Source organism: Sciurus carolinensis, unplaced genomic scaffold, assembly GCF_902686445.1.
Source record: "Sciurus carolinensis unplaced genomic scaffold, mSciCar1.2, whole genome shotgun sequence".
NCBI lineage: Eukaryota > Metazoa > Chordata > Mammalia > Rodentia > Sciuridae > Sciurus > Sciurus carolinensis.
Genome location: NW_025920225.1, coordinates 298,579 through 442,757, shown reverse-complemented (window position 1 = coordinate 442,757; position 144,179 = coordinate 298,579). Strand labels below are relative to the sequence as shown.

At 42.8% G+C, this 144,179-nt stretch overlaps 1 non-coding gene and 2 pseudogenes across 1 annotated transcript; 2 read left to right on the top strand and 1 right to left on the bottom strand.

Annotated features, from left to right (window-relative positions):
• Positions 1-46,877: 46,877 nt before the first annotated feature.
• LOC124975210 (DNA-directed RNA polymerase II subunit RPB2-like) lies at positions 46,878-125,131 on the bottom strand (annotated as a pseudogene).
• Positions 62,094-62,196, top strand: LOC124975212 (U6 spliceosomal RNA). Its single transcript, XR_007106866.1, has one exon. It is a non-coding gene; the product is annotated as a U6 spliceosomal RNA (small nuclear RNA).
• On the top strand, positions 108,223-108,561 carry LOC124975211 (renal cancer differentiation gene 1 protein-like; annotated as a pseudogene).
• Positions 125,132-144,179: the final 19,048 nt, after the last annotated feature.

The window sequence follows — 144,179 nt, the reverse complement described above, 5'->3', positions numbered from 1 at the left end:
ACAAAGGCCACTTCACATGTCAGAAGGCCGCCCAGACCTTTGAGTTATGGAAAACCTATAACCCTAAGGGCGATACTCGGATGGATGATGTACATAAGGAATACTCCTATGTGGAGAAGGAAGAGAACAATGAGGAAGAGGCCACAGGGACCGCAAATCCTATTAATACTCCTATTACTACTGCCCCTAACACCGCCACCACCAAACCGGTTTCCACTCTTAAACCTTATAATATGTGTGCCACTGGCACTTTCATTGACTATTGCAAACCCACCTTCTGATGCCTATGTTGGATGAACCCTTTGGAACTTACTGCCCCATTAATATTTCAGCTTTTGTACGGAAACTTCACCTTCCTTATAACGCCAGTGATGATGTCAATGATTTGATTGGCAAACAGAACCCCGCCAAGGTCACTTGTGTGGCGATTACCCTAATCTACCAATTTTTGGTACATTTGAATTGCTTAATGCTTATAGGCCGGACCTATTGATTACCAATGATTCCTTCCCGCCCATCTCTTCCTGGTGGGATATTATGGCATTAGGCACCCATACATGGAGATATCCTATGGTAATTACCGATCCCCTTCCCCAACCCTTTAACTCTCTTTTTTATACAGACTTGCTAAGTTTTCCACTCCCCAAACATGTCTCCTTTGCTTGGCATTTTTCCGATTCCTCTACAACGACCCAGTGACCTCTTTGACCTCCATCCTTTGCCACTTATGGACACACCAACATTACTTCCTTGCCCATTGGAAACTTTTATCTATTGATCTCCAGTTTCCAAGACATAACCAACTCCTTCTTGGTCTCCTTACGGAAACCTTGAAATCAGACCATTGCTACCGTGGCTCCTCCGATGCTTGGCAATGGTATATTAATGTTCATCTCCGATTGAGGAAGGGACCATGGGGAATGCATTTTCCTGACTTTTCCCTCCTCCATAAGACCTATATTGTGCCATACAAGATTAGAACTGCTCCCATGCTTCAAATGTTTTGCTGGAAAACTATCTTGCAATCTTATTTACTCAACCTTTGGCAATATGTTGAACATCACCATGACCTTCCTCATATTTTCCTCCCTCCAAACTTCACTTTTACTGCCTCTGAAGTTGATAACCAGGATAATATTGATTACTTTCCCTTCTGCAGCTCTTCCTAACCCACTGGGTGTTCCCTTCCTTCTGGCATAATGGACGATCTTTTCAGGTGCTATGTAATAGGCCATTCCCGGAACTGCCGCTGGACACTGCAAGATATACAACAAAATACAGGACTGTACATCATCGTCGCAGGCTCTGTATATGACTGCATCCTGTTGACCCACAGAATGCCTGATCATATCCAATGGTTCATGGAGAACAAAGGCCAGGGACGCCACCTTGGACATCCTACATTTACCTGGACATGACAATCAGATACGAACTTTGCAGCTCTTTAAGGTCGGACTATACGCGGCACCTGATCTTTCCTCAGACCTGACTGCTCTCTTTGGCGTGGAAGCCACACCTTAGGATGTCTCCCGTGCCAGGGAGTGGACTGTATGGAACATTATTGAAGTGAACAAAAAAACTTCCATTTTGCTTTCTGACTCCATTTTGTGAAACTTATAAAAAACATGTTGCTTGCTGTGATAGATCAAAACAAAATGTGTGTGTAGTGTTAAGATAAGTAGAGTGACATGTGGTGAGGTACATAGTGACTATGCAGTCACTGAGAAAAACATTTGGCAGTTTGTTTACACCAAATTTACATTAGTTTTAATGGTAAAACTGGTAAAAATATTTACTAGATGAGTTTGCAGAATCTAGGATTTGAAAAACAAATTATGTAATGTGTGAACTTGTTTTGATGTGACTTTATAAAGTGCAGAGTGATCCAGAGCAAGCGGACACTACTCCATCGACAGAGTCTGTCACTATGTCCCACTGACTGGTGACATGATAGTGCTCCCCAGCTCGAGGCTCCCGGTCACTGCATGCTGTTACTTCGATTGCTGACTGCTGTTTGCTGTGAACTGAGGATCAATAAAATCTCACCTGAGGACCAACGACTGACTACGTGAGTATTACTTTATTCCTACCCAGTTCCCGATCCAGCACAGGCCGCAAGTGTCTCGACGTGCTCGTGACAATTTCCCACCTAGATGACTGAAGCCAGCTGAAATAAAGTGCCCAGGCTTGCTTGTTAACAAATTTTACTTTTGCTGTCAGTGGAAGATTCACCAGATTAAACTGGAACCCTGAGACCCAGGCCATCAAAGCCTGTGTGCCCTTTTACCCCTGTAAGAGCAGGCTATCTCTGGAGCAGTCAGCTGCTCACCTGCACTGTGTGAGACCTACAGGAGAGTAGGTAGGGCAGTGCCAGAGGGCATTTGACAGAAGAAACAGAGTTAGTCTCTGGACAGAGCTGAACCAAATAAACGCAAGGAAGAGATGGTGACCAAGAAGCACTCAAAAACAGTTTTTAAACAAATGAGGTTCTGAAGAAAAATGTATTCTCAGAAAATACCTACCTGTCTGAATTCAGAGGAATGAATCCCAGCCACAGTCTATTGCCATAGGCAAATGATTTGTAGGATTTTAAAATGCAAATTATTTTAAAATCCACATTTTAAACTTGTGTAAGTTTCTTTTTAAAGGTATATTCTAATAGGGATATGGTTGTAGAAATACTAAAATAGCTTCCTTGCTAGTACTTTATTATATGATGATTTAGGTTGTCCTATGAAAATCAGACTTAGTCTGCCTCTTGCTTCTCTGATTAAGTGCAGGTGCGCTCTCTTCGAATCTGGCCGGCAAGAGCATTGGGTCCTCTCTTGGTCATCTTCCTTCAGTGTGTGTGGGCTGGTGGCTGCTGTTGGTCAAGTCTCCATCCCTGTTGCTTTGTCCCCCTCCCTGCCTAGGCTGCTGCCATTTATTGTTGAGAGATTGGCTTAGTTAAGACCAGATGCCTCAGTCCACAGATCCATCCAGTTGACAGATGTGGGAGCGAAGCACGTTAGGCCACCTCGGAGGGGTGACAGTTCCCCTGCACAGGGAAGGTCTGGACAGTGGCAAACCTCCCTCATATGTGGCTGGTGCACTGGGCTTCCTCTTCATAGATGAGCAGCCTCCTGCAGCTTTGCCTGGAGCTGCTACCTGCCCTCCCTCTGCAGAGGGGCCTCCAGATGCAAACCCCAAAGGGATCTTTGTAGGAGGTTCATGGTCATGAAAGGGACATGTGTTTTCTCAGTAAGAGGGAAACTGGCACCTGCCTTGCTGGCCCTGGGCAGGGGGCAGTCAACTGACCTGTTCTCATGGGACATGGTCAGGGAAAGGCATGAGGACAGCTGTTCATGTTCACTTCCCTCTACACTGAGCCTCGTCGGCCTCCGCATTGGCCTTTAATGCTGACTTGATCACCTTTAAGCATGACTGCTGCAGCGTGGCAGGGGCCTTGTGTCTGGGTGGATGCCTCCTGATGGATGCCGCCCTGGCTGGTAGACATCTTACTGCTTGGCCTCCGCCTGTCCATCTGACCCTTTGGACCACCTGTGGCCTGGTCTCAGCTCTCTAGGGAGACTGCAGGGCTGGCAATCCCCTGCCCTTGAAGCGTCTTGGCATTTTGGATGCACTTTGCTGATGTGCTTGGCCACACCGAGGAGTAGCTTTCTGACTTAAGTGTGCTTCTCTCCCAGGCCCCCTGGATGGCCATGGCCAGAGGATCAGATCCCGGGCTGCATAACCCTGGGGCTCTGCCATTGGGTCAGATACCAGTTCCTCTGGAGCCTGGAAGGGACCCAGCAGGCGTGAGTGAGGCGGGGCTGGAAGAGGAGGAGGCTGCTGTCTGCCCTGAGCTGGTTGACTGAGTCTGGACACCCAGGGAGCCATTGTTTGTGAGGACAGGGGTCCCAGCACCCTCCACAGCAGCTCTGAGTGGAACACAGCAGGCTTCCTGCCTTGCCAGTGACTGTCAGAAATCAGCTTGCAAACTGGGTCAGTGAGGCATGCCTGTGATCCCCATGACCTACAGGCTGAGGCAGGAGGTTGGCAAGTTCCAGGCCAACCTGGGCAACTTAGTGAGACCTTGTCTTGAAATAAAATATTAAAAGGGCTGTGGATATAATCAGGGGTAAATTGTCCTTGGGTTCAATCCCCAGAAATGCAAATAGATAAAAATCAAAAATAAAACCACAAGCTCAGGAAAACATATCTGGCTGCAGTGTGTGTGCATCCAGGCCTGTGTGGCCCCCTGGCCAGGAGTCTGCAGGCCCCCATCTGGATCACACAGCCTGACCCATGAGCCAGTGGTTCCCAGGACTCTGTGAGCTTTTGACTGCACTGGTGAACAGGTTTGCCCCTGGCAACTGGACCAGGGGCACAGGGAGATGGAGCAGCCCCAGACACGGTGGGATCCCATGGCCGCGTTGGTAAAGCCAGGCCCTGAACTGGATCTCGGGCCCCTTCAGCAGGTCTCCATGGGATATGAGATCCTCCATGTTCCCTTGTTGAGTGTTTGTGGAGGGAGATCTTGTGAGTAACCCTGGCCCCTTTCCCAAGTTCATTTCCAGGCAGGGACAGCAGGGTATCCCTTTCTTCTTCCCCTTGAGGAATTTGCTGGGACTAGATGTCAGGGTCCCCGCTATCCTTCAGTTGGATGTGTCATCAAGTCCCTGCCTGCCACAGTGCTCCTCCACCACAAGGGCTGCCTGCCCACCTTGGAAAGGAGGCAGTGAAGGAGGCAGGCATCTTCAGGCAGTGAGGCCAGCAGGCATGATGGTCTTACCTCTGTCAGGTGCCGTGCCTGGGGGAGGGAGGCTGCGGCCAGCACCCAACTGCAGCTAAAACCCCATCCCCAAGATGGCAGAAGGAGGGTGTGAATCTGGGACCCTGCAGCTAGCCTCCCGCATCCACCAGGAACTAGTGAGGCCTCAGCTCCTGGCCCCGTCTCCCTGCTCAGTCTCCTGACCCCCTCTGGCTTGTGCTCACCACAGCTGGAAGCCAGCCACCCGGGGGTGCTGGTTGTCTGCTGAGAGTTGCCTGTGGGGTGCATCAGACTCTTTTGGGGTGCCAAGGGGCACGGGAAGGGGAGGGTTGTGCTGGCTACTCCTCCGGATTGGCCCAGTCATCCTCGGCCCCCTCCCTCCTCTCCCAGGGCTCCAACCTCAAGGACATGTGCATCCAACTCCTCCTACAAGGGACTTTGTTGAAAATCTCTGTAGGCAACATCCAGGAGAGGGCCTTCTTCCTGTTCAACAACTTCCTGGTCTACTGCAAGTGGAAATCCAGGTGACTTGCTGGGGAGGCTGGTGCCTCGGCTGCCTCTGTGGGCCAGGAGGCAGGGCAGGGCTGACCTGCTGCTTCCCCCCAGGGGTTTCTTGGGCTTGTTGCTTCCCTCTCTGGGCCTCCCTTTTCTTCCATGACTTGAGGGGTTTGTTCTAAATCCATATGTAGTGAGAGCCACATATGCTATTATAAATTCTCCAGGAGCCAGATTTAAGAAAATTAGAAACAGGTAAAATGAATTTAAACAATGTATTTTATTTAACCTAATGCAGCTACAATTGTTATATTTAGTCCAAACTCTGTGTGTGTGGTGTGTGTGTGTGTGTGTGTAACAATAGTCAGTTTGGAAACCTGGGCGCAGGTCTCTCTCAGCACCGCTGGTGTGTGTAGCCATGTGGTGAGTGCTTAGTAGCTCCACATGGCTCATGAATGAATGGCCTGTCAGGCAACGTGGCTCTTGATGGTCATGAAGCTGGAGGTGACACCAGCATCCTGTGATTCTAAGATCAAAGGTCGAGGGTCCTAGGGGAGGGAAGCTATTTCCTGCTGAGCTTCAGGAGGGAAAGAATAGGGTCTTTATCACCTTTGCCCTGTCCCTGGAGCTCCCTGGTCTTCCTAGAGCCCTGGTGTGAGGGGATGTGGCATGGTGTTTGTGAGTAGCGGTGTGAATGGCATGTGGGTGTGGCTGGGTGACTGGAGTTCTGGAAGGTGGTGGCAGGGAGGTGATGGGAGATGTGACTGTGGCAGTGGAGAGGTGGAGGGGGCCTGCAGAGGTGCCTCTAGATGTGGGGGATGGCACCCTCATGTGAGGCTGCTAGGTGAGCCGGTGGGTAGGTGGCAGCTATGGATGGAGGTCTGGAGGTCGGAGGACAGATGGCCAGGTGACAGCATGCTGACGGACCGGTAGGTGGTTGCTGGTGGTGGGCGAGGTGACTGGACTCTGGAAAGGTAGGATAAGGTGGTGGGTGGGACAAGGACCATGAATGGAGAGAGGACAGGTGGGAGGGACAGGGGTGCAAATGGGCTGCTGAGTCACTGTGGGGTTGGTGGATGGAGATTTCTGCCTTTCTGTGCTCTTCTTCTTTTGGTGCCAGGGATTGAACCCAGGGCGCACTACTGCTGAGCTGCATGCCCACCCTTTTTATTTTCTATGTTGAGACAGAATCTCACTAAGTGGCCAAAGCTAGACTCAAATTTGCACACCTCCTGCCTTAGCCTCCTCAGCCGCTGGGGTCCCAGGTGGCCCTGCAGATGTCCTGCCTTTCTGTTTCCTGCTCAGCATTGAAGGTGGTCTCAGTGACCAGTGCAGGCTTTCCAGATTCCCTTCCCTGCTATTTTGTCTTTGAGGTGGAAGTGACTTTCCAGGGACTTCCTTCCTTGGCTCACAGAGGCTGGGGTACAGGCTGGTGCAGGCCCCAAACCCCTTCATCCCTGCCTCTGGCTTGCCCTGTGTTGCTGGCTTGGTCACTTACTGTCTGTTTCTTCTGGCACCTAACGCTGTGGTGAGAGACCTGGCTGTGGGCATGCTTCCCACTGTCCCCGGGGACCTGCCTGAGCCTCAGTTTTCTCTTCTGTGGAGGGGGCATCAGCTGGTTTAGAGCTGGGTCCTTCCTCATCCAGGGAGTTTCTAGCCCCCGGCTTTCCCTCTTGCTGTCTACTTTCTCATCTGTAAAGCAGGGTGCATGATAAGATGTGCCCCATGGGTCACTGTGAAGATGACCTTGCCCAGTCTGTTACATAATAAGTGCACAGGGCTTGGACTGTCACTGTCACCATCGACCCCTGCAGCCTCTTTGGGGTCTTGTTCAGTGGCCCTGTGAGTGCAGTCCTTATGGAGGAGGCTCCGAGCCATGGACCCAGGCGCTTGTCCTTTCCTTGGTGCTCTGGGGCCAGGAGGCCTCGGTCTCCTCTCTATGTGGCCTCCCAGGGACTGCCCGAGGTCTGCCTGCCTCATTTGCTCTGTTCTTCATGCCCGCTCCTTAGTGCCTTTCTCTTGCTCCTTAGGGTCTTTCTCTTACCGTATCAAGTACTCCCATCCCCCCTCCACCCTGTCAGCTCCTTTCTCCCTCCCTAACACCTCCTGCTTTCCCTTGGGCCAACGAGTCCTCCCTTGGTGGTTGCAAAGCTGTCCTCCAGTCCTTCCTGCCACCCCTGCTGGTCTGTCAGAAGCAGACACTTTTCCCAGAACATTGGGGTTTAGTACTGTCCCTTTGGGTCTCTGGGACCGGGTTCCACCTTGTGACTGAACTCAGTCTCTGGCCTCCCTGGTGTGGCCTTTCCTCCTCTTACTATGAGTGTGGCTAGCTGGGTGCAGTGTCTTCCATGTGATCCCAGGCCCTCCCTGGGCTGCCAGGAGCTCCTTTAAGGCCAGGCCCTGCCTTGGTCCTGAGGGGAGCAGGACTGGTTGGAGGGACAGTGCACACCTGTCTGCTGAGAGCCTGGCAGCAGGCCACATGCCTGCCTCTGGAATGAGAGCCAGAGCTGAGCCTGGAGGCCTAGGGACTGGGTCATGGTGAGTGGAGTCCCAGCCCCACTGGAGTGGCCACCGAAGCAGCCAGTGCCTGCTGACTTTGGTCCCTGCTTGGGGTTGCAGGGCACAGCCTGTCTGGGACGTGGGTTGGGGAGTTCTCTGACACAGTGCTCTGATCTCATCCAGAAGCAGAGCTCCATGGGTGTCATAAATGAACAGGAGCACTTTAAAGTCCACCCTGCACCTTGGCACAGTGGCCCATGCCTGTAATCCCAGGGGTTCACGAAGCTGAGGCAGTAGGATCAAGGGTTCAAAGCCAGCCTCAGCAACAGGGAGTCACTGAGCAACTCAGTGAGACCCTGTCTCTAAAGAAAATACAAAATATGGCTGGGGATGTGGCTCAGTGGTCAAGCACCCAGAGTTCAATCCCTGGTACCAAAAAAACAAACAAAAACAAAAACAAAAAACCCAAGTTCACCCTGAAGTTGTGTAGGGGGAACTGAGGCCCAGAAGAACTGAGTGGCACCCACTCCAACTGGGGCTTAGCACATTGTGGTCCAGAGCATGGAGGCTGTCCCTGGTCCGTCGCCAACCTCGGCCACGCATGGCTACTGCTCGTGTGTTTTTCCAACTGGTCCTCCTTTCTCAGGGTTGGTGAGCAGGATGTGCCCAGGGTGCAGGTGTGCCCAGATGGTGCCCAGCCTGTGCTGTGGGTAGCGGGAGTGTTAGTGACTATCTTCTCATGGGTGCACACACCATGCACACACCAAGTATGCAAGGAAGACTCCTCTTCATCTAACTCCTGACCTACCCCTTCCTTCCTCAGGCCTTGCCTATCCCCACAAAGGGACCTGAAGTAAGTGCTCTGGGAGAGAGGAAGAGTGTTCCCATGGGTGTGTGTGTACCTCTCAGAAGTTGTCCCAGGGTGAGCTCTGAGCTCTTGTACAGGCAGGTCCCTGGCCTGCAACTGGCGTGCTGAGGACAGAGGGGAACCCATGGAGTTTCCTGAGACCAGCTGGCTCTGAACCCAGCAGGAGCACTTGTGTCTGAGTCTGAGCAGGAAAGAGCCCCAGCCAGGCTCTGGTCCCCCTGGCCAGTGCTGCCTTCACTCGCCTCTCCTCATGGCAGTGTGAGTTTGCTTCTGTCTCCAGCCTTGTTTGATCAGGACTCAAGGATGGGCTTGTGTGTGTGTGAGTGTCAGCGGATGGGAACACAACCAGAGAAGCAGCGAAGAGGGTCCAGGGCTGGAGGAGGCTCATGTGGAGCCCCAGGTTTGTGCCTGTCAAGGACTTCCTGTCTGCTACCCAGGCGGTGCCTGCTTGTGCCTCACAGGCCAGAAGGGACAAGGCTGCTATCCTACAAAGGAATGAGGCCTCTTTTACATTGTCACTGATCTGTTCATGAGGGTGCTGCCCCCATCCTAAACACCACCCAAAGGCCCCTTCCTAATACCATAGCATCAGGGTTCAGGGCTTGGGGCTCAGCGTATGAATTTGGAGGAACACCAACAGATCATAGCATTGATCAAACTGGTGAGCTGAATTCAACTGAGTGAATGAATGAGTGGTGGGTGGTGGGTCGATGGGTGGACGGGTAGGTGGGGTAGATGAGTGGACTGGTAGGTAGATTTAAATGGACTGCCCTATGGACAGATTGACTGGTAGATGGAAGGGTGGGTAAAATGGGTTGGTGGGTGGAGGGACTGGTGGGTAGGTGGTGGGTGGGTAAGATGGGTGGGTAGATGAATGGACTGGCAGGTAGATAGATTTAAATGGAGTGGCATGTGGACAGATTGGTGGATGGAAGGGTGGGTAAATTGGTTGTGTGGGTAGATGGACTGGTATGTAGATGGTGAGTGGGTAAGATGGGTGGGTAGATGAATGGACTGGTGGGTAGATAGAATTAAATGGACTGGCATGTTGACAGATTGGTGGATGGAAGGGTGGGTAAGCTGGGTGGGTGGGTGGACTGGTGGGTAGATGGTGGGTGGGTAAAATGTGTGGTTAGATAAATGGATGGGTGGGTGGGGTAGGTGGTGGGTGGGTGGGTGGATGATGGCCCACTCCAAGCTTCCCTCCATCTGGTCTTATTTCAGGAAGTGCTTGTTAGGAGCTCTGTGGACCACTTCTCCCTTGCTAGTCAGGAATGGGTTTCTGTCACTTCTCTTTGGCCTCCCTTGACACCTCCTAGTGGCTGGCTGGTGGCTCTGGGAGGCAAGCCAGGCTCTGAGCCTGCCTTTCAAATGAGAGCACCAGTGACTGGGAGAGAAGTAGGTGGTTGACCGCCTATACACCAGCCCAGTGTCCACACTGGCCCAGCCTGATGCTGTCCCTGTCCCTGGCGTCCCTCCGTGTTGCTTTCTCCCTCAGGAGATGCTGACTTCCCAGTGTGTTTCAGGGTCACTGGGAGCAAGAAGTCCACCAAGAGGATCAAATCCATTGATGGCTCCCTGTACATCTGGGGCCAAATAAACACTGAGGTCATAGAATTAGAGATTGTGGAAAATGGCACAGGTAGGCCATGCCTGCCCCTGCCACGCTCCCTGCAGCTCTTAAGCATTTTCCTTTCCTGCAGCACATGACCTACCTCCAGAAAGGTGTCTGGAGTGTGGGTACTAAAGGGAACACCCAAGGCATATGGTCCCCCAGAGAGGGCAGCACCTCCCATCCTCCCCTGCATGGTGACCTCCTCCCCAGGAGGAACCGCTGTCTTAATTTTGTGGTGATCGCTTCCTTGCTGTTATCCACCATGTATCATTATTATTTATTTTTGGGTGCTGGGGATCGAACCCAGGGCCTTGTGCTTACAAGGTAAGCACTCTACCGACTGAGCTATCTCCCCAGCCCCCACCATATATTCTTTACTGAACATTTTAATTAAAATTTCTGTGACTTCGAACCTCATGTGGGTGGTTATGTATATTTAAGTGGCTCTGGATGTACACGGTCGGGTGTGGATTCTACTCATGGATGTCGAGGGGATCCTGCCACTGCCCACCCCAGCCCTGGCTCTAGGCATGCACTGCATTCCTTGGCTGGTGTCCACTGCAGGAGTGTGCCAGTTCACCTTGGGGGCCCTGTCCTTGGCTTGGTAACCCTCATGCCCAAGTGGCCCAGGGAGAGGCTGGGAGACCCTCCTGGGCTCCCGAGAGGTGACTATCTTCATGCCCTCAAAGCTGTCTTGAAGTCCCGCATCATTTAGGAGCTGGGAGGGATCTTTGTAGGTCTTCCTTGCCCCCTAGAGAGCAGCCAGTAAAGGGGACATTCCAAGGGTTGGATGTTCAGCTCAGCTGCCCCTGCTGCTGCCCCTGCCCTTCCATGCTGGCATGGAAGGACGGGTCCCCACCTGGGTCACTGGTGGGAGGGGGTGTTGAGGTTTGCATTATCTATCTTTGCTCCCATCCCTGCCAGCCGATTACCATAGCAATGGCAACACTGTGACCAATGACTGGAAGATCCACAATACGACCAAGAACAAGTTGTTTGTGTGCATGGTCAAAATGGCGGAGGAGAAGCACAAGTGGCTAGACACCATCACCTGCAAGTGGGAACAGCGTGACAGTGAGTGCCGGGCCCTCCTGGTGGCCCTGCACCTCCGGGCGCCTGGGCTGTGCAGAGCTGTGCAGGGCACTGCAGGCCAGGGCTTTCCAGAAGTGCTCTGTGTGTGCCTTGATGCCAGGGCCAGCAGGAGGGCTTGCCATGCCCTAAATGCCTGGACCCTAGTCAGGTATCCTCTGGGCACAGACACCCCTGGCAGATTGCAGAAGGAAGTCTGGGGCTGACTCTGACAGGTGGGTGGACTGGGTTCTGAACTGGGGCCACTGATGGTTGGGGAAGGGGCCCTGTGTGTCTGGTGAGTGACCTCAGCTTCCCAGGCCCCAGTGCCCTCATCTGAGGAGGGTGTAGACATTCCTGGGCAGGGCTTGCACTTGAGGACCTTGGGAATCTGACACCAGGTCCTAGAAACCGCCCATTGCCAGGTTTGCCGAGAAGGAAGGAGGGCCTTGATCTCCTCCTGTCAATGCAGCATGACTGTGTGGTAGACAACTTATTCCTGTTCCACGCAGAACTCATCACTCAACTGTCTTCTGCCCCGACTGAGCTTCCCTTGGTCCCTGGGGAGCAGTCAGTGGGTCCTCCACTGGCCAAGAGTGCAGTCTGACTTCAGGCCCATCCCTGACCCTGCATCCCTGTGCTCCAGATTCAGCTGATGGGCAAGGAAAACCCTCAGGTCTGCCTTCCACATGGGCCAGGTCCAGGCTCCCCGCCCCCCCAGCCAGATGTCCATCACCATCACCTCTCAGGAGTGTGTGTCCAGGTTGGCCACCACTGAGCGTGCCTCTTCTGGAGGAGCAGACACCTGGGTCTTTGGGAGGTACTTCCAGATGTTAAGTGTTGCATGGAAAAGTACAGAAGACCCAATTAACCACTGAACTTGGCCCATTGGTGGGCAAAGTTGTGAGCCCGGAAAGTGGTCAGGATGTGTGTGTGGTCAGGACTGGAGTGGGGTTCAGTCCTCCTGACCTGGCTGGGTGGGGCCGATTGGTATCTTTGTGGTTGGAATCCAGAGCTGTGGTCAGCCATGGGTGTATGTAAACCCAGGTCAGGTGTTGTCCAAGGGGCCCTTGTCATTAGATTTGGGTGTTGTTTAAACCCTGACCTTGGATTGGTCACATAGGGTGGTATGTGCTGTGATCCAAGTACAGATCCAAGTTCACTTCCTGGATCAAATTCCTGGTCCACAATATCGAGTTGGGCCATGTGGACTGAGAACCTGACTTCTCTGGGCCTCAGCTATGATGTGGGGATGACCACATTGTGTTACTGTAGGTTCTCTAAAGGGCTGCTTGGCATGTCATCGCAGTGTAAAGGCGTTGGCCATGTTGTCTAGATTGAACAGGGTTCACATAAAAAATGTGGGCCAAGATAAAGGCCAGGGTCCCATGCATCTGTTTGGAGGAAGAGCCAACTTCCAACCAGGCTGGAGTGAAGAGGGTGGCAGGTTCTCTGCTAACCTGTGCAGGTGGAGCTGCACCCTGGGGTGGGCATGGCTCTGGAGCTGGGCTCAGGGGTAAAGGCTGGATCCCATTCCTGCAGAGCTCAACCTCTCTGGGCCTCCACCTTCCCATGTAGAGCAGTACTTTTGAAGAGTCCATGGCAGGTGTCTGGAGTCATGGATGACAGATGGGAAGTGCTCGTAGCTGCACTGCGGTGGCCGTGGTGGGGCAAGTGGGGCAGTTTTCAGAAGTCATGGGCAGCTCCCTTCGGCCTGCTGGGTCTGGTGTTTTCTCCAGTGCCGATGGTGTCCCCATACAGGCCTGAAGCTGGGCATGGAGCGAGATGCCTACATCATGATCATGGAGAACGGGGAGAAGCTGTACCACCTGATGATGAGAAAGAAGGTGAACCTGATCAAGGATGGGCCGCAAGCTGAGCACCGTGCTCGAGTGCTTCCTGGGCAAGTGAGTGCCACCGGCGACCAGTGACCAGACCTCCACAGCCCCTCCTAGCCCCTCCCAACTCTGCCCCTCATGGGCAGAGCTACCCACGGACCCCCAGTCCTTGTGGAGCCACCCTTGGAGGTCAAGGGGGCTGGGGTCCTGGGCGGGACTTCAGCCATTGTGCCATTTGTCACATCAGAGACAGCAGGTGCACCAAGGGCTGGATTAAAGCCAGAACTTGCTGTGCTGGCACCCTGGGGCGGGGAGGAGCTCCTAGAACAGCAGCAGGTGGGAGGCGGGCGGGGCTCTTAGGATGGTGCTGGCTGGTGGCTGGGTATGAAATCTGGACCTGGGAGGAGAGATTGGAACCCCTTGGGTAGGAGGTCATTAGAGCAGCTGCACACCAAATGGACCCTGACTGACTGCATGCAAAGGAGGACGGAGGAGGTGGAGGGAGCCCAGCAGCCAGGTGAAGAGGAGGTGGGAAAGTGGGAGAAGGTCCAGACCAGCATCCCTGTCCCTTGGGGCCTGAGCCTGGAGTGGTAGGAGCCCAGGGTTGTGCCTGGGGTCAGATAGTAGGGGACACAGAGCAGGTGGCCTCCAGGGGTGGCAGGGCCTTGGGCTGGGCTGCTATTGCCCTCCAGGTTCAGCAGCTCTCCCTGAAGTGTCTGGAGAGGAGAAAGTTGGAGTCCCAGGAGACCTGGACCTGCTCAGGGCCAGGAGGCAGGGGGAGGGCCCTAGCTGGTCTTTATCAGCTGATCTCTAATCCCAGCTGAATGGAGGCTCCTCTTCCTGGAAGGGCTGCTTCCTGCCCTCTGGTCAGAGAACCTTCCTTCCTCTTGCCAAGCCCTTGCCCAGCCAGAGTGGGTAGCCTGTCTGATGAGAGCTTCAGGGTCATTTCTATCTCTTCAGGAAGGATTAGGAGGGTGGCTTCCACTGCCCCTGTAAACAGGGGCCAGGATCCCAGGATGTTGGCCCTGGGGACCAGGAGGCCAAGAAGGAGACCTAAGAAACACTCCATCCTGTGCAGCTCCCTCCTCACCTGTCCTAGCAGCTCCTGAGTCCTCTGGGAGCTCTGGTCTCCTTGGGTGGAAGAAATCGGAGGCCATAGAGAGGGTTTGTCCAGCCCTGTCTCTCTGTTGCACAGTGCTGACATTCTTTCAGTCTCAGAACACTGTTAGGCGGGTCACTGCTGCTGTCCCACTTTAGGGGTGAGGAGAAAGCACAGAGAGGGGAGGAGTCTGTACAGGGTTGCATAGCACAAGGGCTGGGATTTGAACCCAGGCTGGTGACACAGGATCTTCTGCTTCATCTCACAACTTTGCCATGTTTATTCATTTTTATCCATGAATCCAGAGTGTCTGATTTATCTTTACAACCTTCAAATGTTAGGCTTTGAGCCTCTTAACCTCTCTGAATTTCAATAAATGATCAATTAAAGAGAGGATAAAATGTACCTCACAGGGTTGCTAGAGGAGAGAGATGACGCGTGTGATCTGTGCAACTACACATAAGTGTGGTCTGTACATTAATCTGTTATCATGGAGGAGGCCAGAGGCATGTGCCTTCCACCAACCTCAGCTTAGTCAGATAGTCAGACCCATCCATTGCTTCCTCGTGTTCACTGAGCCCCTATCCTGGTCCAACAGGGAGCGGGAAACAAGGATTCCCTGTCCTTAGGGAAATACCTGTCTAGAGAGGAACCAGATGGTAGACCACAGGACAGAGGAGGTAAAGAGTGGGTTTCAGGAGTTGAGGACATGGGAACTGCAAGGCAGGGAAGAATGGGGGCTGGTTCAGCCAGGGCAGCATGGCCTCTGGGGGTGCTATTCCAGTAAGGTCGAGTGACAGGCACCAGACTAGGGGACAGTGGAGGTAGCCCAGCTGGGAGTCCTGAGGGTGAATGTGCCTTGAGCGGTGGAGAGATAAGGAGGAAGCTGTCACCACCGCAGGAGGTGTTGAAGGTCTGTGGGGTGGGAGGTGAGGCTGCAGGAGCCAGGGAGCTGGATCAGCAGGGCCTGGGTCCGGGGCCTAATTTTATTCTAGGTGCCCCTGGAAGGCATGGGATGAGGATGTGCCTCATCACAGAGGCCAGAGGAGGATGCTGGTGGAACTGCTAGAGCTCCGGGACCAGGTGGGACAAGGTGTGTCTGGCAGGGCGGTCAGAGTGGGCTTCCTGGAAGGAGAGGGCCTTTGGTTCTGCCCTGCTGGTGGTTAGGTGCACCGGGGAGTGAGTGTGAGGAGGAGGACCCATGTCTGGCTGCCCTGGATGCCTCCAGCAGTGGAGTGACAGGTGGGTGTCAGCCCGGCCCCAGCACCTGGGCTCTTGGAAGCCCAGCCTTGTAGGTGGCAGGCAGGATGAAGGCCCACAGAGCCATGCAGGGACCCAGAAAGGTGGGACACGCCCATGAAGCCCTTGCCCAGCACCAGGGCCTGATGTGGGCCAAGTGAGTGTGTACTGGGGCCTTGCCCTGGCCTGTAGCTGCTTTGCTTTAATTTGGGCTGCACACACCCCTGTGACTCGGTCTGGGCCCCTCTGACCATCAGCCACAGAACTGTGGGCAGGGTCGTTGAGTCCACCTTGTCCAGTAGCCATCTTCTGTCCTGTGCAGCACATGGCATGTATGAGGGGCAGAGACTCTGTCCCCCAAAAGCCCCAGGACCTTTTTCCAGCAGAAGAGGGGCTGCTGCTCCCTGAGCTACTTTCCCACATCCATGGTCATGTTCTGGGTCTGTTTTATTCATTAAGACATTTATTGAGGACCTATGGTATGCCAGTGGATGGGGAGACAGTAACATGGAAGGAAGGAGATTGTCCCCTAGGCTTGCAGGAGGAAGGGGTGACAGACTGATTGGACAAATACACCAGGCTGTGGTGGGAGTGGGGTGATGTCCTCACTTCAGGTATCTACTGAGCACCTACTGTGCTCAGTTGGCCTGGTGTGCCTGCTGTCCTGCAGACTCCCCATCTGCACCCCACCCCAGTGGCCCTGGGACATGAGGAGATGGCAGGAGCACAGTGCCACAGGGGTCAGGGTAGGGTGCCTCACTAGGTCTGCTCTGGGCCCTCAGGTCCTGCCTGAGGAGGAAGACTATGACTTTGACATCCGGGAGAACAAGGCCATGATGGTAAAATGAGTCCAGAGGGGCTTGCTGGCTAAGGTGAGGCCTCCCGGCTGCTGGCAGGGGCTGTGTGCAGGTGGGAGGGGGCAGCTTGGCAGGTCTGGGGACATTGGTCCTGCTTCTCTTTCGTCCACTTGAGGAAAGTGAACCCAGGACCCCTGCAGGTACTGGGGAGCGGGGGCATGCCCCCAGTTCAGTGTACTTCTGTGTGGCACACTGGTGCCCTCTGCTGGCTTTGCGCAGAGGCACCGGGAATACTCACATTCTGAGCCAGATTTCCATAGAGATTTGAAGATAAAAAATCCAAATTGCGGGAGGCTCAAGCAGGAGGAGTTCCTTGCTGTGCCCTGGGAAGGGCTAGAGGAGGGCTGGGTGGGAGGCAGGACTCAGCCCCAGGCTCACAGCTTCTCCTGGGTGGGAGGTGGGGCTGCACCTGCCATGCCAGCAGCCCCCATGAGAGGAGCAGTCACCAGGTGGCCACCCCATTGGATGCCAAGCTTGGCCCTGCTGGGCAGGCCACCTCCCACAGCTGCTGTCCAGATCCTGTGCCTTCCCATAGGGGAGCTTCCGTGGCCTGCAGGACTGCCCCTGTCCTAAGGAACACAGGGAGGGTCCTTCACTGTGGAAAGCATGGTTAATAACAACATGCCCATCTGCCCTGTGGTCCCCAAGATGGCTGGCCTGCAGGAGGGCAGGTAGATCTACTCCAACAACAAGGACCTGGTGTTGCTGCAGCCCTTCTCCTTGGTAGAGTCCCTCCTAAACCAGTGCTTCTGCTCCTACCACCCCCTGCACCTCCTGGTGACCACCAAGGCCAAAGAGTGAGTGTCCCCTGCCCCTGCTGGCATGCTGAGGAGGTGCCCTGCTGGGGTGCTGGTGGGGCAGGAGCTGGGGGCCCTATGGGTGGCCCGTCCCTGCAGCCACCATGGGACGTAAGCAGACTGTACTGAGGGGCCTTCAGGCCCTGGACATGTGGCCTTGTTGGTGCGGACACGGTTCCTATCCTTTGTGGGCCTCCAGTCAAGTTGGGGGACAGGGCTGGGAACAAAAGTACACAGGTAGGGGCATGAGATACATCCCAAGCTGGAGTGGCTAGTGCACTGTGGACAGACAGAGCTGGGAGTGGACTGGGCTGTGCAGATAGCGGGGACACAGAGAGGTGGACAGGGACTGGGGCTTCTTTTGGGGATTCTGGGGGAGGAGGTTCCAGGCAGAGGTGCCTAGGCCTGTGGTAGGACCGTCCCTGGCATGTTTGAGGACCAGCAAGGAAGCTGAGGGGTGCAACTGAGTGATGGGGCAAGGAAACCAACCGGGCAGTGCGGCCAGCCTGTGGGGCCCTGAGCCCTCTGGAGAGAAGCTGGAGGTTCTGGGGTCTGGTGGCTGCAGGTGGTGCAGGTCAGGGTTCAGGGCGAGTTCTCTACTTTCTAATTGTGCACCTGGTGTCCAAGTTTCTCTTTTACTCCAGGCAGTGTCCCCTGGTGGGAGTGTGGGCATTTTGAATGTGGTTATTTCAGTCGAAGGTGAACTGGTTCAGGAAGTCAGGTCCCTTTGCGGTTGGTTGTTCCAGTGGCAGAGGGCACCAGGCTTGACCTTCTCTTCAAAGTTCTGAAGCACCTGGGACTGGGGCACAGGCTTACGAGATGGCTTCATCGAAGTAGGTGGGAATAGGAGGGACGAAGGCAGGACTGTGACACAGCCTTGGCAGGGGCGTCCCAGACAGAGGACACCCACTGCCCATCCTGGCAGGTACAGCCCTTCCTGCCATGTTGAGGAGCAGGCCTCAGTGTGGCTGTGACCGAGATATCCAGCCCATCGCTAGGGGCCCTGCTGGGTGTTTCTCTGGGGACAGCCCCAAGCTGAGCTGGACCACTTCTCACTCTGCCTCTTCCATAGTGAGTCAGCACCTGCTTGTGGGGTGCTGTTCTGGCCACTGGGGGCTCCTGGGATGGGGAGTGGTGCAGGCAGCCTGGTAGAATTTTGGGGCTCTTGGCCCCAGGATTGGTGGTGTGGACTCTGGTCAACTGCATTTCTCCTCCTGTGGGAGTGGCAAGCCTGGGCCGAGTTTCCCAGAAGCCTCAGAGGTGGGGCCCCTAGGTGGCCCTGGGTTGTGGGAAGTGTGCTGCTTTCCTTATGCCTTATCTGGCCCTGGTGCCTGCTGCAGGACCATCAAAGTCCCCGACCACCCCGAGGCCCTATGCTTCCAGATCCGGGGAGCTGCCCTGCCCTGTGTCTACACCATGGGGAGAGGTGAGTGAGAACCCCGCTGACCGGCAGCGACCCTGGGGACAGGCTGTCTGCATCATATGAGTTCTGAGTGGCCCGGACCCTTACTGTCTAGCTCAGCTTCCTAGTGAGCCATGGCATTTGTGTCCTTCCTGAAGCAGAGGTTGCAGACACTCATCACACCTGGGCTGAGTGAGCCCAGAGGGATGCATGGAGCAGAGAGGATGGTTCAGCAAATATCGCATGTCCCTCCATGAAGAAGCCGACACCCTTCAGGCTTCGTATTTTCAGGCAGGAATTGGGCCTGCTCCTGCCAAACTGGGCTTGTTGAGAGGAGACAGGAACGTGAGTCTTTGTCCCACAGGGGCATGCTGCAGGCCCAGGCCACCAGCTCCAGGCCTCTGCCCCCTGCCACTGCCTTCTCCTGTGGTCTCAGGGGCTCTCTGCCTTGGAGAGGAAACTGAGCAAGTCTGCAGTGCTGGGCCAGCATTGTACACACAGGCCTCTTCTAATGTTTCAACACTAATTGTCACTTTTGAGGTCAGAGTTATGCTTCTAGAATCTGTTTGCTAAGAAAGTACAAATAGTGACAGAAGGCTCCTGAAAAGTCAATGACGTTTTGAAGTGTCATTTACCTTTAAAGCAGTGGTTCTTGACTGGGGGTGACTTGCCTCCTCCACCTGACATCTGGCAGGATTGGGGAGGATTGCCATTAGATCTGGGACAGACCAGAATGCTGCTGGCATCCCATAGTGCCCAGGGTGACCCTCCAGCCCTGATGGCGCTAGTGCAGGGGGAAGTCTGTCCTGGAGCAGCGGCCACATTTGTGATCTGCTGTGATAGTGCGAGTGGGTGTCAGTCAGCTTTGCACCTGCTGTGATAAAACACTCAGAACCATTGACTCATAGCAGTAAAGGTTGGCTGGGCACAGCACACGACTGTGATCACAGCCCCTCAAGAGGCTGAGATGGGAGGATCACAGATGTAAGGCCAGCTTGGCATCTTGGTGAGACCCTGTCTTACAATAGAAAGGGCTGACTGGTTTCCATATAAGGAAAGCAGCATGCTTCCCATAACCCAGGGCACCTGGGGGCCCCACCTCTGAGGCTTTCTGGGAAACCTGGCCTAGGCTTGCTACAAAAGAAAGGAAACACCTCTTTGTGTTTCCACCCCCTCTGAGAAAGCACCCAACTGGGTTCAGGCCTTTGAGGGACAGTCCGAGTGCTGGTCTTGCAGTGGATAGACCAGCCAAGCATAGCAAGGCTGATGGTGTTTCCCGAAGCCCTTGCTGAGAGCCGCTTGCGGTTGAACCTTTTCCCATGCCAACTCCCCAGATCCCTCAGGAACTCTGTGAGTGGTTGTGTCGATGTCCCATCTTGGAGACGAGGACCTGGAGTCCAGGTTGTTGAGTAGTGCTGGATGAAGGATGGTGGAGAGCAGGGTGTGATCCAGCCCCAAAGCCAGGCTGCCCTTGTCTTCTCACCTGTCCAGGCAGAGACTGCATGTCACATCAACCCCGAGGCCCCAGGGGCAGGGGCTGGCGCTCCTGAACTGTGGGAGGGCAGACGTGCTCCTGGCAACTGGCAGCACTGGCGAGAGTCCCGGCTTCTGATCCTGAGAACTTGGGGGCTGCTGTGCCTCCCTGAGCCCCTACTTCCTTTGCCACATGGGACTGACCCTGGTTCAGGACCACAAGGTCATGCAGGACCTTGAAGGAGACAAAGCTCTAGTGACTTGAGCCTGAGTGTAGAGTCGGATGCCCCTGCCATGTGACCTTGGCTATCTGCCCCCTCTCCGAGCTGCTTCTTCTGCAGAATGGGGTGCCAGCTCCCTTGCTGCCCATGAGGGGCCGGTTGGTTCCAGGGAGGGAGGTACCCTGGGTGTCTGGGGAGTTGGGGTGGGTGCAGTTCACCTGGTGGCCTGCCTTGTCCGCCACACCCTGTTCACTCCTGTCCCCAGGCTTTGTGGCTGTGACTGCAGGACTGAGTGCCAGCCAGTGCATCCTGAAGGTCAACTGCAGCAGCACGGCCAGCAAGGGTGCCCTGGGGGTCCTGGAGCACTTCCAGGCATTCTGGAGTTGCGGCCAAGAGGTGCTGGTGAGTAGCCTTCGGCCAGGCGAGGGGAGCCCTGCTGGGAGGGCTGCCCTCCAGATGCAAGGATAGCCCTGGGGGCCCTATCCACTGGGCATGGGAGAAGCCTGGCTCCAACCCCACAACCTGGTATCCAGAACCTGGGTGGCAGGACTGGATCTCCCTCCTCACCCCTGGGTGTGGTGGCAGAGCGGTGGCGACAGTCAATGTGTCTTTGTTGGAGTAGGGGTGTGGGAGGGCAAATTCTTCATTGACCATCCTCTGGATCTCAAGGTGTTCCTTGGACACCTGTTGTGCTCAAGGTTGTCACTTGACCCTGGGGACACTGGAGGCCTGGCATTTTCCAAAGTCTCCCCTCCCCGGGCTGATGCATGGGGCAGTCACCGTCCACACTGGAGGCCCTGGGCGACTCAGGTGGCATCTGGAAGACCCTTCAGGGTGACATCCCTGGCAAGCCTGAGCCTCAGGTGGTTCCCAGGCAGCTGGTCCTCATCCCCCCTCCCTGGACATCCTCTGACAATGGCTCCCCCCAGGGCCTCTTCCACTGGATCTACCACACCCACAGGGATGCCCAGGAGATGCAAGCCAGCCAGGAGACCCCCGGCGAGGACCCCCATTGTGAGGGTGCCCCAGAGGAAGACCAGCCTGACTTGGGTAGCAGGGAGGTGGGGGTGACAGGGAGGGACTGGGGTGTGTCCTCTGTGCCTGGGCCTCCACAGCTGCATTTCTGTACCCATTCCCTGTGCCTCCCCAGACCCACAGAACCCAAGGCTCAGGGTGACACCATCGTACGCTCTGACTGGGAGTCTCCAGGTTCAGCCCAGGTGGCGGAGAGTCACATTCTTTCTGGGCTTGGGGGTCTGTGTCCTAACCTGCCTGGGCTCCTGGAAGCCCCTGCATCCCTTTGTCTGCATTGTGGCTCCACTGCCTTGAAGGTCCCGTGTCATGACCTGAGGCCCCCGTGGCCCCCTGGCGACATGTGGGGGGTCAGGTACTCCTGGTGCAGTCTCCTCCGCTCCTCTGGGGGCCGCTTGCTCTGCACTGTGCTCACGGGATCCAGGGGAGACTTCAGTGCCTCTGCAGCCACCTCAGCCTGAGTCCCGGTTGCCCACCTGTCTACTCGGCCTCCCCGCAGGATGCTTACAGGAGCCTCCCTTTAGGACCTGCCCCTCCATCCTTTCAGATTCTTGGCCCCACCCACAGTCCTCTTGGATGCCTTCCTTTCTCCTACTCTCCCACTTCAATCCCAGCAACACCCTTGTCCACCCACTTCCTTCTGCTCCCTGCATCTGACCACTTTCCTGCACTGCCATGGCTTTTCACCAAAGTGGTTGCCGTAGCCTGCTCACACCTCCTCCTAGGGGTCCCCCAAACAGGAGAGCAGATCTCCGGATGACACCTTCCTGCTCAGGACAGAGATCAAAGTCCCCACCTTGGCCAGCTCCAGCCTGGCTCTCCAACCTCCCCTCCTAGCACTCTCCTGCTTGCCCTCTGCTCCATCCACTCCACCTGAATATGTCCTTGCCCCAGGGTCTTTGTACTTGCTGTTCTCACTGCGTGGAACACTCCACAGTTCCACTTGACTTGTGTCCCTGTCCTCATTCAGATCTCTTCTCAGAGATCTTTGTAGGTCCATTTGTAGGTCCAGCAGAACCCCAGATCCACCAGAGTTCTGCCCACCTGTGTGACTGGACTTCAGGGGGAGGGGGCAGGCAGGGCCCCTTCTGAATCACACAGACTAAGAATGTCCCAGGGGTTGATTCTAGAGGAGACTCGTCCAGGACAGGGGTGCACAGTGGCAGGCAGCAGAGGCGAACAACGCTGGGGACGGCCCACGCTCCCACAGGCTGCATGGGTTGCAGGGCCTGGCTGGCCATGGTGTGGTACTCTCCTCAGTGTTGCTTGCCCTTGGCTTGCAGCCTGGCCCCTGCTGTTCATGGATCCCCAGCTGAGCCTGTGTGAGGATGGCCCAGTGGTCAGCCTGATGGTGGACAATGTGGACCTGGAACCCAGGGTGGTGTATGAGTACGTGAGCACCGTGGGTGTCTGGTGCCACATGCTGGAGAGGATTGTGGAGCCCCATGGCTGCTTTGGCCTCACTGCCAAGGTATCTGGGGCGGGGTCAGTTCTCCCACGTTGGGCACCACCCACTGCACTTCCTCGCTTGGGCCTCGTCCTCATCCCTGCCCTTGGTGACTGTGTGACCGAGGAGGGTGACTGTCCCTTCAGCCCGAGTCTGTCACATGGGCAGCAGGCTTGACCTGGCAGTGTGGGCAGAGCACCAGGCTCCTCGCAGCCTGGTGAGCGCTCAGTCACTGCTGCTGTCTCTGCAGATCCTGGAGGCCTTTGCTGCAGACGACAGTGCCTTCCTGCAGAATTGCATGTGGCTCATGGTCATAAACAGTGTCATTGTGACCACGTCCCACTATGACTTCCACAACATCTGTGACACCAAGCTGGAGAGCATTGACCAGAGGACCTCCTGCTACCAGGAGGTATCTGCTCCCCGTGGGATCCCTCCACAGCTTCTAAGCATGGGATCTCACCCAGATTGCTGTTTTTCAAGCTGCTTTCAAGCAGGTTGCTCTGGAGCTCCACCTGTTGTGCGACCTGAACTTTTGCCCCACTAACTGCCATGTCAAACTCATGTAGGTGTCCTTCCCCAAGATGACCCCCTCCGTAGGCAGGTCCTTCAGCATCCAATTCGGGTGCAATCCCTCCCTCATTGGCCTTGACCCTGAGCAAGGTACTTGCCTGTGTCTGTTAGAGATGGTGCTTCCACCCACACTACGGTACCCACAGAGAACAGTGTCTGAGGGCCGACAGTCCAGGGCTGGAATGTGCCTGCATAGGCATCAGGGTCCAGGCCCTGCTCTCTTTCTGGACCCCATCTAGAGATGGGGCCTCTGACTTTCAGGGCACCTCATGGTAGAGTGTGGCTGCTGGGGTACCAGCTACCATGTCTGCATTTCCAGGCAGGAAAAGCCACAGTGGTTAAAAGTGTATCAGTATCAAACTGAAATTGCCTTCTTGGGGTAACTTAGTGGATTGAGTTCCAAAAGGGGAGGTCTGGCCCTGTGGCACACGCCTATGTCTCCAGCTAATGGAGAAAATGAGATAGAAGGATCACCAAGTTTGAGGACAGCCTTTGCAACTTAGTGAGACTCTGTGCCAACATTAGAAAATAAAAGGCTGAGGCAGAACTAGTGGTGGAGCACTTGCCTGGCATGCCTGAGGCCCTCAGTTCGATCCCTGGTACCAAGAAAAAACCCAAGTCCTGTTTGGGAAGTTCTCTTTTCTGGGTCCTGGGAGAGCCTGCCCCTGCCTCACGGGTCTGCCCTTTGCCCACAGGCCACCCAAACCCCATGTCCTACACCCAGCACTGCATCACCACTGTGGCCGCCCCATCCTGGAAGTGCCTACCTGTGGTGGACGGGGTCGCTCAAGGGCAGACCCTCAGCAACAGCTCTGGGCCAGCCAGGGGGACCCTCAGCCAGGAGGACTGGGGCCTGAGCTCCCTGCTGAAGCAGGAGGACCATGAGGTGCAGGATGCCTACCTGCAGCTCTTCACAAAGCTGGATGTAGCCCTCAAGGAGATGAAGCAGTACATCACACTGATTAGCAGGTGAGCCTGGCCCGGTCTGCATGCCTCTGTGGGGGTACCTTGGAGGGGAGCTGTCCTGTCACACCAGCTGACTTCAGCAGCCCTGGTCTGCCCTCTCAGGTGCCCGGGCCCCCACCCCACCGTGACACCCAAACCATCTGCAGACTTGGCCAGATGCCCTGGGGGCAGGTCACCTTCCAACGAGCAGTGAAGGCTGCTGCATCCTCAGGGGAACTGAGGCCGCCTGGCAAAAGACTCGGGAATTAAACATCATAGGAAGGTGGACAACTGTACCTGAGGCCACCTTGCTGTGATACTGCAGGACACACACACAGAACCCCAACCACGTCTAAGGAGTGCCTGGGGTCTGCTGGCAGCAGAGTGGGGCCCAGCAGGGTTGAATGGTGCCCCCTCAGATGTGCATGACCAGGCCAGAGCTGGGCCATCATGCAGGACAGTGACCATCGTAGGAGGAGACAGGCCCCTTAGCCATTAGTACCCTGGAGTTGAAGCCACCAGAAGCAGCATCTGGATGGGGCTAGGGACCTGCCTCTGACACACCACCTGGAGGAGACAGTTTGGGATGGTCAGGGACACTTGAACAGGGACGGGGTCCTAGGGGTGCTAAGGAGCTGATTCTGTTCTGCACGGTAAGAGTCACATGGTCACCTTTAGGGCAGGGTGTCTACCTTGAGCCTGTTGGCATTTTGGGTGAGTGGTTCTGTGTGGTAAGGCTGCCTTTGGCAGCATCCCTGGCCCCAACCGCTAGGGGCCCAGCAACTTCACTCCCTGTGGTGACAACCGGGCTGTCTCGACAGTGACCCCTTGCAGCACATTTCCTGTGGGAGAGAAGCATTTCTGAACAGGCCTGCATGTCTGAAGTGTATGGGCCTTGCTCACTGAGTGGGAAGCTGCAGAGCCAGTATGCCCTGCAGGCCTTCTCTCTGCTTTGTGGGATGGTTTACCTCCTGCAGGAGGCTGGGCTGCAGGCTCTGGAGCCAAATGCATGGGCTTTATTCCTGGCCCACAACCTGTTGGCTGTGTGATCTCAGGCAACCTCTCTGACCCTTGGTCTCCTCATCTGCAGAGTGGAGTCAGTTGTGACACTGACCTTATGAGAGGTGGGATGGCGTCTAACCCGGGTTTATGAATCCCGTGAGGCACAGGTTGCTGTTCTGTCTAACACACAGCATGTTCTATTCCTCCCATATTCCCCAACCCTGGAGGCACATGCAAATTATCGCATTTTACGGTTGAGGTTCAGAGACTGAACAATTTACTTTAGGTCTCTGAATCAGGAAGTGGTGGCCTTAGGGCTAAAACTGCCCTAATGACACTTTCTTGTGACCCAGCCGTGCCATGTGTTTACCTGCCCCCTGTCCCGGGGGCTTTCATCCATACTGACAGAGCCCAGGGGTGGTCCTGAGGCCCCGCAGCCTGCTGACTGAAAGCCTTGCTCTCTGGGCCTCGCCCAGCACCCTGGCCTGCACACAAAAGCCAGAGCCCAAGCTTGGCCAGGAGCCTGCATGTCTTGGCCCCAGTGGGTGCACAGCTGGGCATCTGCAGAGTTGCAGTGGGCCTTTCAGGGGAGGGACACAAAGCCCTGGATGGCTCCCCCTGTGCAGGTTTGAAAGTCAGAGACTGGTGAAGTCACAGTCTGGGTCTTCACCTTGAGCCCTTGCCCTGCAGGCTGCTGTCCACCATCACGGAGCCCCACTCCTGACGGGGCCTGCAACACGCCCCTGGGTAAGGAGGTCTCTTCCTCCCTGCTGGTTAGTGAGGACAGTGAGATGGACAGGACTGATCACAGGGACATCAAGAAAGTGTGCTTCAAAGTGTCAAAGAACGACCAGGAAGACTAGGGCCATGACACCGTGAGCTACCGGGACTCCTACAGGGGGGTGTGGCCACTGTGGCCTGAGGCTGGATGGGACAGTCAGGACAGTTGAGCTTCTGAACCCTGGGGAAGCCAACACTCACCCCAGACCGCCCCCAGCTTCCTGTCCAGGCTGGCGCTTCCGGCCTGGCCTGGCAGATGCCGCTTGTGCAGCTATACATGCTGACAGAGTGTCAGAGAAGGGGTCTGATGGACTGCATGGTGTGCTTTCAGACTCCCGTAAGACTGTGATTTTTTCTAGGTACAGGGACACATGCCTGTGATCCCAGAGCTGGGGAGGCCAAGGCAGGGGAATTCCAAGTTCAAGACCAGCCTGGCTAACTTAGTGAGGCCCTGTCTCAAAATCAGTAGACAGATAGATGGACAGATAGAAAGATGGACAGAAAGGGTTGGGGTGTAGCTTAGTGGCTGAGCACACCTGGGTTCAATGCCTAGCACTGCATAAAATACCATGTTTTTTGCAGCAACGCTGTTTATTTTTACTTGATCCAAGAGATAAGATGGTTTTCTTTTTCTTCTGAGGGTCCGTGAGCTGTATTGCTGCTGATAAGAGTAATTGTAACAAGATCAGTGGGACCTTGGTTAGTGGTTTAAGTGGACTTAAGTGGTCCCATACTGACCCCGTGATGGGTGTGAATACCTCCTCATCTCAGCCCAGGGAGAGCTGAGCCACCTCCACCTGCTGCTAGAGGGTGTATTAGACAGCTCAGGCCATGGCCGAACCCGGAGCTGCAGGGAGATGAAATCAGCGAACATGCTTGCTGTCCCGAGGGCCCTGCCCAGTCCTGGTGCCCAGCTCCCTGGGGTCTGTAGACTGGGCCTCCTGGCTGCCTCTGTGCCCAGGTCCTGGAAGCTTTGAGGGTCAGGGTTTTTTATGGGTCTTTGGGTCTTCCTTCGTACGTCTCTGTGTCCTTGGGTTTTTCCTTTAATTGTCAACCAGTGGTGAGATGCAATTGTGGATCGGTGACTTTTGATTATGGAGCTTCTTGGTCAGGTGGGTGGGAAGGTCATACCCAGGGCAGGGTTGTCTGCTGAGAAGAACCAGGCACTCAGGGAGCACTAGGGACCCTGGGCAGTGGTGAGAGGCAAGTGTGGGACCCTGGGCAGTGATGAGAGGTGAGTGTGGGACCTTGGCAGTGGTGACAGGTGAGTGTGGGACCCTAGGTGGTGGTGACAGGCAAGTGTAGGACCTTAGACAGTGGTGACAGTTGAGTGTGGTACCTGGATGGTGGTGACAGTTGAGTGTGGGACCTGCGTGGTGGTGAAAGGTGAGTGTGGGACCCTGGATGGTGGTGAAAGGTGAGTGTGGGACCCTGAGTGGTGGTGAAAGGTGAGTGTGGGACCCTGGGTGGTGGTGACAGGTGAGAGTGGACCCTGGGTGGTGGTGGCAGGTGAGTGTATGACCTGGGTAGTGATGACAGTTGAGTGTGGGACCCTGAACAGTGGTGACAGATGAGTGTGGTACCTGGGCAGTGGTGACAGTCGAGTGTGTGACCTGGGAAGCTGTGATAGACAAGTGTGGGGCCCTGGGCAGTGGTGACAGGTGAGTGTGGGACCCTGGGCCGTGGTGAGAGGTGAGTAGGGACCTGGGTGGTGGTCACAGGTGAGTGTGGGACCCTGGACAGTGGTGACAGGCGAGTGTGGGACCCTGGGAAGTGGTGACAGGTGAGTGTGGGGCCCTGTGGGACCCTGGGCAGTGGTGACAGGCAAGTGTGGGACCCTGGAAAGTGGTAACAGGCGAGTGTGGGACCCTGGACGGTGGTGAAAGGCGAGTGTGGGACCCTGGGCAGTGGTGACAGTCGGGTGTGTGACCTGGGAAGTTGTGATAGACAAGTGTGGGGCCCTGGGCAGTGGTGACAGGTGAGTGTGGGACCCTGGGCAGTGATGAGAGGTGAGTGTGGGACCTTGGCAGTGGTGACAGGTGAGTGTGGGACCCTGGGTGGTGGTGACAGGTGAGTGTAGGACCTTAGACAGTGGTGACAGTTGAGTGTGGGACCTGCGTGGTGGTGACAGTTGAGTGTGGGACCTGCATGGTGGTGACAGGTGAGTGTGGGACCTGGGTGGTGGTGACAGGCGAGTGTGGGACCCTGGGTGTTGGTGACATGAGAGTGTGGGGCCCTGGGCAGTGGTCACAGATGAGTGTGGACCCTGTGCGGTGGTCATAGGAGATTGTGGGGCTCTGGGCAGTGGTAACAGTTGAGCGTGGGACCCTGGGTGGTGATCACAGGCGATTGTGGGGCTCTGGGCAGTGGTCACAGGCAATTGTGCAGCCCTGAGCAGTGGTGACAGGCGATTGTGGGGCCCTGGGCAGTGGAGACAGGTGAGTGTGGGGCCCTGGGCGGTGGTGACAGGTGAGTGTAGGACCCTGGGCAGTGGTGACAGGTGAGTGTGGTACCTGGGTAGTAGTGAAGTTGAGTGTGGGAACCTGGACAGTGGTGACAGATGAGCATGGTATCTGGGCAGTGGTGACAGTCTAGTGTGTGACTTGGGAAGTTGTGATAGGCAAGTGTGGGACTCTGGCCAGTGTTGACAGGTGAGTGTGGGACCCTGGGTAGTGATGAGAGGTGAGTGTGGGACCTTGGCAGTAGTGACAGGCGAGTGTGGGACCTGGGCAGTGGTGACAAGTGAATGGAAGCAACTCACCCCTCCTCTTTCTGCATTTTTGTGCTGGCTGCAAAGTGCATCCCAGCCTTCAGACAGGAAGGACCACTGGGTGGTCGTTTCCATGGGCCGGGGTTTCGTCCATGCCCCAGAAAGGGGTCTGTGTCTGGGACCAGGGTTGGGAGCAGAGGGTGACTCGACCATCTATCACCCCATGCAATGAGCGCAACAGCAACTGGGACTCAGTCCTGTCCTACACCAGAGTGAGAAGCAACAGCTCCTACCTGGGCAGTGACGAGATGGGGTCTGGTGAGTGGCCACCCAGCACAGGGAGGGCCCCTGGCCATTGTCTTAGTGGGTATTTCCGAGCCTCATTCCATATTTACAGTATGTTGCTTTGAGTTGCATGGAGTCTCCTTCTGTCTGCTCGTTCAGCAGGTACTTAATCAAGTACCTGTCACACTCTGCGTGCTGGGACACTTAGTCAGTGAAATCAAGATCCCGGACACAGAGCACATAGAGACCCTCAGGCAATCATGCATGATGGTGCACAGTCATGTGGGGTGTGGGTGTGGTGGGTGCTGTGAATTCCCTCAGACCCTGGGAATTGAGGGGAACCGAAGAAATGACGCACATGCCAGCCAGAAATCTAGGCAGCACAGGCAGTTTTCAAGACCAAGTCCCCTTGGCCCTGAACACTCATGCCCCCAGGTATGCCCAGTGGTGGTACCTGGAGGAGATGGGCATATGTATGGAGGCGGGCCAGCAGCTGGGCAGACAGATAGATGATACCAAGGAGGGCATGCTGTACTTGCAGTGTTTACTGAAAGCCTGATGTGTTTTTTGATTTTAGTCTTGTTCTCTCAGGTTTAAAAATGTACTTTGTGAGTAAATAGGTCAGACATCTTCATGGTCCATGATTGAAAGGCCCATGGTGGGCCACTGAAGTCCATTCCCAGGGAGGTTTAGTGGCAGCTGGTTTTACTGGAACAGGGGACAGTGACCCAGTGGGTTTGTGATCCAGCTCTTTGTTCTCAGCAGCCTCATTTGTGGAGTGGGAATATCGACACCTCACCATCTTGTAGGGCGTTAGTGCCTCCTGCCCGGTTTTCTGATGAAGAAACAGAGGCTCAAAGAGGTCCAGGGATTTGCCCAGTGACTCAGCGGGGACCTGGGACTGGCAGGCTGCATGTCCCCTGTGGATTTGGAGGAGCAGGGTGTGCAGCAACAACCAACAGTGGCTGTTCTTCCTCTGGCCAGGGGACGAGCTGCCCTGTGACATGTGCATCCTGTGGGACAAGAAGGACAAACTCCATGGCTGCCTGGAGCACATCTTCAACCAGGTCGTCTTGCCCCGAGGTGGGTTCCCTGGGTCCTTGCAGTCCCCTGGCGGTGGGCTGGGTGCGCTCCGCACAGGGCTGCACTCACAGGGCTTCTGTCTCCAGGTAGACACCATCAAGGTGCTGCTCAAGGGACTGGTGATGGGCAGGGCGTTTGAGGAGACCAAGAATTTCCCCATGGAGCACAACCTTCAAGGTTAGGGGCACTGTGGGGGCAGCAGGCTGGATGCTGGGGGCATGCACTCCTGTTGGGTGGCTCTGACTAGTCCAGGCCAGCGGATTCCTGCCTGTGAGCCAGATCCAGTCACAGCTGCTTTTGCTTAGAATTGGATGATGTCTTTCTTTTTTTTTTTAATTTTTAAAGCATCGTAAAAATGAAACAATGTGCGGTAGAAGGTGCAGGTGCTGCAAAGCAACTTTGTTGGCCTGGGGCTGGTCCCTGAAGCCTCTGAGCTTCCCCACTGGGGCCACAGGGACAGACCTGGAGAACACTTCCCCATTCATTCACACCACAGGTTCTGCTTCATCTTCACGTTTGCAGTCCATGTGCATTTGCCGCCTGGTTTATTATTGATGCAACTTTTTTTTTTTATCGTGTCTCCTGCTGGGTGCAGTGGTATATGCCTGTAATCCTAGTGACTCAGAAGGCTGAGGAAGGACTGTCACAATTCTGAGGTCAGCCCTGGTAATTTAGCAAAACTCTGTCTCAAAGAAATTAAAAAGTAAATAAATAAAAAAGTACTGGGCTGCATGTAGCTCAAAGGTGAAGTGTCCCTGGTCCAATTCTCCAGTACCTAAAAGAACTAATAAGTAAATTTTAGAAAGGTATCTTCCTTTTGGAAACTTAATTTCTAAATGATTTTATCTTATCCTCCCCATATATGAAGAACCAGTATAGTAGGCCATAAATTAATGAGAACCATAATGAAGAACTTAAAAGAAACAGCAACACTGTCATTGCACTGCAGTTGTGTACCATTACCTATCTGGGGCCGCCTCAGAAGAGGGCTCTGTGAGCAGACAGCTAGGGCTGTACCAGCACCAAGCTGACACTTTCTTCTTGCAATGATTGAGATGAGAACTGGAATTTCTATGTCCTCCCACCTTTCTTCCCACTCGCTCACCCTTCTGCCCACCATCTGTCCACCCTTCCATCCCCCAGCTGCCAGTTCATTCATGCAGCTCTGCAGCCAATAAATAGTTATCCAGAGCCAGCTCATGCCAGGCCTGGTGCTGGGTGCTGGTGACCCTAAGAAGGATGGATGCTGCTAACCTCGGGGGCTCCCAGTGGTGTGCAGGAGACGGGAATGCAGACAGCAGCTGCCTCCAGGCAGGAGTCGGTCCCTGCTCAGCCGGCCCTCTGCTGTGCCAGGACCCCCATCCAGGGGTGAACCTCAGGAAGAAAAGCAGGGAGGGTCCCAAACCACACATACCTCAGAAACCCGGGAAGAGGCCAAGAGAACAGGGGCCTGTGACTGCTTGGCCTTTGGCCCTGTTAAGGCCACATTCAATTCCAGTTCTCCCACTACCCTGGGTGACTTTAGGGAAGTCACTGTGCTGTGCTTCCTTCTCTATATAGGGAAGGGTTAGAACTAGGTCACAACTCATGCGCCAGCTCAGTTGATTGTAGCATAAGGACCTAGTACCTGAGAAGTCTTCTGTAGCTACAACGTCAAGATCTGGGAGCAAAGACTGCTGAAATTGATTTGTGCTGTCTGCAGTGGATTGGTTGTAGGTGTGGATCATGGCCTCAGACCAGCAGGAATGGTGCTGAGATTGATTAGTGATGTCTGTGATGGGAATGGAACATTGATATCGTAGCACACTTAACATATACTTATCCTCCGAGGCCTGGATTATATCCAGAGTCCTGCAGACTCACTGGATCTAGGGTTATGAATTTTGCAATCTGGTGATGGGGCATGGGCCTTTGTGTCACTGTTCTCCAAAGCCACCTCTGTCCCTTCCCTGGCCCTCATTGCTTTCCTGCCCTAGAATTCAAACAGAAAGAAGAGTGTATGGTCTGTGACTGGAGTTTGATCCATATCAGCATCCAGGAGGAAACCTGGAACCTCCCCAGCTTCATCAAGACCCTGGTGGATAACATCTAGAGAGATGTGGAATGTCAGCAGGAAGGGAGAGTCATAGTGGGGGTTGTGGCCTTTGCCTGGGACTTGAATGCAGTGGGGTCCATCTCCATACCCCTTCCTCTACATGCTCAGGGAAGGGCAAGAAGAGTAGGTACGCTTTCTCAGCTGAGTGACCTGCTCGGGCAGGTCTGGGCTGTGTGCCCTTTGCCAGGGTGTTGCTGATGCTGGTTGCTGGTCATGCTAAGCCTTTCTCATGAGTCGAGGCTGCAGAGGCTGAGCTGTTCTTCACAGCTTCCAAATGGGGCTTGGTTCAGTCCTTTTGTTTATCCTTGAGGTCACAGCTGTCAGGTGGGGCCACCAACAGATCTGATACTGCAGCATCAGAACAGGGAGCGCCAGTGCCCACTCAAGTTTCCCTGGGAATTGGATTTCTCCTGGCTGCTTGAGGTGTCAGAGGTCAGCTGTCCTGTGCTCATGTGGGGCAGGTGATGAGTGGCGTCTCCCCTCTTGGGAGCTCTCCAGTTCTTGCAGCCTGGTGTCTGTGCCACACCTCTGATGTCACCACCTTGGTCTTCATTGGCATTTGAGTCTAGGTCTCCTGGGTTGGAAGTACCCAGGCCAAGGGACATTGGACCAGGAGAGCTCTATGAAATGTCCCAAGGGCCCGACGCCCAGGGAGTAGCTGCCTCTGAGCTGGAATCTCTGTTGACCCTGAGCTGTCCTGTTTACAAAACTGTGATTGGTAAAAGGTGTTGGCTTTGTGACCAGAGGGCCAGGGCTTGAATCCCAGGCCACGCACATTTGGCTGTGTGACCTTGGCACACCCTTGACTGCTCAAGCCTCCTTGTCTGCCCATGTGCAGCCCCAGGGCTCCTGGCCCCCTGCAGTCATGAGGATAAACCAGTCTGTACCCATTAGCATTTAGTGCCCTGCCTAATGGGGCATGCCCTCAGTACGGCATCCGCTCTGGCTGTCACCACAACTGACCAGACCTCCCTCTGGCCTAGGGAAGACAGTACCTCAAGCGACATAGAGGCCATTCAGAATTTTCTTTGAAGGCTTTTCTGGCCTCTTTGAAGGAGAGGCGCCTGGCTGGCTGGTGACCAGAGGAGCAATGGCCTTCTCCCCAGGGCAGCTGTGCACTCCAGGATGCGCACTCATGTGCACTTGAGGTCTGCTGGTGTGAGTGAATGTATCACAAATGTGTGTGTGTGTGTCTGTAGGGGCTCTGGCTCCGGAGACGGAAGTGCTGGTTGTACTCCCTGCTGGATGGGGACCTGAACCAGCCTTTGGTAAAAACCTCCAGAGTGCAGCCTTAGCACTGTTCTTCTGTGAGGGTAGGCACGTGGGCTGGGCCAGCTACGCTGTCCCCTGCCAACCTCACTTAGTGCCCTCCCTCTTGTCCCCCTCCTTCCAGATAGGAAGAACCAGCTGTTCCTGGGCTTGCTGAAATGCACAGGTGAGTGCATGTGCCTAGGTGCACCAGCGAGGCCCTCCTGGCTGTGGGCGTCCATGAGGACAGCCCCGGAGGCCTTTTCTGTGGCTAAGGTGATTTGTCCTTGGCCCATCAGGACCTAGACTAGGGAAAGCAATATTTTGGCCTCCTGCCCCTCCAGGAACAACTTGAACCTCATGACCAAGAGACAAGTCTCAGGACCCTGGAACTGGAAGTCCTGTCTTGGGCCACCTGCTACCTGGGTAACTGTTGACAAGGATGCAGGATAGAGGATGAAGGGTGGGGAGACTCTTTGTCAGTAGGACTCCAGCCCCAGCTGATAGTGGAGCCAGGGCTGCAGGTGGGAAGGGGTACCCTGGGAGACGACTATTGTCCCTCCCTTCTCCCAGAAATTTTCAGTCAAGTGAGGGTCCAGGTCAAAATAGACCCCTGCACTCCACTGAGTTGAGCTGGAAGTTGAGAGTAATTCCTTCCAGCAGATGAGTCCCTGTTACCTGGATGCCTCAACTGGGCAGGGTGAAGAGGTGGGGCGGGACCTGCACAGGAGGCAGGCCTGGGCGGGGTCAGTGAGGGCAGGGTGGCAAGGGGAGAGCACAGTTCTGAGGGCGGGCAGGCAGTTCTTCATGGTGGTGCTCAGTGGCAGAGCAGCACCACCGGCATACAGCCCACCAGGCAGAGAAGTGCTGCGCCCCAGAGAGCTCGAGGGATCCGGGGGCGCTGCAGGGAACCCACAGGCCCGCCCCTTGGGCAGATGCTTGGGTCTGGGCTTGGGGCCACCTGGCTTGCTGGCGGAGGGGTGTTTTGTGGACCTTGCTTTTGACCCCAAGTGAACTTTGACCTCTTCACCCTATGGGCTCTGCAGGGGGCCAGGGCCAAACTCTGGCAGCCTGCTGCCAGCACCGCCCAGCGACCTGTCCCCACTTCAGACACAAAGCTGCAGCTGCGCAGGGACATCGTTTTCTGCCAGGTTCTGGTGACTGCCATGTGCACCTTCTCCAAGCAGCTGCTGGTGGCCCTCAGCTACTGCTACAATAACAAACAGTGGCGAGTATGAGGAGAGCAGCTGCTATGCCAACCGCAAGTGGCTGGAGTAGGTGGCCGCCACTGCAGTCCTGCTGCACTGCCAGTCACTGCTTGCGATGGCTGCGATGGTGAGTGGACCAGGCAGGTGGGAGGCCCCTCTGCCAGTGTCCCTCCCAGCTGGTGCCCATGACCTAGTCTGTTCACACAACAGTTATTAATTGAGCACCTACTGTGTACCACTGTTAGGGAATTGGACTCTACCAGTTATCAAAGCAGCCCCTGTACTTGGGGATCTTATATCCTGTTGGGAGAGGAACAGACCACGAGCCATAGACCAGTGGTACTCAAGCTAGGCAGGGTACACTGGCTGCATCTGGAGACATTTTTAGTCATGGCAACTGAGGGATCCAGGAGTAGTGTTACTGGCACCTGCTGTGCAGAGGCCAGGGATGCTCTTTAGTGTCCTACCACAGTCCCCAGGACAAATGCCTGTAGTTCAGGTTGACTCTGTGCTGGCCAGGCCCAGTCACTGGCTGTTGTGTGGGAAGTGTGGCCTTGGAGCGCCCTCTGCTGGCCGAAGTCACACACAGGCGCTCTGCTGGTGAGAGGTCTGCTCTCCCTGAACCCAGAAGGTAGCGGGGTCCGCTAGTCCTCAATGTCTTCTCAGAGCCAGAGACTGCCCCATCCACTCGGTCTCTGATGACAGGAGGTGCTGGGTGCTGACTGCTTGGGTCTGCAACTCACCTTCCAACTGGGGAAACTGAGAAGAATGGATGGAGGAGGGAGGGGAGATGGCAGGAAAAGTGGAAGACTGCGTGGAGTTGCTTGGTGACCCAGGGTCAGAGCTTGTGTTGAAGAGGTGACATTTGAACTAGATAGGTGGATGGTCAGAGGAACAGCGTAGAGCAGAGGGAGCGGCATGTGCTCAGGTCCCCAGTGGAGGCAGCGTGCCCTGGGAGCAGCAAGGCAGTTGGGAGGAGAGGTTTGCAGGCCTTGTCTGTAGGACTGGGTCTTTATTCTGGGGCAGAGGAGGCAGACAGGCTTGGGGGCAGGTGAGAAATGGGATTTGGGTTTGATTTAAAATGGTAACAGCCCAGGGAGAGGTGGGTTGTTTGGGAGAGGATGAGGGGGATGCATGGTGTCCTTCTGGGACATGGATATTGCCCCTGTGGGGGTTGACTGGGAAGTTGGGGGGTATGTGGAGCATGGTCCACCTGTCAGGGCTTGGCCCTGGTTGTGTATGGGTGAGGAGAAAGAAATCAGGTGTTGTGATTTCCCAGAGGAGCACAGGAGGCGGGCGGGAATGGTTAAGTCAGTAACCATTGGGTAGGGAGGAGGTGGCTTTACCAGGTCACTCAGCAAATCAGAGCAGAGGTGAGTTCTGACTCATGGGGGCCACAAGACAAGCTGCAGGGTGAGCCATGATTTCGCCCACAGAGCACACCTGGACCTGGTGCTCAGGAGGCCCCAGTGTAGCCCGATGCCTAGATTTGGATCCCAGCACTGTGAGGTGAAAGCCTGGTGTGGGTGGCACATGAGGTCCCTTCACTATGTCTTCTTGCAGAAGGAGGAATGGACCATGCTGGAGGACATCTGGGTGACCCTGTTGGAGCTGGAGAGTGTCACCTTATCCTTTAAGCAGCTGGATGAGAACTGTGTGGCCAGTGAGTGATTCCTCCCACCCACACTGTAGGAGTTGGGATGCTGAGGCCAAAGGGTCTGCTTGGGGCCCTGGTCTCCTGTGTACAGGTCAGCTACCCAAGGTGAACCTGAACCCAGCATGTCAAGCCTCATGCCCCAAATTGAGTGGAAAAAGAGGGATTCTCTCACATCAACCCAGCTGTCTTCACCAGGTCTTAAAAGAGGTCCACAGCACTTCTTATTAAAATTCCACCCTGGAGTCATCCTTTGGAGTAAAGAATTCAGATTAAGGACTAATGGCATAATTGACTGAAGTTTCTTAGTCCTTTCTCCCTTTGTCCTGCCACCCCATCCATCTGACCACCCACTAACCAACATCCACCACACACACGTCCGTAGCAGTGAGCACTCAGTACTCGGGGACAGGATCTGGGCCACAGTAGAGGCAGCATAGCCATGGTCCCACCCTCCCCATGGGTCTCACCTGGAGTCAGCTGGGGGCATCCAAGATGCAGATCCCAGTTCCTGGCTGCTGTGCATGGGTCCTGGGAATGTGCCAGAAAGGCTGATTCTCAGCACCTACCCCAGATCTCCTACCTCAGAAACTCTGGAGTGGAACTGGTGTGTCCATGTCACAAGCCATCCCAAGGACTATAGCGCTTGTGAGGCTGAGGGCCACACTCTAGGTCAGCACTTCTCTTCCTTTCATTTCACTCCATGAAAAACCCCTGAGACCCCTTTTCCTCACTGCCATACCCCCTTGAAATTGCAGCACTACCGTGGCCTGTGTGTCCATGTACTGTGTGTCTGGCTCATGAGGTCTGCCCTCCTTCAAGGACCGACTTGCACCTCCTTGTGGCAGTGTGTACTGCCAGAAATGCAGACTGCTGCATGGGGTTCAACTTCTGGGGGCCCTTTTGAGCTGACTGCAGTGCCTGCCTGTCTGGGGCTGGGCTAGACTCAGGAGAACCCCGATCAGCTAGTGATGCCTGCAGGATGCAGCAGGGACTCCGATCGCTTCATTTTGCCCTCTCTGCCTTAAGCTCTTCCTCATATGTGAATAAGACACAGGTGCTGTTTGAGGGCAGCTTTTGCCAGGTGGGCCTGAGCTACCAGGCAAGGGGTGACTAGAGCACCATGGGGTGGGGGGGAACTCTGAAAACACAATGCAGTCTTGCTTGCTGGGTGGTGTCACGGCAAAGAACACATGTCGAAGTTGTCCAAGAGGGAGGTCACAGGCTGCTGCAGAGTGTGGGGCTGTCTGAGGCTACACCCGTGGGACGGGAAGTCTGAGGCTGCACCTCTAGGCTGGAGGGAACATGTGGTCACAGGATGCTACTCTGGCATCAGTGGACATGGAAGTCCCAGGGTGCCATCCTGAGGCTTCGAAAAGGGGTTCTAAGGCTATTCCTCTGGAGCGGGGTCAGAGGACAGGGAGGTCTGAGGTTATCCCTCTGGAGTGGGGAGGGCAGGGAGGTGCTAGGGTGCCACTCTGGCACCAGCGGAAGGAAGATCTAAATCTGCTATGGCAGAGGGGGTAGGACTCTGAGGCCCCTGCAGACACCAACGTCTTCTATCACATAGAGGGCAGACGGCAGGCGCTGAAGGTGGTCTTCTACCTCCACAGTTACCACTTCTCCAAGCTGCCATCCTGCCTGGAGAGTGGGGCCAGCCTCCGAATGCATGTCATGCTTTTCACGAAAGGTGAGCTGCAGGCTGTAGGGGACCATGGGAGCCAAGCCAAGGCCACCGAGCCCTCGGGACCCAACCCTGCCCTCCCTCCTCTCCTTCATAGCTCTGGAGAATGTGGAAGGGCCTCCTCCTCCAGACAGACAGACAGCAGAGGATTTTCAGCAGGAGACCAATGCCCAGTCCCTGGAGAACATCCAGCAGTATTACCACAAGCTCAGGTATGTATTTGGGCCTATGTCAGGGCAGGATTCAGAAAGCCGCCATAGCAGGTGCCAGGCAGACCCTCAGCATGAGAAGTGGGCCAGACACTCTTTCTGGAGCACCTTGCCTGCATGAGAGTCTGATGGCAGTGTGCACTGTGGGTCATGTGAATCCATTCTACAGATGGGGAAGCTGAGGCTCAGGAGCATACACAGCATGCCCAAGGTCACATGGCCAACAGTCTGGCTTCAAATCAGGTGCTCTCTGCTGAGCCAAGCTGCTGGTCCACTCTGCATGGGGGCAGGAGCTGAGATGGGGTCCTGGGCTTTTTGGGCCTTGAGAGAGGGGTGTAGTGCCCCGGGCCTCGTCCCATTCACAACCCATGCAGGGAAAAGTGGAGGGAACAGATTTTGTCAGGAGGAAGCACAGGTCTAGGGAAGTAACTCCCATGTCCCCAGCAGCTTGCCCATGGCCCCTCCTGAGTCCTGCCTAGGTGACAAAGGGTGGTTGAGAGGGACTTTATCTTCTCTGGGCCTGATTTTGTCATTTGGAAATGGGAGACTGATGCTTCTATCCATTTGCTGGACAAGAACATCTTGATGCCCTTCTGGATGGACCAGGCCGTGAGTCTCTTCTGTTTATGGTGTGTTATAAATACGGGCTCTGGTCATTCACTTTTTGGCCCAGCATACGTTCATCGGGACCTTATGTGGGACACACACTGTCCCCTTGTGTGGGAGTCTGTCCTCTTCTGGGGCAGGAACCGCCAAGACTAGCCAACCTGTGCTGTGAATAAAGACCTATCAGCACGAGGGCGGCTCGCTGCTGTCCTCTTGTCTGTGGCCCGTACTGCGTTCCACAGCCCAGCTGAACAGTGTCTCTGAGAGCGCCTGGTTTCCAGAGCCTGGGGTTTTATGGTCGGCCAACCCTTGAGGTAGAGGGGGACAGAGTTGGAGCCAATGAGCACAGAGCTGCATCCAGCGCCAGGTGGGGACAGGGCTCTGAGGAGGAGAGGAGAAGCAGGCTGGGTGGAGAGCCAGGTGGGGCTGTCAGGCTGCCTATGATTCCACCTAGAGCAGGAGGCCAGGCTGCCCAGCTGGGAGCTGGAGGGTGGGGCCCCCTTCAGCCCGTCTTTCTCCCTCAGGACACTTTACCTGGAGCCGTCAAATCTGCCTATGGACTCAAGCACCACTGCCATGAAGACTGACCAGGTGTGTCCCCAGTCTGAGGCTTGGCTGGGCAGGTTCCCAGGGTCAGGACTCCGCTGGTGGGGTTTCCTCCAGACACCCCACTGGCCATGTCCTCCAGTCCTGGGAGTTCCCAAGGTGGTTCACGCTCACCACGGCCTCTTTCTCTCTCATGTACCATGGTCATCACAGGTTTCTCTGGGGCTGGGGCCCCTGTAGGCAGCCATGGACCCCATGCCAGTTGTGGCTGGGCCCTGCTCTGGTTTCTTCCCTCAAATTTTTTACTAGCCCTTATAAATTGAAAGATCTCACAGAAACAGAGGCTTCCAGCTTTTTTGAGAAGTGGAGAGACATGAGATCTGCTTTGGGGATTCTTCCCACTGTCCATGCTTGGCTTGTGCTGGCATGACTGCCCCTTGGGCCCCACTGACCTTGGCTCCTGCTGCTCAGTGTATCATGCCCAGCCTTCCAGGTTCGAGGAAGGCCTCACCCTGGGCTGGTGTGCTGGCTTTGGGGCTTTGGCTGCTGTGAGAGAGGTGGTGGGCATGTGCTTTGGGACTCTAATGTGGTCAGCAGGATCTTACAGGGCATAGGAAGGAGTAGCCACCACCTTTATCTCCACACATGGTTGGGGAAGCAAGGACAGGGAGGGCTCCTCCTCCTAAGGGTTTGGAGGGCATGGCCTGTTTGTGCTTAGTCAGGGACACACTGGGCAGTTGAAGAGAGCAGGCCGGAAGGCGAGACCTAAAATACATGGTGAACATCAAGTACCAACTTCTGGGTAGTAGGGAGCCACAGATTGATCTTGAGCAGGTGTTATGGAATGGCTCTTGCCCTCAGCTGCATCCAAGCATCTCGTGTCTGTCCCACATCTGCAGCTGATTCATCCTATCAACACCCTGGACGAACTCTGCTGCCTCATGAAGTCCTTCGTGCACCCCAAACCTGGCACCAGTGAAAGCTTAGGCGCTGGCCTCGTCCCCATCTTCTCTGAGGTCTGATACTGCCTGCGGGCCTGCCAGATTACCATGTGCAGCATGGGCATGCAGAGGTGGGCCACACCAGGGCCCAGGGTTCTGGGGGGCAGGGATAGGAGGCAGGAAGCCTGCGTCCATGTCCTGAACCTCCTGGCTTGCTAGACCCAGGCAGGGCCTCCAAGTTCTGGACCACATGTCGTCTTTAAACTGGGTTGTCTGTGGCAGTCAGTGGGCGGGAGGGCTGTGGGCTTCCTGGGTCCTGGACCGGAGGGCATGAGGGAGAATGAACTCTGAGCTTCCATCCCTACTGCAAGTGGGATGACTTCCCTGCAGGGCAGAACTGCCTCTGGCCTCCCTGGACACTCCTCCTCTGTCCTCTGCCCGGCTACTGACCCCAGGGAAAGATAGCTCCTTTCCTCAGAGCCCTTCCCGGTCATGTGTCCTCATGCCTGCCACTCATGCCACTTGCTCCGATAGGCTCTACCACTCTGGTGTGAGCCGTCTGTGAGAGCGGGGACTCTGTTCTCTGCTGTGCCCAGTGGACTGGTGCCTGGCACCAATGGGTCTGATGAACAGGCATCCAGTCATGTCTCCTCGAGTGGTGGGCAAGCTCCTGTGTGCCAGGCACTCTGTGGTGTCTGTACTCCCAGCCTGTGTCCCCTGCTGTGGGCTGGTGCAGAAGGATCTGTTCTAGAAGTCATTAGCCAGGTGCAGTTTTGCTCCCCAGGGGACATTGGCCATGTCTGGGCACGTGGTCATTACATCCATGAACTGTGGCATCTAGTGGGTGGGGGCTGGTGCACAGCATCCCACAGTGTACAGGACAACCTCTTTCTGGTCCGCTTTCGATGCTGTTCCAATTCTGACTCTAGTCAGGGAGACTGGGGTGCCCAGTCAACTCATCTGTCAGGGCTTCAGGGAGAAGGGTACAGGGTGGCTTGAAGTCCAAGGCCTGGCACAGAGTTGGGTTCTAACAGCCTGAGCCACGGGGCTGTGCCCGGGCTGCTGAGCAGGGATCTGGCCTCGGGAGTCACCCCACTCAGCTGATGGAAAGCAGGGCCCTGCCTGGCGGTGCTGCTGTCCTGGGTGCAGACCCCTGCAGGGACAGGCTGAGGGGTGGAGGCTGCCAGGAGGGGCAGGTGGGGAATGTCAGCCCAGAGAGGATGCAGGGCTGATGGCCCACAGAGCCATAGAAGGGGAGGTGAGGCCTGGCGTGGATGACTGCTGTCCCATGCCCTCTCCACCCCTCCACAGGAGCACCCTGAGCCTGCCCCTGGGGCAGGCAGCTATCCTGGCTTGGAGCCACAGGCTGCTGCCCAAGTGCATGATGCAGGCCACGGAAAACATGAAAAAGCAGGTGAGGCCAGGCCAGGCCGGGCTGAAGGCAGCTGCATGCGCCCTGTGTGGGGTGAGGTGACCTGGGACTGCATGCCCTCAGCCCAGACCAGACCTGTGTGGGGGTTGAGGGTGTCAGCTTCTGGAGCACTGCACCCCCTGCCAGGTGTCCCTGTGTGTCCCGAGCTCCTCCAGGGGCCCCAGGCCTGACAGCTCTTTCCTTCCAGGCCCCAGAGTGGAGATTCTGGCCAAAAATCTCTGAGTCAAGGATCAGATGCCCCCAGGGTGCACCATGGTGAGTGGACACATGCCCCTTCTCCTCCAGGGGACCATCGACCCTGGCAGACCCCTGGTGCTACCCTGGGCCCCACTCTGCTTTTGAGGACTCTGCTTTAGGAGCACCAAGCCTCAACCAATCTGTACCCTCACAAGGGCCCCCTTTCAGGGGAGGCCTGGAAAGGGTCCCTGCGGGCCCTGAGGTGAGCCTTGGGGTGTCTCCCCATGGTGTTCAGCTGCTCTGCAGCCCTGGGATCTGGGCTCATTTCAGGCAGTCTCTGCTTTCCATGCCTAGTTCCTCATCAAAATCTGCCCACAAGCTTTAAGTAACATTTTATTTTGAAGTAGTCCGAGTATGCAAAAGTAGTGCGACATTCCTACACACCCTTCGGCTGCTTTCCCAGTGGCCATGTCTCCTGTGGCCCCAGCACAGGGTCAGGATCAGGCTGCCCTTGCAGACCCCCTTGCAAACATCGTTTGTACCGTGAGAGTCACCACACATGCTCTCTAAGCCTCTTTTTCTAATTTTTTTTTTTGTGGTTTCCCTGCCCCAGACCCTGGGTCCATCTCTTAACCATGGGGGCCCATTTGACCCAAACAAGAGTGCTGTGAGCAAGGTCCTGCTGTTTTTCCCAGTTGACAGGTGGGAGTGCTCAGGCCCAGAAGAGTTAAATATCTTGTCCAAAGTCACACAGCTAGGAGACAGCAGAGCTGGGTTCTGAATCCAGGCCCAGCTCCAACCTGAGTCACCTGGAGTTTGGACTTTCCTATGGGCAGCAGCCTATGCCTGGTGATACCGCTCTTTACCGGTGACGAGTCCTGCTTCCTCAGGTGTTGAAGTATAATGCCGGAGAAGCACACCGAGGCAAATGTAGAGTGGAAATGCAGCTTTATTAAAGAAAAGTAAAAGCAGACTTCACCTGGGTGGAAGAAGGGGACCCAAAGGCGGAATCCATGGAATGAGCAAATCTTGTCATTTTTATGGGTTTTATTCTCCCATTCTTTCTCACTTATCTTTTCCCTTCCTGCCTACGGGATTAGGCCTGGTTTTGCAGGTGAGATGTAAAAAGTGAAAAGCAGATGGGGCAGGGGGAGGGTCAAAGTGATTCAGACAGGCATGGGCCCAGGGGGCATTAATCAGCACCTTCCTGCCTGTAGTCTGACAAGGGCAGGTAAATTTGGTTATCAATGGGTTCTGCAGGTCCTTGACATTCCATTCTCCCATGGCAGTCTCCAAATTCCAGAGGCAGATGACTTTATGGCCTCCATGTTCTTGATCTGACCCGATTTCCTATTTCTACACTAACTGCCTGTCCCCAATTCTGACTTCACTGGCACTCCTTCCTCCACAGTCATGACCCCTCTTGTCCTGCTGCAGATCCAGCAGTGAGATCCCATCCCAGGGGTGCAGCGGGGATGTGGAGGTGTCTGCATCCCCAGGAATTCTGCAGTGACTCTCACCAGACTGAGTGCTCGCCAGTGCCCAGACAAGGGCAAGAGCCTGGAGGCAGCATTTTGCTCTCCAGGGATCTCTTCTGGTTGGGTGCCTCCGGCCCCTAAAGCAGACCTTGTGTGGTTTGGGACTCAGACACATATGGCAAGTCCACAGTGGGCAGAGTCATGTGGGGGCGTGCCCAGGCTGCCTGTGCTTTTTGCACATGCCCAACTCTCAGGTGGCTGAGAGGCGTGACTGGACAGGCGGATGCACAGTGCAGGTCGGGACCCGCCCATTCCGCATGCGCCATTGCTCTAGAGGCCTCCTCGTGTCAGGTGTTGGTCTCTGGCTGCTTCAGCTCTGGTGGAGACATTGCCTGGACACGTGCCGCTGTGCCCTGCCCTTGGGAAAGTCCGCACTCAGGGAAAGGCAACCCCCTTCCACTAACACCACTGCCCCCCGGGTAATGCTGCCTACCGCCTCCCTCAGGTAAGTCCACCTGGGTAACGCAGCTGCCCTAGAGGAAGACTGCCTCCCTTGGGGAAGGCCTTCGCCCTCTATGTGGGGTCTCAGTTTGGTGTGTCCTGGGGCGGAGGGAGCGCCATCCGAGACTGACCCCAGGGATCTGACCCTGGAGGTCTGGGATCTGGGACAGGGAGGCCTCAGGGGCTGGGCACAGATGGACAGGAGGCCAGGAACTCCACGTGCTCAACACATCCTATGGCAGCAACTGCCATTGGTGATGCACCCTCTCTTTAAGGTCGCTGCCCTCAGGTCAGGCTACCCACCAAGGCAGGGCAGGGCAGGACAAGGCAGTGCAAGGAATAGTGGGGAAGGGCAGAGTGGGTTGGGGGGTTGGGGTGTTGCAGGGAGGGGTGGAGCAACTTGGAGAACTACCAAAGGCTGCTCAGGGTGGGTCAGCTGTGTGCACATTCCTGTGGCAGAACACTTACTTAGCATGTGAGAAACCCTGGCTTTGTTCTCAGCAGCACGTGGGTGCACACACACACACACACCCCACATACCCCAATAAATCTTCCTAATTCAGATGACTTTATTCTAAGAAAAATTTTCAAATCCTTTTAAGAAGATAGAAGCAGAATGGTGATATGTTTAATATCAGCAATTATATGGCATGATATTTAAAACCACGCTATGAAATTTCCTTAGGACTCAAATCATTATAGTATTTAAGAGAGAAGACAGCAGTTGCTTTTGGTAATTCTGATATATTTATAAAAACAATCTTTTGAAAATCATTTTCTTTTATAATTTTCAAACTTAAAAAGTGTATCCATTTGTCTTCCTAAAGTTGTACATTCATCAAAAGTTTTTCTCTTATTCCTTTCCATCAAGGGGATGGGCCTGTTGTCACAGGAAGAGCCATGACTGGGTTTTATCATAACACCAGTGCCCCTATGGCTTTCAGATCAAAGTCATGTTTACCTCTCATATTTGTTGAATTTATTAACAAAGAACATACAATTTTTATTATATTTGAAAGATCAACAAATTTGAATTAGTAGAAGCAGGGGTTTGACATGTTATATTATGAGCTGAACACAGTGCAATTTAGTTTGATCATTTTGGGAGGTTGGCATAATGACTTCTGCCCTGTTCTGTGATAAATGTCTGGCCTGCACCATTTTTTGGCAGTGAGAATTGAACCAAGTGACCATTGTAGCATGTGCTAGGCAAACACTGAGCTACATACTTCCCCATTTAATTGTTTAATTTTGAGACAAGTTTTGCCTAATTGCCCAGGTGAATCCCAAATATGTCATCCCCCTTTCTTAACCTGCCAAGTGCTGGGGTTATAGACTTGTCAAAGTACCTGGCTTGTTCTGGAGGATTTGATGTCACTATCATATACTTCTAATGTGTCCTTTCCTAAGCTAGACCATGTCCATTTTCCCCTGTCAAAAGTCAGTAAAGGCTTTTTTGTTTTGATGTACACTTAAGATGAACATGTTTTATGATGAGGCACTACTGTTCATGATAGTCTAGGTGTGCAACTAAAATATTTCCACTCCGAGAAAATATTTTTATTTTGATGGTGTCCACTCTTTCAGATCTAACACTTTTTCTAGAAGAAGCGATTATTCATTTTGTACTTGATTATGTAAATAAGACATAGTTCTTTTTTTTTTTTTTCTTTTGTAGTGCTGGAGGTTGAACCCAAGGCCTCCTGCATGCTAGACAAGTGCTCTTCTGTTGAGCTGCATTCCCAGCAACTAGATCCTTTAGTTATCATAAATTTTATGACCTTATAGAGTGATAATAAAATCGCTTAGAAGTTCAACTCAATTTGGAACCATTCGAGAGTTTGGGCCTCCAATAATGGTTTGTGATTTCTGAAAGGAAAAGTAATTTTCCAAAACATAGCAGCATCTAAGATTGTCCATGGACTATGTTTCCCCAATTTGTTCACTTCCTGCAGAGCATTGTGGAGGCAATGGACTCTGGTGTCCTTCTAACCTCTTCTGCTCACAAGGCATCATCCACTGTGGTTGCCAATCCTGTTTATCTCTTTCTTCTCTTGGACTATTACTCAAATGAACAATTTGAATCTATTACTGCTAAAGAGTATGAATAGAAATAAAAATAGGACAAGTATTCTTTGGAATAAGTGATCTAGTCACAGTGAAAGTCCCTCTGTAGAGGAAGTTCAGTCATGAGTTGAAATAGTCTCTAAAATGTTATTTGAGTGCAAAGTGATCAAGTTTTTAGAAGGCACACCAAGTACCTAGTGACTGCATGAAAATATAAGTTGACCTATGTGTGTTCTTATTTGAACATAAAACCTGTAAAAGTGGCACTATCTTCAATCATATTAGATGAAATGGTTTAATTTTCTGTTAAAATGCTTTTTGAATTCATAGTAAAATAACTAGTTAGAATGTCAGTTATGAGCAATTATAATTGTATAAACAACCAAGTGTTTGAAAACATATAACCATGTATTAAGGATTTATTTTTGAGTAGCTTTTTTCTTTATACAGAAATTGCAAAGAAAGTGCAGAGATTTCCCAGGTAGCCTCATCCTCATTTTTCTTTTGAGGTGATTTATGTGTACTGTCTCAAATAGGTTAACATCCTAGAAAAGTTGTCAAGAAGAACCAACACTAGTGTGCTATCACTAAGTGCAGTTGCATTTCCTTTGTCTTCTCAGGTCTGCCTCTTCCTGTTCCAGGACCCCAAATGACATTCAGTTCCTGTCCCTATAGACTTCTCTTTGCAGGTGAACAGTTTCACAGACCTTCCTTGTTCCGATGACCTAAACAAGGTTGAGAAGGGCCTTTCAGGTACTTTTTACATTGTTCTCTATTGGGGTTTACATTTTATCTTCATATTTATCCTGGGGCTGTGGGTCTGGGGGAGGCATGTCACGTAGGTGGACAGCATCTCTGTGATCTCAGGCCCCAAAGGGGAATATCCTGTTAGTACTGACTCTGCTCACCTGGCTAAGCCACGACCTTTCAAGTTTCTCATTAGGAAGTTTCTATCTCTGTGTGTCCACATTGTCTACGATCTTCTGGAGGAAGTCACACTGCATGGCCTGTACATAAGGAACAGGGAGTTAATTCCACCTCCTTGAAGGCCGAGTGTGTGCCCCAGTTATCTGAAATTCGTCTGTAGTTTCCAGTCAACCCACTTATTTATCTATTCAGTTACTTATTTGTATCACTGTGGACATTGGGTAGTTACCTTATGCTCATATTTATTATCCAATTCTGTAGTTCCTTATTACTTAATTCATTGTTGGTTTAACCTTTGGGGTTTTTCCACTGGGATCTTTTTTCCATTATCTCCTGTTGTCCTTCAGCATATTTTCTTGCTTTGTCCCAAAGTTCTTTCTGATACTTAAATGTTACCCTGGCTTTATACTTACTTTCTTGGTTCTAGTATCTGCCACTTCTTCAAAGAGCCCTAACTCCTTGGATTAGAGAATGATATCAAAATCTTATTTCTGAATGGGTATGGTGGCACACACCTATAATCCCAGTGGCTTGGGAGTCTGAGGCAGAAGGCTTACAAGTTCAAAGTGAGGCCCTAAGCAAGTTAGACCCTATCTCTAAATAAAGTAGCAAAAAGGGCTGGGGTGTGGCTTAGTGGGTAAGTACCCCTGGGTTCAGTCCCTGGTACCAAAATAAATAAGTAAATGAATAAATTAATAATGCACAAATTTCTATTAAAAATCTTTCATCTGACAAATGTACCCACTGCATTTTTTAGAATGATTATATATACACATATATATGTATATATATACACATATGTATATATATTTATATATATGTATATTTATACATATTTATGTATATATAAGCTGTCTTATTTATCTAATTTTAGCTTCAGACAGACATGATACCCTTATTTTTATTTATTTATTTCCATGTGGTGGTGAGGAACAAACTCAATGCGTCATAGGATCTAGGTGGATTCTTGGCCACTGAGCTACACCCCAAGCTCCTGACCATTGCATCTGTTTTTTTTTTTGTTTGTTTGTTTGTTTTTATGTTTCATCTCCTGATTTTATTAACTAGCATGAGGCCACCAAGATGAGGGAGGTAGTCTCATTCCTCTGATATTTTAGCTTAAAAGGTGTGATTGCCATAACCTAGCTTAAGCACCAACTACATATTTAAATTTATTCCTTTCCCAAAATCTCTCTTCTTGGGGTACCTGAAGTATAACATCAACAAGATTACAGTTAACTGTAGATTTTGAGATCAGGACCTGCTTTTCATTCCAAGCCACATCCAATCACTGTCAGTACACATATGGTAAAACCAGTTTGCTTTTACAAGAGCATTTTTCTTTCATAACCAGTCACAGCACTGTCAATATCCTGGTTTAGTATTAGTTATGTAAAACAATACCACTTAAGGAAATTTGGTGAAGAGTATACAAAATGTATTATTTTACCAACTTCCTGGGAGACTGCAATTATTTTAAAATAGTGTTTTACTTTATTTTGTCATGATGGGGTTTGACCCCAGGGCCTCCCTCACACTGCCAGTGCTCCACCACTGAGCAACATCCACAGCCCTTTTCACTTTGAGACTTGTCATTAAGCTTCCTAGGCAGGTTTCCCAAGCATGTGACCCTCCTGCCTTAACCTCCCAGAGTTTCTCATATTAGAGGTGTATACCACCACACCTGGCTTAAAATGTTTTAAAAATCTAAACAAAAATATTACTTGTAGAAAAGAACAAGAGGAGGAAAACACAGAAGTGAAAAAGAAAATAGGAATCAACTTAGAAGAGAGTTTGGGAGTTACCTGACCAATGGAGGACATCTGTCAAGGGGATTGTGTCACCCTGTGAAAAGGATGAAGGATGTGATATAATAGCTGCCCTATGACCTTTAAGATTAAGGTAATATCCATAATCTAGCATCTAAAGCTAATTTATTGCATCTCTATGGCCCTTAAATCAATGAAATATCAATGCTATTGCATGTTAAACTAATATAATAGCTGTTCCATGGCCTTGAATATTGAAGTAATCTCCACACTATAGCATCTTATACATATATATTTGCTGTCCTGTGATCTTCCATATAAGTATGATATCTGTTATGTGGCATCTAAAACTAATATAATAGCTGCCTGTTGCATTTCACACTGATATAATATTCATACTATAGCAGCTAATGCTAATGTAATATTTGTCCAGTGGACTTTAGTACTAATATAATCTCCATAGTAAAGCATTTATACTTGATAAAATAGTTGCCCCATGGCCTTTCAGAGTAATATAATATCTGTAATATATAATCCAAGACTAATGTAATAGCATCTTAAACTATTCTAACAGCTGGTCTGTGAACTTTAATAATAATGTACTGTCCATACTACAGCATCTAAATTCAATATAATACCTGACTTTTGGTTTAGTGCTAATATAATATACAATAAGATACACCTGAGAAACTAGCAGTCAGTAATGGTGGAGCAATGACAGTGCACCTCTCTTCCTTTGATGATTCTCTTCCAGAAATATAGATTGATCTTATGTTTTTACATGTTTTAGAGAAATACACATACTTAAGTTTCTTTTCAGTTGATTATAATCTTCCAGTCTTGCATATTTTCAATTGTTTCATTTTTTAATTAACAAGAAATTTATTTACTCTTAGCTCACTTATTTGATTGCAGTATTTAAAATAAATGTTTTCTGAGCATGAGCAAATACACTAAGATTATACATTTTTTCCTTTCCTTATGAGTTTGAATCAAAACTTAAATTTTCAAAGTTATGTGATTTGAGGTGGGGGAGAAAAAATAAATCTACAACAAAGACATAACAGCAATGTATGTTAGTCTCGTTACTAGGAGTATGGCCACTGTTTATCTTTCTTTTTTTATTGTAAACAAATGGGGTACAAATTTTTTCTCTGTTTGTACATGAAGTAGACACATACCATTTGTGAAATCATACATTTACAAAGGGTAATGGTGTTTGATTCATTGTTATTTTTTCCTTCCCCCACCCCTCCTACCCCTTTTTTCCCTTTGTACAGTCCCTCCTTCCTCCAGTCTCCCTCCCAGCCCCAATATGTATCATCATCCACTTATCAGTGAGATCATTCGTCCTTTGGTTTTTTGAGATTGGCTTATCTCACTTAGCATGATATTCTCCAATTTCATCCCTTTGCCTGCAAATGCCATAATTTTATTATTTCTTATGGCTGAGTAATATTCCATTGTGTGTGTGTGTGTGTGTGTGTGTGTATACACACACATACATATCACATACATATCACAGTTTATTTATCCATTCATCAATTGAGGGGCATCTAAGTTGGTTCCACAATATGGCTGTTTTGAATTGAGGAGCCAAGAACATGATTGTACATATTTTTAACAGCATTCAACTATGACATCAACATTGAGGAGACTAGGTGAAGATATATTTAAAAGAGTGGTAATTATAGGAATTCAGGATAATTTTTCAGAACATTCTGTGGAAAATAAACCAAAGACAGCTGCTTTCTTTAAGAACTCCAATTTGCCATTGAGATTTTTGTCAACCTTAATTGTTCTCAAAACAGTCACTCAAGGTAAGCTTTCAAGCATGCTTACAGAATAATTTTTAGTAACTAGGAGATGTAACCATATAATAAAGCAATTATTTTATAATCAAATGTGTTTGAAATTTTCAGTATGAGATTTTGGCTTATTTCATAATGGTGGCACATTATTTAAAATCAACTTTTATTTGCTGAATTTGAGAGAATGAAGTCTTTTGTATTGTTACTTCCTCCCAGAAGCCTGTGTTGATTCTCTTAGATCATGTTCTAATAACACACTTCACTTAAAATTGTTGGCTTATTTGCCACATTAATTGGAATTGCTAGTTAGTTTATTATTTTCTGCTACACAACCAAGTTGGCAAACTATAACTTATAGAGAATATCGGGTCCACCATTTATTTTGTTAATAAAATTTTCTCACACAGCCATGCTCGTTTGTTATGTCTTGGCTATGACTCTTTTTCCCTTTGAACAGCAGAGCTGAATAGTTGGCAACAGAGACTGTATAGCCTCTAAAATTTATAAAAGTGTTACCTGGCCTTACACCAAAAAAGCTTATCAATCCTGCACTAATTAGCTTATTAAGGATAAAAACTTATTTTGTTTTTCCACCCATACCTAGCATGGTGCTTGGCATACAAGAATGAATTTATTGATATATAAAGAAATGAATCAATTAAAAATAATGCTACATGCAGAAGACCTGGGCTCAATCTCCAGCATTGAAAAGGAAAGAAGAAATGAAGGGAGGGAGGGGGCAAAAGGGAGAGAAAGAAGGAAATGCTTCAACCAAAGATGATCATAACTTTTTCCCTCCAGTACTAGGGATTGAACCCAGGTGTGTTCTACTACTGAACCACATCCCTGACCATTTTTATTTTTTATTTCATGACAGTGTCTCACTAAGTTGCCAGCTTGGCCTCAAATTTGTGATCCTCCTGTCTCAGCCTCCTCAGTTGCTGGGATTTACAGGTGTGCAGCTTAATTATATGTAATGTCAACTTAATTGATACACTTTAAATTATTACCTGTAACCAGTTGTCATTCTGGATCATTAAATATGAGAAATTTTGTTAAAGTGAGTCATGCCACTGTGGTAAAGTAATAAATATATCACTTTTATATCTATTGTGTTTGCTAAATTGTATGACTCAGAATGGTGTTTTTTTTTTAAATGGGCAATGACATTAATTTTATTTGGGTACTTTATCTGAAGTATGTTTATCTGAAGTCGTTACTCCTAGGGATAAGTTAACTAATGAAAAAAAAGTGATAATTCTGCCTTCTTTGTTGTTTTTGCTTGGTTTTGGTTTCCATAATTATAATAGACTGGTAACTGTTTGAAAGATCATTTACAAACCAGTCATGGTGGCTCATGCCTGTAATCCCAGCAACTGAGGAGTCTGAGGCCAGAGAATCACAAATTTGAGGCAGCCTCATCAACTTAACAAGACCCTTAGTAACTTAACCCTGTCTCAAAATTAAAAAGGCATGGACATACTCAGTGGTAAAGTGTCTCATAGTGATTAAGTAGTCTTATCATCAAGAGAACGTGATAATCCTTTACGTGGATTATCATGAAGCAAAAACTGATCGAACTGAAAGAATAAACAATTGTTTTTTTTTAATTTTGAGACAAGGTTTAGTAGGTTTCCCAGAGTGACTTTGAATTTACAATCCTCCTCCCTCAGCTTCCTGAGTCACTGGAATCATAGGCATGTGCCTCCACACACATCTATATTAAATTCTAGCTTAATAGTAGCCATCTATTATCAATATCAATAAACTTCATTATTGCTTATATTATTTAACTTTTAAGAGTTGAATTAAGATATATTAGATCACATCAGCTGTCTACGGATATATAAACAACCAAACACTTATGGGACTTACAAAAACCTTTTATTTACTAGATCTTAATTTTTTTGGATTGATAATTTGAGATGGACCCAAGTGACAGGTTTTTCTGGGTTGAGCTCCCTGTTATTGGTTGACCTTTCTCCCATGGGGCCTATTCACGTGTGGCAGAAAAGTTGGCGATGCAAGAACTCTCTAGGCTAGGATTTCAAGCACACAGCATCATTTCTTCTGCACCTTGTTAAAAGCATAGAGTTAGCCTAGGCTCAGAGCTGGGCAGTGGAGCTCATCTATAGATGGCAATGGTGGCAGAGTTTCTAATTGCTTTTTAAAGCTGCCATATAGACTTAATAAAGGAAAACCTTATCTTACACTGATTAAGATCAACAGATTGACTTTTGGTAAAGAATATAAAGGTAACATTTCAATGACAGGACTTTATTAAAAGACTCAATATTATAACACATTTAGGAAAATAAATGTTTTGAAATAGTTATAATTAATATTTTAAAAATATTCTTTTGGAAGATAAATTGGTCTTATTTTCAGAAACACCTTCTCTGCTGGATAAATTCAAATGAGAACATAATTTTTCTGTAAAGTCGTTCTTGAAAAAAGTAGTCAAGTACTATTTTTTACTTTTTAAAACTCTTAAAGAACAATTTCTTCAGCTTGTAAATTTTAGGAAAAATTCCATATAGCACTCAGCCTATTTAATAGTCAGATGATATATTAATAAGTGAAAAAATTTGTATTAAATGCAGCAGGTGGTGCTGTGATAAAACTTTTGTTCCTTATAGAGTTTATAATTCATGTATACTCTGCTTGTGTAATTGCTAAATATATATATATATATATATATATATATATATTCTAAACAAGGCAAATCTAAACAATCTAGCAACTTTGTTCTATTATTCTTTTATTTCCAATTTTTATTTTTTAACTACAAAATTAATTATAGTAATGTTAATGTTCATTGAACTAAATTCTACCAAAAAGAAAAAGGAGTACACTATAAAGGGATCCAGAGGCACAGATCCTTATTTCTCAAAATATTTTAACATATATTTTAATTTCATACAAGTTACTATAATTTCTCATTCTTAGTAACTAGGGTTAATTGTTTCCTTAATATTTATGTAAGAAAATTCAACCAAAAACCAAGAAGACAATAAATGTCATTTGGTGATTCTGTTATACTTTCAGTGTATTTGAAGTCAATAAAGTAGAAATCTCAATAGAAAAAATAACTCAGTATTATAGGAACAGCATGAACTTTTTAAAATTTCTTTTAATAGAACTTTGAAAGAATTACAGAAAACTGGTGTTAAGAATAGTGACTTGGGTTTGTTTGGCATATTGAAATATAATGATACAAGTATCTAATACTTTATTTGCATTGCTTCTACTTTAATTAGTGCTTTCCATTCCTGACTTCAGAAGCTTCCCAGGTACCTGTGGAACATCTTTAAGAGAATTCCAGGCAATCTAATCTGACAGGTGTCTTTAAAGTGCTGGCCTTGGTAAAATCTTGCTGCCATTCTTATTTACAGATGTATCAAGAAAAGTAACACTCCAGAGCATATCCAAATTTCTGAAGTTGTCTTTCAGTGGTCTAATATCCAATTTTTAGACAGAGGCAGAAATCCTTGTTTAAAATCCATTTGTTTGTACAAAGTCACATTTTGAAATAACCATTCAGAAAGAAGTAAAGTAATGCTGTTCAATTTTTTGGAAGCATATTACAGTTATAATCAAATATGGAAAATAAACTCTCCCTGTGATATTTAATATAAATCATGTTTTATTTCTTCACACTAGAAAGAAATAGGTCTTATTTGTTGTTTCAGTACTAAAATACGAAAATTTTAAAGGAAATTTACCATATCTCTCCCTTTCCCACTGAGTTCTAACAAATTAAGGGAAATTAATCTAAATTTAGCCTGTGATCTCTTGTCATTTAGTTTTTGTTTCTCTTTTGATTTTGTTAAAGTGATGATGCTCTTTTTATCTTTCTGATTACCAACCTGACTACTGATATGCAGATGATTTCGCATTGTTTTTCAGCTGATTACCTGGCTCAGGCATTTGATTCTTTCTCTCTGTTTGAATTTGAAGACAGATGAAGGGAAAACATTGTTTTTGGAATATCAAGCAGTTCCAGTAATGTTAGGTATTTTGAGAATATCCAGTAAAGGACTCCTATGCAATGTCATTGATAGTTTGCTTCAGATGACAGTAAAATCTAGTAAGTCTTCAAATTTTATAAATGCAAAAAGAATCAAAGTGAAATGTTTTCCTCCTCTAGTCTGTAACTTCACATATCAGAGTGAAGTTACTTTACATATCAGACACTATTTTATTTTATAATTTAATTTGTATTATAATTTATATAAATTTAATTATCATTTAAAATTTAAATTCTTAAAAGTAATTTTGACAGTTTTATAATTGAATCGGCAATATCATTAAGAATTAAAAACCATGGGCTGGCATTGTGCCTCAGTGGTAGAGTGCTTGCCTAGCATGTGTGAGGAGGCGCTGGGTTTTGTTCTCAGCACCATATAAAAATAAATAAAGGTATTGTGTCCCTAAAACTAAAAAAAAAAAAAATAATAATAATTAAAGATAAATAAATGTTTATCAACAACTAAAAACATCTTTAAAAAAACAAAAAATTCCTAGCCCTTTGTCCAGATGTTCATTAATAGCAAAATTTCCAGTAGTCATTAGTTTATGGGTACACTGCAAATGTTACATATTTGAGCTTCTTTGTCTATTCTCTTTTTTCCTGTTGTCCTAACAGATCCAATCATATAATCCTTGTTTGCTCAGAGAGAGTGAGATCATCAAATATATCTTTAACTAAAGTGAGAATAATGATAGAGATATGTACCTGTTCTTGCCTGTTCTTCTTTACTGTTTTATTGGAAGAAATGAGAGCAGTGCAATAATACTTTGGCAGTATATGTGGCTAATCTGTTTAACTTGCATTTGTGATATTTTTATGGTCTGTGGGTTTTTTCTTTGTGGATTTTATATTTAACACATATTACATAGAAATTCTGAACATAAATGATTTAATTAGGTATTGCTCTTTAATCTCATGTAATCTCTCGATGTGTGACAAGTAGCCATTTTGCTTAAAAAATTCTTTTTCATTTGTAGTGTTCTATTTCCTTTACAACACTTTTAAAAATAGAATGTTTATGCCTTCCAGAGGTGGAATCTCAAATTGGAAAGTCATTGCCCCTCCTGGTAGTAAGTGACCTGTGAATTTGATGCTGCTGTGGGTAGCTCCCTAGTGGTTGGGTACAAAGCATGGGTATGCTTCTTACTAGGTGCATTTGGAATACAACTTCACATTTTCAATTCATTTCTGTATATAGTTCTGCTTTTCTTTGAAGTAGGCCTGGTAAGGAAACTGAAGCCTAGGACAGTTGGGTAACTTCTTCAGGGTACCCACAATAGTCAATGTAAAACTGAGTCTTTGACTCTATACATGAGGCTTATTCTACCAAGGCAGTGTAATTGGATTTCCAAGGTTTGCTTTTTTTCTCCTGCTCCAAAATATCATTTGTTTTCTGATTTATTTTATCTACATATAGCCATTGTAACCGTTCAGATATTATAGTTCAGGATCTGACCACCTGGATGAGTAATCTTGGAGTTTAGTATCTCAGATTATTAATGTAATAAGTAGAACAAAAAGTTTAAAGATTACTAAGATTACTTGTTTAAGTGACTACACTTAAAACTGCTTTGCAGAAATTTTTTGTTTTAATGAGGTAAAAATATTCTAACAGACTCAAATGTTTATTTCTTCGGAAAAAATCTTTTTGAATATATGCAGTTGATTAACTCTTTATTTTTATAATTAAAGGAAAATTAAATGTAATTTTATAAAATAGCTGACATACTTAGGTGAGATGACCTTGTGGCATCACAATTTCACATTTGGAGAAATTGTATTAGATTAGTCAACAGGTGTTCAGTTTTTTTGTGTTTGTTTACCTTTGTTCAGGTTACTCTCAAAATCAATGCTTACTAAAGTTGAGTAAACAAACCAATTTCTACTACTTATTTCTATGAAAACACTAAAGTAAGTTTACTAACAAAGTTTTAGTAGATCAGAAATGGCAAATCTTTGGTATCTGACTGAAGCATATTTATTTGCTTTGTATAGTCCCCATTTTAAATGGAAATCTAGTACCTGGTATTTGTCACTTAAAGGAATAGATCAAAATGGAGTAAGTATTTATTGGATTTTATTATTATTATTATTTTGATTCATTGTACACAAAGGGGGTACAACTTTAATTTCTCTGGTTGTATGCAAAGTAGAGTCACACCATTTGTGTAAGCTACATGTACATAGGATAATGATGTCTCATTTTATTATCTTTCCTTCCCCCTGTCCCCTCCTCATTCCTTATTTTCCTCTACACAATCCATCCTTTCTCCATTCTTCCCTTATCTCCCCCCACCCCCCATTATGTTTCATCATCCACTTATCAGAGAAATCCTTTGGCCTTTGGGTGTTTGGGACTGGCTTATTTCACCTAGCATGATATTCTCCAACTCCATCCATTTACCTGCAAATGCCACAATTTTATTCTTCTTTATTGCTGAGTAATATTCCATTGTGTATATATGACACAGATTCTTTATCCATGCACCTGTTGGAACGGCATCTAGGTTGGTTCCACAATCTAGCTATTGTGAATTGAGTTACTATAAACATTGATGTGTCTGCATCACTGTAGTGTGCTGATTTTAAGTCCTTTGGGTATAGGCCAAGGAGTGGGATGGCTGGGTCAAATGGTGATTCTATTCCAAGTTCTCTAAGGAATCTCCATACTGCTTTTCAGAGTGGCTGCACCAGTTTGCAACCCCACCAGCAATGTATGAATGTACCTTTTTCCCCACATCCTTGCCCACACCTATTGTTGCTTGTATTCTTGATGAGTATTAAGTGAGATTAAATCTTAGGGTGGTTTTGATTTGTATTTCTCTTATTACTAGAGATGTTGAACACTTTTTTGTGTATGTGTTGATTACTTGCAGATCTTCTGTGAAGTATCTGCTCATTTCCCTAGACCATTCATTGATTGGGTTATTTATATTTTTGGTGTAAAGTTTTTTGAGTTCTTTAAAAATTTGGAGATTAGTGCTCTATCTGAAGTGCATGTGACAAAGATTTTCTCCCACTCTGTAAGTTCTCTCTTCACATTGTTGATTGTTTCCTTTGCTGAGAAAAAGCTTTTTAATTTGAATCTATTCCATTTATTGACTCCTGCTTTTATTTCTTGTGCTTTGGGAGTCTTATTAAGAAAGTCTGATCCTAAGACAACATGGTGAAGATTTGGACCTACTTTTTCTTCTATTTGGTGCAGGGTCTCTGATCTAATTCCTTGGATCTTGATCCATTTTCAGTTGAGTTTTGTGCAGGGTGAGAGGTAGGGGTTAGTCTCAGTTTGCTGCATATGAATTTCCAGTTGGACTATTGTTTTTTTAAATTTTGTTTTGTTTGTCTGGTTAGAGATTGGAAACTCTTTTCACTTTGCATAATTTTCACATGCCATTTTATTTAAGATCATAGAGAAAGAAAAGTTGTGGGAAAAGAAATCTCAGTGGAATTTATTTGCAGATGGCTGATGTTGTCTAACTAGTGAGCACTGGGTATTAGCTGTGAGTGTCATGTTGGTAGTGCTCTATCCCTGCCCCCACCAGGAAGATGTATCAGTGAACTGGAGCTGCAGTATGTCAGTACAGAAACTGAAGGTTTTGGGAAATGTGGAGTAATTTGATAATAATTTCTCTCTCTATTATGTCATAATAATTAAACATATAAGCTTGTATTTTCTATTTCATTTTTTAATTCTCTAGTAGTTTTTGAATGACATGTTGTATATATGTGATATCTGTGTTGAATTGGAAATGTAAAATGACTGATCATTCTCCACACTAGAAGAAGTAGGCTTTTTTTAAAATTGTTGATGGACATTTATTTTATTTATTTATATGTGGTGCTGAGAATTGAACCCAATGCCTCACACATGCTAGGCAAGCACTCTGCTCAGCTCAGCAGAAGGCTTTGAGTTAATCTTATTAGTGGTCCTTCAGAGTGACTTTTTTTCTCTTCTCTTGTATCCCTCTCCTAGATGCATCAATTCAGTTATAAGAAATGTCATCAACTGTATAATTGTTGATTTTCAAAAGGTGCTAAAAAAATTTTTTTGGAATATAAATTAAAATTTGCACCTTGATTTATCCAGCTATATATCCTATGAGCACTTTTTTTTTTTAAGGTTGAAGGCTTCTGATTTTGTCTGCTTTTAGTATGGGTGTATAACATGTAATAACTTTGTGGTGTCACTTTTGGAAAATTACTTTGTGGTTTCTATTTATTGTCAGCATTTGAAAACTATTATTTACTTTTCTAGGTTTAGCTGTATATGAATTTGAGTCAATTTGTTATAAAGAATACTTTCCTTTTCTTCTCAGTCTTAGTTCAAATAAAGGGGTTTAAGTTTTATTTAGTTTATTCTCTTCTGTGGCCTAGAAATTGCCTTGTCTAGGTAACCATGCTACTCTTAAATGGCAACCACATATTGAGTATATTTTGCAGGCTTTTTTAAAAAGTGAAGTTTATTTTTACTATAAAAGTAATAGAAACTTGGAAAACTGCAAATATGCAAAAAAATAGTCTTGGTGGGGATTAGGGAGATGCTGATCAGAAGATACAAAATTTCAGTTAGGAATAAATTCAGTTCTGTTTTATAATGTGATGAATATAGTAATTACATGTACTGTGTACTTCAAAATTGCTAAGATAGTAAATTTATCTGCTCTCACCACACTGCCCAAAAATGTATGTGACATATATGTTAGTGAGCTTGATTTATGCAGTCTGGGGATATAACTCAATGGTTAGAGTATATGTCTAGATTGTGTGAGGTCCACACCATCTCCAGAGAGGGTCCTTGATTTAGTCATTCCATATTTTATATATATTCCAAAACATCATGTTGTACAACATGAATAATACAATTTTATTTGCTAATTTTTTAAAATTCCAGAAAAAAAAACACTCAAAAATATGTGCATTTACTTCCTGTGAACTTTGACTTCCTATTATTTTGCTGTGAATGGTTTTTGTGATGTTGGTTACCTTTCTCTTTCTCTTTTCTTTTTCTTTCTCTTTTCATTTCTTTCTTTTCTTTCACATAGTTGGATCCTAGGGTCTGTTACCAGAGATTTAGGCCATAGGGGTCCTAACTTCAAGGATTTCAAAAAATTAGATCTGGTCACTCACTCCAGAATTCAAATGGGAAAAAGTAATGGAGAAAGACAATTTAATCAGTAGAGCTAAATCAGAAAGATAAGGGGGGATCAAAGACCAGCCTGCCTTTGAGGATATTGATGTGAACTTTAGGTTCAATTAGAAGAAGAATTGGAGCAGGAAGCAGGAGGTATGCATAACTGGACAGTATTGGTCATATTTGTTTTGTTGGTCACTTAGTGTTCCTTGATTTGGGTAACATCGTTTCTTCCCTTCTTGCCATTTTTAGTATATTCTCTTTCTGTGATATTTTTATTAAGGAAATTGAAACAAGAATAATCTAATAAAATTATACATATGATATTTCCAACAAAGCACCAATCTAATGCACACTCACCTGTTTCTAGTCATTATAGTTTCTAGTCCATGTAAATACATCATGTTTTCTCAGTATAAAGTTTTCATGTGGGGAAATTCCCTTATAAGAAAAGACTAAGATTTATTTTTAATAAATAAAGAATATACTCTGTTTTTTAAAGTTTTAAAAAAGCTAAGAGGGCAACATATTTAGAAACTATACTTTTTAGCTTCCCTGTGGCTCAGAATTGAAGTAATTGAAGAACAGCTGCACAACCACACAAGTGTCTGAGGGAGTTCACTGCTAGACACAGAGACTTGAAGAGACCCAGGAAGTCTGGTCTTTGTCATAGAGGGCAAGAAAGGATACATCAGCACTCTGCCTGATGGCAGTGACAATAGCAAAGCCTGACAGGCAGGCATCGTGGGAAAAGGAAAAGAGAGAAACATAGTGGTCATATTTGGCAAAAAAAAAGAACAACTATAGAGCAGAAAGGCAGTCTGAAATTAACTCACAAGTGTTCCACATTTCTCAACTTGGGAGCAGAGTCCTGTGGCAAAGAGCCATCTTGTGGAGGTCGCAACTGAATTCACTGCTGTGAAAATCCTAGAGTGCCTACCATGTGGCCCAGGGTGACCCTGGTGGAATGCTATTGAAATAGGCACATAGAAGATTATACACAAAGAGATACAGAAGGAAGTTCAGCCTGCTTTCCTTTTGAGTCTGGTAGTGAGGACAACAAGTTGAAGAGTTTGGGAGATTGAATGGGAACAAGTGATTGCTTGTGAGAACTGGACCTTGGAAGACCATACTTGTGTGAGTGGACTGTGCAGGTTCTGATGTAGCCCCACCCCCACCACCTGAAATGTTTGGTCACTGCATCCTATAAGTAGAAATCTTGGTAAGTTCCCAAGATCCAGACGCTCAGCAGTGACAGACATCTGCCAGGCCCTAGTAGAATGTCTATCTGATCTGTCCAGAGTAGACTTCAACCAAGGAAATATCCCATGCAGAGGTTGGTGTCTGATGCTGAAACTTTCCATTTAGATCTCCAAAAATTAGCAGCACTCTGGGAGTGCCTCAATCTAATCTGTAAAGAGTAAACACGAGAGGATGGTACTTTTCTCACTCCATGCTACCAAGTACTGATGAGCAGGAAAGCTGAGAAGCATTTAAGTCAGTTTTAGTCCCTGACTACTCCAGCTGATGACTTGGCAACTGACCCAAAAGGAGAAGGGGGTTAATAATTCCCAGTCTATCCTCTTTCCATTGGGTGAATAGCCCAAGAAGACATGGTTAGAACTGTAGATTGGCATAGATAGTGAGTCTGCTTTTATCCACATTTGATGGCCTTTAGACTAACAACCTGAGCATATTCTAATTCCCACATATGCCTGCCTTTCCCCTGACCCTGGCCTCCATGCTCACTGACATCATTTTCTGCTCACTGATCAGTTACAACCCTTTTCCTCCTTCAATAGACAGGGATAAACCTTTCCCCTCATGACATACCCCTAGATTGTGGGTCATGATGTGCACAAAATGTTCCTTGCAGGATTTCTGTGAAAAGGAAAATGAAGAATGCATTAGAAATTTGTTGGCTTTGTTTGGGCCTGATTTTTCTGCCTAGAATTTCAGAGACTTAGACCCATAGAGGATCTAGAGGGTACCTAAAAGAGGTTCCTCTGGTGCTGAAGAAATAGGTAATTTTTTAGAGTATTCACCTAGCATGTGCAAGGGATAGGGTTCGAATCCCCCATGGCTTAGGGAAAAATAAAAATAAAAAAAACTTTTTTGAATATGCTAACCCTCCCTGGTCTCAACATCTTCTCTTATTCATCAACAGAATCAGCACAGTTGAACAAGTACCAGTTGGACACGCATGCCTTTTCCAATCAGACTTTCAGCATGGAGCTATGCTGAAAGTTAGCAGTGCTTCACCAGTCACCTGCATTTCTTAAGAGGAGGTGTTCCTTGAGATAAGTCAGCTCTCAGGAACTGAGAGGTCAGATCATTCTCATGAGTATCCTCTTGGGGTTATATCATCAGCAAGTTCTTGACAAAGACAATGCTCACCAGGTTGCAATGGCAGGAATCAACTACTCAGTTGCTAAGATCCAGTACATCTGTGCTATAGTGTTTTTGTTTTGGTCATACACAAAACCTTTATACAAGTGCTTGCTTTGGCAGCACATATACTAAAATTGGAATGCTACAGAGATTAACATGGCCCTGTGCAAGAATGACACACAAATTCATGAAGCATTCCATATTTTAATCAGTTAATAAAAAGATGAAAATGATTGTTTTTTATCTTCACTTTCCCAAAGCATTAAAACAAAGATATTTCTCAAAAGCAAATCCACCCCTAAAAATCTATACAATTCTGGGATTTCATAAATAAAAGCCACAGATATTTACTATAACCACTGAACCAAATTACTAATTATCCCAAATTATTAAGTTCCATTATTTTTCTCTGTGTGTGTGCATGTTGCATGTGTTGGGGGCCACACCTCAGTACTTGCACCTGCTAAGCAAGCACTCTACCACTGAGCTATAACCTTAGCCCCAAGACCATTTTTAAGTAAGTAATTCAAAAGTTACTAACATACACCATTTCTGCCAGCTATTTGGAGAACTAAAGGAAAAACATAGCAGTTATCCATTTTGTCTTTATAAGCATTGATATGAGAAAGATTGAATTACCAGTTTTCTCTAATGGTAGCAATGTGAGAAAAATAATTTTAAAAAAATTAACAATGACTTTGGCATAGAAGGAAATGAAAAGGAAACTACCTCTCTGAAATTGTAAATCCTTCCTAATTACAAAGATACTAACAATAAACACTCACTTGGTTCCTAAAAGACACTTAGGATAGAATGAACAAACACTGCTTTCTGTATCTTTTTTAAACCTCAAAATTTTGTACTCTGCAACTAACTTGCTAAGGAGTACATGTGGAGGGACTACAATTTCTTCTGTTTTCCAAAGTTTATATAGTAAACTTTAAGATGAAGGGGAAAGTAAGGATGGTATTCATTATTCGCCTTAAACTAATTGAATTTTCTCTTAACCCATCTTCTGAATCTCCTCATGACATGCACAGAAATAGGCAGCAAGTTTTATCATAAGAGAACTAGGACAGCAGCATGTATTTAACAGGACTTTTGACCTCAGGTCTTCTGTAAATTATTTGATGAATACTTAGCCTTCAGAAAAAAGTAACAGAACTACTTTGGACTCGAGATACTATTTATCCATTTATTAGACTGTTACAGGAAGAGCCCAAAGCTCACCAAGAATAAAACTAGCACTGGGTGACAGTTTGTCAATCTAACATGGCCTGTTGGGCAGGAAAGACCAAGCACTGAGGAGAATTTCTAAGGGCCTGGGTGAGTGATAGCAGCCAGTGGCAGAAAAGACTAACCTCGCGCATTCCCCAAGCTTGTAGAGAAGTACATTAGTTTTGGTTGAAACATGCTGCTTAGAGAAAAGCATAGGAAATATAAGAGAACCTCTGTTTTGTAAATATTTGGGGAAATGGAACAAGTAGGTAAAGTGCTGGTTTTAACCCAATAAGAATGCCTGATGACCACCATGTGCAATTCTGGCAATGTATCCATTTCCAAGTTGATGTTTTGATGCAGAGAACTGACTTTCCTTGTGTTTTTGCAGGTACAAAAGGGTCAGTATGGAGTTTGAAGGACATAACTCTTGCCTGGGGACTGGAACAACCTGGTCATTCAGACCCAGGGTGGCCCAGAAAAACATGAAGTAACTACCTGTGTGTTGGTGAATACCAAGAGCTAGCAAGAATTTTGTTCTCAGGATTAGACACACAGAGACCTGGCAAAGGTACCCAATATCTTGCCAGCCTGAAAGTACTTCCTCTTCCACATCTCTTTGGATGTGGAAACATCCAAACATTCACTGACCAAACATTCACTGGTCCCATTCAAAGGAAACTAAAGGAAGTGTTGAAGTTGGATGTTTTAGAAACAACCGGTGAATTAATGAGAACTCAATTTTTTTCCTAAAAGTTCAAAGCAAAATTCTCATAGGAAACTAAATGACCCAAGCATTAATTTGAGTAGTGATTAATAAATATTTTATTTGACCTTTGATAATCAGATGTTGCTCAGAAAATATCACCTATCAAGGTTGCTCTCAAACTAGCATGTGCACCTATCCAGTTTTTAACCTCAGCACTATTTCAAAAGTTGACCACAAGGGCTGGGGTTGTAGCTTAGTGGTAGAGCACTTGCCTAGCATATCGTCAGACACTGGGTTTTTATCCTCAGCACCACATGAAATAAGTAAATAAATAAAGACATTGTGTCCATCCTAAAGTTAAAAAAAAATTGCTAGTGACATTTCCTCAGAGTATGAATCCTCTCAACAGACAGTAAGTCTTCCAGCACAGGATTTGCACTAATTCTAGCAGTGTCTTTGATACAAATCCCTTGGTCATCTTAGGAAATTATGATGTCATGGAAACTACTAGGGGAACAAAAAGAGTACCAGAGGAAAGAAAGATGCTTCTTTCCTCCACAGGTATCTCCCCTAAGTAAGGAAGATGCTGGAGAGTAGGAGTGTCATGCAACCAGTTCACAAGGACAAATTTTCACTTCAGCAGAAGTTACAGTGGTTGATGCTTTACATAAAATACCAGTGAAAAAAGGTATGTAATCAATCTCACAGCCACTCAAAAGAATGGCTAGTGCTTTTGCTTAATAAACAGAACCATGAATCAAAGCATCAAACACAACTATTAATAAAAATTTAGTTAAGTCAGGAATCCCCAAGGGCATTTAGTATGCCACTAAATGTAGATTGCATGGTTCCAAAAGAGTATTTGGATGACTGACAAAGACCAATATTATGACTTAGAGGCTTTCAACTTATATTTTATGTAGAGTCAAAACTCAAGCCTGACTGGAATGTCTTCTCTTTCCCATAAGTTTTTCTACACATGTGGCATTTTTGAATAAGAGCTGGACCACAAAAGAAAATTCCTTAGTTTTGCTGGACCTCATCTTGGTGTTTCTGAAATGTCCTCTTCCAGGCCTATAATAAGGTCCTCTTTTGTACATAGACCAATACAGCAGAACTACCTTCCATACCTAACATTCTATAGCTAAAATTCCTCAGAGTACTTCAGCATGTCATTTATACTATTACCCATTTATCCTTTATCCAAATGTTTTTATTTTGCATTTCTAAAGAGATGGTGTCTTGCTATGTTGCCCAGGCTGGACTTGAACTCCAGGGCTAGAGAGACCCTCCTGTTGCAGCAGCCAAAGTAGCTGGGACTGTGTGCTAGTGCATATCACCATGTCCTACCCTTTATTCCTGCATTTTATCATCTTTATTTATCTGTATCACTGAACTAATTACTAATCAGAAAGTCAACCATATCCATATATGTAACTGATTTTTATCTTTTTACCTTTTTAACAGGAGAAGGTGCTGAGCTATAAACCTAAAGAATACATTGCTCAACAATAGCTAAAAGTAGTCCCAGATAACTACAATCCTGTTCTTGCCTAGTAACAAGTTTTTGTAATCCAATCCACTAATGTTTGTTATATTCACTTGTTTTAAAACAGAAAAATACTAATTAAAGACAACACATTAAGACTATCTAGAAAATTTTATTGTCTATTTACAGAACAAAAGCATTCATATCATTAAACAAAACAAATAAAATATTTTCTGTTGCAATAGAATACATTGTCATTCTTTTAAAGCTATGTCATAGAAATAAGCACTTTTTTCGTTATTTTTCCTGGTACTGTGGATAAAACCCAGGGGTGCTCCACCATTGAGCTATATCCCCAGTTCTATTAATTTACTTATTTATATAAAGAGTCTTGCTAAATTATTGAGGCTGACCTTGAACTTGCCACCCTCCTGCCTCAGCCTCCCACATTGCTGGGATTATGGTCCTGTACCACTGTGCCCAGCAAGAACACTCATCATTCAAGGTGCAATGCTCATAGATATAAGTTCCTGGAACAACAGTGTCCATGCATAAGACATTCACATGAAAGAAATCTGAAAAGAAAAAATAAGTAGTAATTAGCAGGATTGTATGCAGTGACCCCACTTTTCTAGCCCCAGAAAAAGGTAAGGATTTGATACTATAGCTGACAATTGAACAAGCAGCACTGAAGTGTTCACCTATCCTGCTACCTTGCTTCAGGGTACTTCTTTCCTCTAGCCAGGATTTGTGATATTTTCTAGCTTTTTTTTTCAAGACACAATTTGTATTCACCCTCCTCAAAAGTTTTAAGAAAAGCTTGCTGTTTAAAATTCCTGTGCAAGGAAGGCCTTATTATTTCAAAACCTTGAATGACCTGGATAAATTATCAAACTTCCACTGACTTTGAAAAATAAGTCTTTTTCCTTGTATAAAACTAGGCATCTTATAGAGGCTATGTTACCAAAATTGGGAAAAGGCCAACCTGTTCTACCATACTCAGTCTGCCTGGATCAATAGTCCAAAATGATTATATCTTAAAAAATGATCAAGTCTATACACACCTGGGTTTTATTGCAAAAACCCCTGCATTCATATGTAATGGTCCTGGTGTTAACAAATACCATTATTACACAAAGATTGCAAACATATACCTGATATGGATCTGATGCCTGAAACAAACTTTGTCTTAAAAACTGGGCTGCTCCATGGGCAATCTGACAATCTTGTTCCATTTCTCCAAAATGCAGGCCACCATCACTAGTGAGGGGAAAACATCAGAATATTTTGTACTTTTTTAAAATTATAAACACCACCTTGACTAACAGCAAAGATTAAGGATGATATTAGTACAGAAAGAGAACCCAACCTTAATTTATATACCTAGTGTTATGGTTATATGTGGTGTCCCCAAAAGCCCTTGTGTGGAACAATACAAGAAGGTTCAAAGGAGAAACAATTAGGTTGTAAGAACCTTAACCTAATCAGTGAATTAATCCCCTAATAGCAGTTATCTGAGTGGTAACTGAAGTGGTGGAGTGTGGCTGGAGGTGGTGGGAATTGGGAGCATGGATTTTGGGTTTATATTTGTATCTGACAAGTGGAGTCTTTCTGCTACCTACTCAACAAGTAAGCTGCTTCCCCTTCTGCTACACTCTTCTGCCATAACATTCTACCTCACCTTGAGCCACCAAGGAATGGAGATGGCATTCTAAGGACTAAGACCTTTGAAACTGCAAGTACTCAAATAAACTTTTCCACCTCTACAATTGTTCTGGTCATATTTTTAGTCACAGCAGCAAAAACAGCTAACTAAAACACCTAGCATTCTCTGTGCTGGTAGGAAATAGAGAAACCTAACAACCATTTGATGTTCATTAAAAGGTACTCAAATGGAATAAATACATTATATCTCAAGTACAGCATGTAATTTTCCTCATAAAACACTTGGTGTATAGGCTCATCATATTATCATTTAACTTTCTACAATTCAATTCTACATTCAAAAGTGAATTACAAAAGTAAATCTAAACAAAGCAGCTTCTCAATAAATGATTCTACCAAGAAGGAACACTTGAAATGATAAATGCAATATTGGCAAATGCAATAGAAAAACAGGTGAATGATTATAGGTTTTCCCTACACAGAAATAAAATACATTGGGTCAGAGGATGATAACAATTTTATTAACATAGAATACAAAAAGCAAAACAAATACATTTACAGTATTACAAAGAAAAAGAAATGTTTCCGCTGATGGGCCTCTGGAATAGGAGTCCCATATGTGTTTCTCAAAAAAAAAAAAAAAAAAAGTCATTATTCAACTTTGAAGAATACTGAATAACAACTCATTATTTTGAAACAACCTGCTTAAGACAGTGATCATCAGTAGCTACTAAATCATAAAAAGAAAGGTGACCAGACACTGTAAATACATAATACCACCTAAGAGGTATAACTGTCAAAACCTCAAACCTGAGGCCAGGCATGGTGGCACACACCCATAATTCCAGAAATTTGATACCCTGAGACAGAAGATTGCAAGTTCAAGGTCATCCTCAGCAATTTAGTGAGACCCTGTCTCAAAATAAAAAGAACTAGGGGTGTAGCTCAGTGCTACTGCATACTGAATTCAATGTCTGATACATTTAAAAAAACCCTCAAACCCTAAGTATCATTGAAACTATTTGATCAAATTAGGTCTTTATAGAACAACATAACCATGAGATGTAAACAGCAAAACCCAGACTACTTGAAACCTTCCAAAATAAATATTCCAATTTCTCCAACTATCTACAAGAAGAAAAGGATGGAGGTCAGCCTCTATATTATTTTTAAAAAGGACTTCAGAAACATATCAATTTCAAAACATGATCTTATTTTCATCCTGTTTAAAAACCAACAAATTTCCTAATGACTTTCCTCATAGAAATAGAGAAAGCAATCATGAAATTCTTTTGGAAAACGAAGAGACCCAAAGTAGCCAAAGCAATCCTTAGCAAGAAGAGTGAAGCAGGAGACATCACAATACCAGATGTTAAATTATGCTATGGAGCTATAGTAACAAAAATGTCATGGTACTGGCACCAAAATAGACAGGTAGACCAATGGTACAAAATAAAAGATGCAGAGACAAACCCACATAAATACAATTACCTCTTACTGGACAAAGGCACCAAAAGCATACATTGAAAAAAAGATAGCCTCTTCAACAAATGGTGCTCATAAAACTGGAAATCCATATGCAACAAAATGAAATTAAACCTCTATCTCTCACCCTGCACAAAATTCAACTCAAAGTGGATCAAGGACCTAAGAATTAGACCAGAGATCCTGCATCTAATTGAAGAAAAGTGGGCTCAAATCTCCCTCATGTTGGCTTAGGACCTGACATCCTTAACAAGACTCCTAAAGCACAAGAAGTGAAATCAAAGATCTTTATTGGATGGGTTCAAGCTGAAAAACGTCTTCTCAGCAAAGGAAACAATCAGTAATGTGAAGAATAAGCTTACCAAATGGGAAAAAATCTTTACCACACACACAGAGAGAGCACTAATCTCCAGGCTATATAAAGAACTCACAAAACTTAACACCAAAAAAAAAAAATAATAATAATAACAAGTCAAATAACCCAATCATTAAATGGGCTAAGGAATTGAACAGACATTTCACAGAGAAATGCAATCGATCAACAAACATGAAAAAATGTTCTTCATCTCTTGCAATTAGAGAAATGCAAAACAAAACTGCTCTAAGACTTCATCTCACTCCAGTCAGAATGGCAATTATCAAGAGCACTAGCAACAATAAGTGTTGTCAAGGATGTGGGAAAAAAGGAACACTCATACATTGCTGGTAGGACTGCAAATTGGTGCCACTACTCTGGAAAGCACTATGGAGATTCCTCACAAAACCTGGAATGGATCCACCATTTGATCCAGTCATCCCACTCCATGGTCTATACTCAAAGGACCTAAAATCAGCATATTACAGGGACACAGTAACATCAATATTTATAGCACCTCAATTCACAATAGCTCTTCAATAGAGGATAAATGATAAGAAAACTGTGGCATATATTTACCACAATGGAATATTACTCAACCTTAAAGAAGAATGAAATTATGGCATTTCCAGGTAAATGGATGGAGCCGGAGCATATCATGCTAAGCAAAATAAGTCAATCCCAAAAAACCAAAAGCCAAATATTTTCTTGTGATATGTGGATACTGATCCATAATGGGAGTGAGGGGAGGAAGGAGGTATGGGTAAGGGAAAGAGGGTGGAATGAGCCAGACATTATTACCCTATGTACATGTATGATTGCATAAATAGTGTGACTGTGCAGTGTGTATAACCAGAGAAATGAAAAGTTGTGCTCAAAGAAAAAACTGTTTAAAGAATTATGTAATAATTGCAAATCTGAACTCATATTTAGTAATACTAAGAAGGTCAAGGTCTTTTTAAAATGTACTAATCTTTTAGAACAGAGTTTCTCAAAGTGTGCTCTGTAGACATCCTGAGTGTCTAAAATATTTTTATACTAATACAATGTATTCTTTGCTTATTTCACTGTGTTGACACTTGTACTGATAATGCAAAAGTGAATAAAACTAGTGACATGTTAGCATAAATCAAGGCAGTGGAATCAAACTTTACCAGCAGTTGTATTTGCCCTGAAGTAAAGTTCAGTTTTACTTAAGAATGTCTTTGTGTGTGTGTTTGTGTGTGGGGGGAGCTGGGGATTCAAACAAGGGCATCATGCATGCACTCTACCAACTGAACTATATTTCCAGCCCAAGAATGCCCTTAATGAAACAGTAAAAATGATTATCAAACCCTGATCCTGAAATACCCACCTTTTTAATATTCCAAACAAAAAGAAAGTCCTCAAAAAATGTATCCACTATGGGAAGAAGATGATTGTCCTTCAGAAAAACACTTGTGCAATTCTGAACAACTAACTTTTCTCATAAGAACAGAACATCTTTTCTACCTGAAAGCCAACTGACACCAACCATGTTATCAGTAATATTCACACCAACAATGTTAATTCAAACATAGATATCTGGCAAAGAAATCAAAGAAAATGAACAAAGTAAACTTTTTACTTCAAGAATAACAATTTTAGTCCTCTCCTCCTCATTCTCACTCACTTTCTCACTCCCTCTCTCTTCTCCTCACTCTCACTCACTTTCTCTCCTCACTCTCTCTCTCTCACTCTTGCTCACTCACACTTTTTCTCTCACTCATTCTCTCACTCTCTCTCTCTCTCTCTCTCTCTCTCACACACACACACAAACATGCATACACACACACACACACACACACACACACACACACACACACATTTTTCTCTATCTCTCTTTCACCCTGTGGGCAGAATCTCCTCCTGTCCACTTAAGAAAATCTCTCACATGAAAAAAAGAATAACATTTTAAAATATCTGCTGAAAGTCATGATTAAAAATTGACATAATGGGGCTGGGGTTGTGGCTCAGTGCTTGCCTGGCATGTGTGAGGCACTGGGTTCAATACTCAGCACCACACAAAAATAAACAAAATAAAGGTATTGTATACATCTACAAACAAATAAAAATATTTAAAATATTTTTTGACCTAAGCAATAAAAAAAAATCAGAATTTTAGAAAATGACCCACAACCATGGGCTTGATACTTCTCCATAAAGCCTTTTCTAAATGACATCAATGGTGATATTAACAAATACAATATTTTAACACACACACATATGTGTAATGAAATATGTAAACAAGTGAAATTCTGTATAACTCAGTGAACCATTATTTTCCAAATGACCAATTATGATCCTTCAAAATTATGCATTTGGGAAAAAAACTATATTTGCAAAAAATGCATTCAAAGCACACAACAAATCAATGGAGTTTAGAGTCTATGTCATGACTAACCTTTAAGTAACTACAATTTGTAGTGTTGGTGTCACATCAAAAAATAAATGCAATTACCTGAAAAAAATCAAAATATCCCTCCCCTTTCTAACCAGGTATCTTTATGAGATCTGATATTCTTCATGTACTTAAATATTTTTTAAAAAGCTACAATACTGTAATGAAATTAATAAGAAGGGGCCAGAAAAATCCAGGCTTTCTTTGTGGTGCTGGGGAATGCATATCTTTTTATACAGTTGGGCTTTTTGTTTTTGTTTTGTTTTTTAAACCAGGTAACTTTTAAAAAGTCAGTTCATTAAAGAAATGTACAAGAGTGTAAACCATGATCACTCTTGTCAGAATTGGAAAATACATCTATTTTTTACTAAGCACATTATTTATGTAACATGTAATGGGTTTTTAAATGCTTTCAAAATAAATTAATAAATATTTAAATCTTTCAATTTAATTTTTTTGGGGTGTGTGTGTGTGTTTGTGATAATAGGGATTGTACCCAGAGGAACTCTACTGATGAGCTCTACCCTTTTTTTGATAAAATTGTTATAGAAATTATTGTAGCCCTTTTTGTTTATACATTCTTGAAGCTGGCCTTGAACTTACAATCCTCCTGCTTCAGATACGTACACCACACCTGCTCCAGTTTTAATTTCTAATGTAATCAGTATCAAGAGAGACCTGACTTGCATGAACAAAAGCTCTCTGGGCTCTTAGGATCAAGAAATTTGAGAATTGCTCTTTTATAGGTACAACTGAAATATTTATAGAAGAAATTACATGATGTTTGGGTCTTGCTTTAAAATAATCATGAGTTATTCCAAGTGGGAAGATGGATATGGTAATAAAATCATTCAAAAATTGATAACTAGAAGTGGAGTGACAGGAACATTATACAACCTTCCCATTTTTCTATGTTTGATATTCTTCAAATAAATGATTAATTAATAACAAAGATGATGAAGCACAGAACTAAACATTAAACAAGTTTAAAGGACATATGTATATGTACTATATAATTCCATTTGTATAAATCAAAACAGACAAAACTAATGTATAATGTTAGCAGTCAAGAGAGTGCGAGCTTATAGTGTGGGTAGGAGGAAGTGACCAGAAGGGGGCTCTAGGCATAAAAAGGTGATTTTCCTTTCCAGATTCTGACATTAGTCATGCAGGGATGTTTACTTTGTTAAAATTCATCAAGCTGTTTATTTATGGTTTGTGTGCATATTTGAAATATGTGCTAAAAGGTTTGATTTTGAAGAATAAAACTATGCAATAAAGAATACACATAACAAATTACTACAGTAAGAGAAAATATACCTCATTTACTCCAAGATGATAGCCATAATCAGACAAAAGATTAGAAATCTGTGTATTAACAGCACCATTAAATGGAGTGGCATTACCAATTTCACCCTTGTTAGCCAATACCTTTGCAATAAAAGTGTTGAAAATGCTGCTTCACACCAGTTTAAAAAATATCAATAAAATTGCTGTTTCCATTTTTTTTCCCTTACAAGTTATATATCAATAAAAATACACTCAAGTAAAAACATCCCTTTCTATAGTAGGAAATTTTAGGACTTAAAACTATAAAATAAAGAGATTCATTTTATTAACATCTTCCACAAAATATTCATAACAAATTAATTAACATATAAGATAAAAACTCAAATATTAAGCCTTCAAATACATATCTATTCATGGGCTAACATACAAAAACAGTAATACTCCCAAATACTTCCAATGGCTCAAGGAAAATGACATCATTTATGTATTAGTCTATAGCCATTCTACCTTGTTAAAGTTCTTAACATTAGAATGCCTCCACAGACAGAAAGATGCATGCACAGCTGATAATACAGCTATAAAATTACTAAGTTCACAATAAATGAACCACCAATAAATTAACTCTTCCATATGTAGAAAAGAATCAGTTAATAAGATAAATGTGTATGTAGATAAAGTTAATGCATCTTAAAAAATTATGTATTGATCATAATTTTGCAAATTTCTTTAAAAAAAAAGCAGAACTTTAACCAATTTGAAAGCTGGAAAATAAGTGTGATACCAACTTTTAACAAAGTACCCAGGCTCAAATATGAGAGAAACAATCTATCATTGTTTAGGAAAAATCATATTGACAACCTATGTTTTTCAAAACAATCTCTTACCTTCCCTTGAAGACATTCAATCAAGTGACCAATAGTCATATGAGAGGGATGGCATGGGGATTTATGATGATATCAGTCATAATACCTTCACAGGTAAAAGGCATATCCTATAAAGAAAAAATTTTAGAGGAAACTTACAGATATTGAAAATCTTACTTTTAGTTACAAAACCAGAGCAGACACCACTCCAAAATTTTTGTATGTCCTAAATTCTGTTCAAGGTGGTATGTTCACATTCAACACTAAAATGTAAAAGTTAATTAAGTTAAAGAAAACTGTGAATTAATAAAATGTTCACCAAAACTCTGGGTTAGGAGTGAGGGAGATCAAAGACACCTACCTCTTTTCTATACTGAATACCATAGGTACCCTTCTGACCATGTCTGCTAGCAAATTTGTCTCCAATCTGTGTACCTGAATTCACATAAAAAGAGGTTAAGTAAAATTGGTTTACTTACTAAAACCAGTTACACAAAATGGATAAAGCTATACTCACCCTTATTTTACAAAATTTATATCCTTCCTGGTTGAGAGATACCATAACTTGATCCACAATGCCTGTTTCACTGGTTCTGAGAAAAGTGCTACAGTCTCTCTTGGTATAGTGACTGTTGGTGCTCTCCAATTCATCCTCATTTTCAGGCAAGATGACTGTCCTGCTATTATGACATCATCTCCAGATACATGAACCCCTGGGGCTATCAAACCATCATCATCCAGCTTGTCATAAATATCATGCCTCATACCTGTGAGAAAACATTGAATTTTTAAAAATTATACTCAAATGCAGAAAAGTAATGAAAATGTCCCATAATCCCCAGAAAGATTAAAATCCACACACATCAATCAGTTCTAAGTAAGAAGTTCACAGCAATCTCTACCACTACAAATCAAGTTTATTAGTAATCTAAAGCCCTCATTCCAAATATAAACTATTCTGAATTCTGTAATACCACAGTTTGTAAATAAAGTTTGTAAGAAAAAAGAACACTGGATTGAGCAGATGGTCCCATGACAGAATCTACTGAGTGGCTTTTAGTATGTGTATGTGTTGTCATCTTCACATCTTCACATTATATGAGACTCAGAAAACCTGTGTTCTCTGCACATCCCCTCACATAATTGTGAATTCCATCTTGTGCTATCTTAACTCCACTCAACATCGACTCACTACCACATAGAACAACCCAATGGAAATGAAGCAAGAGGAATAAACCAAAGGGAATTGAATACATTCATCTTCATGCAATGCCCCTGAGAAGTCAAAATTGTAGAAGATACATCTCTCTAGGAACATCCCATCTATCCCACTGTATAAGTAGTTTTTACATGTCCATGAAAATAATAAAAACTTTAGAAAGTACATTCACATTTTCTATTTGAAACAGCAAATGCTTAATATGTTCTCATTTGTTTTTTAAAATGTTTACAAGTATTATGGTTGAACAAATATAGCCACATCACAGCATGGGAGAGAAAAGGGGAGTTCATATGCAAATGTACAAACTGAAAAACAAGTATAAACATAGAACAGTGAGAATATGACTGTGAGGTACAGCCCATGAAATTACTCAACTTCTCTGATTTCCTAAATTTCCTCCCCATGCAGGAACATTCCTTGAAGGTACAAAGAGATTCAGCAAATATACTAGGAGTTCTAGGAAGAACATGAAAACACATTCCCATAATACAAAATAAGGGGGGTAAGGGGCACAACCTGGAAAAATTACTTAGGAAAACTACTATAAATAAACTAACTTGAAATTCCACAATTTAAATATTAATGTCACTTACCCTGGCATGTTTCACATGTAGTCTTCTCAAAAAACTTCTTGATCAAATCCTTTTTTAGACTCCTGTTCTTTGTATGAGCAATAGAAAAAAGACCTAAAAACACATGATTTGAAAGATAATTTCCATTTTCTATTAAATAAAAGGACTTGGAATAGACCAACAATTTCTCATTTAATTGATATTTGGGAGACTGTCTAAGCCATGGACAAGAGTAACCACACTAAGGATCAAAGTTCAATCCTAAATGGGCTACACAATTATCATCTGATTCAAAATCTTAACCACATGGAAGCACAAGTGAAACTAGGAAGGGCTCATACTCACTGACACCAAACTCCTACACAATACAAGATTTCCTTTTTTTCTTTCTTTCTTTTTTTTTTTTTTTTTTTTTGTGGTGCTGGGGATTGAACCCAGGGCCCTGTGCTTGGAAGGCAAGCACTTCACCAACTGAGCTATCTCCCCAGCCCCAAGATTCCCTTTCATAATAACCATGAGAGCTGGTTAACCAGGGTCTGTTTGGATATTTCCAGTGACAAGTTTTTATAGTAAGTCATAATGTTCACCCTCTAAAACTACAAAGGAGGGAAGTGGGAGGAGAAAAAAAAAAAACATTTTCCCCTCTAAAGTCCCCAAATTTTAAAATCTTTTTTTAGTTGTACGTGCACACCTTTATTTTTATTTATTTTTATGTGGTGCTGACGATGGAACCCAGTACCTCACAAGCACTCAGTGAGTGCTCTACTATTAAGTCATAACCCCAGCCCCAAATATTCCTATTTTTAAAATAACCTTCATAGGCAGTAGATTTGAGACAAGCAATTTTGTCAATAAAACCACCTAAGTGAAGCATAATAGAATATAGAAGAAAAGAAAAAACACTAGAATTTTCTTTTACTCCTCATTCAAATTTATTTGATCTTAATATTCTGCTATGCTCCCATTTTATTTCATTTTTGAAAGTTCAGATATTTGTCTTTTAAAATGTGCTGCGTACAGTGGTGCAGACATGTAATCCCAACAACATCAGAGGCAGGAGGATTGCAAGTTTTGGGAAGTGGGAGTAATGGGGATTGAAATCAAGGGTGCTTTACCACTGAGACATGTCCCCAGTCCTTTTTATTTTTTATTCTGAGACAGGTTCTTAGTAGGTTGCTTAGGGCTTTGCTAAGTTGCTAAGGCTGTCCTTGGCCTTGAACCTGGTGATCATCCTATTTCAGCCTCCTGCATTGCTGGGATTACAAGCATGAAAACACTAGAATTTTAAAAGTATGTAATGATAGGTTCTAAGATTATGGGCTTATTTCTTTTTAAATTTATCTTTGGTACCAGGGAATGAAGCCAGGGGTGATTAATCACTGAACAACACCACCCATCCTTTTTAGTTTTTTTATTTTGAGTCAGAGTCTCACTAAGTTGCTGAGACTGGCTTGGAACTTACAATCTTCCTGGCCTCACCCTCCCAAGTTGCTGGGATTACAGGCATGTGTCACCACATTTGGCTTATTTCTTCTTCATATGTTTCTATATTGTCAAAATGCAAATGTGTATTTGTTTACAAAAGAAAAGACCAAAATCAAAATATTAGCATCTGAAAATTCAGAGGGATATAAGCAGCAGTATCCTCAGTTATCTGGACCATCAAACAGGCCTTTTGATTTGGGGATCAGGGCATAGGTCAAATCTATTTAACTAGTCCTTTTTTTTTTTTTTTTTTTTTTTTTTGCAGTGCTAGGGATCAAACCCAGGGCCTTGTGCATGCAAGGCAAGCACTCTACCGACTGAGTTATCTCCCCAACCCTCTTTATTTTTAAAATAATAATAATATTTCCACTATATATCTGTTTTGACATATTGTATAAGAAACTGACCTGAAAAGGCCTTGATCTATAGCTGAACAATTCATGATAATGGAGTCTTCTTGATTATATCTAGTGTATGATACTATGGCCACAATTGAGTTGATACCTGCCATGAATTTAAGAGCATATATTAAATCATCAGCCAAGGGGAAAAGAAAAAGAACCCTTTCTTTTAAATCCATTTTATTCAATCATATTTGCCATAAATGTTTGGATGTTTTTAATCATGGCAACTGTCAGTCTACTTTACCAGGAATAGGAGTCTGTGAGATAAATACTCTGCTGGATAAATGTATCATACAAGCAAATCCTAAGCCTCTCATTCCCAATGTATCCATTTTTATAATAAATAATTGTATACAAGTTGCCTCATATTTATAGTATTTCCCTAAGCTAAGTTTTATGATCCTGTCACAGCAACTGTCCCTAAGCTGTTTTATGATCCTGTCACAGCAACTGTATGCTTCAAACAAGGTGCTATCAAGAAAAAGCTAAATAAATAATTTATATATGATTCCAAAGTTAATAAGCAATAGGCTCAAGCCCCAGGTCCTTGCCTCCTGATTTTCAGTCTTAAGTTTGAAACTGGTACTGCCCTGCTCCTAACCTTAAGCCACCAAAAAATGGCACTTCATTTCCCACCACAAAGTAATTTTTGGTTGCTGTTGCCAAAATACTACTTTTGATAAGGTCATAGATAAATTAATAAGTATTAAAGGAAGAAGACCCATTCCCCAAAGACCAGGCACTGGGAAAGATGTGATTGGAAGGAAAGAAAAGACAAGACAAGACAAACCAAAAACACTATACCACTATAAAATGTTGAACTGCAGGGGTTCAGTGATAATGTGCTTGCCTCACACATGTGAGTCATTGTTTTGATCCTCAACATCACATTAAAATAAATAAATAAAATAAACATATTGTGTCCATCTACAACTAAAAAGTGTTTTTATTAAGTAGTTTTAAAAAATGGTAAACTGCAATGTTAGAAATGGTCACTGAATGTGGGTTTTCATTAAATGTAACTGAAAAATATTAATATGTGAATCATCAGATGTCCTAAGAATTAAAATTCACTCAAATCTAAACCTATAGTTAACATAGCAACTCAATATAAGCACTTCAAATGTGGAGGGCAAATTAGAACTATGGAATACAAACAACTAAAATCTAGATGACAATATTTCGGTTGGCTGAATAAATAGCTATTATTTTCCTCCTTAAAGCTAAATTCAATTTTTAAAAATATTCACTCTTCCTTTTTTGTTCCAAGTACTGGGGATTGAACCTAGGGACACTGCCACTAAATTACATCCCCTAGTCCTTTTTATTTTTAGACAGAGTCTCATTAAGTTGCCCACATTGGCCTTAAATATGAATCCTTCTGACTCAGCCTCCTGAGTCACTGGAATAATGGGGTACATACAACAAATATCTCATTTACTCCTTTATGTGTACAATCAGGGAACAACAGTTCTAACAAGTAGAGAGGTGCAGATAAGTGGTGACAGCAACTATAGACACATAGCATATTCACTTACCCCACAGGATAAATGGGCTCATAATATAGAGTTAATAATCATGCACTAATTTTCAGTTCTAGGTCATTCTCTGAGCCTTGCCTGCCTTTGGTGAGGCATTGTTCCTCTCTCTAAGCTGTAAATATGCCTGAGTCAAATCCCAGGGTTCAACTGCTTCAGAAGGCCTGGAGCAGCTCAATACTCTTCTTTGATTTGATAGGTATAAAGGAGACCAGCTACTTGCTAAGGATGTTACAGTTTTTCCCCAAACCCAATGATTTTGAGCACATGCCAAAATTTTTAGAAATATGTAAAGATTAAAATAAGCAATACCTTAAATATATTTCACACTTCAAGTTTATCCAGCTCAGAGAAAGATGCCAATACAAAAAAATTTTTACTGGTTTATGCCTTGTCTAACAAATCTTATAGACCCACACTCTCTTAACTAATTAAAGATTCTTACATCAGGAGCTAGAGTTGTTGCTCAGTGACAGAGCACTTGCCAAGTGTACACAGGCTCTTGGTTGGATCCCTAGTCCCACAACAATTCATACTTCAGACAAAATGATGTACATCTGACACAACAATTTCCTCAGGGTGTTCATAAATTGTTCAGGATCTTTATGTATTCCAACCCAGCAACCATTAACAAAAATCTTAGTCACACTAAAATAATAAGCCAAAAGCATTTTGCACTTACCATTTATATACTAAGCTATAACTAAAGAGTAAAAATGTTTAAAAAGAAAACTCCATTTATACACACTCAGCAATAGCTGCAGGAGAAATTTCTTCTAAACTTTCTGTACTCCATTCTTCTAAAAATTCCAGAATTGAAGAAGGTGTAGAGTCACCTGAAATATAAGCTATTAGGGCTAAATTCTCCACAAGGCCTACAGCATGGCCCTAAGGAACAAATCAAGTAATTACCCACATAGATTTTACATGTCTATAAAAATTCTTTTCCATACACAATTTTCCTTCAATTTGATTTCAAGATTTACTTTCTAAGAATAAAATGGTTAATTATATCTTAGGTCTAAACCATAATGAATAATTACAAAACTACTTCTTAATTAAGCCCTACATAATCACCAGAAGACTCTTTGAACTGAATGTCAATTCTAATGTATTACCTCTGGGATCTCAGCAGGACAAACCATTCTCCACAAAGTATTATGTAACTGTCTTGTTTCTGCTAGTTTGCCATCTCTACCAATAGGAGAATTTAAATGATGCAGGTGAGAAAGAGTAGATGCAAAAGTCAAGCAGTTTAATACCTAGGAGAAAAATAATTTCATTAAAGTTTGGGCATCTCTGAGATTCACAGTATCACACTGAAGAAAAGTCAAAGTTTTACACATGATACAATGGGTATACAACTGTCCCCATACCTACCTTTTCTGACCTTTCCTTGGGTAATCTTGTTTAGAACCATACCTAAACTAAACCTTATTATAGCAGGGATGGCAAATATGTGATGTACGGTTCTAACACAACATATAAACATTTTATGATCTGTCTCCAAACACAAGGACATTAGTTCCACAAAGGCAAAGATTTTCTTTTTTTAAATGTTTTATTCTCAATTGTTCCAAGTATCCAGAAACACTGTGGCATGCTTTTGCTACTAATTTAACATTTATTAGAAGTGTTAAATTAAATACTACCAACTTACTCCCCCCTTTGACTACAGCAGATATCATTACTCCATCTTAGGACTTTTTCTAGGCTGAGGCCTCTGAATTTTAACACAGATGCAAACATTAATTATCAATAAATATAGGACATTTTAAGCAAGACCAATAAGATAATATTTAGAGATGAAAACAACAAGAAATTCAAGCCCAAGCTTTAAATAAATTGCCTACTTTTAGCTAGCCCTAAAATTATCCCAAACCTCATCCCTCTTCCTAACCTCTGACTCACCTCCAGGAAGAACTCTTCTCTTTACTATATACTCTAAGGAACTTTCCATCATTCAACTGGTCAATCACAAAGTTTTATAAAAGCTACTTCCTAAAAATTTCTCAAATTTGACCCCATTTCTCTAGCTCTACAAAACTGCTCTCCTCAAGGCCCTATTAGGGTTAATGTCATCACTACCTTACCTTGATCTCCCAACCTAGAAATCTTTTCTCTCTCAAGTTATTCTTTCCACACATAAACATACATGTTGTTGATTCTATCTCCTTCTACACATCAATAAACATACCCTGTCAATGCAATCTTCAAATTTTCTAAAATATCTAGCCCTCCGATCCCAGTGTTACAACAGTACCTTGAATCGGCTGTTTACTGCACACCTATATGTCCCTGACTTGTTGCCTCCCATCTACCCTCCTCAGTCTCCAGAATTACTGGAAATTAATACCTGGATTCAGTAGAGCATGACATTAAAGCCTTTCTCCTTGAAGACCCAAATACTTCTCCCCTACCAGTCTCCTGACATTCTTGCTCTCTACTGATATTTCCACATACTTTCACCACTTTGCCTTGGACCATGCTATTGCCACAGAGTGGAACACACTTATCCTTTGTCTTGTCTGATGAGCTGTTATCACCTCTACAAAAGTCATCTGACTCACCTCCAGGAAGAACTCCCTATACACTCTATGGAGCTTTCTATCATTCAACTAGTCAATCATGAATTCTTATAAAAGTGACTTCCTAAAAATTTCTCAAATTTGACCCCATTTTCTAGCTCTACAAAACTGCTCTTTTGGAGGTCCTAATAACTTCTCATTCAGATTGTTACAATAATCTTCCTGACACCAACCTTGTCCTCCTTAATTCTTTTCTCCATATTGTCAATTACTATGTGAATAAAAAACAAAAATAAGTCACTACCCATCTGTGAGCTGTTTACAATCCCCCTTTCCAACTCTACCTAACCATATTAATTTGAAAATTCTAAGTTGTTCTAGTTCCTGTAACATGCATACACTCTTTCTTGCCTCCATCCCTCTATTCAAGATGTTAAGAAGTTTTCTGCTGCTTTTCTGTGAACTGCTGCTTCTACCCTCCTCTCCACCTTGTGCTGTTTCCCAGCTATGCTTCAAGATTAGGTTCAGATGTTACCTCCTAAAGACTTCTTTTCACCCTCTGAGACTGTGATAACGCCTTTCTCCAGCATTCCCACAGAACAGGTATGTGGGTCTCTTATTTTGATATTGTAAAATGTTGTAATTACCTGCTCACATCCATCTAGAAGTGTAGGTAGTAAACTACCAAAGATCAGGGATCTTGTTTTATTCATCTTTCTATCTCTACAATGTAGGAGTGTACCTGACACATCACAAGGTCCAATAATAATTCACTGAACTGACTTTGAAGTGTGGCATCATTTATCATATCAAAACTCAGGGTACAGGAGCTTTATATAAATGAATGTTACTCTGCTAGATGCTGATGAACTCCTTGAGGGTTGGTACAGAGACTTATTCAAGTTGTGAACCCAGCATCAAAAACATCAACTATGCAGGCTGGGGAGATAGCTCAGCTGGTAGATAGCTGGTAGATAGCTCAGCTTGCCTCACAAGCACAAAGTTCTGAGTTTGATCCCCAGTACCACAAAAAAACAAAACAAAACAAAACAAAAAAACATCAACTATACCACCCAAATCCTTAATTAATTAAAAGGAACTAGAAATTTAGAAATTTAACTTTGCTATCTGCAGTATCCTAGAATTTCATAGAGCATCTAGAGTTTAGGAATTTGAATTTGCTATCTAAATGCCAAATCAATCAGGTAATGCCAATATACCCCCAAAGGGAGTATTTACCCCAAAAGCCCATAAAGTTAGATAAGTACATTCTAGATTTAAAATGTAATAGGAAAATAAAATATATATAGCATGGTGGTGCAGGCCAGTAACTGTGGCAACTTGGAAGGCTGAGACAGGACAGTGGGTGTAGTGGCACATGCCTATAATCCCAGGGACTCAGGAGGCTGAAGTGGGGGACCCTAAGTTCAAGACCTGCCTTCATAACTTAGCAAGGCCCTATCTCAAAATAAAAAACAAAAGCGCTTGGAATATAGCTCAGCACCCTGGATTCAATCTCCAGTTAGCAAAAACAAAAAAAGTAAAGCAAACATAAAAATATATTATAAAAAAATGCCTAGTGAGACTTTTAAAAGCTTTTCCTTAATATTCCAGTTGAGATAAGTGACTGCATTCACTACATTAAAAACTCTGAAGTAGCATGCATTTTTCAACAAATGAAGGGGATACATATTTATTCTTTGGATCTGCTTCTACTATGGAATTTTTAATATTTTCTTTTTTGGAGTTTTTTAAATACACAAAGCTTTGCTAACACATACTGTCTCACCTCCCTTGTAGCTACTCTTATTAACTATCTTGAGTTTCTAAACTGTAAGTCAAAAACTGAAGTTCCTCTTTGTTATGCTAATAGCTAAAGAAAAATATCAATTTCATAATGTAAAACCCCTACATATTTTGTAGAACAAAATAAAAAGCAAAACAACTTGCGATAAGTAAATTAAAGAAACTACTAGTCCTATAACCTTTTTCCTATGAATCCTATAGTCACAGTTGACACCCTTACCTGAGGTACTCCAGCTCTGGCTTAATGAGCTTTCTTTTGGTCACCCCAGTTTCCAGTAGCTAAAGAGTATTTTAAGCTATCCGATATTATTCTCATTTTAGGCAAGCACTCTACCAACTGAGTTATATCCCCAGTCCTTATTATTCTCATTTTAATTGTCAACTCCAAGTTAAATTTCTTTCCTCAATCAATAAACTTCTGTGCATATATTTGCACTTCTTTCAACAATTCTTAAACATACTGCCTAATAATATGGTATTGCTTTAAACGTGTTAATATCTACAAAATTCATTCTTAACAAGGACAATATTGCCACAAGGGGGTGAAAATAGTTGTGGCAGGACACAAAACCAAAACAAAACCAAACAAAAATACCCACACACATACATAGTATATACACATATGTGGCAGATAAAGCAATTAGGAAAATGTGTCAAAACAGTCTCAGTGGGACAATAACAAAAAAGGCTGAAAAATACTAATCTACAGCAAACTAACAAGACCTGTGCAAAATACTAATGTTAATAATCTTTTTGTAATGCCTACACATTTTGCTGTTAAAAATAACTTTTCTGAAAGTTCACTATAGAAAATATGGGAAATATAGAAACATGAAGAATAAAATTTAAGGCCAAATTACATTGTTATATTGTGTGCATTACAGGAATATGTAACAAGAAATATCATTATGGACAACTATAATGCACAAATAAAAAAATGTAGGGAGGGCTGGGGTTGTGACTCAGTGGTGGAGTGCTTGCCTAGCCCGTGTGAAGCATTGGGTTGTATGCTTGGCATCACATAAGAAAATAAGTAATTGTGTCCATCCACAACTAAAATAATTTTTTTAAATGTGGGGGAAAGGGTGTCAGTCCTGCTGTTTAGTTCTGGCTCTGTGGTCCCAGACCTTCCATGAGGAGTTTCATGTTTCTTCTCTTCTCCCACCACCTCCCTCTTCTTCAGATGTTCATCGGCATCCTCCCCCAGTATCCCAGTGAATTTGGACTGGCTAGTTTTGAGCAGCAGCAGGGACCAAACTGTGAACCCAGTGGGGGAAGTGGAACTGCAGATCAGAGATGCAGCATTTTCTCTAACCAAACTTCTTGAAGCCAAATCTGCAGTAACAGATCAAGTGGAAGAGCTTGACCTCCAATGTACAGAAAATGCACTGATATTTTTGTTGCAGACCAGTATTTGTTTTTTCTTAAATACTTTCTGCCCTCTAAACTTCTGTAGAATCCTTTATGGAAGTTATTTCCATCAGTAGATAATTAATGTTAATAGTGCTACCAGTAGCATACTACACAGATTAAGATGCAAGAATGGTAGACTTTGAAGTTGAGCTTCATTTTATGGTCCAAAGGAGTTCACTAAGGTTGCTTATGCTAGACCCAACTCCATTAGGGTAAATTCTCCAAAACCTATAATTGAGTCTTGCTTTTATATACTTAGGACCTGAAACAGTGATTCACAACACTTGCTAAATCCTTGTTGAATAAAATACTTGACAAACATAATTAAAAGCTTTTTTTCTTCCTTTTTTAGCATGAAGACTGTAATTGTTTCTCTAAAAATGTATGAATCTGAACTTTATTGACTTGAAGGAAAACATTCTCTTTTTTAATGGGGATTTGAACTTTGTTGATAGTTTAAAAAATATAATTTTTTTGACCCTTTGGAGATGCTTTTTGAAAAAGCATATCAGAAAATGATAGCAAGTCTAGAAAGAATGCATGTTTTTGCCCTATCTATTTCTATGGCTAATTGCTCTCATTGTTAATATTTCTTGTATTTTACATTTTTGTATGTGTGAGTGCTTGCTTTAAAATACCTTATAAAATTTGTGACTCAGTACTAAGTTGCAAGTTATTTACATAATAATTCTAAAGAAATTGCTTTGTTTCCAGAGTATCAAATTTAAATGACATGTTATTTGATCTCAGTGACAGTGTTCTATTTTATGTGTCCTGTATCTTATATTGCTTTCTGGTGGTTTGTGTCATGTGTCAACAATTAAGCCAACTCTGATGCTCTACTATATTATAATTTTTTAAACATATTTGATGTGGCATCTTAATTCTTTGTAGATATGGAGATGTGTCCAAAATTATATTCTTAAGCCCCACAGTGGGGGCAATGCAAGGTGACATATGGATGGGCAAAGAATAGTTTGTTCAGCATATTAGGTCATAGGTCTTCTTTAATATTTTTAGTTCAAGATCACACATATTGTGTGATTCTTATACCAAAGAGATGTTCATTTCAGTATTATAAAAATATTTTTCTTATATATTTGTGAAAGTTGCAGTTTTTAAAATGTATAAAAATTAACTTATTAAAAACAAAATAATAGTAAACAAACAAACAAATAAATAAATAAATGTGGGGGAAAATAAAAAGCCAGGTGTGGTGGTGCATGCCTATAATCCCATCAACTTGGGAGGCTAAGACAGGAAGATCACAAGTTTGAAGCCAGCCTTAGCCAATTTAGCAAGGCTCTGGGCAACTTAGTGGGACTCTGTCTCAAAGAATTAAAAGGGCTGGGAATATAGCACAGTGGTAAATGTCCCCTGGCTTCAATTCACAGTACCAAAAAAAAAAAAAAAGAATAAAATTTAAAATCCCAAATGCTTAAAGAAATGATCACTGCTAATATTTTCATACATTTTCCTCTAGCTCATGTGTGTATTCTTTAAGAGAAGATACAAAACAAGACTAATACAAATTTTAGTATCAGCTTAGAAAATCAAGACATGGCTGGGAATATAGAATACAGTTTAGTGTTACAGTGCATGCCTTACATGCATGAGGCCCCAGGCACAATCCTCAGCACTGCAAAGAAAATAAAAAGAAGAAAGAAAAATCAAGGCAATGTATTATTTTCTCACACATTTCTCAAGGCTATCAGAGAAATAGAGAAAATATGAATTGCTGGGTACAGGGGCACATGCCTATAATCCCAGCTTCTCAGAGGCTGAATGAAGAAGATCACAAGTTCAAGGCCAGCCTCATCAACTAGCAAGATAAACATAAAAAAACTGGAAATGTAGCTTAGTGGTAAAATGCCCCAGGGTCCAATCCCAGCATAAAAAAAATATAAATAAGCAAACATAAACAAGAAATACACTGTGCTCACAAATATCATTACCAGATATGAACCCAAACTAAATCTGAGCAAGTATCAAAGAGAACATAGCAAGTTTCAGAGGTACATAATATGATACCAAGATGGTTTAGCAACTCCAAGTGTAATGAAATAATCTACAGTCAATCTCCTTATTTCAACAACTTTCTTCTGTAACATCTTATCCTCTTAAATAAGAACACAAGTAGTGGCCAAGCAAGATCCAGTCTTTTGTTTCCATAGTGATCTGTGTCATCTAGTTCTCTTGTACCCAAAGTGGCCAGAAGTAACCTATGGACAATATATCTTAAAAAAAAAGGAAAAAAAGTGAAAAAAAACACTTGGTTTTGTTTTCTCCCCCCATAAGATTTATCAAAAAACATCATTCTTTACATTTAGCTTTAAGAAAAACATTCTATCTCAACTATATCTTAGTAGAGAACTTAAAATAATAAAATTTAAAATACACCAAGAAATATATTTTTTGGTCTCAAAAAACTACTAACACCAACATGAGGAAGCATTTCTTCTTGAAAGACTTCTTTTGCATATTTAACTCTTTTCTCTTTAGTAATGCCAGGTTTTGTCCCTCTTGAACCAATGAAATTTAATGCAACATTCTGTTCTTGAATGACAAAACCTTTATCAAGAGAAGGTATATCTGGTCAAATAATTTATATAGAAATTTTCAAATTTATGTTTTCACCTCAAAATGAGTCAACTCTCATTTAACTTAATAACATGCCAAATATTCCTATAAACCTAATCAAATATGTGTTTTTAGAAAATCAAGGAATTATAAAAACCTTAGAACTAGAAGAACCACCTCAAAGGACTGGGAATGTAGCTTAGTGGTAAAACACTCCTGGGTTAAATCCCTGGTACCAAAACAAATAAACAAAAAAACACAATGAATGACCCTGAATTGGAGGCTGAGACAGGAAGATTCCAAGTTCCAGGTCAGGGTAGGCAAATTTGCAAGACTGTCTCAAAATATACAAAAAAAATGGGATATGGGGATGAGGCTTAGTGGTAGAACACTTGCCTACCAAGTTCAAGGCCCTGAGTCTGATCCCAGCACTGCACACACTCACTCACCTACTCACTCACACACACACACACACACACACACACACACACAAATGAGACTGTGGCTCAATAGTATAATGTCCCTAAATTCAATCACCTATTCAATGGAGGGGAAGAAATGGTATTATGGGGACAACTAGGAAATATATGAGTAAGATCTGCATACTCACAGTATTACATCTATATTAAATTTCTTGATTTTAGACATTATACTATGATTATGTAAGTGAGTAGCTTGGATTTTAGGAAACAGACACTGAAGTATTAGGAGTAAAGAGGAATAATACCTGCTAACTTACTCTCAGATGGTCCAGAAAAAAGTCATGTGTATGTATAGATAGAATAATAAAGCAAACGTAGCCAAGTTAACAAAAAAATCTAAATACAGAGTTCTTGGTACTACTCTAGCAACCTGTTCTCTAAGTTTGAAATTCCTACAAAACAAAATGTTTTACTTTTCCTCAAAATAAAAAGAAAAAAAGGTATCAACTACTCATTTTTCCTTTTTACTAAATTACACTAGACTAGTGTACTTTTATAATTTTTCTTACTGCTTTCTTCATGGGGCTGCCTTTGAACTTTTGGGTGTCTCTACTTTTCATGTCTATTTTATATGGAACTGTCAGCAGAGAGGCCTAGACAGGGACGACTTTCATTACACATGAAATTTGTGACAATCAAATTGCTCTTCAGCACAGATTTCTGCTGTTTAAGGGTTGGTTTGTTTTGGTACCAGGGATTGAACCCAGGAGCACTTAACAACTGAGTCACACTCTCAGTCTTTTTTTTTTATACTTTATTTAAAGACAGGATCTTGCTGAGTTGTTTAGGTCCTCACTGAGTTGCTGAGACTGGCTTTGAACTTGCAATTCTCCTGCCTCAGTCTCTGGAGCTGCTGGGATTGCAGGTATGAACTGTTATACCCAGTTTTTTCTATGTTTTAGGTTAGCAACAATTAGTACATTTAAATTTCTTATCAGACACTATGAATACATTTTGTTTTCACATTACCATTTCCATCATCTCTGGATCTTCAAAATCATAAATAATATGTTCTAGGATACCTCTATCAGACACAAAACCTAAATCTCTGAACACAATATTGATGGGAATTTCTTGTTTGATATATGGTAGAGATGCCACAATATGCTGACAAATAGTACTTTTTTTTGCACCCTAGAAAAATAAAATACTATTAGAACACAAATATACAAGAGCTCAGAGAAATATAAAAGCACCAAGAAAACCATTTAAATTCTAACTACTCAGATGGATGAATCAGGAGGTTTATAAATTGGAGGTCAGTCTTGGCAAAGTCCAAACAAGTCTACACAACTTATCAAAACTCTGTCTCAAAATAAAAAATAAAAAGGTATAGGGGTATAACTCAGTGGTAAAGTACCTCTACGTTCAATCCCCAATACCACCAAACAATTTTTAAAAAAAAAAAAACCCAAAAAATGGGAGACAGCAAGCAAACCTTTTAAGTTCATATATTTCAAAACATCGTGTCTCCCCATACACTGAGGAACCTTTTATGACTGCTTTTCAAAATTGTTTAAATAAGTTAACTAATTTTACAGACAACCTGGTCTTTTAAACCATATAGAACTTCCATTCTCATCCATGTGCCTGTCAAGATCCTCTAAGAATTAACCAAATATCACACTTGGAAATGACTTTTGGCTGCCAAAGAATACAAATACAATTGATACCTTTCTATCTCCTCTCCCCTGGGGGTTGGGGGGTTTTGGGAAGAAAAAAATAGATGAGAGTAAAAGAGCAAGGACATGAATAGACAACTATAGAAAAAGCTAAGTACAGAATAAAAACTAAATAGTAAAACAGAGCCAATCTGTGAGTGCTATGGTTTAGATGTGATGTTCCCCAAAAGTTCATGTGTGAGATAATTCAAGGTATGGAGAAGAAATGATTGGGTTATATCCTTAACCTAATCAATGAATTAATCCAGATAGGTATTAACTGAGTGGTAACTGAAATGGCAGGGTATGGTTGGAGGACGAGGCAGAAATTGGGGGCGTGGTTTTAGGTATCTGGCAAGTGGAGTCTCTGCTTTCTGACCACCATGCAGGCTGTTTCCCTCAGTCCCACTCTTCTACCATAATATTCTGCCTCACTTCAAGCCCCAAGGAATGGAGCCAGCATTTTATAGACTAAGAACTTTGAAATTGTAAGCCCTCATCCTTTTCCTACCCTACAATTGTGCTGGTCAGTCCTTTAGTCACAGCAGCAAAAAAGTTGACTAAAATAGTGAGGTATCTTCTTGTTTGAATACGGCTTCAAAACTAACAAACAGCCTCTTACATAGAAGCTTCTCTTTTTCAATTTCTTCCAAAGAACTGGGGATGTAGTTAGTAGTAGGTCACTCCTGGGTCCATTCCCAAGTACCACACAGAAAAATGAAAACTTATGATAGAATCCCTGAGTAAGCTATAAAAGAGTGGTTCCAGCTTGCTTATACTCTCTAGCTCTTCTGCCAGTTCCCACTCCCCATTATAGGAATTATGCGGGCCTTTGTGGGCATTCTAACACATCCTTAGCACCAACCTCTCCCCTTTAGTTTTTTGATATAAGGTCTTGCTAAGTTTCTCAGGCTGACCTCACACTTATGATCATCCTGCCTCAGCCTCCCAGGTTGCTGGAATTATACACATGTGCCACTGTGCCTGGCTCTATGGCTCTTTGTGCTTGCTCTCTGGGTCAGCTACTGAATGGAGAGGACCACATGGCAAGAAATGAGAGGCTTTCAACCAACAGTCAGTTAAGACCTGAAACTGTCCAATGACCAAAAAAGAACTGAATCCTGCCAACAACCATGTGAATACGCTTGGGATGACTGCAGCCTAGGCAAACACCTTGACTATCACTTTATGAGAGACACTCAGGACACAGTCAAGCTGCACTCAGATTCCTGACAAACAGAAATTACAAGATGATAAATTTTGCTGTTGGAGTAATCTGCTACATGGTAATAATAATAATACCTAACACATAATACAAATTACATGCTCCAGAGAACATTTTTTTGACTAAGAATGCAAGACAAGACACAAAGGAAGGAAAAAAAAAACAATATATCATATCCCAGACCATACCTGCCCTCCTCTTGCCAGCATACTAACCCATATAGTACTGGTAGGTGGGTAAGAATTCTCCAGACATGACCTACACTCTCCTGTGTAGGCATATTTAGAATCCTTTTTGGCAAACACATAGACTGTGTTTGTTGCCATTTTCTCTTGAGCAATCAGAACCTATATGGGCAATAAGAAAGTTATAGCCATAAAACCAAAAGGTCATTGAAGTACAAAGAGTGAAATGTGCACCTTAATTTAACTTGATCATAAAGATTCATAGAGAAACAGTAATTCTTGAACTTTGCAAACTCCATTTTGCATTAAATTCTTTGTAAAAATATAGAACTCTAACAAATGATGAAATGCTAATTTATATTAATTCATCTAAATAAAGCTTAAGTTTAGCTGTCACCCTATAAAGCATTTTAAATCCACTTTCTGGATAACCTGTATGAAAGTCTATTTTTTTATTTCAAATTTACTAATTTAAATTTTAGCTATCATTTTGTAATGCTTTAAAATAATGTTATTATGCCTTTTCAAATCCATCAATAATAAAATAGTCACCAGAATCCAAGGGACATTCATTTAACTCACAAAGATCATGACCTGTCATTCAACAGGCAGTAAGTTGAACCCAACATAATTGGAATTTTTTCTATAAAAGTTTTCTGATTTTGAGTCTTAAGTTGTTCTTCACCTTCTCTAATGATTGTTTTTGTTATGTAAACATAAAGAGGAACAGAATACCTTTGAAAATAGAAGTAGGTCACAGTTGAGCAATAGCAGGGTATTTGCTAAAACATAAATCTTTACCTGGCTAATATATATATATTTTTAATTCTATTTCAGTGTCAGCTGATGACAAAAAATATATATTTCTTATGTGATATTTCTTAATCTGGCTTCATTTGGCATGATTGGTGAAGGGGAACCATCTCTTTCACAATGGGTAGGTTTGGAGAGGTAAATTTGTTCAAATTTCAACGAATACATTGGCTAAAATTAAACAAGAAACAGGAAAAGGGTAAATAAATTTTCCCATAAACACTTCATTGACTCTGACATTAATAACTGACATTAATATTTTAAGTAAAATTAGCTCTTCAAACTGGCAAAATTAATCTGTTTTATTGATATAAGGACTCTTCAAAGTCAACATACATACTACATATATGTATAGTTTTACACCTAATTGCTTTCTTGAGGCAGAAATAAGATGACAATATGCCACAGGTACATAAAAACTGCATACTGGTTTATATCACTGAAAACAAATTTTATTAATGATCTATACAATTTCATACCCCTGTCTCTGGTTAAGGCCAAAAGTACAAAATGACCAGAGAACAAAAATAAATTGACATTTAGAACTTCTCAAATCTAATCAATAGAATATTAGAAAAAATAAACCTAACTCTTCCATTAAACAACCAATAAATAAAAATTAAAAAGGCAGGCACAGTGCCACATGCCTATAGCCCGAGTGACTCAGGAGGTTGAGACAAGAGGATGGAAAGTTCAAGGACAGCCTCAGCAACTTAGCAAACTCCTAAAAAACTTAGTGAAACCCTGTCTCAAAATTGTACAAAAATTTTTAAAAGGCTTGGGATACAGCTCCGTGGTAAAGCATCCTTGGGTTAAAATCCCAACCAAACACACACACAGCCACCAAAAGAGAAATCCTAATCATTCTCATTCTGTATAAAGTACTAAGAACTTCCAATCCTGGCTGACTATAGCTCAGCCCACAAAAAAATACAAACAAACAAAAAGTTGTCAATTAAACATCTGCTGCCTAATTAAATAAGATCCATGAATATAACTCTTCAGAGAGAAACAGATACAGAATTTCTCCCTACACCAAATCTCATACAAGATAGGACTAAGCAGACCCTTTCCTAAGGGAAAATTATTGATATACAAGGCTCCCAAACTGGATTAGGTAAAGGGAAAAGAGAATTTGTAGGAGAATTGAACCAAAGGGAAGGAATCCTCCATTCCTTATTTCCATCATCACTCTAGTTTAGGAAACTGTCTTAGACTATTCTAAGATTTTCAACTACTTCCAGCCTCTTTCCCTTTAAGCAAATACTATTTCCAAAGTGACCTTTCTTAAATAATGTTTATGCATATTCTCTGGTAATTTTCCAACAATTCCTTACATCAACCAAAATCTCTGATAGTCTGGCTCCATCTTGTCATCCAGTAAGACCAAAAACAGAAACTGAGGTGGGTGCAGGGACACACAACTGTGATCCCAGCTACTTGAGTGGCTGAGGCAAAATCTGCCTGGGCAACTCATTAAGGCCCTATTTCAAAATGAAATAAAAAGGGCTGGGAATATAGCTCAGTGGTAGAGCACTTGCCTCACCACATGTGAGGCCCTGGGTTAAATACCTTGTATTATGGGGTAGTAGGTGGGGAGAAGATAAACTAAAATTCAGAGGTTGATTGCTGTGATTCCCATCCCATTCTCAAACCAAATACATCAAATACTTTCTTGTGGAATTGCCTAAGCCTCTTTCTCCTCTGCTCCACTTTTCTATTAAGCTTTGATAACTTAACTTTACAGATCACTTCTACTATTACTTTGAATATGCTGTTATACTATTATATCTCTACTTATGCATAAACCATGAAGAGAAAAATGAGAAAAAAAGAAATCTTATGTTCCTTTTTCCATCACAGCCTCTGAAAATTCAATTACTTTTGAAGTTGAGAGCAAAATTCTGTGTAGCCTGTCCAATTAGAATTAGAACAAACCAGTCCTCTTAATATAAGCTATGGAGAAATAAGACTGAAATGGCTAGAGATAACCACTTTTCCCACTAACTCTACCTCATTTTGCTTTACAGTCTTCCCTGTTAATCAAAGTCCAACATTATCCCACATCTACCCTCTATATTTCTAAAACTGGGGACAGTCAACACATCATTTTGGACTTTACAATCATTATATAAAACTAAAATCATATGTTTAACACTTATAATTTTAAGTTATAATTTTAACAATGCTTAAAATGCACATATGTGAATAAAACTTTAAAGAACTAAAAAAATAAAAAGGGCTAATAAGTTTTGATGATTTTCCTTTTTGTCTTTTGTTTGTACTTTGAGAATGGTCTCTTCTTCTTACCCAGACTGGGCTCAAACTGGAGGTCCTCCAGCCTCAGCCTCTGAAGTAGCTAGGATTACAGAAAGGCACCCCCAAAATCAGCTTGTGATTTTTCTTTTTTTTTCAGTCTCATATTGTTATGATAATGCATCCCATGTAATAAACAAAAATCAGGAGAAAAAGTCTTCCTAACACTTTTTCTTATCCAGGCATGATGGCACTGCCTGTAATCCTAGCTACTTGGAAGTCTAAGGCAGGATGGTTTTCAGGTTTAGTACAACTTTTTAATGAGAAAGAGTCTCTCAATATAAAATAAAAAGTGGTTGGCACATAGCTCAGGTGTCGAGTGCCTTTGTAGCATTTACAAGGTCCTGGGTTCAATCTCCAGAACTGGAAGGGGAGAAAAGAGGCAAAAAGTAAAATTATGTAAAGTAATTACTTCTGGCTTACTTCTCTTAGTTGTTCATCTTTGAGTTCCTTCTTCCCAAATATTAAATACCCCCCCATCTTCATAAGGATTAGGGTTTTGACTTACAAAAACATATCTCTAGTAAGATTAATTCAGAAATTGATTAAAGATGGTGTAAGTACACTGCTAAAAACTCTTACTGACTTTAAGCCAAATGAAAGCATGTTTGAAATTTTAAACTATCTTCTATCCATGTTCTATCTAAGTTATTAGAATAACTATCTTACCAGTTCTTCGACTTCTCCACTAGCATGTTGAGCTTCAACTTGTAGGTCAATAGGTGGAGCATCTTCCATGATTCTTTGAAGAGACATCTGAATAAACTCATCAAAAGAATTCAACTGTTGTCTGACCAAGAATTTTTCATCAAAATAAGAACTAGGAAAATAATGAAGTACAAAATCAGTTTCAACTTGGTTTGTTTTCTATCATATATTTCATTCTCATTATAATTCTATTCAAATACTCTTAATAACCAATCACTATATGCCAACCACTAAACAAGATATTATGAGGTGCCTAAAAAGAGAATAATGTCAGAACTAGGTATTTTATAGACAAATTTTATTCAACCTCTTTAAACATTTCTTGAAAAAAGGGTCAAAGAAAATGGAGAGTGAAAAATAATATTAAAAATTTTAATTTTAATAAAAGAGAGGATGGTGATATTAATAACTAAAGTAGGGGCCAGGAACAGTGGTACATGCCTGCAATCCCAGTGACTTGGGAGGTAAGGCAGGAGTATTGGAAGTTCAAAACCAGCCTCAGCAACTTAGTGAGGCCATAAGAACTCAGCAAGGCCATGTTTCTAAATAAAATACAGTGGTTAAGTGCCCCTGAGTTCAATGCCCAGTTTAAAAAAAAATCAAGAACGAAAACAAACAAAACTAAAGTAGGGAATGTGTATAAAATTTAGGTTAAAAATCATTAGGTCTGAGGTTGGTGATATTGCTTATTAGCACACACAAGATTCTGGGTTAGAACCCCAGCACCAGAACAATAATGAAAATAAAGATCATTAGTTCTCTTTAGAATATTTTAAAGGAGAGATGAGAGTAAGTCATTTCAGTGAAAATACTCAGAAAATGACTGGTGATAAAAATGAAGCATGTGTGAGAGATGAGTTAGTAGTACAGATACAGAAATTAGAAGGTCCTAGAGGAGAATGGACCTTATTAGTCACAAGGAACAGGCCCTTGTTCAGGAAAGGGACAGGGAAAGAAACACATAATACAGAAAGAGATAAAAATGCAAGTGAAATCTCAGCAGATGACTCTCCATTACCACCCAGGAAAGCTGCATTTAGGCATCAGAGGCTGGAGATCTAGAACAACCCTAAAAACTGAATTGCCTCATCAACCCTCAGCAGTAGGAAGTACCCCATCACATCTGTCTCAATTCCTCCACCTTGTGACGCTGCCACTTAATACCTGAGTCTTTCTTAGCTTCTACTCCACTCTTCCTAGTAATTACTGACTGACTCTCTTGGATCCTTACATCAATTTTCTGAGATATGATCACCAGTCTCCCATTTTGAAATCATCAAATCACCTAGGTCATTGGCAGTACTACAAAATGGCTGACTCTGTAACAAAGACTTAACCTGATCCAATCAATTATGACCACCAATAAAATGTTAGGTCCTATGGTAGAGAATAAAGCATGCAACCATCCTTGTATAAAGCACAACCTAAGAATGGGCCATTTTTTTTCTTTTTCTTTTTAATCTGTATTAATTTATTTTAATATGGTAATGAGGATTGAACCTAGTAGGCTCTCTCTTCGCATTGCTGATAGTTTCCGTTGCTGAGAGAAAGCTATTTAGTTTGAATCTATCCCAGTTATTGATTCTTGCTTTTATTTCTTGTGCTATGGGAGTCCTGTTAAGGAAGTCTGATCCTAAGCCAACAAGGTGAAGATTTGGACCTACTTTTTCTTCTATAAGATGCAGAGTCTCTGATCTCATTTCAAGGTTCTTGATCCATTGTGAGTTGAGTTTTGTGCAGGGTGAGAGATAGGGGTTTAGTTTCATTCTGTTGCATATGAATTTCCAGTTTTCCCAGCACCATTTGTTGAAGAGGCTATCTTTTCTCCTTTGTATATTTTTGGCACCTTTGTCTGGTATTAGAAAATTGAAAAATATTTGGGTTTGTGTCCGTGTCCTCTATTCTGTACCATTGATCTACCTGTCTATTTTGGTGCCAATACCATGCTGTTTTTGTTACTATTCCTTTGTAGTATAGTTGAAGTTGTGGTATTGTGATACCCCCTGTTTCATTCTTCCTCCTAAGGTTGGCTTTAGCTATTCTGGGTTTCTTATTCTTCCAGATGAATTTCATGATTGCTTGCTCTATTTCTGTCAGGTACATCATTGGGATTTTATTTGTAATTGCACTGAATCTGTATAGCACTTTTGGTAGTATGGCCATTTTGACAATATTAATTCTGCCTATCCAAGAACATGGGAGATCTTTCCATCTTCTAAGGTCTTCCTTAATTTCTTTCTTCAATGTTATGTAGTTTTCATTGTAGAGATCTTTTACCTCTTTGTTTAGATTAATTCTCAATATTTTTTTTTGAGGCTATTGCAAATTGAGTTGTTTTCTCATTTCCTTTTCACCTGTTTCATCACTTGCATGTAAAAATGTTTTATATTTATGCATGTTGATTTTATAGCCTGCTTTTTGCTGCATTCATTGATGAGGTCTAGAAGTTTTCTGGAGGAGGTTTTTGGATCCTCTAAATATAGAATCATGTCATCTGCAAATAGTGACAGCTTAAGTTTTTCTTTTCCTATTCGTATCCCTTTAATTTCTTTAGTCTGCCTAATTGCTCTGGCTAGAGTTTCAAGGAACATGTTGAATAGAAGTGGTGAAAGAGGACATCCCTGTCTTGTTCCCATTTTTAAAGGGAATGGTTTCAGTTTTTCTCCATTTAGAATGATGTTGGCCATGGAATTAGCATAAATAGCCTTTACAATGTTCACGTATGTTCCTACTATCCCTATTTTTCCTAGTGTTTTGAGCATGAAGGGGTGTTGTATTTCATCGAACGCTTTTTCTGTGTCAATTGAAATAACCATATGATCCTTATCCTTAAGTCTATTGACATAATGGATTATGTTTATTGATTTATGAATGTTGAACCATCATTGCATTCCAGGAATGAACCCCAATCATGGTGCACAATTTTCTTAATATGTTTTTGGATACGGTTTGCCAATATTTTGTTAAGGATCTTTGTGTCTATATTCATCAAGGATATTGGTCTAAAATTTTCTTTCCTTGATGTGTCTTTTCCTGGTTTGGGTATGAGGGTGATATGAGATTCATAGAATGAGTTCAGTAGGGTACCCTCCTTTCCTATTTCCTGAAATACTTTGAGAAGTATTAGAATGAGTTCTTCTTTGAAGGTCTTGTAGAACTCAGCTGAGAATCCATCTGGTCCTGGGCTTTTCTTGGATGGTAGGTTTTTAATGGCTTCTTCTATTTCATTGCTTGATATTGATCTGTTTAAATCGTGTATGTCCTCCTAGTTCAGTTTGGGAGGAGCATATGTCTCTAGAAATTTGTCAATGTCTTCGGTAGTTTCTATTTTGTTGGAATACAGATATTCAAAGTAGCTTCTCGTTATGTTCTGTATCTCAGTGGTGTCTGTCAGGATATTTCCTTTTGCATCATGCATTTTAGTAATTTGAGTCTTCTCTCTCCTTCTCTTTGTTAGTGTGGCTAAGGGTTTGTCTATTTTGTTTACTTTCTCAATGAACCAACTTTTTGTTCTGTCAATTTTTTGAATAGTTTCTTTTGTTTCAATTTCATTGATTTCAGCTCTGATTTTAATTATTTCCTGTCTTCTACTACATTTGCTGGTATTCTGTTCTTCTTTTTCTAGGACTTTGAGCTATAATGTTAGGTCGTTTAGTTGTTGACTTTTCATTCTTTTCTGGAATGTACTCCATGCAATGAGTTTTCCTCTTAGTACCGCATTCCTAGTGTCCCAGAGATTTTGATATGTTATATCATCATTCTCATTGACCTCTAAGAATTTCTTTATCTCCTCTCTGATGCTGTTTGATATCCATGTTTCATTCAATAGCATATTATTTAGTCTCCAAGTGTTGGAGTAATTTCCCTTTTTATTTTGTCATTGATTTTTACTCTCAGTCCATTATGATCTGACAGAACACTAGGCAGTATCTCTTTCTTTTTCATTTCCTAAGGGCTGCTTTGTGGCATAACACATGGTCTATTTTCAGGAAGGTTCTATGTGCTGCTGAGAAGAAAGTGTATCTACTTGTTAATGGATGGAATATTCTATATATGTCTATTAAGTCTAAGTTATTGATTGTGCTATTGAGTTCTATGGTTTCTTTGGTTGGTTTTTGTTTGGAAGATCTATCTAGTGGTGAGAGCGGTGTGTTAATGTCACCCAGAATTATTGTGTTGTGGTCTATGTGATTCTTGAAATTGAGAAGGATCGTTTGATGTACAGGGATGCACCATTGTTTGGGGTATAAATATTTACTATCATTATGTCTTCCTGATTTATGGTCCCCTTAAGCAGTATGAAACGTCCTTATTTATCCCTTCTGACTAACTTTGGCTTCAAGTCCACTTTGTCTGATGTAAGAATGGAAAACCCGCTTTTTTACTTAGTCCATGTGCATGGTAGGTTTTTCCCATTCTTTCACCTTTAGTCTGTGGATGCTTTTTTCTATGATGAGTCTCTTGCAGGCAGCATATTGTTGGGTCTTTCTTTTTAATCCATTCTGCCAGTCTATGTCTTTTGATTGATGAGTTTAGGCCATTAATGTTCAGGGTTATTATTGAGAAATGATTTGTATTCCCATTTATTTGGCTTATTTTTGGTTTTTAAGTTGGCTAGGTTTCTCCTTTGAGTGGTTTTTCTCTAAGGTAGTTCCACCCTTTGCTGATCTACATTGTTGTTTTTCATTTCCTCCTCATGGAATATTTTGTTGAGAACATTCTGTAGTGCAGGCTTTCTATTTGTAAATTCTTTTAACTTTTGTTTATCATGGAAGGATTTTATTTCATCTTCAAATCTGAAGGTTAGTTTTGCTTGGTTTAGGATTCTTGGTTGGCAAGCATGTTCTTTCAGAGCTTGAAATATGTTGGTACAGGCCCTTCTAGCTTTTAGAGTCTGGGTTGAGAAGTTGACTGTTATCCGTATTGATCTCCCCTTATATGTAATCTGATGCTTTTCTCTTGTGACCTTCAAAATTTTATCTTTATTTTGAATGTTAGGCATTTTCATTATCATGTGCCTTGGTGTGGATCTGTTGTGATTCTGTGCATTTGGTGTTCTGTAAGCCTCTTGTATTTCATTTTCCATTTCATTCTTCATGTTTGGAAATTTTCTGATATTATTTCCTTGAATAGGTTTTTTATTCCTTTGGTTTGTATCTCTGTGCCTTCCTCAATCTCAAAAATTCTTAAATTTGGTCTTTTCATGATGTCCCCTAGTTCTTGAAGATTCTCTTCATGATTTCTTACCATGTTCTCTGTTTGGGCAACTTTATTTTCAAGATTAAATATTTTGTCTTCATTGTCTGAATTTCTGTCTTCCAAGTGGTCTAGTCTGTTGGTGATGCTTTCCATTGAGTTTTTTATTCATTTTTTTGTCTCCTTCATTTCAAGGATTTTCATTTGATTTTTTTTTTGAGAATCTCTATCTCTTTGTTGAAATGATCTTTTGCTTCCTGCAGGTGCTCTTTCAGCTTATTGGTATTATCATTCATTGCCTGCATTTGCTCTCTTATCTCATCCTTTTCTTCATTAATCATCTTAATCATGTATAATCTGAGGTCCTTTTCTGAAATTTCTTCAAAAATACTGTCATTGGATTCTATTACTATAGAATCTAGATTTGTTTGGATCATTTTCTTCCTTTGTTTTTTCATGTTGTTCATGTATCTTCCCCTCTAACAGTGCAGATCTGGGGTATTGCAGATTTCCCCCTATATGCTTATAGTGGCCCTATAGGTTTGCAAAACCCTTTCTTTAAGTGGAGATCAATATTAGCAGTGCCAAAATCAGACACCATGCAATCCTAGACCTAATAGCCCCTATGGGGACAATAACAAATTTGTCATAATAAACAAAATGAGTTTAAATATTATCTTCGGTAAAACAACCAGTTTACAATAAGGTCTGCAGTTTCTAATGGAGGACAAAGAGGATGCAGAGGGATGTAGAATGTGGCTGTTAATGCGATAAGAAAAGAATATATAGAAGTTCTAGAAAATAGAAAGTGCGAGAGTGTAATCAAAAGAAATCAGATGTTAGCATGCAAAAAAGGGATAAAGAGACTCTGAGAGAACAGGTAAACAAAAGGAAAAGAGAGCAAGAAAAGTAAAGAAATAAAAACTTAAATAGAAAATAGAAAGTGCGAGAGTGTAATCAAAAGAAATCAGATGTTAGCATGCAAAAAAGGGATAAAGAGACTCTGAGAGAACAGGTAAACAAAAGGAAAAGAGAGCAAGAAAAGTAAAGAAATAAAAATTTAAATTTTTTAAAAAGGAGAAAAAAGGAAATCTACTGTATAACAGTCATATAGTAATGAAACTTCCCAGTGTTCAGTAGCCTGATGCATGAGAGGTACCTGACAATGAGATTCAAGCCTCCAGCAGGCATCACAGGATGGGATTTGCCCCACCCAAAGATCATAGCTATGTCTTCCAGGATTATCCAAGATGGCCGCTCTGGCTTCGAAATGTGTTGGCAAATAGGGAGCTGCAGCTTGGGGTGGATGTTGTCAGTTGGAGGTCCTGGAGACGGGATATCTCCATTAAACAAAAAGCTTTTTCTTAATATTCCAGCAGGGTTCCTGGTGTTCTGGTGTGTTTGGTGTGGTTGTGGGATCCTGGAGGCTGGGTGCAATCAGTCAGTCTGGGGTCCCGGTGATAGGGCCCAGTCAGTTGGTCTGGGGGTCCTGACAGCAGGAAGCAGTCAGTCGATGTGAGGGTCCCAGAGGCAGGGAGTGATTGGTCGGGCTGAGGGATCCTGGAGACAGGACTGAGTCAGTCCTGCCAAGGATCCTACAGGGCCCAGCTATTGTCTCAAAATGGTGGCAGCCACATGTAGTCAAACCTGCAGGCACTGTAACAGTAAACTTCCAGGCAGCAGCAGGAAGCTGATGCTCCACTGGTTGTTGGTAATCAGTTTGCTGACCATTGTCGGACGATCAGATGATGAACCTCGAGCATTGGGTGGTGGATAGGAGTAAGGCAGGTGATGGACAGGTGAGAAGCAGGCAAATGGCGGATGATAGATGCCTGACAGTGAGCAATCTGCTCTCAAAAAAGACATCGATACGCTGGAAGACTGCAGGTCATCACAGCAGACAAATGGGTGAACACCAGGGGATCAATAAGCAGCAAAAACTGCCTCACTGAGAAACAGATATCCTCTGCTTGAAACCAGTGTTATGGAGCGACAAGGAATGCATCCTCCCTCTACTCTGCCATCTTGGATCCTCCTCAAGATGTTAAGAAATTTTCTGCAGTTTTTCTGTGAGCTGCTGGTTCTACCCTCCTCTCCGCCTTCTGCTATTTCCCAGCTATGCTTCAAGATTTGGTTCAGATGTTACCACCTAAAGACTTCTTTTCACCCTCTAAAGCTGTGATAAAACTTTTCTCCAACATTCCAAAAGAGCAGGTGTGGGAGTCTCGTAGTACGATACTGTATCATGTTGTAATTACCTGCTCACATCAATCTAGAAGTGTAGGTAGTAAACTACCAAAGATCAGGGATCTTGCTTTATTCATCTTTCCAGCTATACAATGTAGGAGTGTACCTGACATATCACAGGTCCAATAATAATTCACTGAACTGGCTTTGCAGTGTGGCATCATTTATCACATCAAACCTCAGGGTACAAGAGATTTAAATAAATGAATGTTACTCTGCTAGATGCTGATGAACTCCTTGAGGGTTGGTACAGAGACTTATTCAAGTTGTGAACCCAGCATCAAAAACATCAACTATGCCCCCAAAATCCTTAATTAATTAAAAGGAAATAGAAATTCAACTTTGCTAAGTGCAGTATCCTAGAATTTCATAGAGCATCTAGAATTTAGGAATTTGAATTTGCTGTATGAATGCCAAATCAATCAGGTAATGCTTATATACCCCAAAAGGGAGTATATACCTCATAAGTCCATAAAGCTAGATAAGTACATTATAGCTTTAAAAAATCTCACAGAAAAAGAAAATATATATGACATGGTGGTGTGGACCTGCAATTGTGGCAAATTGGGAGACTGAGACAAGAGATTCTCAAGTTTGATGACAGTAATGGCAATTTAGCAAGACCCTGTATCAAATTAAAATAAAAAAGGACACTGAGTGTAGTAGCACATGCCTGTAATCCCAGGGACTTGGGAAACTGAGGCAGGGTACCCCAAGTTTAAGACCAGTCTCTGAAACATAACAAGGTCCTATATCAAAATAAAAAAACAAAAGGACTTGAATATAGTTCAACACCCTGGATTCAATCTCCAATTAACAAAAATGAAAAAAGTAAAGCAAATATAAAAATGTATTTAAAAAATGCCTAATGAGCATTTTAAAAGCTTTTTCTTAATATTCCAGTTGAGATTACCAACTGCATTCACTACATTAAAAACTCTGAAGTAACCGGGATAGATTAAAACTAAATAGCTTTCTCTCATCAACGGAAAGTATCAGCAATGCGAAGAGAGAGCCTACAGAGTGGGAGAATATCTTTGCCACTCATACTTCAGATAGAGCATGAATTTCAAGAATGTATAAAGAACTCAAAAAACGCTACCCGAAGAATACAAGTAACCCCATCAACAAGTGGGCTAAGGATATGAGCAGACACTTCACAGAAGAAGATCTACAAGCAATCAACAAACATTTGAAAAAATGTTCACCATCTTTAGTAATAAGAGAAATGCAAATCAAAACTACACTAAGATTCCATCTCACCCCAACTAGAATGGCGAATACTCAAGAATACAAGCAAAAATTGGTGTTGGACAGTATGTGGGGTAAAAGGTACACTCATACATTGCTGGTGGGGATGCAAATTAGTGTGGAGGTTCCATAGAAAACTTGGAATAAACCCACCATTTGACCCAGCTATCCCACTCCTCAGCCTATACCCAAAGGACGTAAAATCAGCATACTACAGAGATACAGCCATACCAATATTCATAGCTGCTAAATTCACAATAGCCAGACTGTGGAACCAACCTAGATGTCCTTAAATTGATGAATGGATAAAGAAACTGTGGTATATATATACAATGGAATATTACTGAGCCATAAAGAATGATAAAATTATGGTACTTGCAGACAAATGGATGAAATTGGAGAATATCATGCTAAGTGAGATAAGCCAATCTCAAAAATCCAAAAGACAAATGATCTTACTGATAAGCAGATAATGACACAATGGGGGGTTGGAGGGGGGCAAGAATGGAGGAAGGAGGGACTGCATAGTGGGAAAAGAGGGATGGGAGGGATGGGGGGAAGGAAAAAATAACAGAATGATTCAAACATCATTACCCTATGTGAATGTACGATTACACAAATGGTATGCTGTTACTCCATGTACAAACAGAAACAACATGTATCTCATTTGTTTACAATAAAAATAAATTAAAAAAAAAACTCTGAAGTAGCACACTTTTTCCAACAAATGAAGGGGATGCCTATTTATTCTTTGGATCAGCTTCTAATATGGAATTTTTAATATTTTTCTTTTTTGGAATTTTTTAAATACACAAAGTTTTGCTAACACATACTGTCTCAACTCCAATGTAGCTACTCTTATTAACTATCTTGAGTTTCTAAACTGTAAGTCAAAAACTTGGTTTCTCTTTGTTATGTAATAATTAAAGAAAAAATATCAGTTTCATAATTTAAAACCTCTAGTGATTTCATATTGAGAACAAAATAAAAACCAAAATGACTTACAGTAAGTAAATTAAAGAAATTCCTAGTCCTATAACCTTTTTCCTATGAATCCTATAGTCATAGTTGACACTCTTACCTGAGATTCTCCAGCTCTGGGTTGATGAGCATTCTTTTGGTCACCCCTGTTTCCAGTAGCTGAAGACTATTTTAAGCCATCAGATATTATTCTTGTTTTATTTGCCAATTCCAAGTTAAAGTCCTTCCCTCAATCAATAAACTTCTGTGCATAGATTCCCACTTCTTTCAGCAAATTCTTAAACACACTGACAAAATGGTACTGCTTTAATCTTGTTAATATCTACAAAATTCATTCTTAGCAAGGACAATATTGCCCACAAGGGGGTGAAAATGGTTGTGGCAGGACACAAAACAAAAACAAAACAAAACAAAACAAAAACACCCACACACATATATAGTATGTACACATATGTGGCAATTAGGAAAATATGTCAAGACAGTCTCAGTAGGACAATAACAAAGAAGACTGAAAAATGCTAATATATATATTAGGAAGGAAATTAAAAAATTCTTAGAGGTAAACGAGAACAAAGAAACATCGTATCAAAATCTCTGGGACACTATGAAAGCGGTACTTAGAGGAAGATTTATTTCATGGAGCGCATTTAATAAAAGAAGTAAAACTCAAAAAATAAATGACCTAACACTACAGCTCAAAGCCCTAGAAAAAGAAGAACAGACCAACACCAAAAGTAGTAGAAGACAGGAAATAGTTAAACTCAGAGCTGAAATCAACGAAATTGAAACGAAAGAAACAATACAAAAAATTGACAAAATAAATAGTTGGTTCTTCGAAAAAATAAACAAAATTGATAAATCCTTTAGCCACACTAACAAAGAGAAGTCGAGAGAAAACCCAAATTACCAAAATTCGGAATGAACAAGGAAATATCACAACAGACACGATTGAAATACAAAACATAATTAGAAGCTATTTTGAAAATCTATATTGCAATAAAATAGAAAATTTTGAAGATATCAACAAGTTTCTAGAGACCTATGAATTGCCTAAACTAAACGAGGAGGACATACAGAATTTAAATAGACCAATTTCAAGTAATGAAATAGAAGAAGTCATCAAAAGCCTACCAACAAAGAAAAGTCCAGGACCTGATGGTTTCTCAGCCGAGTTCTACAAAACCTTTAAAGAAGAGCTCATTCCAATACTTTTCAAAGTATTCCATGAAATAGAAGATGGAGGGAACCCTCCCAAACTCATTCTATGAAGCCAATATCACCCTGATACCTAAACCAGACAGAGACACATCGAGGAAAGAAAATATCAGACCAATATCCTTAATGAACATTGACGCAAAAATTCTCAACAAAATTTTAGCAAATCGCATACAAAAATGTATTAAAAATATAGTGCATCATGATCAAGTGGGTTTCATCCCAGGGATGCAAGGTTGGTTCAACATCAGGAAATCAATAAATGTAATTCACCATATCAACAGACTTAAAGTCAAGAATCACATGATTATTTCAATAGATACAGAAAAAGCATTTGATAAAATACAGCATCCCTTCATGCTCAAAACACTAGAAAAAATAGGGATAGTGGGAACGTTCCTTAACATTGTAAAGGCCATCTATGCTAAGCCCATGGCTAATATTATTCTTAATGGTGAAAAACTGAAAGCATTCCCCCTAAAATCTGGAACAAGGCAGATTCAATATCGTCCTTGAAACTCTAGCCAGAGCAATTAGACAGACCAAAGAAATTAAAGGGATACAAATTGGAAAAGAAGAACTCAAACTATACCTATTTGCTGATGATATGATTATATACTTAGAGGAACCAGGAAATTCCACCAGAAAACTCTTAGAACTCATAAGTGAATTCAGTAAAGTAGCAGGATACAAGATCAATGCTCATAAATCCAATGCATTTTTATACTTAAGTGATGAATCTTCAGAAAGAGAAGTTAGGAAAACTACTCCATTCACAATAGCCTCGAAAAAAATAAAATACTTGGGAATCAATCTCACAAAAGAGGTGAAAGACCTCTACAATGAGAACTACAGAACACTAAAGAAAGAAATTAAAGAACACCTTAGAAGATGGAAAAATCTCCCATGTTCCTGGATAGGCAGAATTAATATTGTCAAAATGGCCATACTACCAAAAGTGCTATACAGATTCAATGCAATTCCTATTAAAATCCCAACGATGTACCTTACAGAAGTAGAACAAGCAATTATGAAATTCATCTGGAAGAATAAGAAACCCAGAATTGCTAAAGCAATCCTTCGCAGGAAAAATGAAGCAGGGGGTATTGCAATACCTGAACTTCAACTGTACTACAAAGCAACAGTAACAAAAACGGCATGGTATTGGTACCAAAATAGACAGGTAGATCAATGGTACAGAATAGAGGACACAGACACAAACCCAAATAAATATAATTTCCTCATACTAGACAAAGGGGCCAAAAGTATGCAATGGAGAAAAGATAGCCTCTTCAATAAATGGTACTGGGAAAATTGGAAATCCATATGCAACAAAATGAAAATAAACCCATATCTCTCACCGTGCAGAAAACTAAACTCAAAATGGATTAAGGACCTCGGAATCAGACCAGAGACCCTGCATCTTATAGAAGAAAAAGTAGGTCCAGATCTTCAACATGTCGGCTTAGGACCAGACTTTCTCAACAGGACTCCCATAGCACAAGAAATAAAAGCAAGAATCAACAACTGGGATAGATTCAAACTAAAAAGCTTTCTCTCAGCAAAGGAAACTATCAGCAATGTGAAGAAAGAGCCTACAGAGTGGGAGAAAATCTTTGCTAATCATACTTCAGATAGAGCACTAATCTCCAGAATCTATAAAGAACTCAAAAAACTCAACACCAAGACTACAAATAACCCAATCGACAAATGGTCTAAGGAAATGAACAGACACTTCACAGAAGAAGACCTACAAACAATCAACAAACATATGGAAAAATGTTCAACATCTCTAGTAATAAAAGAAATGCAAATCAAAACCACCCTAAGATTCCATCTCACCCCAATCAGAATGGCGATTATCAAGAACACAAACAACAACAGGTGTTGGCGAGGATGTGGGGAAAAAGGTACACTCATACATTGCTGGTGGGGTTGCAAATTAGTGCAACCACTCTGGAAAGCAGTGTGGAGATTCCTTAGAAAACTTGGAATGGAACTACCATTTGACCCAGCTATGCCACTCCTTGGCCTATACCCAAAGGACTTAAAATCAGCATACTACAGAGATACAGCCACATCAATGTTCATTGCTGCTCAATTCACCATAACCAGATTGTGGAACCAACCTAGATGCCCTTCAGTTGATGAATGGATAAAGAAACTGTGGCATATATATACAATGGAATATTACTCAGCCATAAAGAATGATAAAATTATGTCATTTGCAAGCAATGGATGAAATTGGAGAATATCATGCTAAGTGAGATAAGCCAATCTCAAAAAACCAAAGGAAGAATGATCTCGCTGATAAGTGGATGATGATACATAATGGGGCGTGGGAGGGGTTAGTTTTAGGGTTAGAGTGAGGGTTAGGGAGGGGGGCAAGAATGGGGGAAGGAAGGACTGTATAGAGGGAAAAGAGGGATGGGAGGGGTGGGGGGAAGGGGAAAAAAACAACAGAAAAAAAAATGCTAATATATAACAAACTAAAAAAACCTGCAAAATACTAATGTTAATAATCTTTTTGTAATGCCTATGTGTTTTTCTGTTAAAAATAATGTTTCTGAAAGTTCACTATAGAAAATATGGGAAATATAAAAACATCAAGAATAAAATTTAAGGCCAAATTACATTGTTATATTGTGTTCATAAAGGAATATGTAACAACAAATATTTTGTACAACTATAATGCACCACCAAAAAAAAATATATAGGGAGGCCTGGGGTTGTGGCTCAGTGGTGAAGTGCTTGCCTAGCCCACGTGAGTCATTGGGTTGTATGCTCGGCATCACATAAGAAAATAAATATGTTACTGTGTTCATCCACAACTAAAAATACTTTTTTAAATGTGGGGGAAAGGGTGTCAGTTCTGCTGTTTAGGTCTGGCTCTGTGGTACCAGCCCTTCCCCATGACTGACCGTGAGGAGTTTCATGTTTCTTCACTTCCCCCACTACCTCCCTCCTCTCCTTCTTCAGATGTTTCATGGGCATCCTCCCCATGTCACAGTGAGTTTTGGCTGGCCAGTTTCAAGCAGGAGCAGCGACCGAACTGTGGACCCACTGGGTGTAGGTGGAGCTGCAGATTGGAGATGCAGCATTTTCTCTAACCAAACTTCTTGAAGCCACATCAGCAGTATTAGCTCAAGTGGAAGAACTTGCCCTCAAATGTACAGAAAATGCACGTTTCCTTAAAAACTTGGCAGGACCTCTGGAAAGAAGGTTATGATTCTTTAAAACCTAACAACTGATTTGGCCTTATTTGGACAGTGTAACATCCTTCTTAACATAAAATTTTTGCACATGTATTGCAAATAGGATGATCTCTCCAGCAGCTCTGTATACTCAGAATGAATTTTTTCTGGATTTTTTGAAAGAAGAATACTGATATTTTTGATGCAGACACTATTCATTTATTCTTAAATACTTTCTGCCCTCTAAACTTCTGTAGAATCCTTTATGGAAGTTAGTTCCATCAGTAGATAATTAATGTTAATAGTGCTGCCAGTAGCATATATGCTACACAGATCAAGATGCAAGAATGGTAGACTTTGAAGTTGAACTTCATTTTATGGTCCAAAGGAGTTAACTAAGGTTGCTTATGCTAGATCCAACTCCATTATGGTAAATTCTCCAAAACCTATGATTGAGTCTTACTTTTATATCCTTAGAACCTGAAACAGTGTCACACAACACTTGCTAAATCATTTTTGAATAAAAGACTTGACAATTAAAAGCTTTTTTCCTTCATATTTTTAGCATGAAGACTGTAAATTTTTTTCTCTAAAAATGTATGAATCTGAACTTCAATGACTTGAAGATAAACATTCTCTTTTTTAATGGGGATTTAAACTTCGTTAATAGTTTTTAAAAATATAATTTTTTTGACCTATGAAGATGCTTTTTAAAAAAGCATGTCAGAAAATGAAAGCACGTCAAGAGAGAATGCATGTTTTTGCCCTATTTATTTCTGTGGTTAACTGATCTCATTGTTAATATTTCTTGTATTTTACATATTTGTATGTTTGAGTGCTTGTTTTAAAATACCTTATCAAATTTGTGACTCAGGATTTACTTGCATGTTATTTATATAATAATTCTGAAGAAGTTGCTTTGTTGCCAGTGTATCAGATTTAAATGACATATTATTTGATCTCAGTGACAGTGTTCTATTTTATGTGTCCTGTATCTTATATTGCTTTTAGGTGGTTTGTGTCATGTGTCAACTATTAAGCCAACTTTGATGCTCTACTATATTATAATTTTTTAAATATATTTGATGTGGCATCTTAATTCTCTGTAGATATGGATATGTGTCCAGAAGTATATTCCTAATCCCCACAGTGGGGCAATGCAAGGGGAAATATGAATGGGCAAAGAATAATTTTGTTCAGCATATTAGGTCATAGATCTTCATTAATTTTTTTAGTTCAAGATCACACATATTGTGTGATTTTTACATCAAAGAGATGCACATTTCAGTATTATAAAAATTTTTCTTTTAAATTTCTGAAAATTGCAGTTTTAAAATGTATAAAAGTAAACTTATTTAAAGCAAAAAATAATAATAATGAATAAATAAATAAATGTAGGGGAAAAATAAAAAGCCAGGTGTGGTGGTGCATGCCTATAATCCAATCAACTTGGGAGGCTAAGACAGGAGGATCACAAGTTTAAGGCCAGCCTTAGCAAATTTAGCAAGGCTATGGGCAACTTAGAGACTCTGTCTCAAAGAATTAAAAGGGTTGGAGATATAAATCAGTGGTAAATGTCCCCTGGCTTCAATTCCCAGTACCAAAAGAAAAAAGAAAAAAATGTAAAATCCCAATGCTCAAAGAAATGATCACTGCTATTATTTTCATATGTTTTCCTCTAGCTCATGTGTGTATACTTTAAGAGATGCAAAACAAGACTAATAAAAATTTCAGTATCAGTACTTAGAAAATCAATGCATGGCTGGGAATATAGCTCAGTGTTACTGTGCATGCCTTGCATGCTCAAGACCCCAGGTTCAATCCTCAGCACTTCAAAGAAAAAAAAAAAAGAAGAATAAGAAAGAATATCAAGACAATGTATTACTTTCTCACACATTCCTCAAGGTTACCAGAGGAATAAAAAAAAATATGCACTGCTGGGCACAGTGGCACACACCTATAATCCCAGCTCCTCAGAGGCTGAAGGAAGAGAATCACAAGTTCAAGGCCAGCCTCAGCATAAACATAAAAAGAACTGGGAATGCAGCTCAGTGGTAAAATGCCCTAGGGTCCAACCCCAGCATAAAAAATGTAAATAAACAAGCATAAACAAGAAATACACTGTGCTCACAAATATCATTCCCAGATACGAACCCAAACTAAATCTGAGTAAGTAACAAAGAAAACATAGAAAGTTTCAGAGGTACATAATATGGTACCAAGATGGTTTAGCAACTCCAAGTGTAATGAAACAATCTCTAATTAATCTCCTTATTTCAACAATTTCCTTCTGTAACATCTTATCCTCTCAATAAGAACTTAAATAGTGGCCCAGCAAGATCCAGTCTTTTGTTTCCACAGTGATCTTTGTCATCTGGTTCTCTTGTATCCAAAGTGGCCAGAAATAACCTATGAACCATATATCTTTAAAAAAAAAAAAAGAAGTGAAAAAAACACTTGGTTTTGTTTTCTCCCCCATAATATTTATCAAAAAACATCATTCTTTACATTTAGTTTTAAGAAAAACACTCTATCTCAACTATGTCTTAGTAGAGAATCTAAAACAATAAAAGTTAAAATGCCCCAAGAAATATATTTGTTTGGTCTCAAAACATCACTAACACCAACATGAGGACACATTTCTTATTGTAAGACTTCTTTTGCATATTCAATTCTTTTCTCTTTAGTAATGCCAGGCTTTGCCCCTCTTGAACCAATGAAATATAATGCAATTTTCTGTTCTTGAATGACAAAAGTCTCATCATGAGAAGGTTTAAACTGTCAAATAATTTATATAGAAATTTTCAAATTCATATTTTCACCTCAAAATGAGTCAGCTCTCATTTAACTTAATAACATGCCAAATATTCCTATAAACCTAATCAAATATGTGTTTTTAGAAATCAAGGAATTATAAAAGCCTTAGAACTAGAAGAACCACCTAAAGGGCTGGTGATGTAGATTAGTGGTAAAACACTCCCAGGTTAAATCCCTGGTACCAATACAAATAAACAAAAAAGAAAATGCAATGAATGATCCTGAATTGGAATCTGAACTAAGAAAAAAAATACTATTAAATTTATTATTGGAGCTGGGTGTGGTGGGGCACTCAGGAGGCTAAGGCAGGAAGATTCCAAGTTCCAGGTCAGCCTAGACAACTTTGCAAGACTGTCTCAAAATATACAAAATGATATAGGAGTTGGGGATGGGGCTCAGTGGTAGAACACTTGCCTACCATGCTCAAGGCCCTGAGTTTGATCCCCAGCACTGCACGCACTGACTCACTCACTCACACACACACAAATGAGGCTGTGGCTCAATAGTATAATGTCCCCAAATTCAATCCCCTATACAAGAGAAGGGAAGAAAAGGACAACTAGCAAAAATATGAGTAAGATCTGCATATTCATAGTATTACATCTACATTCAATTTCTTGATTTTAGTAATTATACTATGATTATGTAGGTGAATATCTTGGATCTTAGGAAACAGACACTAAAGTATTAGGAATAAAGAGGCATAATACCTGTTAACTTACTCTCAAATGGTCCAGAAAAGAAGTCATGTGTATGTGTAGGTAAAATAATAAAGCAAATGTAGCCAAGATAACAACTCAATCTGACGTGAAGAATACAGAGTTCTTGGCACTAGTCTAGCAGCTGTTTTCTAAGTTTGAAATTCCTACAAAACAAAAAGGTTTTTCTTTTCCTCAAAATAAAAAGAAAAAGGAATCAACTACGCATTTTCCCTTTTTACTAAATTACACTAGAATAGTGTACTTTTATAATTTTTCTTACTGCTTTCTCCATGGGGCTGTCATTGAACCTTTGTCTATCTCTAATTTTCATATCTATTTTATATGGAACTGTCAGCAGAGAGGCCTAGACAGGGAAGACTTTCACTACACATGAAAATTATGACAATCAAATTGCCCTTCAGCACAGATTTTTGCTGTTTTAGGGCTTGTTTGTTTTGCTACCAGGGATTGAACCCAGGAGCACTTAACCATTGAGCCACACCCCCAGTCCTTTTTTATACTTTATTTAAAGACAATATATTGCTGACTTGCTTAGGACCTCACTGAGTTGCCAAGGCTGGCTTTGAACTTGTGATCCTCTTGCCTCAGTCTCTGGAGCTGCTGGGATTACAGGCATGCACCACCAAACCCAGCTCTTCTATGTTTTAAGGTTAGCAACAATTAGTACATCTAAATTTCTTATCAGACTCTATGAATACATTTTGTTTTCACATTACCATTTCCATCATTCTGCATCTTCAAAATCATATGTAATATGTTCTAGGATATACCTATCAGACACAAAACCTAATGCTCTGATCAAAATAATGATGAGAACTTCTTGTTTGATATATGGTAGAATTTCCATGATGTGAATACCACTTCAAAACTAGCAAACAGACTCTTACATACAAGCTTCTCTTTTCCAATTTCTTCCAAAGGACTGGGGATGTAGTTAGAAGTAGAGCACTCCTGGGTCCATTCCCAAGTACCACAAAGAAAAATAAAAACTTATGATAGAATCTCTGAGTAAGCTATAAGTGTGGTTCCATCTTGCTTATACTCTCTAGCACTTCTGCCAGACCCTATTCCCCATACCAGGGAATATATGGGCCTTTGTGGGCATTCTACCACATCCTTAGCACCAACTTTCCCCCTTTATTAATTTTAAGACAAGATCTTGCTAAGTTTCTAAGGCTGGCCTCACACTTATGATCATCTTGCCTCAGTCTCCCAGGTTGCTGGAATTATACATTTGTGTCACTGTGCCTGGCTCTATGGCTCTTTGTGCTTGCTCTCTGGGTCAGTTACTGAATGGAGAAGGTCACATGGCAAGAAACAGAGAGGATTTCAACCAACAGCCAGTTAAGACCTGAAACTGTCCAATGGCCAAAAAAGAACTGAATCCTGCCAACAACCATGTGAATACACTTGGGATGACTGCAGTCTAGGCAAACACCTTGACTATCACCTTATGAGAGACACCCAGTCAGGGGACCCAGTTAAGCTGCACCCAGATTTCTGACACACAGAAACTACAAGATGATAAATATTGTTGTTGGAGTAATCTGTTACATGATAATAATAATAAGACCTAACACATAATACAAATTACATGCTCCAGAGAAGTTTTTTTTGACTAAGAATGCAAAACAAGACATAGAGGAATGAGAAAAACCAACATATCATATCCCAGAACATACCTGTCCTCCTCTTGCCAGCATGCAAACCCATATAGTACAGGTAGGTCAGGAAGAATTCTCCAGACATGACCTACACTTTCCTGTGTAGGAATATTTAGAATCCTTTTTGACAAACACATAGACTGTGTTTCCATTTTCTTTTGAGCAATTAGAATCTATATGGGCAATAAGAAAGTTATAGCCATGAAACCAAAAGGTCATTGAAGTATAAAGAGTGAAATGTGCACCTTAATTTAACTTGATCATAAAGGTTCACAGAGAAACAGCAATTCTTGAACTTTGCAAACTGCATTTTGCATTGAATGCTTTGTAAAAATATGTAACTCTAAAAATAATGAAATGCTAGTTTATATTATGTTTATCTAAATAAAGCTTAAGTTTAGCTGTCACACCATAAATAATTTTAAATCCACATTCTATTTGCCCTGTATGAAAGTCTACTTTTTCATTTCAAATTTAATAATTTAAATTTTAACTTTCATTTTGTAATGTTTTAAAATAATGTTACTATACCTTTTCAGATCAATTAATAATTAAATAGCCACCAGGATTCAAGGGACATTCATTTAACTCACAAAGATCATGATCTGTTAAGTCATTCAACAGGCAGTAAGTTGAATGCAACATAATTGGAATTTTTCCTATAAAATATTTCTGATCTGAGTCTGAAGTTGTTCTTCACCTTCTTTAATGACAGTTTTTGTTATGTAAACACAATTTGGAACAGAATACCTTTGAAAATAGAAGTAGGTCACAGTTGAACAATAGTAGGGTATTTGCTAAAACATAAATCCTCCCCTGGTTAACATATATTTTCTGAATTCTATTTCAGTATCAGCTGATGACAAAAATATGTATTTCTTACATGAGATTTCTTAATCTGGTCTCATTTGGCATGATTGGTGAAGGAGCACCATCTCTTTCCCAATGGGTAGGTTTGGAGAGGTAAATTTGTTCAAATTTCAAAAAATACATTGGCTAAAATTAAACAAGAAACAGGAAAAGGGTAAATAAATTTTCCCATGAACACTTTATTGATTCTGATGTTAATAACTGACATTAATATTTTAAGTAAAATTAGCTCTTCAAACTGGCAAAATTAATCTATTTTATTGATATGAGGATTCTTCAAAGTCAACATGCACACTGCATATATGTATAGTTTTACACCTAATTGCTTTTGTAAACCAGAAATAAAATGATTTAATATGCCATAGGTACATAAAAATTGCATACAGTTTTATGTCAGTCAAATCAAATTTTATTAATGATCTATACAATTTCATACCCCTGTCTCTGATTAAGGCCAAAAGTATAAAATTACCAAAGAACAAAAATAAGTTGACATTTAGAACTTCTCAAATGTAATCAATAGGATATTAGAAAAAAATAAACCTAACTCTTCCATTAAACAACTAAAAAATAAATAAGTAAAAGGGCAGGCACAGTGGCACATGCCTATAGCCCGAGTGACTCAGGAGGCTGAGACAAGAGGATGGCAAGTTCAAGGACAGCTTCATCATCTTAGCAAACTCCTAAGCAATTTAGTGAGACCCTGCCTCAAAATTGTACAAAAATTTTAAAAGGCTTGGGATACAGCTCAGTGGTAAAGCACCCTTGGGTTAAATTCCCAGTACCAAACACACACACACACACACACACACACACACCAAAAGAGAAATTCTAATCATTCTAATTCGGTGTAAAGTAGTATGCACTTCCAATCCTGGATGACTATAACTCAGTCAACAACAAAATACAAACAAACAAACAAAAAGTTCTAAAATATCTGCTGCCTAACTAAACAAGATCCATGAATATAACTCTTCAGAGAGAAACAGATGCAGGATTTCTCTCTACATCAAATCTCATAGAAGATGGGACTAAGCAGACCCTTTCCTAAGGGAAAATTATTGATATCCAATCCTCCCACGCTGGAATAGATAAAGGGAAAAAATTATTGGCAGGAGTATTGAACCAAGGGGAAGGAACCCTCCATTTCTTATTTCCATCATCACTCTAGTTTAGGAAACTATCCTAGACTATTCTAAGGTTTTCAACTACTTCCAGCCTCTTTCCCTTTCAAGTAAATACCCATTTCCAAAGCAACCTTCCTTAAATAATTCTTTATGCATATTCTCTGATAATTTTTCAACAATTCCTCACATCATCCAAAATCTCTGACAAACTGGCTCCATCTTATCATCCACTAAGACCAAAAACAGAAACTGAGGTGGGTGCAGGGGCACACAACTGTGATCCCAGCTACTTGAGTGGCTGAGGCAAAATCTGCCTGGGCAACTCATTAAGGCCCTATTTCAAAATGAAATAAAAAGGGCTGGGAATATAGCTCAGTGGTAGAGCACTTGCCTCACCACAGGTGGCGCCCTGGGTTAAATACCTAGTATTATGGAGTGGGAGGTGAGGGGAAGACAAACTAAAATTCAGAAGTTGTTTGCTATGGTTCCCATCCTATTTTCAAACCAAATACATCAAATACTTTCTTGTGGCAATGCCTAAGCCTCTTTCTCCTCTGCTCTTCTTTTCTATAAAGCTCTGATAACTAAGTTTTACATATCACTTCTACTGGTACTTTGAATATGCTGTTATAATATTATCTTCTACTTAAGTATAAACCATGAAGAAAAAAATGAGAAAAAAAGAAATCTTATGTCCCTTTTTCCATCACAGTCCGTGAAAAGTCAATTAATTTTGCCGTTAAGAGCAAAATTCTGTGTAGCATCCAATTAGAATGAGAACAAACCAGCCCTCTTAATATAAGCTATGGAGAAATAAGACTGAAATGGCTAGAAATAGCCACTTTTCCCACTATCTAACTTTACCTCATTTTGCTTTACAGTTTTCCCTGTTAATCAAAGTCCAGCATTATCCCACAGCTGCCTCTCTAGATTTCTAAAACTGGGAATAGTCAACCATTATTTTTGACTTTACAATCACTATATAAAACTAAAATCATACATTTAACAATGTTATAATTTTAAGTTTTAGTTTTAACAATGCTTAAAAATGTACTTATGTGAATAAAACTTTAAAGAACTGAGAAACTAAAAATGGCTAATAAGCTTTGATGATTTTCCTTTTTGTCTTTTGTTTGTACTTTGAGAATGGTCTCCCGTTCTTACCCAGGCTGGGCTCAAACTGGAGGTCCTCCAGGCTCAGCCTCTGAAGTAGCTAGGATTACAGACAGGCACCCCCACACTCGCCATGTGATTTTTCTTTTATTAGTCTCATATTGTTATGATAATGCATCCCATGTAATAAACAAAAATCAGGAGAAAATGTCCTCTTAACATTTTTACTTATCAAGGCATGACGACACTGCCTGTAATCTTAGCTACATGGAAGTCTAAGGAAGGATGTTTTTCAGGTTTGAGGACAGCCTTTTAAATGAGAAAGAGTTTCTCAATGTAAGATAAAAAGGGGTTGGAACATAGCTTAGATGTTGAGTGCCTTCCTAGCATGTACAAGGTCCTAGGTTCTATCCCCAGAACTTGAAGGGGAGGAAAGAGGCAAAAAGTAAAATTATCTAAAGTAATTATTTCTGGCTTGCTTCTCTTAGTTGTTCATCTTTGAGTTCCTTTTCCCCAAATATAAATACCCCCATCTGCATAATGATTAGGGTTTTGAATTACAAAAACACAATCTCTAGTAAGAATAAATCAGAAGGTGACTAAAGATGCTGTAAGTACATTGCTAAAAACTCTTACTGACTTTTAACCTTTAAGCCAACTGCAAGCAGAATTGAAATTTCAAACTATCTTTTATCCATGTAACTTATTAGAATAACCACCTTACAGGTTCTTCAACTTCTCCACTAGCATGTTGAGCTTCAGCTTGTAGGTTGATAGGTGGAGCATCTGCCACGATTCTTTGAACAAACATCTAAATAAATTCATCAAAAGAATCCAAATGCTGTCTGACCAAGGCTTTTTCATCAAAATTAGAGCTAGGAAAATAATAAAGTCCAAAATCAATTTCAGCTTGTTTGTTTTCTAGCATATTTATTCATTCTCATTATAATTCAATTCAAATACTCTTAAGAACCAATCACTATATGCCAACCACTAAACAAGATAATATGAGGTACCTAAAAAAAAAAAAATCATGTCAGCACTAGGTATTTTATAGACAAATGTTATTCAATCTCTTTAAACATTTCTTGAAAATAGGGTCAAAGAAAATGGAGAGTGAAAACTAATATTAAAAATTTTAATTTGAATAAAAGGGAGTATGGTGATATTAACAACTAAAATAGGGGCCAGTAACAGTGGTACATGCCTGCAATACCAGTGACTTGGGAGGTAAGACAGGAGGATTGGAAGTTCAAATCCAACCTCAGCAACTTACTGAGGCCATAAGAGCTCAGCAAGACCCTGTTTCTAAATAAAATACAGTGGTTAAGAGCCCCTGAGTTCAATGCCCACTTCAAAAACAACAAGAACAAAAACAAGCAAAGCTAAAATAGGGAATGTTTATAAATTTTAGGTTAAAAATCATTAGTTCTGGGGTTGAGGATATTGCTCATTAGCACACACAAGGTTCTGGGTTTGCATCTCAGCACCAAAACATTACAAAAAAAATATCATTAGTTCTCTTTAGAATATGTTAAAGGAGAGATGAGAGTAAGTCATTTCAGTGAATATACTCAACAAACAACTGTGATAAAAATGAAGCATGTGTGAGAGATGAGTTAATAGTATAAATACAGAAATTAGAAGGTCCTAGAGGAGAATGGACCTTATTTGTCACAAGAAACAGGCCCTTGTTCAGGAAAAGGACAGGGAAAGAAACACATAATACAGAAAGAGATAAAAATGCAAGCAAAATCTCAGCAGATGACTCCCCAGTACCACCCAGGAAAGCTGCAGTTAGGCATCAGAGACTGGGGTAAGATCTAGCACAACCCTAAAAACTGGATTGCCTCATCAGCCCTCAGCAGTAGGAAGTACCCCATCACATCTGTCTCAATTCCTCCACCTTGTGACACTGCCATTTAATACCTGAGTCTTTCTTAGTTTCTACTCCCCTCTTCCTAGTAATTACTGAATGACTCTCTTGGATCCTTACATCAAGTTTTTGTGATATGATCACCAGTCTCCCATTTTGGAATCATCAAATCACCTAGGTCATTGGCAGTACTACAAAATGGCTGACTCTGTAGCAAGGACTTAACCTGATCCAATCAATTATGACCACCAATAAAAAGCTAGGTCCTATGGGAGAGAATAAAGCATACAATCATCCTTGTATAAAGCATAACCTAAGAATGCAGAATTTTCTTTTCTTTTTCTTTTTCTTTTTTATTAATTTATTTTTATATGGTAATGAGGATTGAACCTAGTGCCTCAAAAGTGCGAGACATAATCTCTACCACTGAGCTACAGTCCCAGCCCCTTTCTTTTCCTTTCTTTAAGTGGCTGGGGCATTTTCTTTCAGTAGACTGTGGGAGAGCAGGAAAAATTTCTCAACTATTTGGGACATCAACTGATATGTAAAAACCACATGGAAGGCATGGCCTCATATAAGTAACAATGGTTATTATGGAGAATTTAAGATGAAACATCTTCAAAAAACTATACAAATGTTTCATTACTTCAGGACACTGAATCGTAACTATTTTCATTAGAAACTTAAGAATAATACTTCATTACAATGCTGTCCTATTTGTGAATGTAGACCAGTGGTAGAGCAAATGTCTGTCTAGCACACATATGGTTGTAGATTTGATCTCTAGCACCCTTCCTGCCAACACACACAACAATCTAAATAGCCAGGTGCAGTGGCATGCACCTGTAAGTCTTAAATACATGGGAGGCTGAGATAAGAGCATCATTTGAAAAATGGAGATTAGGGCCATAATGGGCAACAGAATAACACCAACTCTCTATTTTTTGGGGGAAAGATTGAAGAGTACCAGGGATTGAACTCAGGGGCACTCAACCTCTAAGCCATATTACCAACCCTATTTTCAAATACATTTAGAGACAGGGTCTGAGTTGCTTGGCACCTTGGCATTTTTGAGACTGGCTTTAAACTAGAGATTCTCCTGTCTCAGCCTCTCAAGCCACTGGGATTACAGGCATGCAAAACCAAGTCCAGCAAAAACCCACTTTTTTAAAGAAAAAATAATCTCTTTTGAACATGCCAACCCTCCCTTGTCTCAACTTTTTCTCATCTTTTCATCAACTCAAATGGCACAGTTGAACAAGCACCAGTTGGACACACAAGCATATGACACTTAAATTTTCAGCATGGAGATGCGGTCAAATTTAGCACTGCTTCACCGGTCACCTGAATTTCTTAAGAGGAAGTGTTCTCTGAAATGAGTCAACTCTCAGAAACTCAGAGGATAGATCTTTTCTCAAGAGCATGTTCATGGGGGTATATAATCAGCAAGTACTTGAAGAAGATGATGCTCATCAGGTGGCAAATAGCAGGAACAACAAAATGACAACTGCATTAGTCTTTGGAAATTACCAGGTTTCTTGAGCACACTTCAGATGCTGTGCAACTGAAGTGGACTTGCACAGCACATAACTTGCCATGACAACCTAAATGTCATCTGGAAAAGAAAGAGGTGAGGACCAAAGACAGCCTCCCTTGGCCCTGGCATTTCTCACTCAGTATTCCTTGGCATCGGGTTACAAATAACTTAAAGTCAAATTGTATGATTTATGGGTGCATACGGGTTTGCTCCTATTGATAGCATTCAGGAGGAACAGGGGAATTTTCAATCTAGTCTCCCAGTATGAATGGAGGTCAAGTGTCAAGAGGAATTAAGCCCTTTTATAGACTGTTGTTAATATGAATGGAGTTTCTGAAGAAATGCAGTGTAGAATTGGGTGAAGGCTATGGTGTTCTCATGTGCACCATGGTTCTGGGAATGAGTGGATTGCACTTACAGGGTCAAGAATGACACAAGAAGTGCTATTTGAAAGAAGTCTCACTGAAAGAAGGAAAGCAGAGACACTAGGCACATGGTGTTTTGGTGATGGATACTGAGTGTCCAAGAAATAAAAAGGATGCTAAAATTTCAAAAGTCTTCAGGATACACTCTTCTTGCTCACTAGGGCCTATCAAATTTTGGATGATATTTAAAGTGTCCTCTTTTGATATTCAACTTTTGCCCATTTTGGGTATTCACATTTGCTATTGAGCCTGATAATTTTGACTAAATGTCTGATATTGAGGAACTTTCTTGAATTCAAGACCCATGCTTCAGTGCTGCATATCTCAATAAAAATTAGTTTACATTGAAGGTCAAAGGAGTAGAATATGTGGTGTAAGGAAAGCCTGTCCTCAGAGGTCTTGTGCTAAAAAATCTAGAAATCAGCATATAGATCATCAGCAGTCCATTACAAGCAACAGGAAAGAGGCAGGAATTGGCAAGGGAATGAATGTCCTTGCATGGGGAATTAGGTTCAGTCAAGATGGTTGCTCACACAATGATCTGGCACTGTCTACCTCCTCTACCTGTACAGCATGGTGAACTTCAAGAAATGTCCTGGAATTTGGACACAAACATTCAACAAAACCCATTTTGTTAGTGTCCCTTCACTAAAGTTGGTATTCAACACCAAAACATTTCTGCATTTCAGTCCCCTTAAAGGTCCTTACACTTCCTTTTGGAGTATTCAGCCTTGAACCTTAGTGTCATTCCGCTTTCAGCATGATGCATGTTCACCTTTGATATTCTTCCCTGTGAAAATGTGTTCATCATGCAAAGAGCAGGCTCTTGTTTCATCCACTGGCTTCTGCTCTGCATCTTATAGGAACTGGTAATAGGACTCTTGGCCACTTCTCAGAGGACTGCCACAGAGGCACTCATCTGGTCAAGGGAATAAACATTTGGGAGAACAGAGATTGGCTAGGTATTTCAGCATCTGAAGGTGAGTTGAAGGACCTCTGGAAAAATCACAGCAGGACAAATTCTGAGTGCAGACAGGTTGTGAAGAAGTGTGCAAGGTGGTTGTCCCTGGCAGGGGGAGTGAGCATTGAACATGTATTCTTGCCCGGCAGTTCCTTCATGAACTTCTACCAACATGCTGAGTGAATGACTACCTGGTGTCCTCATGATCCATAACAACAGCAACCCAACTCCACTTGGAAGAACACACCCCTAGGTTGCAACTGTCTACTGTTAGGGCAATCTCAGAAAGGAGGGGCAAATGACCAGTCTGGCTGTGAATTTTTCTAATTCAAGGAGAACCTAAAGTAGGGAGCTGCGCTGCTCACATCATGCACTGATAATCAGAAGCCATCATGCCCTGTGCCTGCTAGGGCTCTAGGTGAGTTGCCTGACTTGGCCATATCTGGGGTATTCCCAGAACTGGAGGAGTGGTTTCAGAGGACAATGTCGATGGGGTTGATGCTAACCTGTTTGACCTATTTAACTTCATGGAGGGTCCATCCATGTCTGGTCCCCCAAAACTTGTGGGGGCTCACTGCCAAGAGCAGGATCTAGGGGACCAGGCTGTCATGATGCCCAGTTTGGCCAAACCAGCAGAGAGCCACCTAGCAAGGGTGGAGGGTAGTGTGATCTGTCAGGCTTCAGTGGGGTACCCTGTCCTGCCTGGACTAGGAAAGATCCACAGCCACCAACTGCCCCCCGCACACCACATAGCTACACTTCAAGTGGGCCAAGAAGTTAGAATCACTTTTTGGGAAAGATCAGGCCCCTGGCCCTCGATCCCTTGCTCTTTTCTCTTACCATCACCACGGATCTGGGAGCTGGCGCTTCTTTTCAATCATGGTCTGAAGCAGAGAGAACCAGAATCTCTCTGGTTGCCAGGAAAACTTTGACGACACCTTGTTCTCAGACCACCTCTCTATGACCTCAGGTGCTCTCTCAGATGCAGGCACAAGGCCACAGAATCCACTCCTCAATATCCAGGTGTCTCAAGGTCCAGAGAAAGACTCTGGGGAGAGCAAAGTGCATGCTCCTAGCAGAGCCTGGAACCTCCATGCCCTTCACACCTGCCATGCCCAAACCCTGCCCATTCCACTGAGAATACAGCCAAACACCTATCTTTTGCTCTCATGGCACCGGAGCACTGGAAAACAAAAATGAGTCCATGTTTAGAGAGGACCAGATTGCAGTTGAAGGACTGAGAGATCCCGGATATGACATTAAGTCACTTATCTTACTCCATTGAATCTTGAGAGAAAGAGCTGCAACCATAACTAGCAGCAGGTGGACATTGGATACGGAAGTTTCTTTTTTTTTTTTCCTGCCACCATATATCAGTCCTTGAACCCCAGACCCTGTGAGCAATCAGCACTTCCCTTTACCTGTGTAAATTTACTGACAAGTTCTGACTGTGTTCCTGAGGCATTGCCTCATTTAGGGAAAAAGGTTTTTCCCAGGAGAAACACCTTCCTCTACCTCACCCATAAAGGAGATGGCATGCAAGATCCAGCAGCTCTACCGGCTTGTGAATTTTGCCCAGATATCTCCTTGGTAGAAATTGTCCAAGGAAAATGCCAGAAGGAAAAACAGCACTGAGGAAGGAATCAGCAGATTGTGATTTGAATGGCTAGGGATCTAAAAGGTAATGATCCCAGAAGTCTCCCTTGATAAAAAAAAAAACCTGAGCATATTCTTATTCCCACATAGGTCTGCCTCTCCTCCTGCTGTCTCCTGGCTTCTGTGCTAACGGACATAATTTTCTGCTCAGTGATCAGCTACAACCCTTTTCCTCCTTCCATGGACTGATATAAAGTTTTCCTCTCATGCCACACATCTAGATTTCGGTCTTGACTTGCACCAAATATTCCTTGCAGGATTGTCATCATTAGGAAGATAAAGAGCTCCTTAGGAACTTGTTGGATTCATATGGAGCTCAGTTTTCTGTAGAGTATTTCACAGAATCAGACCAGTAGGGGATCTACAGGGTACATCAAAGGGTCCCCTGCAAAGCTGAAGACAGCTCCTCTTGGAGAGTGCTCAGCTAGTATGCAGAAGGAACACGGTTTCATCCCCGGACCCTCAGATGGGGCAGGGACACAAAAACTCTTTTGAATATGCCAACCATCCTCTGTCATCATTTTTTTACTCTTTTCACCAACTGAATTGGCACAGTTGAAAAAGAACCAGTTGACATGTAAGGGTTATCCAATCAGACTTTCAGCATGGAGCTATGGTTAGAGGTAGCAGTGCTTTAATGGACACTGGCAATTCTTACGAGGAGATGTTCCTTGACATGAGTCAACCCACAGAAACTCATAGCTTAGCTCCTTCTCATGAGTATGCTCATGGCTTATATCATCAGCAAGTTCTTGAAGAAGATGAGGCTCACCAGATTGCAAATGGCAGGATCTTCCAAATGACAACTGCACTAATCTTCGGCAAATTCCTGGCTTCTTGGGCACACTCCAGACCCAGTGCAATGGAAGTGGACTTGCAGAGCTCAGCACTTTCCATGTGTACCTCCATGTCATCTGGAAAAGCAAGAGGTGAGAATGAAAGACAGCAACCCTTGACCCTGGATTTTCTCATTTTTGGCATTGGACTGCAAATGACTTGAAGTCAAATTGTATGATTTGGGGATGCCTATGGGTTAGCTCCTGCTGAGAGCATTCAGGAGAAACTGGGAGAATTTGGAACCTAGTCTCCCATTTTCATTGGAGGTCCAGGTCCAGAAGAATGAAGCCCTTTTTAGACTGTTGTTAATTTGAATGGAGATACTGAAGAGATGCAAAGTAGAATTGGGTGAAGGATATGTTGTTCTGTGCACCACAGTTTTGGGACTGAGGGATTGTGATTTGTGGGGTCAAGAGAGACACAAGAAACCCTCAATGAAAAAAGTCAAACTGAAAGAAGGAAAGCAGAGCCACGAGGTACATGGCATGTTGGTATTGGATATAGCCAGTCCAAGAAAAAAAAGGATGCTAAAATTTGAAAATGCTTGAGGATACACTCTTCCTGCTCGCTTAAGCCTATCACGCTTTTGTCTGCTCTTTAACATCTCCTCTTGGATACAAAGTTTTGCCCATTTTGGATATTCATGTTTGCTATTGAGCCTGATGATTTTGACTAAATGTCTGATATTGATTGAAGTGCAGTCTTGAGCTCGAGAGCCATGCTTCACTGCTGCATATCCCAAAGTGAGGTCATTTTCATTGAAGGTCAATGGAGTAGATTGTGTGGTGTAAAAAAAGGTTTTCTCAGACACCTTGTGCTGAAAAAACTAAAAATCAGCATATATATCATCATCTATGATTCCATGCAAAAGGAAAGAGCCAGAAATTGGCAAGGGCATTGATGTCCTTGCAAGCAGAATTAGGGTCAGTCATGATGGTTGCTCACAGAATGATCTGGCACTGACTACCACCTCTACCTGTATAGTATGTCGAAGATGAAGAAATGTCCCGGAATTTGGACATAGGCCTTCAACAAACCCATTTTGTTAGCGTCCTTCACTAATGTTAGTTTTCAGCACCAACACACTTCTGTGTTTCATACCTCCCCAAAAGGTACTTACTATTCCTTGTGGAGTATTCAGCCTTGTAGGTTTGTGTCATTCCTCTTTTAGCACGATGCATGTTCACCTATGGTATTCTGCCCTGTGAAAATGTGTTCACCATGCCAAGAACAGGCTTTGCTTCATCCACTGGCTTGTGCTCTGCATCTTACTGGGCTGCTAATAGGATTCTTGCCATTTCTCAGAGGGCCTGGTGTCACAGAGGCACTCATCCGGTCAAGAGAATGAACCCTTGGGTGAACAGACATTGGCTAGGTGTTTCAGCATCTGAAGGTGAGTTGATGGTCCTCTGGAAAAGTCACTGAAGTCAATTTGTGAGTGCAGTCCAGTTGTAAGGCAGTATCCAAGGTGGTTGTCCCTGGCAGGTGGAGGGAGCACAAAACATCTCTTCTTGCCTGGCAGGTTCCTCCTGTCCTCCTTTCACCATACTGAGTGAATGACTCCTGTACTCCCTGTGAGCTATCACAGCAGCCAATTACCTTCACTTGGAAGACCAAGTCCCCAGGTTGCAGCTACCTACTGTTAGAGCAATCATGAAAAGGAGGGGCAAATGACCAGACTGACTGTGCAGTTTCCCAATTCACCTAAGGCAGGGAGTTGAGATGCATGCTACCCTGCCCTGAGCTGTCATCAGCCAACATGCCTTGTGCCTGAAAGGGTCCTAGGTGAGTTGCCTGACTCGGCCAAATCCCGTGTGTTCCCAGGCCTGGAGGAGTGGTTTCAGAGGACAGTGCCGATGGGGCTGTTGCTAAAGTGGGTGACTCACGTGTCCTCATGCAGCCCCCCAATCTTTGCCTGATCTCCAGTCCTCATGGGGGCTCACTGCCCACAACAGGATCTAGATGACCTGGCTGTCATGATGCCTGGTGTGGCCAAATGAGAACAGCACACCTAGCATGTCTGGAGGGTAGTGTGATCTGTCAGGTTTCAGCAGGGTTCGCTGTCCTGTCTGGAACCAGAACAGTCCAAGGTTGAACTGCTGGCCCCCATACACCCCATAGCTACACTTCAAGTGGGCCAAGAATTTGGAATCCCATTTCTTGAAATATCAGTCCCCTGGCCTTTGTTACCTTCCTCTTTCCTCTTACCATCACCTCAGAGCTGGCACTTTTTTCAATCATGGTCTGAAGCAGCCAGGACCAGAAGCATCTCTGGTTCCCATGGGAACTGTGATGCTACCGCATTCTCAGACTGCCCCTCTATGACCTCAGGCTCTGTCTGAGGTGCAGGCACAAGGTTACAGAGCCACTCCTCAATATCCAGGTGTCCCAAGGAATGGAGAAAGACTCTGGGGAGAGACAAAGTGCATGCTCCTACCAGAGCCTGGAACCTACGTGCCCTCCACACCCACCATGACCAAAGCCTGCCCCTTCTACTGAGAATACAGTCACTCACCCATCTTTTGCTCTCATGGCATGGGAGCACTGGAAACCAAAAGTTAGTCCATTTTCAGAGAGGACCGGGTTGTAGTTGAAGGACTGAGAGATCCCGGATATGACATTCAGCCACTTATCTCACTCCATTGAATCTTGAGAGAAAGAGCTGCAAATGTAACTAGGGGCATGTGGACTTTGAATGAGGAGGTTTTTTTTTTTCCTGCCACCATATATCAGTCCTTGAACCCCAGACCCTGTGAGCATTAACCACTTCCCTTTGCCTGTGTAAATTTACTGACAAGGTCTGGCTGTGTTCCTTAAGCATTCCCTCAATTAGGGAAAAAAAAAATTTTTTTCCCAGGAGAAACAACTTCCTTTACCTCACCCATAAATGAGATGGTATGCAAGATCCAGCAGCTCTACCAGCTTGCACATTTTGCCCAGATATCTCCTGGGTATTAATTGTCCAAGTAAAATGCCATGTGGAAAAACAGGACTGAGGAAGGAATCAGTGGATTGTGATTTGAATGGCTAGGGATTCAGGTGGGAATGATCCCAGATGTCTCCCTTGAAAAAAACAACCTGAGTATATTCTGATTCCCACGTAGGCCTGCCTCTCCTCCTGCTGACCCTCGGCCTCCATGCTCAGGGACATATTCTTCTGCTCAGTGATCAGCTACAATCCTTTTCCTCCTTCAATAGACAGGGATAAAGTTTTTCCCTCATTTCGCACATCTGGATTTTGGTCTTGACTTGCACCAGATGTTCTTGCAGGATTGTTGTGATAAGAATGATGAAGAGCTCCATAGGAACTTATTGGAGTCATTTGGAGCTAGGTTTTCTGCAGAGTATTGTTGCAGAATCAGATCAGTAGGGGATGTATAGAGTACATCAATGGGTCCCTTAAAAAGCAGAAGAGGTATCTCCCTTGGAGAGCACTCAGGTAGCACACAGAAGGAACATGGTTAGGATCCCTGCACTATCAGAGCAAGTGGGGACAGAAAAGCTCCATTGAATATGCCAAACGTCCCCTGTCATCTTTTTTTCTCTCTTTTCACCAACTGAATCGGCACAGTTGAAAAAGAACCAGTTGGACACGCAAGTTTTTTCCAATCAGAATTTCAGCATGGAGCTGCTGTTAGAGGTAGCAGTGCTTTTAGTCAATGGAATTTCTACGAGGAGATGTTCCTTGACATGTCAACTCACAGGAACTCATAGCTTAGCTCCTTCTCATGAGTATGCTCATGTGGTTATATCATCAGCAAGATCTTGAAGAAGACAACGCTCACCAGGTTGCAAATGGCAGGATCTTCCAAATGACAACTCCACTAATCTTTGGCAAAAACCTAGCTTCCTGGGTACACTCCAGACCCGGTGCAACTGCACTGACCTTGCACAGCTCAGTACTTTCCATGTGCACCTCTATGTCATCTGGAAAAGCAAGAGGTATGGACAAAAGACAGCCACCCTTGACCCTGAATTTTCTCACTCATTTTTCTTTGGAATTGGACTGCAAATGACTTGGAGTCAAATTGTATGATTTGGGGATGCGTATGGGTTAGCTTCTGATGAAGGCATTCAGTAGGAACTGTGGGAATTTGAAACCTATTCTCCCAGATTCAATGCAGGTCCACTGTCCAGCAGAATGAAGACCTTTATTAGACTGTTGTTAAATTGGATGGAGGGCAAACATGGAAAGGACAGGCAAAAGACTAGACTGACTGTGCAGTTTCCCAATTCAAGGAGCACCTAAGGCAGGGAGTTTCGGATGCACGCTACTATGCCCTGAGCTGTCACCAGTCATCATGCCATGTGCCTGCTAGGGACCTAGGTGAATTGCCTGACTTGGCCAAATCCCGTGTGTTCCCAGGCCTGGAGGAGTGGTTTCAGAGGACAATGCCAATGGGGTTGGTGCTAAAGTGGGTACCTCATGTGTCCTCATGCAGCCCCCCATCCTTGTCTGGTCCCCCAGTCCACGTGGGGGCTCACTGCCCACAGCAGGATTTAGGTGACCGGGCTGTCATGATGCCTCTTGCATCCAAACCAGAACAGCACCACCTAGCATGTCTAGAGGATAGTGAGATCTCTCAGGTTTCAGTGGGGTACCCTGTCCTGTCTGGACCAGGAATGATCCACGGCTGAACTGCTGCCCCCTGCACAACCCATAGTTACACTTCAAGTTGGCCAAGAAGTTAGAATCCCATTTCTTGAAAGATCAGGCCCCTGGCCTTCATTCCCTTCCTCTTTCCTGTTATCAACACCATGGGCTGGCGCTTATTTTCAATTGAGATATGAAGCAGTCAGGACCAGAAGCATCTCTTTGTCACTTTGTCCATGTCGGTTGCCATGGAATTGTGATGTCACCATGGTCTCACATCATCCCTCTATGACATCAGGAGCTGTCTGAGGTGCAGACACAAGGTCATAGAAGCCACTCCTCAACATCCATGTGGACCAAGTGCCGGAGAAAGCCTCTGGGGTGAGAGAAAGTGCATGGTCCTAGCAGAGCCTGGAACCTCCATGCCCTTCACACCTGCCATGACTGAAGCTTGCCCCTTCCACTGAGAATACAGTTACTCTCCCATCTTTTGCTCTCACAGCATGGGAGCACTGGAAGCCAAAAGTGAGTCCATGTTCATAGAGGACTGGATTGCAGTTGAGGGACTCAGAGATCCCTGATATGACATTCAGCCACTTATCTCACTCCATTGAATCTTGAGAGAAAGAGCTGCAAACCTAACAGCAGCAGATGGACATTGGATGAGGAATTTTTTTTTTTCCTGCCAGTGAAGCCAGAATTAAGGACAAGTAGTTAGTGTAGAAATAGGGAATCAAGTCAAATCGAGGAAATGAAGGCATGAAACTATCTGCCTCTGGACGTTGGAGATTGTTCCTGGAAGAATGGAATGCCAAGGATCTCCAGAGCCCATTGATTACCAAATTTACCTGCCTTTATCAAGGACTGTAAGCATGGAGCTGCTAATTAATGACCCCTGGACCCTTATCTGCCTGAATCACCTTGGCCCTCCCCCTGCCCATGGCTTCTCAATTTATGCAAAACCAGGCCTAGTCATGTAGGCAGGAAGGAGAGATAAGGGGGGAGAAAACTGTAGAACAAAAAGACGTTAACCTATAAAAGATGTAGGGTGCGCTCACTTCTTGTGACTTTATAACATCAGCCATGGCCCCCTTCTTCCTGCTGGGAGAAGTCTATTATTACCTTTAAATAAAACCTGCTTAATATGCTTGCCTTGGCGTGCTTCACTAGTGTTCAATCTTCAATATTAGAAGGAGCAGAACTTGTCACCGTTAAATGGCGATATCAGATTTGGAGGTCCCACCGAGATTTTCATCAAGGTAAATTTCTGTCTCCACACACCCCACATTTGTTTGAGGTGCATCTTTCTATCTTTTTATTTTTGGAGGGCAAAATGGACATCCGTCAGTTACTTAAATGCAGTTAGTGCAGCACTATTCAAGACTCAAGTGAGAGGTTACCAGCCCAGGCAAGTTTCCAATCACCTGCTCTGTGGGCATGTTGGACTCTGCCAAAGCTATTTCCTACTTTCTGTCCAGGCCCAGAGCACAATTGTCACCAGTTACACCATGTACCTAGTCCTGATCTGCCCAGGATGCATGGAGGTAGAAGAAAGGTTGGAACAACTGTGGGGTTCCCTGGCCAGGGCTACTCTCAGAGGACCCCAAAGGTTCCTTCTCTGGATTTTCCCTCCCATCTGCCCTGAGGGTATCCAGGGTGATCGGTAGACCAATGGCACTGAGGGAAAGCACCAATTACTTTTGCCTCCATATGGGCGGTACAGTGCACAACACATCCGCACATCCTTTCCCTCCTGGATGCTCCCCTTCCCTTGCCAGTCAGACATTAGGAATTCAAACTGTAGGATTATGACCTGGGATGATTAGTATGAAAATGCCCAGGTTCCCTTTGTTCGCATAGTTAGCATTCACTAGTCTATCTAGAGTCTCCCCATTACTGTTCCTGTGCTTAAATGTGCTCACTGTGTTCTCTTTAGGCTGCAAGAGAGAGGCATTTAAAAAGCCCTCCCATGAGCCCTCCAAACAGATGGCATTATATGCCTAACAACCAATAGATGTCCCCTCACCCTCCAGAAATTCATTTAGTCTACAGGGCATGGTAACATATGGAAGGCACTTTTCTTGATCATTTGAAATTTAGCAGTATGCAGGCTAGTGGTGAACCTGGCAATACTGTTGAGAGAGAAGCTCCCTTCTGAGTAAGAAGTATTAGGAATGTCTCCCTAACTTTGAACTTCCTTAAGGTCCAGAAAAACCCTTTACTCACTACCGGTCTTTGTCAAAGTTATTTCTGGCCTTCTTTGGCAATGTGCTATGGTCTTAGTTTGCCCTGTGCTAGAGACCCTGGGAGGTTTCAGACGTCTGTTACCATGCTTGGCATCAATAATCTCTACCATGAGAGGTGAAAGCCTTGAGGAATCACCTACTAAAGGGAGGAAAATCGAGGGAACCCTCCCAACTTAAGACAGACAAAAAATTAGGGAGGTTTTTGGAGGATCCTAATAAATATTGAGATGTTTCAAAACTTATGCCAGGTGTTTGACATCACCTGGGAAATTATGCTATTAACCATCTAGAGCACAGGCAGTTCCCAGAAACCATCCTAACTGGGATTCAAATAATGAGTAGTATGCCTAAAGAGGAATAGCAGGAAAGTTCTGCTATTTTCATGGAGAGACTCTGGAAGGCAATAAGAAAACACACCACCTGAATCCTGAATCCATAAAGGGCCACCTACTTTTAAAGTATAAATTTTTTGTTCAGTCAGCCCCAAACATTTAGAGGAAATTATAAAAATTGGCATGTGGCCCTGATCAGTCCTCAGATGATCTTCTCCAGCTTGCATCTTCCATTTTTGAATAGACATCAAAAAGAAAGTAAAGGGAGCATAAAAACAAGAAAAAGGACTTATTAAAGATCATTCAAAATGACAGAAACTTTTAATGCCTTGCAACCCATGCAATTCACCCATTTTAGGAGTTAAAAAGCAAACTGCCTAGTCCAAAACCTTAAAATAATAAAGCAGTAATTTCCCCCACTCTGTAGTTCTTAATCCATACACTTTTATCTTGGATTCCAATTTCTGCTTGGTTTAGTAAGTTAGATTTAAAAGATGGCTTTTCCTGTTTATGCTAGATTCTGAATACCAATTTCTGTTTGCCTTTGAGGAACAAGATACTGTATCTCAACTAATCTAGACAGTGTTGCCTCAGGATTTAGATGGCCCTCACCTGTTCCAGACAAACCTTAGCTAAGGACTTAACAAAATTCAGAGATAAAACAACTGTGATTTTTCTCCAGTAAGTAAAGGACATCCTTTATGTGCCTCCTCCCAGGAGGAATATCAAAAGGCCATTACGGAGCTCCGTGCCATTACGTAGCATCTAAACTTCTTAGCTAATAGGAATTATAAGATATCAAAAAGTAAAGCTTAATTATGTCATCAACAGATTCAATACTACAGGATATAGCCACCATAGAACAATATTCTGCCCCAGGAGTATCAAAAAGAGGTCTAACTTCAAGTTCCTGTCCTCAGCATACCTATGGAGCAAGATTTAACCTGTTTGTCACTGAGGGGAAATTAAATCCTGGATAGGCAGCCATAGGCAGGTCAATAACCAATGGCATATCTCAGTGAGGAACTTAGCAAAGTAGCTTCATTCTCAAAAGTAATGTAAAATAAGGTCTCATAATTTTCTTTGACATCCAAGCCTGTCCTGATAGAGATGGCTAAAATGCTCTAGTCACAAAGCTTCTGCTAAAACCTGTTAGATGCTTCCAGATCTCAGACAAGGTTTACATTGAAATGTAAATCAAGGAAGCCTGAAGGCTCAGTAGGAGACCGGTCTCAAACCCAAGAAAAAAAAATGTAAAAAGAGTCTTACCTATACTCCAGCAAAAGTAAATTTTATGGAGCTTTACTAAAGTAATTAACAGCCTTATCAGTTTTCCAGGACTCTTTTTTTTTTTTTGAATTCCATAGTTTTTTGAGCTCATGACTTTTTGCTCAGTTCTATTTTTTTGTTCAACTAGAGTTTTTGAACATCTGTTACATTGCAATGGAGATTCACCTGTAAGGTAACAAGACCTTTGATTTTGTGTTATTTGCATGTCGTGCTGTCTGATGTCATGTTTTATCTATCAAAACTGAGCACTCCTAAAATTGAAATTTAAAAGTGGATCCAGATACTTTTAATTGACGCGATTTAAAAAGGTGCTGCTTGCCGCCGCATGCCGCTTGCCGCTTGCCGCCCACCAGTGGGACAAAGGACATACACATTTCAGAGGTTCATGAAGCAGCTTTCCGCTTTATTTGGATAACACCCTCAATATATAAGCAGTCTCATGCATAAGCAATTGTAATCAGATATGTCCATCCAATCCTATTAAAGGTCAAGCAATCACGAGCTCAAGCACACATGTAAGATACATCTGTCCACGTGCTAGGCGGCTGAACTAATTATCATACAACCAATGGTAAATGCTTCCTGTTTTTCTCAAGGTGCATTCAACATGCTGTTTGGCTCTCTGCCAGTCGCCATCTTTGGATGCATGTGGCGTAACCCTGGTCCCCGGGTCTCGCCTGCCACATTTCCCCCGTCTGTTTATAAAAGAGACCGTGCCTGTCTTAGGTTGTCCATGGCAGAACAACATCCTTACCCATCATCAGACAATGAGGCTCTAGCCCTCATTTCCTGTCTTATGTTGGTATGAGCTCCCCATGAATCTTACCCATCTTTGACTACCGGTCTAGCATATTTAATCAGACTTGGGGGGATGAGCCAGCATCAATTGTGATGAGAGTTTGGCAAACAATGGCTGTTTCTCTGCACCAATGTATACGTGTTTTGTATAAACACTATATGCACAGAACAGATACAACACACAATAGACCTCCCCCGGACAAAAACCCAAACTATTCTTTTCCCCTCTGAACAGCAGACTGGAGAAATTTGGCCAATTGTAAAAGTAGGAGGATATAGAATAGAAAAGTTGGTAAGGGGTACAGAATAGGGCCACGTCTTTACTATCCCCCATAGTTCACACAAGTCTCATCCATTAACTTGGTGAGAAATCGCCAACACCATCAGCGAAAGAAGCCTCCTCACATTCTTGCTGTTTTGGGGTCTCTGTTGAGGACTTGACCAATCTCTCTGGCACCCAAATTGGCAATTGTGCATGCTGTGGGAAAACACAAACAGACCCTAGGGTCCAGATTAATACCAGATCTGGGCCTTTCCATTGTCCTGATAGAATGTCCTTCCAGAGCACTTGAGGTAGATGTTTTTTATTAGGCTCTGAAATGATGGTCAGCAGCCGATCGGCCCTCAGAATCAAGATTTTAAAAATTTAAGATGAACAAGGCAACAGATAATTTGTCTTTTGGGGATTTGTATGATGCCCCTATTCCCCCATTTTATTTATAAAGCATGTTTTTAAGTGTTAAATGGGCATACTCAACAATGCTTTGTCCAGTAGGATTATAGGGAATTCCTGTGACATGTTGAATACCAAAGGTGTAAAGGGATACTTTTAAAGCCTTAAGGATTAATTCTGCCACAGATTAAATAAATAAGGATAAGACCTTGTTAGGGGCATAATTCATGTGAACCCATAGAATAGGATACTTTTGCCAAAACACTCCTGTGGGTAACTTATTTGTGGCCAAGACAATGAATGATAAAGTCTTAGCTAGGTCAATACAATCAAAATGAACCTTTTCCAGAGTTGTTTCAACAAGCTTGAGAGCTGTTCGAGCCTTAGGGGTAAGCACACACTCAGAAAGGGGGTCAGAATCACCTTTAAGAATATCAAACAGGGGGCCCAAACTTGAGGTGGGTAAATGAAGGTAAGGTCTAATCCAATTAATATCACCCAAAAGTTTTTGAAAATCATTTAAAGTTCTAAGTTTGTCCACCCAAATGGTAATTTTTATGGGTTTAACCATAGTTGCATTTATGAAAGATCCCAGGAAATTTTTGGTATCTGTCATTTGTACTTTATTAATGGCAATATGTAAGCCCCATCTTTCCAGTGACTTTAGTAAGGCATTATAACATTGCTCTAAGACAGGATTTTCCTTTTGAGCTAACAAAATATCACCCATATAATGATAGATTAAAAGTTGAGGGTTAATTTGTTGATACACACCAGGGTGGAAATTAATCTGATTTCCTTGCCCTTCATATGGTCCTTGGCCTGTCAGCATGTTTAGATTCCTTTGAGGATTGCCTGCAACTGCATTACATTGGGCAGTATCAGAACATAACTCCTGGTTAACCACCTTCCATTTTAATATGACTGCACTTTTGTTAGGATTGGAAGCCATACCCAATCCCCTTAAAGTCTGATCTGCCTGTTGAACTGGTCAGGCTTTGGGCCATTCTGTAATTTTGATAATACTTTTGTCAGCCCCAGTATCTAATAAGCCCTCAAAACTTTTGCCTTCTATCATTAACTTTGTCATAGGTCTATCTTTTAAACCCAATGTTAACATGACCATATTTTGGCCAGTAGAACCTAATCCTTTATTTCCCCTCATAATAGTCTTTGATGGATATTGATCATGGCAGCTGGGTAAGACCAACAATTGTGCTATGCAATCACCCTGAGCTATTATTGCTAGCTTGGGTGAAGAAGCAAGGATTTTTATTTCTCCTGTAAAATCAGGGTTTATAACTCCAGGGACAATATTTAATCCTTTTAAGGCAGAAGAACTCCTCCCCAGAACTAGTACCACTGTTCCTTTAGGTAATGGGTCAACAATCGAAGTTGGTATTGGTTGTACTCCCATCTCTGGAGTTAATACTGCTCTGGTGGAGGCACAGAGGTTTGAACATCTGCTTTCTCTTTCAGAAACTCGACTTGATTGTTCTTCTTTTACAGTTCCTAATATCTTTTCCTCTTCTCTTAACCATTTTTGAAATTTTGGTTTTCTGGAAGTCAGACAGAAATGAACTAATGTCCATATTGCCACAACAACAAACAGAAACCAAACAAGAAAAGGTAACACCTTACACATATTTATTCACTACAGGACGTCCTTCACTGTCTCTTGGGACAGCATTTCATTACATTCCCTCTCTAGTGGAATCTTCCATTATATTCCCTCTCTAGGGGAATCTTCCGTTAAATCCTTAAGGCCACCATTTCCTCAAATAGGGAAACCTTCTCGTTAATTACGCTAGCAAAACTGTCTTTTACTTACCTGAGCACTCACCATTCCCCACATGGGCCACCACTTGCCACTTACCACTGCTTGCCACTTGCCGCCAGCCAACGGGACAAATGACATGTATACTTCAGAGGTTCATGAAGCAGCTTTCCACTTTATTTGGATAACGCCCTCAATATATAAGCAGTCTCATGCATAAGCAGTTGTAATCAGATATGTCCATCCAATCCTATTAAAGGTCAAGCGATCATGCACTCCAGCACACATGTAAGATATATCTGTCCACGTGCTAGGTGGCTGAACTAATTATCACACAGCCAATGGTAAACGCTTCCTGTTTTTCTCAAGGTGCATTCAGCATGCTGTTTGGCTCTCTGCCAGTCGCCATCTTTGGATGCATGTGGCGTAACCCTGGGCCCCAGGTCTCGCCTGCCACAAAAAGCTTCAATTTAAATGGGGTAAAGTAATAAAAGTAAAATGCCTTCAAAAAATAATTCACAAATCTCTAGGTGGTCAAACTAATAAAATATTGATGTTAATAAAATGTCTAATATCAATTGTTTCTAGGACTTTTCTTCAACAGGAAAGAGACGGCAAATACTCTTCAGGACACTTTTCTGATATCTTGGTTTTTGCAAAATAAGTGAATTAGAGTTGACATGTATGGGGATTACTCAAATGTGCTTATAGAGACATCTGATTAATTTACAAAGTTAAAATGCTAATTGTTAAATAACATCGCTACTTTTGACTCCTTAAATTCCATGGGGTAACATGCATAAACATTATTGATGTTTTCATAGGTTGGTAAATAAAAAGGGTTTACAATTACTTTGCATCCTTACTAAACTAAAAACAAGTTTACTAAGAGTTATGGCCTAACAGGTACAATTCTATATACAAAGGGTTCAGAAAATTTCAACTGTGTTTCAATTAGAGTGCTACAAATAACAAAATATTTAATCTTATTAAAATAGAGTAATTTATCTAAATTCAGAAATTTCCCAAGAGTTGTTTCAGAATGTGAAAAAAAAGGGTTCAACACATAGCAAAGAGAAAATAAAAGGTTCTGGGTATGGAAATATATTTAATAAAAGGAAAAAGGAAATGTTTCTGGGCAAGAAAGTGCTTGTGTGATGAAATACATGAGGGTCTAAGTAAGTGCTAAGAAAGTCTGTGTGTAAGTAAAGGGCAACACTTTTGTGTGTAACTAAGTTGGTTGTATGTATGTGAGACAATTAAAGCTGTTTAAGATTTTTCCTAAAGTGAAATACTAATTTTCTGATATAAACCAAAGTTTAACCTATATGGTCAAATGACATGGTAAAATGACAAGGATTTCTTAGAAACACTAATTTACTCTTAACTTTATGTCTATTAAGTTTTATTCTTTAGAAAAATTAGTCTTAAAAATTGGGGTTTATATAATTATCTTTAAACAACAGAGTATTGTACTATGTTACAGAGTCTAAATTTTTCTTTAAAAATTAAATCTGGTAAAATAAAAGTGTCAAGGTAATTGTGAAATAGTCACTCTTTCTATATAAAATGTGTTCATGTTTTCCAGGTAAACAAGTTTTTAAAACAGGAAATTTATCGAACTGCCATTCTTCAAAATAAACTTGTCTGTAATGGCAATTTTAAACTTATAAAGAGTAAATTTTATTGGGGATTTATTTCTATCATTTAATGTTCTATTATAGGACCTGTTATCAATAGAGTATATGTAAAATTTGTTACTTTTTACACTGAGATAAAGAATTTTAAATCTAAATGTATTTCTAAGTGTTAGAGCCTGATTTTTTAAAGGTTAATATTGTGAAAATAAAAGCATTTTGCAACTTTGTCACACAAAGGGAAAGTTAAAAGCTCTCTCAGCCTTTATTTAATTCATGTTTTATATATAATGTTAAATTGTGTTAGCTAGTGTTCATATAGACTCAGGAATCAATATATGTAAACTTCTTAAAATGACATTTAAGAAAGAAGCAAAGATCAACATCAGAATTAGAACACTTAAGATTTGTGAAGAGCCACGCCTTACCTGAGATAAGGCTCTGCCTCCCACCTTACTACATATTAGAATAGCTCCAAAGTAAGTCAGACTTCAGCTTATTTAAAGTTATAGTCAAAAGATTGGTTTTTGTTGTAAAATTACTATGATCTCAAACAGGGGATATAACGTATAACTCAGCCAAAATTTAAGATAACCATTAAACAAGCTGAATATATAGTTTTACTCTTGCTAATTTCATTTTGTAAAACTGTTACCTGTTAATGTTTTGCAGAAGTAGCTGCTTCCAGAACACACAACCTAGGTAACTTGTGATAATGAGCCTTCACCTATAGAACAGATAGTAGTAACTTCCAGTACTAATACAGATAATATAAACCCCAATTAGATAAAAAAAGGTAAATAAATGTAAAGTCATAGACATTGAAGTTAAAGCCCAGTACTCTTATTTTATGACTGGTGAGACTGATTTGCTTGATGGTTAAGATCAAACTTAGAGATTGAAATTAAATACAGAGGCCAAGAAAAAACCAGTATCTTGCTCTCAAAGTCAGCCTGAACCCAGGGAACAAGAGGACTTCTCTAAGGAGCATTGCAACTCTGGGTCACACAACCTCCTGATCAAGGAGATTGTTGAGACCACTAGAGGAAGAAAATTCACTCAGTGCATCTGCTACAGAGTAGAGTCATGGAAAAAGGGAGACATCCCTTGATGCTTCCAAAGGAAGCCACCTCATCGAGGAGACACTGCCTAACCTATGGCACTGGTGGAGATAAGAAGCTGCTCTTAAGTTCTCTACACGTGACCCCTGTGGGAACTCAACTGACTCTTTTACAGACAGGAACAGGTCAGTTTGACCAGCTTGATCTTAGTCACCCAGCAAAACAGTTAAAACCAAAATATAGTCATTCTTGGGCATTTAAAAGAAATAATAGTTAAATATAACTTAAGATGTACACTTGTGTTAGTCCACTAGAATAAAACTAAAAGCTACAAAAGAGAGATTCTTAGGCAAAAATGACTGATAACTATCAAGAGAAACTGCCAGAGTCAAAAGTATCTAGTCAGTTTAAAGCCTGCAGACCTTCCTAAGCTACAAAGGTAGACTTAATCTATGTTTGCTAGTATGATTATCTAGTCCTAAGTAACAGAAGTGTAGAGATCTCTACTAAACGTTGTGTTTATATTCCTGATAACCTGTACAAGGTTAAAGTTCCCAAATAAAGGCCTTGTTTTCTCCAGGTTTTGCAAGGACTTGTTATGGGAACAATTTCTCAGTTCTTCCACCCCTGGGTGAGGAATTATTGACTTCTGTCATCTTTATGATAGGCATTGGAATGTTCCAGATGCTACAACATTTACTTTGTACTAATTTAATTTCAGTATTCATGTCTTTTTGTTGTTCTCTCATAGAAGCACCCACCCACAGATGACTTTACAATCTGCTCTTTCCAAACCAGACTTCTACTTTGGAACCTGCGATTGACCAATTTTAAAAAGGAACTCCAAACAGCTTGTTCCTCACTGCCCCCATACAGCTTCAAAGCAGCCAGAATGATCGGTGCCCCCTTTTCCTTACAGCAGTTAGGAGTTCCTAAAGCAAAAGGGGGAAATGAAGCCAGAATTATGGGCAGGTAGTTAGTGTAGAAATAGGGGATCAAGTCAAATCAAGGAAATGAAGACATGAAGCCATCTGCCTCTGGACGTTGGAGATTGTTCCTGGAAAAATGGAATGTCAAGGATCTCCAGAGCCCATTGATTACCAAATTTACCTGCCTTTATCAAGAACTGTAAGCATGGAGCCACTAATTAATGACCCCTGGACCCTTATCTGCCTGAATCACCTTGGCCCTCCCCCTGCCCATGGCTTCTCAATTTATGCAAAACCAGGCCTAGTCACATAGTCAGGAAGGAGAGATAAATGGGGAGAAAACTGTAGAACAAAAAGACGTTAACCTATAAAAGATGTAGGGTGTGCTCACTTCTTGGGACTTTAGAATATCAGCCACGGCTCCCTTCTTCCTTCTGGGAGAAGTCTGTATTATTACCTTTAAATAAAACCTGCTTAATATTCTTGCCTTGGCGTACTTCTCTAGTGTTCAATCATCAACATTAGAAGGAGCAGAACTTGTCACCATTAAATGGCAATATCACCAGCATATATCAGACTTTGGAAACCAGACTCCATGAGCAATAACCACTTCACATTGCCAGTGTAAATTTACTGACAAGTTCTGGCTGTGTCCCTGTGACATTTATTTCCTCATTTAGGGAAAAAGGCTTTGCCCAAGATGAACACCTTCCTCTACCTCACCCATAAATGAAATGGTATGCAAGATCCAGCACATCTACTCTCTTGTGCATTTTGCCCAGATATCTCCTGGGTAGAAATTGTCCAAGGAAAATGCCAGGAATTAAAACAGCACTGAGGATAGAATCAGCAGAATGTGATTTGAATGACTAGGGATCCAGGTGGGAATAAACCCAGAAGTCTCCCTTGATAAAAACAAACTGAGCATATTCTGATATCCACATAGGCCTTCATCTCTGCCTGCTGCTCCCAAGCCTCCATGCTCACTGACATATTTTTCAGCACAGGGATCAGCTACAACCCTTTTCCTCCTTCAGTAGACAGGGATAAAGTTTTTCCCTCATTTCACACATCTAGATATCGGTCTTGACTTGCACAAAAGTTCCTTGCAGGATTTTTGTGATAAGGAAGATGAAGAGCTCCTTAGTCACTTAGTGGATTCATTTGGAGCTCGGATTCTGCAGAGTGTTTGGCAGAGTCAGACCAGGAGGGGATCTACAGGGTACATCAAAGGCTCCTGTTCAAAGGTGAAAAGATAGCTCCTTTTGGAGAGCGCTCAGCTAGCATGTGGAAGAACCACAGTTGGAATCCCCAGATCCTCAGACAGAGCAGGGAAGGAAAAACACTTGTGAATATGCTAACCATTCTCTGTCATCATTATTTTCCTCTTTTCACCAACTGAATCGGCACCATTGAAAAACAACAAGTTGGACACGCAAGACTTCTCCAATCAGATTTTCAGCATGGAGCTGCGGTCAGAGATAGCAGTGCTTTCCCAGTCACCAGCATTATTGATGAGGAGATGTTCCTTGACATGAGTCAACACAGGAACTCATAGCTTAGCTCCTTCTCATGAGTATGCTCGTGGGGTTATATCATCAGCAACTTCTTGAAGAAGACAATGCTCACCAGTTTGCAAATGGCAGGAAATTCCAAATGACAATTGTACTAGTCTTTGGCAAATACCTGGCTTCTTTGGCACTCTTCAGATGCTGTGCAACTGAAGTGGACTTGCACAGCTTAGCACTTTCCATGTGCACCTCCATGTCATCTGGAAAAGCAAGAGGTGAGGAGCAGAGACAGCTGCCTTTGGCCCTGGCTTTCTCACTCAGTTTTCCTTGGCATTGGACTGCAAATGACTTGAAGTCAAATTGTATAATTTGGGGACACATATGAGTTAGCTCATGTTGATAGAATTCAGGAGGAACTGGGGGAATTTGCAACCTAGTCTCCCAGTTTCATTGGAGGTCCAGTGTCCAGAGGAATAAAGTCCTTTTTTAGACTGTTGTTAATTTGGATGGAACTTCTGAAGAGACACAATGTAGAATTGGGTGAAGGATATGTTGTTCTCATGTGCACCATGGTTTTGCGACTGAGGGGATTGTGCTTTGCAGGGTCAAGAGTGACACAAGAAACCCTCTATGAAAGAAGTCAAACTGAAAGAAGGAAAGCAGAGACACAAGTAACGTAGCTTGTTAGTGGTGGATATAGCCAGTCCAAGAAATAAAAAGGATGCTAATATTTGAAAATACTTGAGCATACACTCTTCCTGCTCATTAAGGCCTATCACACTTTGGACTGCTCTTTAACATGTCTTTTTTGATATAAAGTTTTGCACATTTGGGGTACTCATGTTTTCTATTGAGTTCAATGGTTTTGACCAAATGTCAGATATTGAGGTGCACTCTTGGTCTATAGAGCCATGCTTCAGTGCTGCATATCCAAAAGAGAGGTCTGTTTCATTGAGGGTAAATGGAGTAGAGGCTGTGGTGTAAAGAAATCATTTCCTCAGAGGTCTTGTGTTGAAAAAACAAAAAATCAGCATATATGTCATCAGCTGTGCTTCCATGCAATAGGAAAGAGCCAGGATTGGCAAGGGCATTGATGTCCATGCAAGTGGAATTAGGGTCAATTATGATGGTTGATCACAAAATTATATGGCACTGACTACCTCCTCTAACTCTACAGTATGTGGAAGCAGAAGAAATGCCCTGGAATTTGCACATAGACCTTAAAGAATTCCATTTTCTTAGTGTCCATTCACTAACGTTTGTTTTGAGTCACCAACACACTTCTGCTTTTCAGGCCCCCCCAAAATGTCCTTACTCTTCCTTGTGAAGTATTCAGCATTGAAGTTTTGTGCCATTCCTCTATGCCTGTTCACCTATGGTATTCTGCCCTGTGAAAATGTGTTCATCATGCCATGAGCAGGCTCTTGCTTCATCCACTGGCTTCTGTTCTCCATTTTCAGGGGCTGCTAATAGGACTCTTGGCCATTTCTCAGAGGGACAGTTGCCACAGAGGCACTCATTCAGCAAGGGTATGAATCCTTGGGTGAACAGACATTGGCAAGGTACTACAGCATCTGAAGGTGAGTTGAAGTTCCTCTGGAAAAGTCACCGAGGTCACATTCTGAGTGCATCCCAGTTGTAAGGCAGAATCCAAGGTGGTTGTCCCTGACAGGTGGAGTGAGCACAGAACATCTCTCCTTGCCTGGCAGTTCTCTCCTGTCCTCCTTTCAAAATACTGAGTGAATGACTTCCTGTTCTCCCTTGAGGAATCACAGCAACAAATCACCTCCACTTGGAAGATCAAATCCCCATGTTGCAGCTATCTCCTGTTAGACAAATCATGAAAAGGAGGGTCAAATGACCAGATGAACTGTGCCATTTCCCAATTAAAGGAACTCCTAAGGCAGGGAATTGTGATGCACACTCCGCTGCCCTGAAGTGTCATCAGCCATCATGTCATTTGCCTTCTAGGGCCCTGGGTGAGCTACCTGACTTGGCCAAATCCCATGTGTTCCCAGTCCTGGAGGAGTGGTTTCAGAGGACAATGCCAATGGGGCTGGTGCTAAGATGGATGACCCCTGTGTCTGCATTCAGCATCCCGTCCTTGCCAGGTCCCCTAGTCCTAGTGGGAGCTCACTGCCCACAGCAGGATCTAGGTGACTGGGTTGTCATGAGCCTGGTGTGGCCAAATAAGAACAGTGCCAACTATCAGGTCTGGAAGGTAGTGTGATCTGTCAGGTTTCAGGGGGTACCCTGTCCTGTCTGTACCTAGAAGGATCCACGGCTGATCTGTAGCCCCCACACACCACATAGCTTCACTTCAAGTGGGCAAAGAATATAGAATCCCATTTCTTGAAAGATCAGGCCCCTGACCTTCTTTCTATTCCTCTTTCCTCTTACCATCACTGTGGGCTGGTGCTTCTTTCCATCCCGGTCTGAAGCAGCCAGGACCAGAGAATCTCTGGTTGCCATGGGTACTGTGATGTCACCTTGCTCTCACACCACCCCTCTATGACCTCAGGCGCTGTCTGAGATGCAGGCACTCCTCATTATCCAGGTAGCCCAAGAATGGGGGAAAGCCTCTGGGGAGAGAGAAAGTGCCTGATCCTACCACAGTGTGGAAGCTCCATGCCTTTAACACCCAACATGTCCAAAGCCTGCTTCTTCCACTGAGAATACAGTCACTCTCCCATCCTTTGCTCTCATGGCATGGGAGCACTGGAAACCAAAAGCGAGTCTGTTTTTAGAGAGGACCAGATGGCAGTTGAGGGACTGAGAGATCCCGGAAAAGACATTCAGCCACTTATCTCACTCCATTGAATCTTGAGAGAAAGAGATGCAAACCTAACAGGGCAGGTGGACATTGGATAAGGAATTTTTCTTCCAGTCAGCATGTATCAGTCTTTGTAAACTAGATCCCATGAGCAATCACCACTTCCCATTGCCTGTGTAAATTTACTGACAACTTCTGACTGTGTCCCTGAGACATTCCCTCATTTAGTGAAAAAGGCTTTGCCTAGGAGAAACACCTTAAATGAAATGGTATGCAAGATCCAGCAGATCTACTCTCTTGTGCATTTTGACCAGATATTTCCTGGGTAGAAATTGTCCAAGGAAAATGCCAGGGAGAAAAAACAACACTGAGGAAGAAATCAGTGGAATATGATTTGAATGGCTAGAGATCCAGGTGGAAATGAACCCAGAAGTTTTTCTTGATAATAA